Source organism: Scyliorhinus torazame, chromosome 21 (assembly GCF_047496885.1).
Source record: "Scyliorhinus torazame isolate Kashiwa2021f chromosome 21, sScyTor2.1, whole genome shotgun sequence".
Taxonomy (NCBI): Eukaryota; Metazoa; Chordata; class Chondrichthyes; order Carcharhiniformes; family Scyliorhinidae; genus Scyliorhinus; species Scyliorhinus torazame.
This window is the reverse complement of record NC_092727.1, coordinates 110000819-110136015: the sequence shown is the minus strand read 5'-3', so window position 1 is coordinate 110136015 and position 135197 is coordinate 110000819. Positions and strand designations below refer to the sequence as shown.

Below are 135197 nucleotides of genomic sequence, written 5' to 3'. Positions count from 1 at the left end.
CACCAAGGCTTCTTTGACAGCGCCTTCCAAACCCACAACATCTACCACCTAAAATGACCAGGGCAACAGATGCATGGAAACATCACTACCTCCAAAGTTCCTCTCCAAACCACACACCACCCTGACATGAAACTATATCGTCATTCCTTCCTGCTGCTATGAATCAAAATCTTGGAACTTCTGAACTAACACTGTGGGTATACCTACACCACACGGACTGCTGCGGTCCAAGCAGACAACTCACTGCCACCTTCTCAAGGGCAATTAGGGATGGGCAATAAATGCTGGCCTGCCCAGCGATGCCCACATCCTGTGAAAGAATTTTTTTAATGTAGCCCATTTCTTAGCCACTGCACACATCAGAATACACTGCATGATGGGTCGAAGGGTCTTCAATGAAACTTGCCTTATTTTCTGTGTGTTACAATTGACGCAAATTTGGATAGACTGCATAACAGCTGCACCATACACCAGGCCAGATATACCCATGTCGCTCCTGGCATAGAACACTCTGTGACAGAACACAAAGGCCAAAAATTACTCCCTTGTTTCGTTAATCAATGATACTTTATTTAAAAAATCAGTGTTGTAAATGACTGGAAACTGTAACTGAAAACCATTTTGTTTCAGCAATCAGTTCAAATCCATGCAACTTTCACAGATTATTAACATTTATATATCGATTTCCCAGCTGCATTTTCTGATATTTATACTTTCATAATAGCAGTGTGAGTAATGTCATGGCAGATCCACTAGTTTAAAAATACCTCTGACTGAAATATCACATCTGCTACCTTACAATGTTACTTTCCTTGTGAGTGGCCAAGTAGACTGCAGTTAACAAACACCAGCCGGCATGCCATGGCAGGACAGTGATTGGTGACAGAAATTCATTGTTCTATCTGTCATTCTAACAAGTCCATAGAAAAATTGGAGGGAGATGTGATCAGATGGATTAGGGATTAATTCCTGATTGGCCAAGTTGATTGAAGCAGTTTTTATACATATATTTTTATTGCGTTTTAATCTTTTGTAAACAGCAAATTAACTTTACCTGGATAGCATGTGCCCTATGGAGGAAAAAGTTTTGGGAATATGGGGGGAAAGTTTGTACTGGACTAAAATCACTCCGCTCCTTCGCAATTGTTTTTCTTCCGTAACGCTGTTCAACGGTGTATATATTGCTTGTCAGGTTTAGTCTTTGGATAGCTGGTTTGTGATGCAGAGCAAGGACAACAGCATGGGTTCAATTCCCATACAGGCTGAGGATGTTCATGAAGGGCCCGCCTTCTCCACCTTGCCCCTTGCCTGGGGTATGGTGATCCTCAGGTTAAATCACCACCAGTCAGCTCTCCCCTTCAAAGGGGGAAGTAGTCTATGGTCATCCAGTACTATGGTGACTTTACTTACTTTAATACAGATGTTCTGGGTGAGGCCCACAATGTATGATATGCAAAATCAACTACGCAACATTCCACATATCACAATAACCATTAAACAACAAGGAAAAGTCGCCGTTCCATATTGGTACCAATACAAAGGTATTTCAACTCAGTTTAGAAAGAAACCCAACAGCCGGTATCATCCCTTGTAGGTTCCTCTACAGAAATGAAGGATAAGCCTGAGAATGTGTTAACATGTCCAGAACTTTGTCGTAGAAATGATCTGTTCATCAATGTGTTACTTGTTCCACGTATCAGTGCCATTCTCCATCCATGAGCCGCAGCTGTGCAGGCCCCTCCCACACGGTCCAATCTCACCGGTACCAAATCCTGGCAGCCACATATTCCACTGGTTCGCATCCTTGAATTCCAGCATGTTTAACCCGTGGTGACATGCCAGTTACATCTAGCACTCACCACATGAACAAAAAAAGCTTCAGCAATCTGCAAAAGTATTTCTTCAATGGTGACATCAGGTGGCCCATTTGGATCAATGTCACGACCATGCAGGTCATGCAGTGTCTACTTGCTTCAAACCAGATTATCTTCTGGACTTATACGTCCCCCTGAGCCTGGTGTTCCAGGATCCAGGTATCTTAGAAAAAATTGTCCTTCTTTCCGGCTACAGAGAAGGAATGAAACAGCAATAGCAGCCTCCAGACATCTGCAGCCACCAGCAGGAACAAGCAGCAAACACAACCTGCAGCTGGGAAGTGCTCTCACAACTACCATGGCCAATTGTCATTTGCAATAGCCTTCAGTTGTGAAGCTAGAGGCTGCTCACAGTCGAAGGGAGTTAAAGTGACCTTCAGCATCTCAGAACTGGGCTCTGTCCTGGAAGTGTTTTCTAGGATAGACAAGCGGCAGCTGTAGTGAGGGTCTCCGCAATATTTAAACATGGCTTGAAGGACTCACAGATACAAAGCCCCTCAACCCCCCCGCCCCAGGGATGACCCCCGACCTGGAACACTTCAACCCCTTGACCAAGCCCAACCCCCCCCAACCCCTCCCGAGATGTAATGGGGTGGACAGGGCCTCAGATTGGAAGGCTGACCTTGCTCCAATTAAGGTCCTTAAAGGCCTTTCCCACCCAGCCTCAATTTTTAGGCTGGCAGGCACCAGATAGCTCAGGGTGCGAAATCCTCCATCTTAGGCAGGAAGATGGGGGGACACCTCTATTGGAAGCCCCTTTCTGACTGGATCTCTGAAGAATCTCCCTCCCACGCAGCCTATCTCCCAAAAGCCCAATCACCCCCTCCCCAAAAGGAGTCTCATAGTCTCCCCTCCCCAGCACCTCTACCATTTACCTGGCTTCCATGTCCTGACATATAAACCCAGACACGGAGCTGTAGTACCTCTTCTGGCTACCGTAGCGCTGTGCCTGGATGGGCTGGAGAGCTGTCGACCAATCTGTTTGGCTGGCAGCTCTCCAAGACGGGACTTCCTTAGAAGTGAGGGTGGAAGTCCCATCTGCTCCCAATCGCCCCTGCCATCTGAAAAGTTCAGGCCATGGATTGAACCATATTCTTTGCCCTTCATTTTGTAGAAAGGTATCTTGGTTTTTCCGACTGGTTCCTTATAATGATGAAATTGGATTTTTTTTAAATGGAAAATTATATGCAAAAGATATCCTAATGTCGATTGGTCCAGAATGTTGACAATGTTTTAATTCCCTTACTCTACATGGCTGGATTTTCTAAGCAGTGATCCATACTTGGACTGGGCAAACAGGAGATGGGGCAGGGAGTACAATTCACGGCGCAGATCTTTTTGGCTGGTCTTTCCTGTGTAAAATATTCATTTAAATATTAAGTTTCTCAATAATAACATTAAAATGAGGCTGGCAAAATGCCCCGGTGTTCTTGTGGGGAATGCACCAGCTGCTCAGCTCCCCAAGTGAAAGAACTTTGAAGGGAAAGCTGGATGCTTGTTGTCAGGAAGTGGCTACTTATAGCAGTGCTGTTACATATTTCATTTCAGCAATCTAAACACTGAACATCTGTCATGGATCAAGTGCTGCCCACTATTTGTGCTTTTTGGAGGTGGAATGGGATGCAAGACGGACTTTTTTGCACTCGGGTTAGACAGCTTTCATCTACCTTTACACATGCTGCCGTGACTGTCTGCATAACAGGCATTCCTATCTCCATTAGTGGATCAAAAATAGAGCAGAGATAAGCCATTTGGCCCTTTGAGCTTCCTCCATCATTCTCTAAGATCATGACTAATCTTCTACTTCAATTCCACCTTCCCACACTAATCCTGTATCCCTTAACTCCCTGCAAATCAATTGATCGCCGTCTTGAATATACTGAACTTGCACATACTTGGTTCCCTGGCTTAGAGAATTCCAAAGATTCACATCTCTTTGAGTGTTGCATTTTCTCCTCATCTCAGTCCTAAATGGTCAACACTGAGACATTCACCCCTGGTTCTAAGGAATCACAAAGGGAATTTTTTTCCATAGGTACCATTAAGGAGGCAGTGATGGGTAGATGTTACCTGTTTGAATCTAACCAGCAGATGACTGCCATTAAAAGAAAAGTGACTGTAAGTGTTGTCAAGGTCACCATGTCCTCCTGAAACTTTATCCCTCAGACTATAATCAAAGCTTTCTTAGGGTGTATTAAGAGCTGCAATCTTTCTGTAGTGCAAGGCTGTATGTTGCCTGGATAAATACCATCACCAACAAAGACAATAACATGTCTTTATATCATTTCTATTAATGTGTTGTTGTTTCTTGCAGACTTTGATCTGTTTCTGTAGCTAGTTTTTCCTGGGACAGGTCGCTGGCTTGTCACCAGTGGTTTAAAGCTGGAGGGGCCCACCTCCGCATCACACAGGAGACTGTTCCGCTGTCATCACCTGCCATTGGCATGTGTTGGAAGGATTTTACATGTTGATACTCAACCCGATGGACATGTTATTAAAGAAGCCTTCCTTGGCCATCAAGTCCTGGGGTGAGACTCAAATAATGATGCTTCGAGATTCTGTTTTCATCTGGGGAACTGGCACCTCTGTTTCTTCAAGACTTTTAAAGGAACGATACACTTCTTACTTTTCTCTTCAAATACTAATTACATTGCAATAAATTGTTATTCTTGAGTCAACGGATGAGCAAGTACAGCATAGAGACAATTACAATAAAGAGGCTCAAGTACAGATGTGAATGCGAATACAGCTCCTTAACATATAAAAATGTTGCTATGGATGGCAATATGTCATCTACAAGCAATGGTTTCCTCTCCAGCCTTGAATATATGGTTGGCCATGTGGAAAAAGAAGCACAAAGAAAAGGCAAGAATATATAATTACTCTGAAGTCCTATACATACGTATGTATTTATATGAGGGTTAAAACTGCAAGATTAGCAGCAGAAATGGCAGATGATTATGAATTTGTGCATAAATCAAAGCTTGGTTTCCGACATCGGTTTCAGCCTGAGAGGGATAGAAACTGGGGACATGAGAAATACTCAAGGGGGTAAAAGTAAAGGTGATCTGATGGAAGATAACAAGGAGAGTGTACCTCAGATTAAAAAAGAAATCCAGGAGGGTGAAAAAGAAATGAAAAGTTTCAAATGTTTTCACTGTAATAAACTAGGCCATGTAAAGTCACAGTGTCGGTGGTTGAAGAAAAGCACTGGGAAGGCTGATGTGGTAAAACAGGATAAGACAGTAGGGTTTGTTAAAGTGGTAAAGGAAAGCCCAAGTGAAGTGAAGGAGGTGCAAAATATTGTACAGCCTGGTCAAGAGGTGAGTGATAAGAAGGTGCCAGATCTCTTTAAAGAATTTACTTGTGTGGGTAAAGTTTACGCATGCGTATCAGGAGGAGCAGGTAAAGAAATCACAATTTTAAAAGATACGGGAGCTAGTCAATCTTTAATGGTAAGAGATGAGGAGTTATGTAGTTTGGGAAGAATATTGCCAGAAAAGGTGGTAATATATGGAATTCAGGGTGAGAGGAGTAGTGTTCCATTATATAAGGTAAGGTTGGAAAGTCCAGTGAAGAGTGGTGAAGTGGTAGTAGGAGTAATAGAGAAACTATCTTGTCCAGGAATACAGTTTATCTTGGGTAATGATATAGCTGGATCGCAGGTGGGAGTGGTGCCTTCTGTGGTTGATAAGCCAGTGAAAAATCAGACGACTGAAGTGTTGAATATCCTGGGATTTTTCCGGATTGTGTAGTGACAAGGTCGCAAATTCACAGGTTAAACAAGAGGAGAAATCAAAGAGTGAAGATGAAGTTGAAGTGCAATTATCAGAAACAATTTTTGATCAGATGGTTGAAAAAGAACAAGAACAGGTGGAGGATGAGGCGGATATTTTTAGTTCAGCAAAATTGGCGGAGTTACAACAGAAAGATGTAGAAATAAAACGGATGTATCAGAAAGCATACACGGGAAAGAGATCTGCGTGTATACCAGAGTGTTATTACCGTAAAAGTGATGTCTTGATGAGAAAATGGAGACCTTTACATATGCAGGCGGATGAAAAGTGGGCGGACGTTCATCAAGTAGTATTGCCGGTAGGGTATAGAAAGGAGATGTTGCGAGTTGCACATGAGGTACCAGTGGGAGGTCATTTGGGAATAAGGAAAACTCAAGCTAAAATCCAGAAACATTTTTATTGGCCTAGACTACATAAAGATGTCGTTAAATTTTGTCAATCATGTCACACATGTCAAGCGATAGGGAAACCTCAAGCAGTGATAAAACCAGCGCCCTTAATACTCATTCCAGCATATACCAATTCAAAGTTATGCCATTTGGCATGAAAAACGCCCCAGCCACATTTCAATGGTTAATTAACAAAGTTGTTTCAGGATTACCCAATTGTGAGGTATACATCGACGATATGGTAATTTTCAGCCAGACATGGAAAGAACATTTAAAACATCTGATGGAGTTATTTGATCGACTTCAGGAGGCTGGTTTGGTGATAAACCTAGCCAAAAGTGAATTTGGAAACACCCAAGTCACTTTTCTTGAGGAGTTTTCAATACCCTTGAGACAAAGGGAAATAATGTGATTTCTTGGCATGAGTGGATTTGATCGAACATTTGTGCAAATATTTTGTAGCGTGATGGCTCCACTGATGGACTTGCTGAAGAAACGCCGAAAATTTCAATGGGCAGAAGACTTGCAACAGGCATTTGACTGCCTGAAAGCTGTGATAACCAATGGTCCTGTGTTGGAGAATTACAAGGGATTCTGTGATCAGATTGAACTAAAGTATCTGGCTTTAAAGAGAAATGCCGAGGTGTAGAGAAATGGACGGATCGTGCAGAGACCTTCTTGTTCAAAGAGACTAACAATCGAGAAGGGTTTCAGTTGGAGGAAAGAAAACAACAAAAAAAATGGACTATATTATTATATTTGTTTGCATGTGTTGTTTTTTTAAACAAAAAAGTATATTTACAGTGTGCATTTCCTAAAGGATAGTGAAAAGGTGAAAAATGAAACCATCTTGAAGTTGATGGTTTATTTTTTTTTCGTGGGAGAGTACCTTTAAGAAATGGGTGTTTATAAATGGGTGTGTATATAAATATCTGTAGTGAGAGTACCTTTAAGAAATGGGTGTTTATAAATGGGTGTGTATATAAATATCTGTAGTGAGAGTACCTTTAAGAAATGGGTGTTTACAACTGCAGTGATATCAGAGAGTAGGTGGAGCTGGGCTGTCAGTCAGCTTTTTACTTTTATTTAGGCTGTTTGCTGCAGGATGTGATTTAGTTTCATTTTCAGTGTTGGAGCTGAAGCCAGTCCAAGCAGGTGTACTGCTGTTCTCTCTGCATTAAAAGACTATCTCTTGATCATTTGGTGAATTCAGAATTATAAATGTTTTCAGTAGTGACTTTAACCTGATGTGCTTCTGATAAAGGTTTTGTATTAGTCGTATGGGTGTTAAAAAGGAAAGTTTAAAGGTTTACTTAGTGTTGTCGTCTTTGGGGGTTGTATTTGAATTAATGGTTGCTAAGATGTTCACTGTATGTTTTAAAAAGGTTAACTTGAGTTCATAGAATAAACATTGTTTTGCTTTCAAAAATATTTTTCAATTTCTGCTCGATCACACCTGTAGAGTGGGCCGTGTGCTCCCCATACCACAATCTATTAAAAGTTTTGGGTCAGGTGAACTCCATGATGCACTTTGGGGTTCTCTAAACCCTGACCCATAACAATAACGCTGTGACAAGGTTCCTAGCATTGTCATGGGTTAAGGCCTTATTCTTGTGGTGCAGTGGGTAGTCTGAGAGCCAGAAGCTTCAGGTTTGAGTCCCACCCCAGAACTTGATGGCCAAGGAAGGTGTGTTCATAATGAGCCAAAACAGATTGAGTGTCAACCTGCAAATCCTTCCAACATGCCAATGGCTAGCGGTAAGAATGGGAGAGACTCCTGATCAGCCATGTTTGATGCGGAGTGGTGCCCCTCAAGTTATTATTCTCTGGCGACTAACGACCTATTCCAGGAATTACGAGCTATGGACACAGACAATGGTCTGCCTTAGTGCGGGAAATGAATTGGAATGGAATGGAAGACCTTATTGCCCCTTTGATTGCTAGCTGAATCAAAGCCGATAGGTAATGTAATTCCTCTCAGTTGCGCCCCTACATCAAAGAAAAGGAATCACTAAAATCCAGGGACTCTCTCACTACTTACTGCGAACACTGCAGAATTACGAAAACTGAATGCAGCCATCTCAGATTGGTCAACATCAGAAATTTTATCACAAAGAATTTGTTGGTGCTTCAAGAATTCCAAACATTGGCCAATAGCTTCCTCAGGTACTGAGGCACAATCCTTGCAAAATGAGTCAAATGCAGCATCAACTGACCATATGGAAGGCCCAGCTAGTTGTTTCTTCTCCAGCAGTTTTGACAGGTGTGGGTTGGATGTAACTTGTTCTCTATCTAAAACCTAGTTTATTATTTAATAACAGTCTCTGCAGAATGAATGGCTTTCCCATGCCTGGATACTCTTAACTCCAACATCTGTTCTACCCTTCCACCTGGTTACTGGAAAAATTCCAAATACAAGAAAGACATGGTTAGAACGATATCACAGAATTTCATAGAATTTATCATAGAATTTACAGTGCAGAAGGAGGCCATTTGGCCCATCGAGTCTGCACCAGCTCTTGGAAAGAGCACCCTACCCAAGGCCAACACCTCCACCCTATCCCCATAACCCAGTAATCCCACCCAACACTAAGGGCAATTTTGGACACTAAGGGCAATTTATCATGGCCAATCCACCTAACCTGCACATCTTTGGACTGTGGGAGGAAACCGGAGCACCCGGAGGAAACCCACGCACACACAGGGTGGATGTGCAGACTCCGCACAGACAGTGACCCAAGCCGGAATCGAACCTGGGACTCTGGAGCTGTGAAGCAATTGTGCTATCCACAATGCTACCGTGCTGCCCAAGGCTATGAGGCTTGGATATGAGGCTCATGGCCTGTAAGACCCTGAAAGTCTGCCAGGAAAAATGGTTGATTGATCCTCATATAAAGGAATCTGATTTGTTGAGATGCTTGCACTGTTTGGGTGCTGCCTCAGAAAGCACAGAGCTCCAATGACGACGCAGACCTCTTGACGTGATTTCAGGTTTGGTTGCAGTTAGGAATCAGATGCTTGCAGCTCACCAGTTATCTACGTAGCCATCTACAAGTCTTTCAACTAAGGGGGCATGCAGTTGTCAAGCACATGGTAAACTATCTTGGGAAATTCACGACATGTAAGCATGGAAACATGACAAAAGATAATTAGAAACCTGTTAGTAGATGAGTTGTTTTAATTAACAAAATTAATTCACTGCTACTTTGGCCTAGATTTCCGCTCTTGGGTCGGGTGCACAGAATTGGGATAGTTCTCAGCCGAGCGAATTGGACCCAGAAAATAGAGGCCTGGAATCTGGAGGGGGTGGGGGGGTGGAGAGGGGGTTGGGGGGGGGGGGGGGTGGAGGGTGGGGGGGGGGGGGGGGGCTGAATAAGCATTAGGAGGCCCACTGCACCAAGAACAAGTGCAAAGGTTGCCAGGTCGATTGGCCTGCCTCTGTGCACAAGCACAGTCGAATGGTTGGGGGAAAAAACATTGAAACAAAAATATCCCTATTGTTCTCACTATTCACTCCCCACGCACATTCCCCATGCTCCATCTAAGCCAACCCATGCCATCTCACGCTCTTATACCCACCCCATGCCTCCATACGATCCTTGCCGAACTATGCCCCTGTACCAATAGCAGGCAACATTTTTGAACACTCCAGACTTTTTTCCCTAAAATGTAAAAGGTCTTAAAAATGCTTTGATAGCTTTCTTCAACAGTTGCTTTTGCAGGGTCTTCTTGACACTTCTAATAGGTCCTCTTTAAAGTTATGCTAAGACCTCTTGACAGTTCTGACAGGTGATCTTGAGAGTTCTAGCAGTTGATTTTAACAGGTCAGTTGACAGTCCCAATGAGCTTGACAGTAATGTGTTTAAGTACTTTTTACGCACATGTATGCCTACTTTCAACAATTCCAAAGGGCACCCGATCTCCATCAAACGTGTCCCAGAACAAGATCCAAAGGGGTACCTTACCTACCAAAAGGGTTATCTTGGCTACCCAAACAAAGTTCAGACCTGCTCTTACCTGGTCTAAAACCCCACTTCAGTGAAAGCGACTGATTTAAATGACCAGCGTCCTTCCACACCGTGCATGTGCGAACCTTGGCCCGACTCCCTTCCTGTTCCATGAAAATAGGAAGTGCCATTTCCGAGGGTGGGATTGCTGATTTCCGGGCATGTCTGGGATGTTCACCACAGAGAGGCTTTCCGTTGTGGTGAAAGTCCAGCCCTGTCTTCCAGTCTGTTATCCTTTCATTATGTCGAAAGTTACCACAGTTGCTCTATTTATTTATCTCGGTGAACCACAAGCCTTTCCCTTAAATTACCACACAACCAGCTAGTCAGTTCAAAAGATGGTTTATTTACATACACAAGAGTTATCTCAACATGCAAACACAATATCTACTACGGGTTAAACTACACCTATCAGCTACAATAACCTATACTTAACTTCAGGGCGACCGGCACTGTGCAAATGGATAAAGGCCTTTATCTGGATTTCACTTGGCTGGTTCGAAGAAAGTGGCTCTGTCTCTGCTGGGCTCATCCGTCAGGTAGCGATCGTTGGTCTTGAACTTAGCTGGCTGTTCCTGCTGCAATTGGGTGGCACAGGCCGGATCCAAGAGAGACAGAACACATGGCTGTGCTCTCTTTTATCCCTCTGGGATTTCGCATCCTTTGGTGCGGTCCTTAACCTTGGACCCAATAGTTCGACAGGGCTCTGATTACTCTCTTTGATTTCGACCAATAAAGGGGCGGGTGCCTTGGTAGCTGGGCGGGTCCTTAGCGGTTTTTGACCTTGGCAGTTGTGCTTTCTGAGTAAGGGGAGTGGCGCCGTTCAGTCTGTGGCTAAACCGGTTACTTAATTGGAGTTCTATTGTCCTAGGAAAATGGGCTATTAAAATGTAAACAAGCGGGTTGAAAGTCCAACCCTGTCCTCCAGTCTGTTATCCTTTCATTATATAGAAACTATTTAGTTGTCCAGTGACCAAACAATAATATATGAAACACACAGTTAACAGGAATGGAAAACAACAGTCAGACTTATTGGGCAGATTCAACTAATTGGGGACAAAGGTCCCACAGCGACTGCGTTCAGCCTTGTTGTATAAGGGGCCTCAGCGTGGAATGCGCGGCCAAGGCCGCACATAGCCCCGTTTTGTACACTGAGGAGCTCTGCTCATCGGAACCCCCCAGTGTAGCAAGGCCCGCAATTTGAACCCGGCCACCCCCCCCCCCCCCCAGCCCAGATGCACTATGGGAGGACACCCCAGCCCAATTGCGCATAATAAATGTCAGCTTGGCACCCTGACTGTGCCCATGCTAGCTGGCAGTGCCACCTAGGCACTTTGGCAGTGCCAGGCTGGCACCCAGGTGGCACTCCCAGGGTGCCACAGTGACACTGCTCGGGTGCCCAGGTGGCACCAACAGTGCCAGGGCACCAGGCTGCCCAAAGTGCATGCAGCTGGGGGCCTCCGATCCCCTGGGAGACTCCCATGAGTGCCATTCCATCTGGTCCCCGTTTGTGGAGACCAGTGCTGAACGGCACTCACCCGAGGTCTCCGAGGCGAAGGAGATGAATCCCAAAGCCTCAGGTACCTCGGGAATCTGCACATTGGATTGGATTGGATTGGATTTGTTTATTGTCACGTGTACCGAGGTACAGTGAAAAGTATTTTTCTGCGAGCAGCTCAACAGATCATTAAGTACATGAGAAGAAAAGGGAATAAAAGAAAATACATAATCGGGCAACACAACATATACAATGTAACTACAAAAGCACTGGCATCGGATGAAGCATACAGGGTGTAGTGTTAATGAAATCAGTCCATAAGAGGGTCATTTAGGAGTCTGGTAACAGCGGGGAAGAAGCTGTTTTTGAGTCTGTTCGTGCGTGTTCTCAGACTTCTGTATCTCCTGCCCGATGGAAGAAGTTGGAAGAGTGAGTAAGCCGGGTGGGAGGGATCTTTGATTATACTGCCCGCTTTCCCCAGGCAGCAGGAGGTGTAGATAGAGTCAATGGATGGGAGGCAGGTTCGTGTGATGGACTGGGCGGTGTTCACGACTTGCGGTCCTGGGCCGAGCAGTTGCCATACCAGGCTGTGATGCAGCCTGATAGGATGCTTTCTATGGTGCATCTGTAAAAGTTGGTAAGAGTCAATGTGGACATGCCGAATTTCCTTAGTTTCCTGAGGAAGTATAGGCGCTGTGCTTTCTTGGTGGTAGCGTCAACGTGGGTGGACCAGGACAGATTTTTGGAGATGTGCACCCCTAGGAATTTGAAACTGCTAACCATCTCCACCTCGGCCCCGTTGATGCTGACAGGGGTCTGTACAGTACTTTGCTTCCTGAAGTCAATTACCAGCTCTTTAGTTTTGCTGGCATTGAGGGAGAGATTGTTGTCGCTACACCACTCCACTAGGTTCCCTATCTCCCTCCTGTATTCAGACTCATCGTTATTCGAGATCCGGCCCACTATGGTCGTATCGTCAGCAAACTTGTAGATGGAGTTGGAACCAAGTTTTGCCACGCAGTCGTGTGTGTACAGGGAGTAGAGTAGGGGGCTAAATACGCAGCCTTGCAGGGCGCCGGTGTTGAGGACTATTGTGGAGGAGGTGTTGTTGTTCATTCTTACTGATTGTGGTCTGTTGGTCAGAAAATCGAGGATCCAGTTGCAGAGTGGGGAGCCAAGTCCTAGGTTTTGGAGCTTTGACATGAGCTTGGCTGGGATTATGGTGTTGAAGGCGGAGCTGTAGTCAATAAATAGGAGTCTAATGTAGGAGTCCTTGTTTTCGAGATGCTCTAGGGATGAGTGTAGGGCCAGGGAAATGGTGTCTGATGTGGACCGGTTGCAGCGGTATGCGAATTGCAGTGGATCAAGGTGTTCTGGGAGTATGGAGGTGATGCGCTTCATGATCAACCTCTCGAAGCACTTCATTACGACTGAAGTCAGTGCCACTGGTCGGTAGTCATTGAGGCACGTTGCCTCGTTCTTCTTTGGTACCGGTATGATGATGGTCTTCTTGAAGCAGGTGGGGATCTCGGAGTGGAGTAGGGACAGGTTAAAGATGTCCATGAATACCTCTGCCAGCTGGTCCACGCAGGCTCTGAGTGCACGACCAGGGATCCTGTCTGGGCCCGTCTCCTTCCGAGGGTTCACTTTCAGGAAGTCCAATCTGACTTCGGAAGCTGTGATGGTGGGTATGGGTGAATTATGGGCTGCTGGGGCACTCGCCAGCGGATTGTTGGTTACCTGCTCGAATTAGAGTGAGATTAACTGTCACGCTCTGACATGCAGATTTACCAAAATATGATCCCGCCCACAATAGGCAGGATTTTTATTGCAACGTCTTGCAAGATCGCGTTAGATCTCGCAAGGTGTTGCAAGCTGGGTAGATCCCAGGTGGGGTGTGTCCCGGCTTTTAGTGGCCACGCTGCGCCATGGTGAGCTGACTTTCAGATACAGCGTGGCCATTGGATTATTTGTCCTGGAAAAAAAGGGGGGAGCTTTGAATTCTCCGTCTGGCATGAACCAGGCAAACAGCGAGTTAAAACCCAAGCATTCGGTCACCGTTTGTCACCTGTAGAGTTCACTGCGAGAACTGAGCAAAAAAAAATCCTCCTATCTCTGATTCTCTGCCTCCAATAGATGATTTACACCTAGTTAAGGACGTGTAGTGTGAGATGGGTAGTAAGAGAGGTGGTAGCTGGCTTCTATTGGTTGGTGCTGCAATGTTTCTGCTGTGTAAAAGTTGATGGAAATCAAGATCTTTAGTTGTCATATGTGGCAGATAGTTGACCGTCTTTGCAGGCCTTCCTGAATCACATGGTCTCAACATTGATATTGACATTAGTGAGTCTGAGCTTCCTCCAGAACTGTCCTTTACTACGTTACAATTGACCCTACAGCAGTTGACCTATTGCCTGGGATGGCAGCTATGATTGTGAGCTTATTAGCCCATATTCATATCCTTCATCTCCACATGGTCAGAAAATGATCGGTACCAGAATCCCAACTCACCTAATAGTTATTCCAGGTTTGAACTGCTGTAACTTTTAAATGTTTGATGCGCCTCCTGCAGAATGCAGCATTAATTTAAGACAATCTTAAATCCATAATTAAATTATCACGAGCATTTCCAACCCCCCTTTCTCGGTGGGATGCTTAGAGCATGGAGGTTTAATCTCTTGCTGTTTTGATCTGTCCACCATGGTTTACATATGTCTTTAATCCATAAGGTTTCACAAACAGGAGAATATTAGGTCCTAGATCTGGGATTATGTGATAATGGACACTTGTGTGCAATTCCTTTCTCTGATATTTTATTGGAGATATTAACCCAATAAAAATCTCCGCAAAAATCGTAAGAGGAATTTCAGACAAACACAAAGCCTGCAATATACTTTGAGAGCTCCCGTTTCTTTCAGGTTCATAGATAACTTTTAACTGTAGGGGGCAGCATTATGTTTTGTTGAAATAATATTCTCATGTTCATTTCAACCCATTATGAATTGATATTTGTTTTCTAAAAGATCTGGATTTTATGACACTGATTTTTCATGTTCCCTTTATTCAACCAACATATTTCAATTAAATGTATTCAAGTTACATCTTGAAATTATGTTTTTTTATTTGTAATGTTAGACTCTGAATATTAAAAACTCTAGTTAATGAACAAATCCATAATGCGATTTGAAATGATAAGCGTAATAATACGATTTGATGGTATTCTGGATGTTTGAATTTTGCATTAATAAAATGATCTGCAATCTTCACTTACATTAATTGTTTCTTGCTTGTCTTTTTTGTAATGCTGCTTCATGGCTGTTTCCAAATCTCGTTTTCATTTTACTTTATCTTTTTTATGCTTCCTTCTCTGTTTTATTTTCCTCCCTGTTGTTCACTCATTCTGTTTATCTCTTCCCTCAGGGACCATTGCAAGGCAGCAGCCTGCTCCAATTGGTCAGTCAGCTGCCGAATCCAGCTCCTATCTCCAGAATCACCGTGATGCTGGATACAGTTCCCAGGGAGTCTCCAAGACCACAGCAGCATTCTTGTAACAATGCTACACATGCTTCTGAGCCTTCTACCTTCGCAGAACACCACGAGAGCAGCTGAAGCGAGGACAGCCCCCAGCTTCCTACAATATTCAGAAGCATTAAGCTACCTAGCAACCGGGAAACATCTTTCGAAGTGAAAATCAGAGGCTACCTAGCAACTAAACAATGCCATTTAGTGTTTCTCCAACTTCCAGATTCGAAAGGGGACCCGTCTCATAGCTCAAAGACTAGGGGTTGCCTCAAGAATAAAACAACACTGGACAAGTATTGATGGTCACAGTGTGCTGCTGAAAGAATGTCTGCACTCCGTCGAAAATTCGGTGAAGACTATCAAGTTGTGAACACTTCCCGGGTTTCTACTTACAACGCTCCCGTGAAAAAGAAAAGGCAAAGGTTTGTAGACAAGAATGGTCGTTGCAATGTGCAGCATGGGAACTTAGGCGGAGAGACAAGTAGGTACATTTCTGATTTGTTCACTACTTTAGTCGATCTGAAGTGGAGATGGAACCTCCTAATCTTCATTCTGACTTACACAATCGCCTGGCTGGTGATGGCTTCAATGTGGTGGATCATAGCCTACATCCGAGGAGATATAAGCCAGACCCATGGCGAGAACTATACCCCGTGTGTGGCCAATGTCTACAATTTTCCATCTGCTTTTCTTTTCTTTATAGAAACAGAGGCCACTATTGGTTATGGCTTCAGATACATAACGGAGAAGTGCCCCGAGGGCATTATCCTCTTTTTGTTCCAATCCTTGCTTGGTTCCATCGTGGATGCCTTTTTGATCGGGTGTATGTTCATCAAAATGTCCCAGCCAAAGAAAAGGGCAGAGACTTTGATGTTCAGCCACAGTGCAGTCATCTCCCAGCGTGATGGCAAAATGTGCCTGATGTTTCGAGTAGGGAACCTTAGAAACAGCCATATGGTTTCTGCTCAGATGAGATGCAAAGTGATAAAGGTAAGCACAAACAAACTAATTTGTCAATAAAAGCCACTGCAATGTGTTCAACTAAAGCCAGACATTCTTAACTAGATTTTCCTCTCTGGATAATTTGTTCGACTAAACAGATATGAATCTTAAACACATGTTTTGATGCAATGTTGTGTTGCAATCAGTAATGGCAAATTGTCCCAAATTTAATTTTAAAGCATTTAGCGTGTACTGACTGAAACATTTAAATAGAAGAAATATTGCTTTCAGGAGAATCCAGCAATGGAAGAGTTAACAAAGAAAGTCAGTAAGGAGGCTATCAGTGTATTCAATACTCGTGTTTCCTTCAAACTTAGCTTCATAAACAGGATTTATCAGAATGAGCTCAAAAAATACGAATATTCCCTGCTCTTCAGATGTCTCGGTAGATATTGAAATGATAGGGGACAGTCGGCTAGAAATGCAGCCGCCGATATTAACAGCTAATGTTTAATATGGCAATAAGACATTTGTAGTTCCTCTATCGTGCTGGAGGTGCTATTCAGTCTGTTGAAATCTGGAATTTCAGTAAGTTGCTTGTGTCTATATGGTTGATTCCTAATTTAATTATTCGCCAAATAAAAACAATGGACCAAAAATTCAACAGATGTAAATCCTGGCAGCTGGAATTTACAGGGCGAGTAGGCATCACAGTTCCATGGAGAAACACAGTGCCTTTTGGGATACATCCCTGTTGATCCTAGGCATGTTTCGCGCCAGCGCGCAGTTCGCTGGCGGCAAGATACTTTACTCCCGTCACAGGTGGGGGTGCGCTGTCGGCGGGAACAGAGAATCCCAACGGCCAGAGATTTCCAGCCCATGTCTTTTGGAAAGGTTGGCATCTGACCTTTGTTGGAGCAGGTGTCGGGGGGTGAGAGGGTGTCAGTTATCCAGGCCGCATCTGACTGTAAATTCCTTGGCAAGGGGTCAGTCTTCAGCTATTTAAAGAAAATATAGGTATGGAGATCTTTGGCAAATCGAGCCATTTGTCTGGCCTGGAGCGTTTGGTGGGGTAAGAAGTTGCATTCACATTACAGTCTTCTAGATGCCCCAGTGCTGCACAGCATTTTACAAGAGCAGTCACTTTTGTGGGGAAATATGAGAGCCAATTTGTGCACATCATTTTTGGTGGTGTTGGTTGAGATGTACATGTTGGCCAGGACAAGTTCCCTGTTTTCCAATAGGATCTTAAACATCTACCTGAAAGGGTGGACAGAGTCGTGGTTTATTGTCTCATTCAAACTTGGCAGCTTCAAAGGGGGATCTCTCCTTCTGTACTGCTCCAAAGTGGTGATTGAGACAATGTGCTAAAGGGGGGATTTTACGATGCCCACAGGAACAGGGGACAGTGCAAAGCGGCTGAATAAGGTGGAATGCAAATTAAATTTTGACTTCCTGATGGTGGGTTAAGAGGAATAGATTAATCAGCTCTGTGTTTGTAGTGTGTTGCACATCATTCCACCCTGTGGTGGGTTCGTACTGGTAATACATTTGAATGCCATGAATACTCATCAACGTAAAACGTTTTCCCATCAAGTTCACCTTCAAGATAAAGTCAGCAGCGTTTGAGAATCTCATTGTGCCCAGTTCATGTTTAATTGTGGCATGCACCAGTTGGCTTTGTGCCGTTGTGTCTGAGGTCAATGGGTTTCCTTGTTGAACTCTGTGACACAGGGGAGAGGTTCAGGAGACTGGCAGCTTGCACAAGGTTCTTGATTGATGGGGTGAGTAAGTTATGAAGGTTGGGGATGGAGTGTGGAGTTGTTTTGGAGTCATGGAATAAAGGAAGAGGGATCCAAGGGAGGACAGAGAGTGGGATGGGAGGCCTGGAGGAGTCAAGTGGGAAGGACCTGGCACCCTGGAGTGTGGTGGAGGTTGGTGAGAACAGTCAGTCAAGGCAAGAAAACGAAGGACCTAGCTAGAGGACAATGTCAGTACAATCAAAATGTGGATCCTTCTCAGGGCAGCAGGATCTTCACAGGACTTTGAGTTCACCGATAACATTTCTGCTATTCCTGCTGTGAGTGATCTTGAACGATATGACTCTTTCCCAAAAATTAGTGAAGGTTGGGTCATTGAATTTGTTTGATATAAGTTAGATAGATTTTTGATAGAGGGTCATGGGGGAGGATAGGAAGAAGTGAGTTGAGACCATAACCATAACGAACAGAACAACAGTTTTGAAGAGCTGAATGGTCTACTCCTGTTCATAAGTCCTATGTGCCTAATATCTTTTACAATGCATAGGCTAGCTGAGCCTGTTCATTCAGCCATATCCCATCGAGGGGTTAGTAGAACACTGGACACCAACATGAACATTCAATTTGGGAATTAGATGATATTAGAATTGAAACAATGAGCAAGGGTACGGGGGAAAGGCAGGAGAATGGCACTAAGTCCAGGACAATGGCACTAAGTCATAATGCTCACTTGGAGAGCTAGTGCAGACACGATGGGCTGAATGGCCTCCTTCTGTGCCAGAACAATTCTGTGATTCTGATTCAATACAGCATGAACACAAAAAGACACAACATTCCGGAATTCTCCCCCGTTGGAATTCTCTTGGTGGGATTCTCCAAAAATGGGGCTATGTCCCCACGCCTGCAAAGAAAACGCGCGCGAATCACTCTGGACTTACCAGGGGGTTTCTCCAATTTGCAGGGGGCTAGCAGGGCCACGGAGTGGTCCTCGCAGCTCCGGCTGCCGATTCGAGGCCCTGCACCTCCAGTCGGGGATCCGCGCATGCGCACGGTGGCGGCCTGCGTCGACCGCCCCGCGAGACATGGCTGACCCACACCACGGACTGAAACCAAGAAGATAGGCCTCCCCCTCCCCAGAATGCATGCATCCATGGATTGGTGGCCCCCGATCGGTAGCCTGGTCATCCTGGCAGTCCCTCCTGTGAATGATCCCCCCAACCCCCACACCCCCACCAGGGCGGCCGCGGACTGATCCGGGTGGAACCATGAGAGAACCACGCTGGCAGGAACTCGGCCAGCTGCACTCTTTCAACGGCCCCCGACCAGCGCCGTGTTGATCGCGCGCGCCCGATTGGCAGCGATTATCCGGGGACTGGAGAATCGCGGGAGCGGCGTCGGACCCGGGGCGTCATTCTCCGACCCACCACCGGGTCGGAGAATGGCCGTTGGCCGCCGTGAATCCCGCCCCCGCCGAAGTCTCCGCTCCCGGAGATTGGGCGGGGGCGGGAATCCGGCCGCGCCGGTTGGCGGGACCCCCCGCTGGATTCTCCGGCGCGGATGGGCCGAAGTCCCGCCCAGGAATTGCCTGTCCCGCCGGCGTAAATCAAACCTGGTATTTACCGGCGGGACCAGGCGGCATGGGCGGGCTCCGGGGTCCTGGGGGGGGCGCGGGGCGATCTGACCCCGGGGGGTGCCCCCACGGTGGCCTGGCCCGCGATCGGGGCCCACCGATCCGCGGGTGGGCCTGTGCCGTGGGGGCACTCTTTCCCTTCCGCCTCCGCCACGGCCTCCACCATGGCGGAGGCGGAAGAGACTCTCCCCACTGCGCATGCGCGGGTAACTGACAGCGGCCGCTGACGCTCCCGCGCATGCGCTGGGAAACTGACAGCGGCCGCTGACGCTCCCGCGCATGCGCCGCATTTCCGCGCCAGCTGGCGGGGCTACAAACGTCATTTCCGCCAGCTGGCGGGGCGGAAATCCCTCCGGCGTCGGCCTAGCCCCAACATTGGGGCTAGGCCGCCAAAGATGCGGAGACTTCCGCACCTTTGGGCCGGCGCGATGCCCGTCTGATTGGCGCCGGCTTTGGCGCCAGTCGGCGGGCATCCCGCCGTTGGGGGAGAATTTCGCCCCCAATCTCGGGTCTGACGCTCATTCTCCGGCCCCGCGCCGATCGCAATTTCGGAGCGGAGGCTCGGAGAATCCTGCCCTATGTTCCTGCCTGCAGCGCACCCCGTCCGCAGGTTTCCTGGTGGCAGAGGGTTGCTACAATGGGAAATCATATTGACACGTGGCGGGAACAGAGAATCTACCACCAGCGAATGGCGTGCGGCTGAGAAACGTGTGTCTGGGTAATTGGAGAATCCAGCCCATTGTTTCTTCCACAAGAAAGGAATTGTTCCTAGCTCTACTGTAACTATCACTGCAGCCAACCATGAGGCTCGTCAGTACATTTCGATCTTTGACTAAGCTAGTTTGAACATATAACGATGATGCACACATGAGTAAAATGAAATCAGTGTAATGTGAATTATTTTCAGATGAAATTTAAGACCCGCGTGATCATGCGTGTCTTGAACCCATGCAGAACATTTTAACTGAAGAGACTAGCTTGTTATCACCGAGATAAAGTTGACAGGTGGCACCAGGGTGCCTGAAATCATTTGGCATGCCATCCACCACTAAAGCACTGAATCTACAAATGGGATCAGGAGCAGGAACACGTGACCTAGAGAGCTTGCTGCCCCGCCTAATCCTCATTTGCCTTGGAAGGGGCAGCTGGAAATTCCGAGCATAATTTCATGCCCCCCCCTCTCCAAGGTGGGTTCTGGTGCGGCCGGGGTGTGGGTGGGTGAAGCGCAGAATTGAATGGACGGGACTTCCCCCCAGGAGTCCGCCTGCCCAAATCCAGATCCAATTTCATGCTTGAGCAGGCAGGGCCTCAGGTGGAAAACCCCACCCATTCACCTATAATGTCCATCTCAATTTCCAAAGGTCCTGGGACTTAGTCACAGGAAGAGCACTACAGTATCACTTCTGGCCACTGCAGCACTGTGTATGGCTGGATTGAAGAGCTGTTGGTCAATCTGATTGGCCGACAACACTCATGGGTGGGACTTCCTTTCAGACCGAAGTCCACTGCCAACCAACGCTCAAGTGACCGGAAAGTGGCAGTGGGGGTACAAGACTCGACTGTGGCGCGTTAGGTGCTGATTCTCACACTCACCATCCTTAAAATCTTTACGAGACAGTGTCAAAACTCACAGAAACAGCTGAGAGCCAGCAAATCCGGCTGCCATTCTCCTGGGAAGCTCTGCCGAAACACCAGTGGGAAACTGGCAGAATCATTCGGGAATTTTTGGGTCACTGAATTCTGAAGTATCCTTTGGGCTGATTAGTCTACCACCGGATCATGCAAACGTCTGCGCAATTTCCATTTTGTATGAGCCTACTGGTCCAGGCAGTGACAATCAGACATGAGCTTTTGGAGGGTGGGGGTGTGGCAGGTGGGCAAGGACAGTGGTAGAGGGTCAATCGAAGGCATTAGAAATACTGTGTCCGCCCACTCATCGGCTCCACTTGACCCTCACGTGACATAATTTAGGTTTGTCTTCTTGATGGCAGTCGCCAGCGGAAATCCTTAGCGGAACAGACCCACCACTAGGCAGCCCAATGTCTCTGAGGGAAATCAAAATAAGCATTAGACCACTGTTTCACACAAACAACGGGCCTAATGTTTGTTTTAAATGGCTCTCCTGGATGCCTGAAAAGCGTCAGAGGTCAACAGGGCAGTCCACTTTTTTTTCACGTTTCCCCGGGGCACTGGGCTCATCCCCAGAAACGTAGTCATTTTTACCCCTTTTGCATTTCCCATCCAGAAAATGAGACAACAGTGACCAATTTCTACCCCCAATGATTATTCCTGCCTTACTCAGCCACTATATTGTTGCTAAAGCGACGATTCCAAAATGATTTTACTCCAGTCTAATCGGGTAAAGCAGAAATGTGGGAACAATGGTCATTTAAATGCTTAGGTTGTAAGCATAACGCAAAACTGACCTGTGTGTCTCATCGCTGGGCTAATGTGCCATTCTTCAGTTTTTATTCACATTCTGAAGCTATTGGTGAGCTACGTGTGTAGACAGACAGACCAGATTAGTCATGACACAGCAAAACACAAGTATTTACAGAATAATTTTCATCTGTCCGCTATGTCTTTTGTTGTAGTGTTGATGAAAAGTTCAGTGCATATGTAGAGTTGGGAACTGGCTATTACCTGGTGTTTAGGTCACAGTCTCCTTTCTGGCACCTGTGTTACCACAATAAAGACTGCTGTAATGTGCCTTTAAGGTATTGCAGCATGACATCACTGTAAGGAAGTGTGTCCTGCAATCCAGTTTTAGTTACACTTTTGCTTTTAAAGAGAGTACACCAAAGCACGCCTGCTCCAGTGTCTTCAAGCATTGTGCCTCTGTATAAATGTTCCCATGTGCTTACTCTCCGAGAGCGTGCTTATAATCTCTGACATGCGATTGGAGCCTTTGTTTCATCATTAAGAACATGACAAAGAGTACAAATAAACAATGACGAGCAACCAAAAACAGATAAATAGGAATGGCTGGAAAGCAATCTTCCCAGGATTCAGATAAACCACTGCTTTGTAACTAAATAATAATCTTGGATCGTTAAGAAATAGCATAGCCTTTCCATCATTCCAAGAACAGTTAGATATATTTTGAATACACGCTATAGACTTCATTTTGTGTTTGGTCCCTATTTCTGCTGGTAGGACAGCAGACCTCGAAGCCTAGACTTAAGGGTCCTTGTTACCTTGCTGATTTTTGGGTGCACCTGGGCAATTGGTTAAAAGGATTTCTTAACTATTGCACGTATAGTTGTTTTAGCCCCTTGTTTTTTTTTGGTATTGAACACATGTTGAGGAGATACTGGCAAAAACATTAAAACAATTTTTTGCGTCTTTTGGCATTTTTATTCCTAATTAATTTTTAAACGCAGTTATTAACAGCAGTGTACAATTTTTGATGGTTTACGCTATTATCTGTCAAACACCCTTTTGAAATTATTCGAAGAATCAGGTCCAAAACCTTTTTAAGAAGAGCATTCCAGACCTCCAAGTGAAATAACTTATTTTTGCCTCCCTTCTGGATCCTTTGCTATTGATTTTGAATCATGACCCGTACTTATTAACCTACTCATGAGAGGAAATGTTTTTCTCCATCTAGTCTATCAAAACTTCACACCACCTTAAAAACCTCTAATAGGTCACTTCTTAACCTTTTTTGTTTCAAGGAGACGTGTTCTAGAGCGGGCTTTTCTGTCCCTACCTGCTGGCGGGATTTTCCAGGCCCACCTAATGCAAGCCCCTGCAGCGGCTTCCCCAGTGGTGGGATGGGTACACCATGCAAAAATCCGTACACTTCAGCGAGACTGGAATACCCTGCCAGCGTTCAATGGTGAGCAACCTCCACTACGGGCAAACACAACGCAGGGGGTTGGGGGGAAGGGGCTAATTTTCCCAACATCACCTCATAACCGAAACCTCCCATCCTGGTTAACCTCTGTATCATGTCTAATGCCTTTACATCCTTCCTGAAATGTGGTATCCAGAATTGTCCACAATGCTACAGCTGAGGTTTAACCAGTTAATAATAAAGATCGAGCAACATTTCTCGCCTTTTGTAGTGTATTCTTCCATCTATTTCCTAGATGTTCAATATAATCACACCATTTTACACAGATACAGGACCTGGCATCAAGTCTGTTTCTCAGATTTCACCATGTGTTGCTGAATGATACATTGTCAGTTGGGTACAGACTGTAGTGGAGTAGTGCATCATAGAATCATAGAATTTACAATGCAGAAGGAGGCCATTCAGCCCATCGAGTCTGCACCGGCTCTTGGAAAGAGCACCCTACCCAAGCACACACCTCTATCTTATCCCCATAACCCAGTAACCCCACCCAACACTAAGGGCAATTTTGGACACTAAGGGCAATTTAGCATGGCCAATCCACCTAACCTGCACATCTTTGGACTGTGGGAGGAAACCGGGGCACCCGGAGGAAAACCAAGCAGACACAGGGAGAACGTGCAGACTCCGCACAGACAGTGACCCAAGCCGGGAATCGAACCTGGGACCCTGGAGCTGTGAAGCAATTGTGCTAACCACTATGCTACTTTGCTGCCCTTTTTGCCAGAATGATGTGGCATCCTGGATACTTATAGTATGCATTGCATAACAATATACTTTCTAATTCCTTTTGAATAATATAACAATATAACAGTGAGACAAATGATTTTTAAATACCTTATCAACTTGCCATGCTAACTTTAAGGTTCTTTGTATATCCATATCAAAGTTGCTCAGCTCCCCTATACTTGTCATAATCATGCAATTTATAGAGCAATTTCATCTATTGTTTTGACTGGTATCCGGCGAGGTCCCCCAAATTTGTTATGATTCTGGATGAGGAGGGATGAACTGGCTCCCCTTCTTTATTCAACCCCCTTGTTTGGTCACAACTGGGTTAATTTAAAAAGGATCCCTTCTCTCAGTCCAAATGTATTTATGTTTGAAAAGGAGCCAATTTAACCAGGCTTTCTTGAGTTAAAGAAGGAGTGAGTTTATCAGTTATTAAAATACGAAACAAAGTAATAAAAATGCAACACACATACACACAGATTAGAAATGAGAAGTGAGCCCAAAAGTAAAAGCTAAAAAAGATATACCAATCAATCTTTGGTTTGCTTGTGAGGAGTAGATGGTGAAATGTTGCGGACGTTAAGTTGGGTGATTCCCATAGTGTTGACTTTGGCAATTAAGCAGTTGGTTGGGCGATTCTTGGCTCCATAGGTTAGCTGGAAGGAGTTGCCTGGTTTCCTTTTTGACTGTAGCTTTTCTGACTTGTGACTTGTTTCCAGCACTCAGAGAGAGAGATCTTTTTTATGTGCAAGTACAGGGATGGCAGTGGCTATTCTTCCACTGTGACCTTCACAGCGCACACTAACACATTAGAACTAGAACACCTGACTAGCGCACCGAGAAACCAGTGTTGTAGTTTACTTTAACCCCCTTTCCTGTGTAATCCGGAAAGGGAAAAATACAAACATGTCTTTTGTCCAGAAACTGCTTTTTTGTTGACTCACACCATATCCACAGTCTGGGATATAAATCATAGGAAATGGTTTCTTCTGAGCTGGTAATCAGCCTCCATTATCTCTGCAACCACAAGAGATTACAGTTCAGTTTTTACATTGCATCTCTGTCTCTGTCTGAAAAAAGTGCAACATTCCATTCTCCCTGGACTAGTTTATCAAGTGTAATCCACATTGGAATTTTCCAGCAAGTGATTACTTTACAGTCTCAGCCAGTTTTTGCTTGATGTATGTTTTTAAAAACACATGTCTTACATAAAGATTCAATCTGTCCGTAAAAACAATTCAGGCTATGATCTGCTATCATGATAATATCTGCACAGAACTAAATCTGCTATGTCTCTGCCCTTTCCACTATACTGTCTGAGTTATCCTAAAGCCTATAACTACCCTCATCACAATTTGCTACTTACTTTGTCTAGGTTTGTGTAATCTGATCATTTTCTAAAGCTGCTCCTTGCACCCAAGCCTAAGTCATTTATGAAAATTGTAATGGCCAAAGGAGAATATTGCTTCAAACCATCTCCCCGTCTGCAGCATATCCATTCCCTTTGCTACCTGTCACTGAGGAAATATTTTATGTCCCTGAGTTTCCATCTCCGTAAACCTTCTGTGTGGTAGTTGGCAGAATACCTCCCATAGGTCCATATGTGCATCATCTGCTGCACTACCTTGAACAATCTTATTTTTGCATCAAAGAATTCAATCACGCTAATCGGGCATGATTTTCTATTAACCAACCTATGCTGGCCTTCTTTGATTAGCTCATGCCTTTTTGAATTAAAGTTTATTTTGTCCCAGATATTGCTTTCCAATAACATCTTCACTACTGATGTTTAGCTGACTGGTGTGTAGTTTCCTGGTTTAGCCCTCTTCCCATTCTGCAGTGATGATATAACGTTAACAACTTTCCAGTCATCCACCACTACTCCTGTATTCAGTGAAGATTGAAAGATAGTGACCAGCAGTGTTTCTGCAATTTCTACCATTGCTCCTTCCAGGAATCTAGGATGCCTAAAATCTGGACTACGTTACCGACCAACTGGTAGTAATGCTAACATTTCAGTGCATTTTTGCTATCTTTACGTTTCCCTCCTCTTTAAGTTTAACCTACCTGTCAATCGCTTTAATACGTACGCCGCAACCCTCAGCCTCGAGGTGAAGATTTCTTACTTGGATGATGAGCATGTCCAACTTTATCCCTCCTCAAATGCTCACATTTTATACATTTCTAAAATATTTCATGATTTAATGTCGCTTGGTAATCTTTTCATGTTATCTCTCTTTGCCTCCTATATTGTCCTTTTAAATCTCCAGTATCCTTCCTGGTTATTAAGTGAAGCTTGTGCTTGACATTTTCAATAATCTCTTCTTTGCATTTTAATTTAACTTTTATTTCCTTTGTCATTTGGAACTCATTTTGGATGCCTGCCTTTTTTATTCCAAAGAATAAGTCTATCTTGTACCTGAGACATCTCTCCCTGAATGTCCTCCATTTTCTCCCTTATTGCTTTAAGCTGCAATTGCTTCTTCCAATTGATACCCCACCGAACCCTTCTGCAGGGCTGTATAATTCTATCATGAATGACCTTTAGAAATCTCTTCAATATAACCTGCCTTGTATCTTTTTAAAGCCATTAATTAGCACGATTCAGGGGCGAAATTCTCCGTTATCGGCGGAAAGTCCGCCGATCGGTGCAAAAAACGGCGCAAATCCCACTTGCGTCACGTCATAAAAATGGGCCGATAGTCTCCGGCCCGAAATGGGCTAGCAGCGACGTGACGGGATCCGCGCTTGCGCAATGGTTCACGCCGTGCAGCGTCATACGCGCTGCACGGCGTGACGGCTCATAAGGCCGCGCAGCTCCCCCCCACCCGACCGGAACACCCGACCGCAACACCCGACTGGATGGCTAGCTGTCGCTCAGCCCCGAGGTTCGAGTCACGCGATGTGGAGGCGCTCCTGGACGCGGTGGAGCAGAGGAGGGACGCCCTGTATCCCGGGCACGGCCGCAGAGTTGCCCCACGCCACAGCCGGCGTCTGTGGAGGGAAGTGGCAGAGGCCGTCACCGCTGTGGCCCTAACACCACGGACAGGCACCCAGTGCCACAAGAAGGTGAACGACCTCGTCAGAGCAGGCAGGGTGAGCCTCCCCATATCCCCCATATCCCCCCCTCCCCATATCCCCCCTCCCCCATATCCCCCATATCCCCCCTCCCCATATCCCCCCTCCCCCATATCCCCCATATCTCCCCCTCCCCCATATCCCCCCCTCCCCATATCCCCCCTCCCCGTATCCCCCATATCCCCCCTCCCCCATATCCCCCCTCCCCCATATCCCCCATATCCCCCCTCCCCATATCCCCCCTCCCCCATATCCCCCATATCCCCCCTCCCCCATATCCCCCCCTCCCCCATATCCCCCATATCCCCCCTCCCCATATCCCCCCTCCCCCATATCCCCCTCCCCATATCCCCCCTCCCCATATCCCCCATATCCCCCCTCCCCCATATCCCCCCCTCCCCATATCCCCCATATCCCCCCTCCCCATATCCCCCTCCCCCATATCCCCCCTCCCCCATATCCCCCATATCCCCCCTCCCCCATATCCCCCCTCCCCCATATCCCCCCTCCCCCATATCCCCCATATCCCCCCTCCCCCATATCCCCCCCTCCCCCATATCCCCCCTCCCCCATATCCCCCCTCCCCCATATCCCCCATATCCCCCCTCCCCCATATCCCCCTCCCCATATCCCCCCCTCCCCCATATCCCCCTCCCCCATATCCCCCATATCCCCCCTCCCCCATATCCCCCCTTCCCCATATCCCCCATACCCCCTCCCCCATATCCCCCTCCCCCATATCCCCCTCCCCCATATCCCCCCTCCCCCATATCCCCCCTCCCCCATATCCCCCCTCCCCCATATCCCCCCTCCCCCATATCCCCCATATCCCCCCTCCCCATATCCCCCCTCCCCCATATCCCCCCTCCCCCATATCCCCTCTCCCCCATATCCCCCCTCCCCATATCCCCCCTCCCCCATATCCCCCATACCCCCCTTCCCATATCCCCCTCCCCCATATCCCCCATATCCCCCCTCCCCCATATCCCCCCTCCCCATATCCCCCCTCCCCCATATCCCCCATATCCCCAAGTGAATCCAGCCCTAACCTTAACCTCTGCAATGCACGCGCAACCGATGGCGTGCATTCATATACCTGCCTAACACTGTTGCCTTTTACCCCTGCCACCACCCCCCCCTCCACAGGAGAAGCGCGCACACAACAATGGGGAGCATGTGAGGACTGGAGGAGGGCCCACTGATGAGAGGCCACTGACCGTACACGAGGAAAGGGCCCTGGAACTGGCTGGCGGACCTGAGGACCGGGAGGTTGCTGATGCAGAGGTCGGGGCCCCACGAGCAAGTGAGCCACCAACAGCCCGTCCCCATATCCCCCCTCCCCTATATCCCCCTCCCCTGTATCACCTGATCACTGCCTGATGTCTAACCATGCATGCTTCATTGTGTATCGCAGGACCAAACGTCCAGGCACCCATCCCCGCAGATGCACACCGCCCGCAGGATGCCCCTCGGAGACCACAGGAGACGGAGAGACCCGCACCTTCCAGCATGCGACGCCCGCAGGATGCCCCTCGGAGACCACGGGAGACGGAGAGACCCGGACCCTCCAGCATGCGACGCCCGCAGGATGCCCCTCGCACACCACGGGAGACGGAGAGACCTGGAGCAACAGGGAGACGACACCCCCATCACGTGCAGGAGCGACCACCCAGCGATGAGGGGGGCAGCCACAGGCCCCCGTCACATCCGAGCCAGGACACCACTACCCAGGACACCACTATCCAGGACACCCCTACCCGGGACACCACTACCCAGGACACCCCTACCCGGGACACCACTACCCAGGACACCCCTACCCGGGACAGCACTACCCGGGACAGCACTACCCGGGACAGCACTACCCGGGACAGCACTACCCAGGACACCCCTACCCGGGAAGACGAAATACCGGACAGTGACTCAGAGTGGATGGGTGGAGACGAACCCCCACCCCAAAGTGCCATGGACTCAGAGTGGGACGAAGAGCACGACACAACGCCACTGCTGTCACCAACACCCTCCACCATCGCAGAAACACTCACCACGGTTGGGCACTTTAGTGATGAGGCGTCTGGTACACTCACTGGTGCGCACAACACAGCCGTCCCGGTACAGCAGGTGGAGGTAGGAGCAGCAGAGGGACCGGGCGGTCGGAGGGCAGCCCAGGCCAAGCGAACATCTGCCGCCCAGATGGATCCCGGGTTCCTGCAGTTACCACACCCACACATAGATCCGATGCAACCACCGACACGGAGACGAGCGAATAGGGTGACGGGTGGCTTGCGGCGGCTGCGGTCGCAGGTGGAGGAGTCCACCCGCGTCCAGGAGCTGGGAGTGGTCCCGGTCATGCGTGCCACCCAGGCTGACACCGCACGGGTGGCGTCCGCGGTGGAGGCAATGGGTGCGACGGTGTCAGACGTGGGGAACGGTTTGCGAGGCCTGGGGCCTTCCGTGCAGGCGGCGTCTGTGGCCCAGGAAATGGCTGCCCTCTCACAGGAGGCCATGAGCCAGTGCCAGCGCCAGATGGCAGAGGCGCTCAACGCCATAGCCCAGTCTCAGCAGGCCATGGCCCAGTCTCAGCAGGCCATAGCCCAGTCTCTGCAGGCCATGGCCCAGTCTCTGCAGGCCATGGCCCAGTCTCAGCAGGCCATCGCTGAGGGCATCGGCGCCAGTGGCCATGTGCGAGCCGGCGTCGCACTGTCACAGACAGGGTTCGACAACCCCCTGGGCTCCATGGCTGCAAACCTGCAGACCCCTGTCGATACCAGCACGGGCCTCCAGGACTGGCAGCGCCAGATGTCGGGGGCGCGTCGGATGGCCAGTCCGTTCGCATCCCCCATCCATGTAGAGGCCTGGGGGCCATCGGGCACCCCGAGGGAGGAGGAGGTGGTGTGGTCCGTCCCGGCTCCCTCTGTAGGGGAGGTCCCGGTACACCGCGACACCTCGGACTCCCCCCCTTCCGTCCCAGGTGCATCGGGTGGGCAACGGGCAGGACAGGCTGGCAGCTCGCCATCCCAGTCGCCCGGGCCGCAGCCTGGCCCATCTAGGCCAGGACGCCCCAGGAAACGGCCGCCAAAGGGATCCAGTGTCAGAGGGCAGGAATCACAGGAGTCCACCTCCAGTTCTGCTGTACCGTCTGGGGAACCACGTAGACGTAGTCAAAGGGCCCGTAAGGCCAAACAATTAGACACTGAGTAAGTTGGCACGGGTGCAGGGCACAGATGAGTTTTAGGGGCTAGGGCACGTGCATGAACTCCTTTGATTATTAAAGTCAATGTTACACCTACCGAAGCTGCCTTTGTGCTCTGTCCAAAATGTGCGGGCGTGTCATGTACGTTGAGCGCAAGTGTGTGTGTGACGGGTGGTCTTACCTCAGCCCCAGGTGAGTTTGCCCCCTTCCCCCCTGGGCCGCCATCAACATCCCCCGGGCAGAGGACGGGACTGTGCGCTGCAGTGTCACAGCCGCATGCAGGGATGGTCCGGGTGGATGGTGGTACTGTGGCCATGGGTCAGACATAGTCCAACGATGTAGAGCCAGGAGCTCATCGGAGGCGGGTTGTCATCATCCTCCATGGCCTGCGATAGACACGCGTCCACCCGCAACTGGGTGAGCCCGGCCCGTTGTGCCGCCGGTGGATCGGCAATTGGGGGGGTGGGGTGGTGTGCATGCGGGTGGGGTGTGTGGGGTTGGGGAGGGGGGTGAGGGTGCTGGGTGGGTGGATGGGTGGGGGGTGTGGGTGGTCGGCTGTTGTCATGGTGTGCGGTCTGTGGCCATACTACCCGATTCCCACGCCCATCTAGTCAGTGAAGCGGGCGTCTATCAGTCTGTCCCGTGCCCGCTGGGCCAGCCGGTAACGGTGGACAGCCACCCGCCTGTGTCTACCCCGTCTGCCCTAACCATTGCCCCCATCCCCCTCATCTGGGGAGGACTGGGCCTCTTCCTGCTGCTCCTCCACTCCGCCCTCCTCTGCCTGCGGCACATCGCCCCTCTGCTGGGCTATGTTGTGCAGGACGCAGCACACCACAATGATGCGGCCGACCCTATCTGACCGATACTGGAGGGCGCCCCCAGAGAGGTCCAGGCACCTGAAACGCATCTTCAGCATGCCAAAGCACCTCTCGATCACTCCCCTTGTCGCTACATGGGCATCATTGTAGCGGTTCTCCGCCTCATTGCGTGGCCTCCGTATAGGCATCATCAGCCACGATCGCAATGGGTAGCCCCTGTCGCCCAGCAACCAGCCCCTCAGCCGGGGATGGCGTCCCTCGTACATGCCGGGGATGGATGACCGCGACAACACAAATGAGTCGTGTACACTGCCTGGGTGACGGGCGCAGACGTGCAGGATCATCATGCGGTGGTCGCAGACCACCTGTACGTTCATTGAATAGGTCCCCTTCCTATTAGTGAACACGGCCCTGTTCTCTGCAGGTGGCCGCACGGCGACGTGCATCCCATCGATCGCGCCCTGGACCATGGGGAACCCGGCAACGGCAGAGAAGCCCACGGCCCGGGCATCTTGGCTGGCCCGGTCCACGGGGAAGCGGATGTAGCGGTGCGCCATGGCATAAAGGGCATCTGCCACTGCCCGGATGCACCGATGCACCGATGTCTGCGATATGCCGGACAGGTCCCCACTCGGTGCCTGGAATGACCCCGTTGCATAAAGGTTCAGGGCCACCGTAACCTTGACGGACACGGGGAGAGGGTGTCCCCCGCCAGTGTCACGCGGTGACAGGTGTGCCAGCAGGTGGCAGATGTGTGCCACGGTTTCCCGGCTCATCCGGAGTCTCCTCCTGCATTCCCGGTCCGTGAGGTCCTGGTATGACTGCCGGCGCCGGTTCACACGGGGCGCCCTCGGGTGCCTCCGTTGCCGTGGGGCCGCGACGTCCTCCTCCCCCTCCTCGTCCTGTCGGTCAGGTGTCCCTCCAGCCTGGGCGGCTGCCGCCTGCCCCTCTGCAGCAGCCTGCGCCGCCTCTCTGGCACGCTCCTCCTCCTCCTCCTCCTACTCCTCCTCATCCAGGGCAACATAGACATGAGCGGCTGCCACCACGGCGGCCAACATCGCTGGATGGTCTGAAAACATGACGGCCTGGTGGGCCGGAGGGGAACGACGACATGTCATCATTGCCCATATCCCCTCCTCCCCCCAGCCAGGTGGCATGGACCACATGGGTCCAACTGTTGGAGGCTGGCACCTGGCCAGGTGGACCAACTCATTTGCCCTCCCATCACCCACCCCGGCACGGACCCCCTCCCCAACCCCCAACCTCCACCCCAGCACGGACCCCCCCCCCCAACCTCCACCCCAGCACGGATCCCCCCCCAACCTCCACCCCGGCATGGACCCCCTCCCCAACCTCCACCCCGGCACGGACCCCCCCCCCAACCTCCACCCCGGCACGGACCCCCCCCAACCCCCAACCTCCACCCCAGCACGGACCCCCCCCCCCAACCTCCACCCCGGCACGGACCCCCTCCCCAACCTCCACCCCAGCACGGACCCCCCCCAACCCCCAACCTCCACCCCAGCACGGACCCCCCCCCCCAACCTCCACCCCGGCATGGACCCCCTCCCCAACCTCCACCCCAGCACGGACCCCCCCCCCCCAACCCCCAACCTCCACCCCAGCACGGACCCCCCCCCAACCTCCACCCCGGCACGGACCCCCTCCCCAACCTCCACCCCAGCACGGACCCCCGCCAACCCCCAACCTCCACCCCAGCACGGACCCCCCCCCCAACCTCCACCCCGGCACGGACCCCCCCCAACCCCCAACCTCCACCCCGGCACGGACCCCCTCCCGGCACTCCCCCGGAGCCCAGCCTACTCTAACCACCCCCCCCCTCGCCGCACACACACACAAGCCGAGACACACCTCTCCTCACGTAATCAGTCTGCGGCCACGCCATTTCCTGCCCAGAGCCAACCCCCCAGGCCGTCACTCACCTCCTCGCTGGTCGGCGTGAGCCTGGAGCACCGGGTCACGCCGATGAAAAGGAGGTTTGATTCACGTCGACGTGAACGGTCATCACGTCGACGGGACTTCGGCACATCCGGAAGGGAGAATATCGGCAGGCCGAAAATCGGCTGCCTTGCGCAGACCCGTGACATTCTCCGCGGCAGCGGCGCCATTAACGCCCCGCCGACTTTTCTCCCTTCGGAGACTTTGGCGGGGGCGGGGGCGGGATTCACGGCGGCCAATGGCCATTCTCCGACCTGGCGGGGGGTCGGAGAATGACGCCCCAGGTTCCTGATGTCAATGGGTAAAAGCTTTGCTATTTCTTTCCATTAGTCTAACTAACCTGTTACTTCCTGTGTATCAATTATTTTTTAAATCTGAAATTAACATTCAGAGGAAAATAAATCCTTAGCTGTGAGCAGTTAATTTGATAGAGCATAGAACGGTGTTCAATCATGGCACTAATTTGATTTTTTTAAATTTAAAGTTGTGATGGAGTGCGTCCAGAATTAAATGGGTTAAATGATTAGCATCAAGGGATAAAATACTGACTTAAGTAGTTTACCATTGCCAACTTTTAATTTTATTGTGGTGAGATTGTGTTGCCCTGGTTCCCATTAATGCAATCATATCCTGCGGTATTAACACATTTAAGGTCCCGGAGAAGAATAAAATATAGGGGGAGATGAGCGACAGAGAGAGATAGAAAAAAACAAAGAAAAATAAAAGGGCAAAATAAAATCTGCTGAAATGAAAAATAAACTTACAAAATGGATAGAAATTAAAAATCACAAAATGTATTTAGATTTTTTTTTAAATGGACGATGAGAAGGACAAATGAAGGAATCAGAAAGCGAGGATGAAATGGAGGATGAAGGGTTAGTGGAATGGCACAGGGGTTACACAGGACCATGGGGATGATTGGAGGAACATAGGATGGCAGAGGGAAATGATGGCATAGGGTGGGTGGAGGTCATGAAGTGTCATGGACGGGCATGAGGGCTGTATGGGGCTGAGCAGGGTATGAGGGGTGAGGACCAGAAAGCTTTTTCTGCTGTTTGTATTATAACTGCTGTGAAGTCCAAAGCACTAAGACAGGCATTTTAACCAGCCGGCTTTGGAATCCTTGGAGTCCCTGCCTCTGAACTCAGTGGTGGTGGTCGATCTGTCTCCAGTACATACCCGCCTCCCCAGAATAAAAATTCTGCCTTTGAAAGAACTTTCTTCTGAGATGGGCCCTCCAACCCAGGAAGCTTCCCAACTCCTGACACCTGACTCGAAGATGCAAATTCACCCTATATAGCTCCTAATGCTGGCATAACGATTAACTCATATATTTTGAGCATTGCTGAAATAAGAAACATGCTAAGTTTTTCATCCTGCTCTCATCGGGACAGATCCCGAGTTACTAACAGTAAAAGGAACAACAATTTATACTGCATGGGAAGAGAATGCTTATTATTTGTTAATTGGGCTTTGATTGGTGGAGGCATCGCCCTGGAGCCTGGAGCACCAAAGCAGTGGGTGGAGGAGGCATCAATCAGATGGATCTTCCAGCTTCAATGTCTTTGAGGAGGTCCATCTTCTTTCTTCAGCAGGTCCATTTTCTTTCTTCAATTGTCGGTCAGTGATGCCGTTTCAATCTGCTACCCAGATATGACGGCAGGGCACTTGCCGCCAAGCCCTACCTGGCATGGAAGACAACACAAAACCCCCAGGTGCACAATTAACCAAATCGTCGATGGAACATAGAACATAGAACGATACAGCGCAGTACAGGCCCTTCGGCCCACGATGTTGCACCGAAACAAAAGCCATCTAACCTACACTATGCCATTATCATCCATATGCTTATCCAATAAACTTTTAAATGCCCTCAATGTTGGCGAGTTCACTACTGTTACAGGTAGGGCATTCCACGGCCTCACCACTCTTTGCATAAATAACCTACCTCTGACCTCTGTCCTATATCTATTACCCCTCAGTTTAAAGCTATGTCCCCTCGTGCCAGCCATTTCCATCCGTGGGAGAAGGCTCTCACTGTCCACCCTATCTATCCCCTGATCATTTTGTATGCCTCTATTAAGTCTCCTCTTAACCTTCTTCTCTCCAACGAAAACAACCTCAAGTCCATCAGCCTTTCCTCATAAGATTTTCCCTCCATACCAGGCAACATCCTGGTAAATCTCCTCTGCACCCGCTCCAAAGCCTCCACGTCCTTCCTATAATGCGGTGACAGAACTGTACGCAATACTCCAAATGCGGCCGTACCAGAGTTTTGTACAGCTGCAACATGACCTCCTGACTCCGGAACTCAATCCCTCTACCAATAAAGGCCAACACTCCATCGGCCTTCTTCACAACCCTATCAACCTGGGTGGCAACTTTCAGGGATCTATGTACATGGACACCTAGATCCCTCTGCTCATCCACACTTCCAAGAACTTTACCATTAGCCAAATATTCTGCATTCCTGTTATTCCTTCCAAAGTGAATCACCTCACACTTCTCTACATTAAACTCCATTTGCCACCTCTCAGCCCAGCTCTGCAGCTTATCTATGTCCCTCTGTAACCTGCTACATCCTTCCACACTGTCGACAACACCACCGACTTTAGTGTCGTCTGCAAATTTACTCACCCACCCTTCTGCGCCTTCCTCTAGGTCATTGATAAAAATGACAAACAGCAACGGCTCCAGAACAGATCCTTGTGGTACGCCACTTGTAACTGAACTCCATTCTGAACATTTCCCATCAACCACCACCCTCTGTCTTCTTTCAGCTAGCCAATTTCTGATCCACAACTCTAAATCACCCTCAATCCCCAGCCTCCGTATTTTCTGCAATAGCCTACCGTGGGGAACCTTATCAAACGCTTTGCTGAAATCCATATACACCACATCAACTGCTCTACCCTCGTCTACCTGCTCAGTCATCTTCTCAAAGAACTCGATAAGGTTTGTGAGGCATGACCTACCCTTCACAAAGCCATGCTGACTATCCCTGATCATATTATTCCTATCTAGATGATTATAAATCTTGTCTCTTATAATCCCCTCCAAGACGTTACCCACTACAGACGTGAGGCTCACCGGTCTATAGTTGCCGGGGTTGTCTCTGCTCCCCTTTTTGAACAAAGGGACCACATTTGCTATCCTCCAGTCCTCTGGCACTATTCCTGTAGCCAATGATGACATAAAAATCAAAGCCAAAGGTCCAGCAATCTCTTCCCTGGCCTCCCAGAGAATCCTAGGATAAATCCCATCAGGCCCCGGGGACTTATCTATTTTCAGCCTGTCCAGAATTGCCAACACCTCTTCCCTACGTACCTCAATGCCATCTATTCTAATAGCCTGGGTCTCAGCATTCTCCTCCACAACATTATCTTTTTCCTGAGTGAATACTGACGAAAAATATTCATTTAGTATCCCGCCTATCTCTTCAGACTCCACACACAACTTCCCATCCCTGTCCTTGACTGGTCCTACTCTTACCCTAGTCATTCGCTTATTCCTGACATACCTATAGAAAGCTTTTGGGTTTTCCTTGATCCTACCTGCCAAATACTTCTCATGTCCCCTCCTTGCTCGTCTTAGCTCTCTCTTTAGATCCTTCCTCGCTACCTTGTAACTATCCATCGCCCCAACTGAAACTTCACACCTCATCTTCACATAGGCCTCCTTCTTCCTCTTATCAAGAGATTCCACTTCTTTGGTAAACCACGGTTCCCTCGCTCTACGCCTTCCTCCCTGCCTGACCGGTACATACTTATCAAGAACACGCAGTAGCTGATCCTTGAACAAGCTCCACTTATCCAGTATGCCCAACACTTGCAGCCTACTTCTCCAACCTATCCCCCCCAAGTCACGTCTAATGGCATCATAATTGCCCTTCCCCCAGCTATAACTCTTGCCCTGCGGTGTATACTTATCCCTTTCCATCATTAACGTAAACGTCACCGAATTGTGGTCACTGTCCCCAAAGTGCTCTCCTACCTCCAAATCCAACACCTGGCCTGGTTCATTACCCAAAACCAAATCCAACGTGGCCTCGCCTCTAGTTGGCCTGTCAACATATTGTGTCAGGAAACCCTCCTGCACACACTGTACAAAAAACAACCCATCTAATGTACTCGAACTATATCTTTTCCAGTCAATATTTGGAAAGTTAAAGTCTCCCATAATAACTACCCTGTTACTTTCGCTCTTATCCAGGATCATCCTCGCCATCCTTTCCTCTACATCCCTAGAACTATTTGGAGGCCTATAGAAAACTCCCATTAGCCTCCGCAGCAGGAAACACTCCCCGTCCTTGCCCCGGTACTTAGTCCATGGTAGCACAGTGGTTAGTACTGTTGCTTCATAACGCAAAGGTCCCAGGTTCGATCCCGGCTTGGGTCACTGTCTGTGCGAAGTCTGCACGTTCTCCCTGTGTCTGCGTGGGTTTCCTCCGGATGCTCCGGTTTCCTTCCACAAGTCCTGAAAGACGTGCTGTTAGGTAATTTGGACATTCTGAATTCTCCCTCCGTGTCCCCAAACAGGCGGCGGAATGTGGCGACTAGGGGCTTTTCACAGTAACATCATTGCAGTGTTAAAGTAAGCCTACTTGTGACAATAAAGATTATTATTATTATTAGTCCCAGAATAGAAATGTTCCGAGATTTGTAAACATCGACTGGTTTAGGACAGTCAGCACTTTGCTTGCTGTGAACAGCTGAAGGTAAATGCTGTTTGATATGATTCATCTAGTTCTGGTGTTCATTCTCCATGGCAATTCCCTGACCAGCCAGAGTCTACCTGTCTGGTTTGAACTTGAACAAAAGCTTGGCGATTAACTGTTCCTTGCTGAATTCTCTATGGCAGCATCTCTACTAATTAGAGTCCACTTACCAACCAATTGGAACACTCTTCTCATGAAGTATAAATTATTTACTCACCTTGTGATCTGTCCTGATGAATGGAAGACAAAAGAACCTAAACACATGGGGCGCGATTCTCTGCTCCCGCGCCGTTTCAGAGAATCGCCTGGGTCGCCATATTTTCCCGCGACACCGGTTCGACGTCCTCCCGCGATTCACGGAAGCGGCCAGATTGGCACAATCGCGTTTTGCGCGGCACGGTCCAGTGAATTGCCCGAGACAGCCAAAATGGCGATTCACTGGTACCCCCGCGATTCTCAGTGCCGGATGGGCCGAGCGGCCTGCCCAAAATGGCGGGTTCCCCCCGGTGCCGTCCACACCTGGTCGCTGCCGGCGGGAACAGGGGGGGGATCCTGCACCAGGGGGGGCCTCAAATGGGGTCTGGCCCGCTATCGGTGCCCACCGATTGTCGGGCCGGCCTCTCTGAAGGAGGACCTCCTTTCTTCCGCAGCCCCACATGATCCGTCGGACATCTTCTTGCGGGGCAGACTCGGGAAGGACGGCAACCACGCATGCGCGGGTTGGCGCTGACCAATCCGCGCATGTGCGGGTGACGCTAGTTATGCGGCGCCGGCCACGTCATGCATGCGGCGCCGCCTTTACATGGCGCCAAGGCCTGGCGCACGTAAATGACACGGCGCCACTCCTAGTCCATTATCGGGCCCTGAATCGGTCGGGATAGGGGCCGTTTCGTGCCGTCGTGAACCTCGACGGCGTTCACGACGGCGCGAACACTCTGCCTCCATTTCAGAGAATCGCGCCCTTGTTTCTTTGTTCAGCAATTCATATTCTTCTTTCCCTCTCGTTTCACTAATCAATAACTTTCACAAAACCTGTTATAGAATCCCTACAGTGAAGAAGGATGTCATTCAGCCCATCGAGCCTGCACTGTCCCTCCGAAAGAGCACCCCACCCAGGCCTACTCTCCTGCCCCATTCCTATAACCCCACCTAACCATTGAACGTTATAGGGGTAATTTATCATGGCCAATCCACCAAACCTGCACATCTTTGGACTGTGGGAGGAAAGCAGAGCACAAGGAGAAAGCCCACGCAGACACGGGGAAAATGTGCGGACTCCGCACAGAAAGCGACCAAAGCTGGGAGGTCAGAGTCGAACCTGGGTCCCTGCAACTGTGAGGCAGCAGTGCTAACCATTGTGCCACCGGGCCGCCATGATCTGTCCACCATGGCGTAAGAATAGAGCATAAAAGAACACGAGCAAATTCAAATTCTAAAACTGTTAAGTATTACTTTACTTTTGGACGGTTTTAATAGTCCATGGTGTAGCCACCTAAAATGGCTGATTCCCTATTAATTTGGCCAAAACCCGATTTAAAATGGCTAACCGAAAAGGCTGATGGGAAAAGCAGCCAACAGGACACAAACGGACAGCTGCAGACAGAATAGCGTATTCGGCTCTGGGGAAGTTGGCCCAGATCGATACTCAAGACTATTAGCAGCACATCAACCCAGACATCTGCAGTTTAATCGGCTATCACCGGGAACAATTGCAACATATTAGCAATTGAATGCCGGGCCAGATCTCTCGGCGCCTGCAGTGATCGAAACAAAGACAGGTGAACGACCACCCCCCGATCGAGGAATCGCCCCATTATTGGACCATATCGAACCAAGTGATTGGGAACAAGTCCAATCACTTGGGACTCAGGGTCAAGGGCCGCCCCAAGAGGCGGGAAGCCCCTGGGCCCTATAAAGGGAGGGGCCAAGTTCAGATCTCTCTCTCTCTCCCTTCTTCACCTGCTCGCAACCTTCGCAAGAACATCGACCAGAAACAGTGGGCGAAATTCTCCCCCAACGGCGGGATGTCCGCCGACTGGCGCCAAAGACGGCGCCAATCAGACGGGCATCGCGCCGGCCCAAAGGTGCGGAATGCTCCGCATCTTTGGTGGCCTAGCTCCAATATTGAGGGGCTAGGCCGACGGCGGAGGGATTTGCGCCCCGCCAGCTGGCGGAAATGGCGTTTGTTGCCCCGCCAGCTGGCGCGGAAATGTGGCGCATGCGCGGGAGCGTCAGCGGCCGCTGTCAGTTTCCCGGCGCATGCGCGGGAGCGTCAGCGGCCGCTGTCCGTTTCCCGCGCATGCGCAGTGGGGAGAGTCTCTTCCGCCTCCGCCATGGTGGAGGCCGTGGCGGAGGCGGAAGGGAAAGAGTGCCCCCACGGCACAGGCCCGCCCGCGGATCGGTGTGCCCCGATCGCGGGCCAGGCCACCGTGGGGGCACCCCCCCGGGGTCAGATCGCCCCACGCCCCCCCCCCCAGGACCCCGGAGCCCGCCCACGCCGCCTGGTCCCGCCGGTAAATACCAGGTTTGATTTACGCCGACGGGACAGGCAATTTCTGGGCGGGACTTCGGCCCATCCGGGCCGGAGAATTGAACGGGGGGTCCCGCCAACCGGCGCGGCCCGATTCCCGTCCCCGCCCAATCTCCGGTACCAGAGACTTCGGCGGGGGCGGGATTCACGGCGGCCAACGGCCATTCCCCGACCCAGCGGGGGGTCGGAGAATGACGCCCAGTAAGTCTGACTCCAGCGATCGCGACCCGATAGAGATTCCCAGCCATCGACCCGTATCAGCCTTTTGAATCCCGCAGGCCAGATCCAATTCGATAAACCATTCATTTCCCTGACCTGGTGGGCCATCTCCTAAAGTTAAGTATTGGCCAGTAGTGGTAGGTTTTGATATAGATAGTAGGATTATTGTGTAAGTATTGATTGCTGTACATAATAAATGACTGTTGATTTCAATCTTACTAAGCGGTGTGCTGACTTATTAATCATAACTCGAGCTTGAACGACGTGGCGGTATCAGAAAGATACCTGGCGACTCGTGAGCAAAGGTGACATAATCAGAGCTAATAAACTAAGGCTAAAAAGAGCAACAATGGATCTGAATATATGTTAGAAATACATCAGCTTGATGTCGTGTGTGAAACCCTATGAAGATGCTGAATGAACAAGCTGGAACAATATCAGGTCTGGCTTCAAATCTAATTTTGTCTATTCTCTCTTGCCTTCAGTCCAGGCAGACACCTGAAGGAGAGTTCCTGCCCCTGGATCAGTGTGAGTTGGATGTTGGATTTGGGACGGGTGCAGACCAACTGTTTCTTGTTTCACCTCTGACTATTTGCCATGAAATAAATCCTAAAAGTCCCTTCTTTGACCTATCGCAACGATCCCTAAGAAGTGACCAGTTTGAAATTGTGGTGATCCTGGAGGGAATTGTGGAGACAACAGGTAAGCCTGTGCTCATTTCTGTGTGGCATCAAGGTATTCTATTTCTTCTTTACCTTTTTAATGATCCACAATGTTATTTCTAACAGGCTGCTCTAATCTTTTTTACGAGACAAAGGCCAGAATGTTGCTATGGTGGCGAGCCTCCTTCATTCCCACCATTGAGTGGATGGATACGGGGGGATTGGGGGTGGGGGGTGGGGGGGGGGGGGTGCATTTCGCACACGCGCTCTTTACAGAGGCAGCTGGCCATTTAAATCACCAGCTGCCTCCGCTAAATTGGCATTTTGACAGGCCAGCAGTGTGGAGCCTGAAGTGTGCAGATTAGATCACGACATCTTTGGGGATGGAAAGGCGCCTTTTGGTGGCCAGGTGCCCTTTGAGGTAGGTCAGGTGCACCTTACAATTGTTCAAAGTGGGGAAAAAAGTGCATAAATTAATTACTGTCAAGCTCATTGGAACTGTCAACACACCTGTCAAAATCGACTTCCAGAACTGTCAGAAGCACCTGTCAAAAGGAACTGTCAAAGGTGCCTTGTGTATTGTGCAGTAAATAAGCTCAATGTAATGAATTGTAATAACGGGCGGGATTCTCCCGTACCCGGCGGGGCGGGGGGTCCCGGCGGGACGGAGTGGCGTGAACCACTCCGGCGTTGGGCTGCCCCAAAAGTTGCGGAATCTCTGCACCTTCAGGGGCTAGGCCCGCCCCGGAGTGGTTGGCGCCCCGCCGGCTGGCGTGGAAGGCCTTTGGCGCCGCGCCAGCCGGGGCCGAAGGGACTCCGCCAGCCGGCGCGGGTCCACGCATGCGCGGGAGCATCAGTGTCTGCTGACGTCATCCCCGTGCATGAGCAGCGGGAGTCATCTTCGCGCCGGCCATTGCGGAGGCTTACACGGCTGGCGCGTAGGAATAGAGTGCCCCCTTGGCCCGCCCGCGGATCGCCGGGCCCCGACCGCGGGCCAGGCCACCGTGGGGGCACCTCCCGGGGCCAGATCCCCCCGCGACCCCACAAGAACCCCAGAGCCCGCCCACACAGCCAGGATAAACTCTAATCTATGCCGGTGGGACTGGCATAGAACGGGCGGGACTTCGGCCCATCGTGGGCCGTTGAATCGCCAGGGGGCCGCGCGATTCCCACCCCGCCAATTCTCCGGTGCCGGAGATTTCGGCAGTCGGCGGGGGCGGGTTTCACGCCAGCCCCCGCCGATTCTCCGACCCGGCGGGGGGTCGGAGAATCTCGCCCAACATTACAACCCACTGCTTGCATCCCACGCCCGGTCTGGCCTTCCTGAAAATGGCTCCAGAGCCGGAGTGTGGCAGCAAAACGGCATGTCGGCCAATGGCACAATGTTACATATCTGCTGACCTCAGTTCTTGCCCCCATTGACCTTCATAAATCCCACCATCGCAAATCTCACCAATGATATTGACCTAATTTCTATTGTGTTGTGAAGGGAATTTTCCATGTTCGCTCTGAAATGAATTCTATTCACAATTTTAATAGATTCAGAGTGTCATGAAGTAGGTGAAAGTATTTGAAACTTCAGAATGAAAGTAATCGCCCTCAGGTGGAAAAACTGAATATTCTGCTCTGCTCATTTATCTGTTGGCAGAATCTGTAAATTCTCTTTCTCTTTTCCCGGGTAGAAGGATTAAAATCCATTTATTATATTTTATTTAGCTAGTGGTTTTATGAGCCATTTCCTGCTTCATTATGTTGACTTCCTGTTTCCTGGTTCTTGTGATTGGGTCTCAAAGTAAACACTTTTTCTGATCTGTCATGTATTCTCTTTGTGTGGTTTGATGGTGCTGGGAAGTGGCATTTTTTTTTCTGTTTCCAACCAGTCCTAGTGTCGAGCATCCACTCCCTCAGCGTGCTTCAACTGTCACCTCAGAAACGACCCCACCCATGCTCTCTCCTAGCTCAATTCAAGTGGCACTTCCATTCATCTCACGCTGCCGGGCTCCCCGACAAAGGCAAGATCAGGGTTTTCACTAAATCAGGGTCGGATGTAAGGAATTCTCAACAACAAGGATGAAAGTTCCTTCCCTGCACATTGCTTGTTCTACTGGACTATTAAAGAGTCACTGAGAGCAAGATTTGGCACTGGTCCGTCTGTAGTTTTGGCATTATAGGTACCATTTTGATCCCCAAATAGCTTCTGGGCTGCACATGCGCCCTTCTGACATGGCCCTTCCCGGATGCTATCTTGGCGAGATCCCACCTCCCAGAAGCCCCTACTTACCTGCCTTGTACACCCCACCATTCGAACTCCCCTCCACCCTCTTTACTGAATTTTACAAAGAATCAATTCAGTGGCTGAATCCACTTCTGAAGTAAATTCACAGTCTAGTGCCAGGAGAGCTCAAGGGACCGAATGGCTTACCCCTGCTCCTAATTCGTATGGTAGAAAATATTCGTGATTTCTGGAGTGCAAATTCTTCATGTGATGGTGAGACAGCTGGAAGTTTCCACGCCCTGTGGTGTGTTTTGCGGAGGCGGCCCGCAATTGGTTGGCGACGAGATCTTCCGGCCCCAACACAGTCAGCGGGTCTTCCCATTGTGCGCATTCTGTGCCGTGGCGGAACCTGCGGTGGGAGAAGGTGGGGCCGGGGAAGGTGGTCACCGTTGGTGGTACCAGAAGATCCATCCTACCCGATGGGAACATCCGTAAAATCCCACTCACCTGAAACGTTGACGGTCGGTTCTGCTTTGTTTCACTCCACTGCTATGAGCGATGGCATTGGAGGTGGTGCGCACTGAGTGTATAAAAATCTGGTTCTTTCAGTTTTAGCTGATGCTTCAATTTAAACAGAAACAGTAGTTTCCGATTTCATCTAAAGCTTTTCTGTTGCTGCAAAAGTAAACTCAATTATGGACGTCCGTTCAATATGGTTAGCAGAACAAGCCTCGTGGGTCTCTGATTTCTCACTTAAAATGTTAAAAATCACACATTTATCTCCTGCTGGTGTTGCCTGCTCGCACGATGTTGGACTAGCGTGAGAATGACATCATTACAATGCAGTCTTTAATCATCAAATGGTGTTCGATGTACCCAGAGAATCTTGGCTCTCCCCACATTGGAGTAGACTGAAAGGCCTGTTCGGAAGGAAGTTTCTGACTTTTCTAACCAGCTACACTTTTTACAAAATTTGGGCCAGTGCTTTCAAAGCACTCCTTTTGATAAAATGATTGATTTTAATGATTGATTGATTTTTTGTTAATCGCAGGTCGACAGGTTATTGATCAAGGTTTACAATTAAATTGCCTCACCTCTTGAAAACACATTAAACTCAAAGTTCAGATCAATCATCTGAATGGGCATTGATGAGATATCCATATCTAATTGGTAATTTGTTCTGGTCAAAAAATAGAGCATTTAATTTGCTCAAACGACCCCAGCCATTTTTGCTTGTTACGAGAATAATCATTCGGATAATGTGGGGAGAGGTGAAGAAATGCCACTCCTGCTCACCTGGTTGACCGCTGATCACAAAGGTTTTGCTTTTTAGTGGAAAATCTCATTGCTGTTTTCAATTCCACCAGTAAGTATTTTTGGGGGCCCCATTATATTCAATGCCATTATCGCTGAAGGGATGATGGTCCCAAATGTGAGCAGGCTTCCACATACACGAGTATTAAGCCTGCCCGTTATCCTTTGCCACTGACTTTAATGGAGTATGTGTGTATAAGAAAGAGGAACTGACTGACAGGCTTCCAACCACCACAGACTGCTGAACACGCCTTGATCTCTGTCATTAAAAATACAGCCACATGTCTTTCTTTGTTGGATGTTTCATTCACTCTTAGTTAGAAGGTTGTGGTTCAAACCCACCTCCTAGAATTACACGCAATGGGTGGAATTTAATGCCTACCTCTGTGGCGAATTTGGTGGCGGGGGCATTTAATCAGATGGGAGGATGGGAAATCTGTCGTCATTCCACAATGGGGGTGGGGGGGTGCAATGTGGGTGAAGGGAAGGAGTGTCTGATTGATGGACCCAGCATCAGGAAAACAGGGGCAGGGGAGGGCACACTGAAAGTTACCTCCCTGCACTTGCTGTGTACCCCTTCCCTGTAATTCCCACCCTGTGATCCCCCTCTGGTCAACATTTTCCCATGGCCCAGGTCCATCCATGATCCTCGGCCTTTATGGGGATGTCATACCAGTAGCAGCCACCATCTCCCTGGTGGCGCTGACATTCGATAGAGCTGGAAACTTCGTATTGGGTAACCGCTTTTGAGTGGGCAAGACTTCTGCCCACGGAATCACTGATCCCGGGAAAGGCCCACTGCTGTCCAGTTGCTTGAGTGGCACTTAATCATGCAGGTTTTCATTAAAAGAGGTGACAGGGACTGGCTCACCAGCTGGTGGGCAAGTCCCCATCACCTCCATTACATCCAGCCCAATATTTAGAGTCAAACTCCAATTCCAATGCTGGCCATTGTATAATCAGAGGTATCATTCTTCAGATAAATTTTTTAATGGAGGAGAAATCTGACTGTCCTGTGGCTTAAATGGACATCAAAAACCATATGGCACTGTTCAAAAAAAAGCAAGGTGTTTGTCAAAGTGCCTCTATCAATAAGTTTGCTCGAAGCTGAGAAAGGCATTGTAATTTAATACTTGAGTCACATCACTACGAGAAGGCAGGGACAAACGGAGTTTCTTCTGAACATGTTGAAAGTTAGGGGACAATAGACGTTTTGTTGTTTAGTTTACTTTGTTCTGTGAGTGCTGTGTCTTTGTTCCGGTATAGCGTGAGTTCTGTGATCAAACTGTGGATAGGACAATCGTTCTTTCTTATCATACTCCCCAAATAATATAGTAATCTTATAGCCTATACATTCGCCTAGAGGCACCCATATTTTTGCCAGTTTTGAAAATGTGGCATAGAATGGTTAGGAACCATCAATACGTGGTTAATAATGGATTATGGCTGGATAAAATTTATATTACAAGACCTTCAAATGTTGCATATGATGAATGGTATTATCATAAACAGGACTTGAACCTGTAAATTATCAGAAAGTGATATGCTTACCCGCCAGACAAAGTTTGCAAATCTGTGTATGTTTCATTTATTTGTGGTTTAGATCATAGAATTTACAGTGCAGATTAGAACATAATAACATGAGAGGTCAAAGATTGAAACTGTGGTCTGGATTTTAAACACCCTCAACCTGGTAAGCAGGCCAATGTCAATCAAAGGATTGAAATACTAACTGCTGTGAGCTCATCCTCTCTAATATAAATGGTGCCGATTCAGGCCTGGGTAAGAATCCCACTAAAACCAGACAGGACAGATTAAAAGGTCATGGCCCAATCTTGTCGCCAGCACTACAATTTTAAGGCCTATGAAGAGGAACCTTGCATGTTTGTTGCTCAGTGCAGAACCAGAGCAAGAGGAATTTTTCTCTTGGAGGTGAATTGGACATTCTGAATTTTCCCTCTGTGTATCCGAACAGGCGCCGGAGTGTGGCGGCTAGGGGATTTTCACAGCAACTTCATTGCAGTGCTAATGTAACCCTACTTGTGAAGCTAATAAAGATTATTATTATTAGGAGCCATCTGGTTCAAAAAGGCTCAAGAAAGTTTCTGTCTTTGAGCTCCTTGTGGACCCAGAGATGCAAGAGTGTCGTCTCAGATCTCTCAAGGCTCCGACAAATAAAGTCACCCCAAAAAATTTAAGCTGCAGAAATAATTCTGACCAACAGCAAGGTACCATGAGATGCCTGTTATGTTTTTGTGGGGTAAAAGTTATGTTTACCAGTGGAACATTTCTATGTTTAAATGATAGTCAACACAGGAAATTTTTGCTGTTGGAAGTGCCATTAACAATCTGTTTTTCCAACACATTCAGCATTATTGTATTGCTGGTTATAGCATTTCTACAGTACGTTTTGATTAGTGGAATACATTTTAATCAGCTTATTGTCTGCTGATGGTTTCATTAAGTGATGCAGGAAGAAGTCTAACAGTGCCCACCACAAAATGCTCTGCTCCAGCTGCTTCTGACCCATTCTGTTTGCATTAATTTAGTGTTAAATGCACGTGCTAACCTGGGAATTTAATAAAACCTTGTCAATCACTATTTGAACAATGGAACAGAGAGGAAATTAAATCCTCTTATGTTATAGAGAATAACAGACAGCTGTCAGCGAATAAAATAAGAGATCCAGTGATGTTGGTGAACGTCCTGAGATTTGCTCTGACCATATCAGAAGAACATGATTAAATTATCACCTTGGAACTTACAACATCTACATTCTATTTAAGCAAAGATTTTGAAAGAGCTTCCCTCAGAGTCAATCTCCAGCCATCAAATGTTCTTAAAATAGCAACATCATAACTCAGCAATGTCTAAGTGTGTGAACAAAAATAAAGGAAGAAAATGCAGTCACTTTTTAATGCTTGCTTTGGAGATAATGTGGGGAGGTCATTAAGTAAACCAAAAAAGAAATCAAACAGTTGCTGATCCAGAGACAATTTCAAGAAGTTTCAGGCAACACAAAGGCACAGTGGTTAGCACTACTGCCTCACAGTGCCAGGGACCTGGGTTCAATTCCGGCCTTGGATCACTGTCTGTGCGGAGTTTGCACGTTCTCCCCCTGTCTGCGTGGGTTTCCTCCAGGTGCTCCACTTTCCTCCCACAGCCCAACAATGTATGGGTTAGGTGGATTGACCATGACAAATTGCCCCTTAGTGTCCAGCGATGTGCGTGTTAGGTTGGGAACATAGGGCTGGGTGGCTAGGCGAGTGGACATGGGTAGGGTGCTCTTTCAAAGAGTCGGTGTCGACTCGATGGGCTGCGTGGCCTCCTTCTGCACTGTAGGAATTCTATGATTCTATGAACAACAATAATTAACCTCTGATTGAGTCCAGAACATTGTTAAAGCATTTGTTCACAGGTAACGCCTGAGCACTGGTCTTAAAAGAACAGGCCAGGTTAGCCGTCGACCATTGCAAAAATGCTTTAGATCCCCTCGAGTAACTACACAGAAGATCAGTTGGTATATATAATCCTCACATACCACTTCTCTCCCATTTGGAAGCATCATACTTGAGAGTATCAAGCTTTCAAAGTCTATGTTCGCTTTTGGAAAACTGAAGGAAACGACAAGCAAACCTACCAGTAAGAAAGCAGGATCTTTAAATTATTCCAAAAAGGGAAAGGGAATTAATCAGTCACAAAGGAGCAGTAATACCAGCTCGCTTGATTGGTACCCCTTTCAGAAACAGTCAATCCTTCCATCACCGACGAACAGTGGCAGCCGTGTGTATCATCCACAAGATGGACTTGTTTCCATCCAAGCCACTCACTATGCTGACTTGGAAATGTATTGTCATTCACTCACTGTCGCTTGGTTAAAATCCTGGAATTCCCTCCCTAACAGCAATGTGGGTGTACCTACATCGCAGGGACTGCAACGGTTCAAGAAGAGATAACGAATAGGTTAGACCAAGGAGAGCCAATGGATGTTATCTATCGTGACTTCCAAAGGCCTTTGATAAGGTGCCTCACGGGAGACTGCTGAGTAAAATAAGGGCCCATGGTATTCGAGGCAAGGTACTAACATGGATTGACGATTGGCTGTCAGACAGAAGGCAGAGAGTTGGGATAAAAGGTTCTTTTTCGGAATGGCAACCGATGACGAGTGGTGTCCCGCAGGGTTCAGTGTTGGGGCCACAGCTGTTCTCTTTATATATTAACGATCTAGATGACGGGACTGAGGGTATTCTGGCTAAGTTTGCCGATGATACAAAGATAGGTGAGGGGCAGGTAGTATGGAGGAGGTGGGGAGGCTGCAGAAAGATTTAGACAGTTTAGGAGAGTGGTCCAAGAAATGGCTGATGAAATTCAACGTGGGCAAGTGCGAGGTCTTGCACTTTGGAAAAAAGAATAGAGGCATGGACTATTTTCTAAACGGTGACAAAATTCATAATGCTGAAGTCCTAAGGGACTTGGGAGTCCTAGTCCAGGATTCTCTCAAGGTAAACTTGCAGGTTGAGTCCGTAATTAAGAAAGCAAATGCAATGTTGTCATTCATCTCAAGAGTCTTGGAATATAAAAGCAGGGATGTACTTCTGAAGCTTTATAAAGCATTAGTTAGGCCCCATTTAGAATACTGTGAGCAATTTTGGGCCCTACACCTCAGGAAGGACATACTGGCACTGGAGCGGGTCCAGCGGCGATTCACACGGATGATCCCAGGAATGGTAGGCCTAACATATGATGAACGTCTGAGGATCCTGGGATTACATTCATTGGAGTTTAGGAGGTTGAGGGGAGATCTAATAGAAACTTACAAGATAATGAATGGCTTAGATAGGGTGGATGTAGGGAAGTTGTTTCCATTAGCAGGGGAGACTAGGACCCGGGGGCACAGCCTTAGAATAAAAGGGAGTCACTTTAGAACAGAGATAAGGAGAAATTTCTTCAGCCAGAGAGTGGTGCGTCTGTGGAATTCATTGCCACAGAGGGTGGTGGAGGCCGGGACGTTGAGTGTCTTTAAGACAGAAGTTGATAAATTCTTGATTTCTCGAGGAATTAAGGGCGATGGAGAGAGAGCGGGTAAATAGAGTTGAAATCAGCCATGATTGAATGGTGGAGTGGACTCGATGGGCCGAATGGCCTTACTTCCGCTCCTATGTCTTATGGTCTTATGGTCTTAAGACAGCTCGCCACCACCTTCTAAACGGCAACTAGGGATGGGCAATTAATGTTGCTCTACCCAGCGACGCCCACATCCATTAATTAATTAAAAAAATTAATACATTTTTCTCAGCAACAACAATTAGACAATGATATATGCCTATATGCAGTAACTAAATGTTATAAAGGGACACGCCGGGTTAAACACAGGCACCAGCATATTTCAAAATTACACATTGTGCATTTCATGCTTTAATGCTCGGGGCATTATCAAACAGTGCATAGAATATACAACATATAAATAGGCCATGTGGCCCAACAGTCTGTATCATTAGTTACATGGCAAGCGAGCAAACAGTTCTAATCACATTTACCCGACCTAATACTTTATCCATTCAGACTTTCCGTTATCCATCTTGTGAAACAGCTTTTATATTGTTTGTTCAAGGAGTGTGGGCATCACTGTCATGTCCTGCATTTATTGCCTATCGCTAATTGCCCTCGAGGAGGCGGTGGTGAGCCGCTTTCTTGACCTGCTATAGTCTTTTTGATGAAGGGACACCCACAGTGCTTTTAAGGAGTCCCAGGATTTTGGCCCATCGATAGTACAGTAACAGCAATATATTTGCAAGTCAGGATGGTATGCAACTTGGAGGGAATATATAGAGGTGGTGGCGTTCCCATGTGCTTATGGCTCTTGACCTTCAAAGTGTTAGAGATCACAGGTTTGGGAGGCGTTGTTGAAGAAGTTTTAGCAAATTACCAGGCTCGCCAGGCTGGATGAATCACAAAATAGTTCACGCCTTGTGCAAACTCGATTTTGTCCTCTTCCGCTATTCACCCGGCACGCCCTGATCCACACTGGGCACAAAGCAGTCATCGCATCATGCCCTATATTTCCTGTATAACTTCAGTATCTCACTTCAATATGTGTGTGTGTGTGTGTTCATACCAGAGAACAAGCTTCTTTATAGGTGGGCTTGGAATTGGAATCAGGCAGGGAGACGTTTTAGATGTAAGTCTTCAGGTTTAAAATGATGTGGGTCCACTGCCTTACTGTTGCTGATGTTCTACAGCTGATGGTGTATGCTACCTGAGTTTTTTCCCTGGGTATTGAGATAAGTACGATTCCTTATCTGAAGATGGTTTCAGTCACATGAAGCATGTAAAAGTCCAAACCTATGGCTACACAATGGGGTAATGGATGAGTTCTTCGCACTCAGGATGAATTAGTTTCTGCCCAGCTCTCATTGTTAATGTTCAAACCCGGAAATATGGGTCTGGACTTGTGTTTCTGGTACATCCATGAACAATAGTGAGTGTAAATTCCACAGATCATATTCATCTTGGCATGTCCATTCAACGTAGAGCACTCCTCCGATAGGCATTCATGTAGGAATATTCGGGAAACCTGAGGTAATCTTTAGAGATTGCAGAAGTTACATGGCCCTCAGCAGCCATATTAGCATTCCTGTTAGCGTCCATTTCTTAAATAAAGACAGTTCCAGAAAAGTATATATTCTAACAACGCACTTTTACAGTTATGAATAAGACATGCTTTCACTGGGCATGACAAAATGTTTGTCGCCTCTGACTTCTTATAAGTCTCATCACAGGAGAGCCTTTATCTACCCTATATTCATGTATTGCAGTCAGTGTTTATAGAGGTTTACGATAGCAGAGTGGACCCATTGTGCTGAGCTGGATATTTTTTATGCTGGAGTGCGAGCCTTTTACTTTGGAATGTTGACTTTTTTCCTGATATGAGTATTATTCAATGTCTTTTGTGAACAAAACAATTCTTTATTTATTGTAGAATTGATGTTACTAGAGAGGTATTTGCAGTAAAGGATGTCTGCAGGGTTCAATGTATTGTCAGAGATGGTTCTGAGATTGAAAAATAGCTTCCACCTCAGCAATGGAATGAACTGAAGAAAGACTTTGTCAAACACTTAATATCGCTTGTAAGGTCTGAGATATATTGCTTTAAAAATGGTAGCTGTAGGTTCAAAGATAACATGCACACATGTCCAAAAATGATTAGTATGTCTCACTCAGCAAGGAACCGAGATGGAGTAAGAGTCCATGTTCACTACATGTCTGACAATTAAATACTCAACCGACACCTGCAACCCTGAATATATTTTCTCCAGGTTGCTCATAGTGATTGATTCACAATCAATTGACGCACAAACTACAATGGTTTGGATGACTGCATAAGGCTGTCCTTTGATTTGTGACACAAAATCATGTTTAACCAATTTATTGGAATTCTTTGAGGTGTCGCATGTGCTGTGAATAAAGGAAAACCGTTGGATGCATGTACTTAGGTTTCCAGTAGGCATTTTATACGGTGCTGTATCAAAGGTTATTGCGTAAAATAAAAGCTCATTGTGTAGGGGGAACATATTGGTATGGATAGAAGATTGGCTAGCTAACAGTAAATAGAGAGTTGGCATAAAAGGTTGGCAGGATCTGGCGAGTGGTGTGCCATGGGGGGTCAGTTCTGGAGCCTCAACCTTTTTTTACAATTTATATAAATGACTTGGATAAAGGAACTGAAGGTATTGTTTCTAAATTTGCTGATGACACAAAGATAGGTGGGACAGTAAATTGTGAAGAGGGTGTAAGGAGGCTATTATAATAATCTTTATTTTCACAAGTAGGCATACATTAACACTGCAATGAAGTCAGTGTGAAAATCCCCTAGTCGCCACATTCCGGCGCCCGTTCGGGTACAGGGAGGGAGAATTTAGAATGTCCAAATTACCTAACAGCACGTCTTTCAAGACTTGTGGGAGGGAACTGGAGCACTTGGAGGAAACCCATGCAGACATGGGGAGAACGTGCAGACTCCGCACAGACAATGACCCAAGCAGGAATCGAACCTGGGAACCTGGGAACCTGGTGCAGTGAAGCATTGGTACTAACCACTGTGCTACCGTGCCACCCATAAGGACATAGACGGTGTTGTCTGTAAATGATCAGACACTTTGACCAGTTTATTATTCAAACATTTTACCCAGGTGCCTTTATTTGTGAGATGAACAAAGGACAGGCACAGTTCAATCCAAGTTTATTTTCAAACACAATAAAAATTCCATTTGGAGAGATTCCGAGGGGTTGGACAGCCAGTCTGCAGCTTTGGGTGGTGCTGCTGACCGCCAGCCGAACAGGATTCTATGGCGGGCGATCAGGGAGGCAAAGGCAAGGGCGCCCGCTCCCCTCCCCAGGAATAGATCTGGCTGGTCTGAAACCCCGAAGACCACCACTTTCGGGCATGGCTCCATTCTCAACCCCGCCACTTTGGACATTGCCCCGAAGAAGGCTGTCCAGTACCCCGCAGGTCTGGGGCAAGACCAGAACAAGTGGGCGTGGTTGGCCGGGACCACAATTCAAACTTAAGTACTAGGGAATATTAACTCTTGCCGAACAAGCGCTGACTTGACTGAAATCCTAAGATCGTGAGGGATATTGACAGGATGGATGTGGAAAAGATGTTTCCACTTGTGAGATAATCTAGGACTAGGGGTCACTGTTTAAACTCATTTAAGACACAAAAGAGTAGAATATTTTCTCTATCAGGGGGTTATGAATCTCTGGAACTCTCTTCCTCAAAAGGCAGTGCTAATAGAGTCTTTGACTATTTTTAAGGCAGAGCTGAATAGATTCTTGTTTAACAAGGGGGTGACAGATTATCGGGGATAGGTAGAAATGTGGGATTGAGGTTACAATCAGACCAGCCATAATCTTATTGAATAGCAGAGCGGAACTATTGAACATAAACAGGAATCAGCAAAATGAATTAAAGCTCCAGAGAAGACCTCTAGAAAACATGGAGTGACTGGCGCCTGTTGACCTCTGTACAGTTATCCTTATTGATAAATACCTTTTGTGTTTCTAATGATGTCTGTTAACATGCATCATTACATTTGGGGGGACATTTCCTAGCACTCTTGGTGTAACCCTTGTGGCTTCAGAACGAGAAGCAGGTTGCTTGTTCCCCAGCTCTGTCTGCTGGGATGTCTGTGGTTGATGTCCTGTGGGTTTTGGCGTCCATGAGGCCCAAGCCGAAGATTGCCCCCCCCCATCCTCCTCTGCAGTTGCCATAGTCAGGATGATTGAAGAGCCACCCCTGGTTCTCTGCCTTGTTCTGGTATTCAATGCTCTCTTGTCCTGCAAGAAGAGTGTTATGAGTATGACAAATAGAATGTGTTAAGAGAATGAAAGGATGCATTCAAGGAGAATCACTGTGAGGGGTGGGTGCGGTGGCTGCTCAGATGAGGACAGGAGGAGGTATTTTCAGAGGGATGGGTGCATCTGCAAGTTGTTTGGGGTGAATGCTGTTTCCCAGAATGTGTGTAGTGTAGGCTTCCCATTTCAGATTCCTGCACTATTAAATAATCACTCTGTTGCTTGAGGTGAGATTTTGTTCCTTGTCCTTTTCCACCAGATAGATGTAAATCTCCTTTATCACGCTGCATGAACACTCCAGAGGTTAATGGTGGAACTTCTTATTCTGAAATATGGGCCAGGATTCTCCGAGGCTCCGCGCCGGCCGGAGAATGGGGCGTCAGACCCGCGATCGTGTCTGACGCCGGCCCGCTGTGTGGCTCTACCGGGGGCCGGCGCGGAAGGGGCCGCCGAGCGCATGCGCGGACCCGTGGCCGGCAGTGCAGGGCCGCGTACGCCACCTGGAGCAGCGCGGAGAACTCCGGCGCCGGGCTGGCCCCCCCGTGGGCCACGGAATTGCTGGGCCAAGAGGCCCGTTGATGCCGGCGTGAAACATTCCAATGTTTACGCCGGCGTCAACACTTAGCCTCCGTTTGGAAGAATCCCGGCCATGGTTGGGTTAAATATTACTGCATGCACTCCATCACTTAATAAACTAGCGCTGTAAATTTGTAACGGAGCTGAACATGATGCTCTCAAGTCAAATGGTGTTTCAGTTGAAGTCCTGACACCTAATTGACAAATTATTTTTACACATCAGATGCAATTTGTATTCTCAATGATTTCTAGAGCACTGTGTTAAAATCTTACATTTAGTCAGAAGCCAGCATTATAATTATGACTGTTTAAATAGCAGAAATTATGAGTTCAAAGGAATACATTAAGCTGTCATTCACTAATGTCACACAGCATGAATTCTAGTGTATCTCGTGCTATCATGTCATAGCCCAGGTAACAAAACTCAAGGTTATATATAGATATAGATCTTTGAGCTTTACAGTTGAGAAAGAAGATATTTAACTATACAAAACATGAAGTGGTGTATATATGTATATAGTAGACCCAATGCTTCAAATGTAACGGACTGAGATGAGAGAGAACTGAAACTCCAATTCCCTTTCCTTGCCTTTAATCAGTTTGTTTTGGAAAATGAAGATGTGTGTGCTTCTTAACCCCTGAGTGTATGGTCAATTTAAATATCACGAGCAAGCTTTTGTGAGTTTAAATACAGAGGATTATTTATTCATGCATTCACCCTGAAAGTGCAATACTACATCTCTCACTCGGCACATACAGAGGCACACACATACATACACATACACACACATACATGTACAGACCCAACACCAGAGCAAAATATAGTGAAAGAAAATGATACACTTTCACAAGTCATAAACAAAAGAGGTCATAGTTCACGTGTTTGGCTTGTCGTAGGAAAATCGTTTGTGTAGGCCTGTGAAGAAGGTCAGTTCACACCTGAAGGGTAGTCTGGGTATAGTCAATAGCCAGAGTTTGTATATAAGGATTATTGTAAGATTGGTTTGAAAAGAGGAGGAGTTTCAGCTGGTTATGAAGTTAGTTGATAGTCATCTCATTTCTACGTTGGGTTCCATTGTAGGTGGACTTGAAAAAGAACAGGCTGGGAGATCGTATCTTGTTGCAGTCTCCAGTTTTAAGGCATAGATGTTACTGCCTTTGCTGCTGTTTCTTGCTGTTTTCTTTGCAGTCTGGTTTCTCCCTGCTGTTGGAGTAAGTAGGATTAGTTATCTGAAAACAGTTTCAATCAGTTGACCACTTAATCAATACATCTATCGTCCACCCAGAATGCATTGAAATGCAGAGCCATTGCTACAAAATGAGAGGTGGATGGTTGTCGATCCCCAAATTTCTTTCTCTGTCAGTCTGGCCTCAATAAAAGTTGAGATGGATTTGCACGTAAAAAGAAGTTATTTATTTAGCTTGCAAGCTTGATTCATTTCATAGAAATATAAGAGACATCCAGTTTCCTATATCCCAGAAAGCGAATGAACAAAGAAACAAAGGGATCTCTGCAAATCAATTCAAATGGTATCAAGTTTCACATACTCGACGGACATAGGTCAGCCTATGTCCCTCCTGACCTGTTCGATCTATTCTGATTGGCTCACTTCCAATCCCTTTCTCTGGCCCCTATCAATGCAGCATCACTCTCATAGACACACCTCTTCCTGCTTTTTCCATGCGGTCTCAAACCCCTTTGTCCCTAACTGCCAGAATCAAAGCGGCTTATTTCTACATTACATTAACTAGTATCTCTAAAGTAACTATTTTATATCACATTCGTCATTCCCTCCTTTTATCATTCCATGATAACCGAACTATCCAATCCATAGCTACGGTTCCTCATCTAAAAAGATCTGTCGCTGCATTTCCAATTCCTGACTTAGCCCCCCTTCATCTGCCTCACCCTCATGGATTTTAACAGTTAAATTTTTTTTCCGGTGATTGGGGCGGTGATCTGATCTAGTGCACCCCGCATTCTACCCATCACACATTTAAGGATGGCCAGGCCCACAAAGATGCAGCCGATAGCTACCACTAGATACATGGCCATATTTATCAACCAGTCCTTCCATCCTCCAAATCCCCAGTTACCCCAAGAGTCAGGATCCTGCATCCCGTCCAAGTGATCCCGTATGCGATCCATAAATTTAGTAATGTTAGCGGTCAAGTCCTGAACACCCATGATACACTTGCCCTGTACTATGGCGCATACCCCACCCTCACGGGCCAGAAGATAGTCAAGAGCATACCGGTTCTGCATTGCAAACAACCGTAGCTGAGACAACTCCTTGGTTATTGCCCCGAGGGCTCCCAAGGCTTACTACCCGGGTTTTCCTCAGTTTGGCCTTTAACTAACTTAAGTGTATCTCCCGGTAACCTACGTTCTAGCTGTACTTCCCTTCTCATACGCCCCGTCCTCTCTCTAGTCCCTTTCTCTTTCTCATGGTCTCTTCCTACACTCTTCTGACAGCCTGATTTTACCTTTATTGTACCACTCTTAACACATCCAAAATCAAATTTACATGTATTCCAAAAACAAGGCAATGTCCATATAATGTTCCCTTCCCATCGCCGGGACCGGTGCAGCTGCTTCATGACTCCTGCATTCTCCTTAACTTTGATGACCTTCCATGAGTCGATACCATGTCCTCGTATATGGGGGCAGCGAAGAACATCACCTTTGCATAGGTGATGTATCCTTGTAGATTGGTTGGGGCTACACAGATACATAATATTCCCCTTTTCCATGTCCATCGCCAATAACACGCCAAGCGAAGTGAGGCCAAATATCAGACAGACGATGCGTAGCCACTCCATCATGCTCCACACCTGTAAAATAGCACTGGAGAAGGGAGGCAGGTTAGTATCCGACCTTTTACAGTAGTGGAGATGGACTCAATTTACAGTGATGTAGGTGGAACCAAGCACTTCGCCCCTCCACTTTAACTGCTGTGGGGGTGGTAAGGAGAACTTGGAAGGGCCCGTCCCATCGCGGCTCCGACCCCTTCCTAGTCCAATTTTTGACCATGACATAACTACCGGGCTGGACTGAAAGTGAGCTAGGTACTGGGGCAATGGCTGGTGAGCCGCGCGGACTTGGCCATGGGGTTCCTTGAGCACTTGCGTAAGGGCTAGAACATAGGCGGTCATTTCTTCAGTCATCTGATGAAACTGAACCCGTCTGGGAACCTGCAGGCTCCAGGGAGTTCTAAGAGGCCTGCCATAAAGAATCTCGGCGGGAGAGAGCCGGGCTGGTCCCGCAGGTGTAACCCGCAGCTGGAAGAGGGCAACGGGGAGCAACTTAAGCCATGTCAGTCCCGTGTCTGCTCTTAATTTAGCCAATTTAGTTTTGAGGGTCTGATTGTGTCTCTCAACCAACCCGGCCACCTGCGGTCTGTAAGCACAGTGTAACTGCTGGCGTATGCCCAACTGGGAGCAAAACTCCTTGTTAATTTGTCCAATAAAATGAGGCCCATTATCAGAACTTAACTGAGCTGGTATACCGTACCGGGGAATGATTTCCCTCATCAAGACTTTAACCACAGGAGCAGCTTTACTATAGATAGTCGGATACGCCTCGACCCATCTGCTGAACACATCCACAATGACCAAAACATATTTGTAACATTGACACCTTTCCAACTCAATGTAATCCATTTGGAGCGTCTCAAAGGGACCACTGGGCAACGGGGTTTGCCCCTTCCCACAAGGGATACCTTTTCCGGTGTTATATTGCTGACAAATCAAACACCGATTACTGATACTTTGGGCCAACCCCTGCATTTTAGGGTGCCACCAAGTGTCCAGCAACAAATCACTAGTCCCTCGAGCCCCACAATGAGTTGCAAAGTGTACACATTCAATGACCCATAAAGCCAGCACATCAGACATACAAGTCTGATGTGCAGGCGTGGTCCATAAAGAGGAAACAGAATCATATGTACAACCTAACCGTTTCCACATTTGTTTATCACTCTCAGGAGCGTCCTCCTGTAACCTTATGACGTCTTGGATGGTTGGCATTGGCTTGTCAGAAGCAGACATATTCATAGTAGATCGTTTAGTCTGACTTAACATTTTAGGCACCATCACTTGCTGAATTTGTGCGGCTGTGCGCGCTGCACGATCTGCTCGTTCATTACCAACGTCAACTCGGGTTGTACCATTCGTGTGGGCAGCGCATTTAATAACGGAAATCTGCGCGGGCATAAGGAGGGCCTGCAGTAGGTCATTAACTAAACCCCGGTGGGATATTTGACCACACATAATCATGTCAGGTTGTTCTGACGAAATGTCACTCAAATCGCCCCTTATTGTGGTAGTTTCCTGAATCAAGGCTAAACAGTCGTGGCCAGGTGCGTCTTCATGGACAGGGGGACCACTAAGAAAACAGGCTGGATTGATAGTGGTACAGTATTTAAATGTCAGACGTGGATTGTTCAAAAGGTATATCTCATACCTATTCTGACGAGCTGCGGTAAGATGCTGACCATTCGCCCCATATCCCTGGCATGGTACTGGTCATGGACCTGACGTGTAATATGAGGGCTTACCGAAGCTGACTGTGGCCATAAATGTGGTGATATTGTAACAAAATCGGCTGTACCTTCTTTTCCCGTGACTGTGGCTGTAACCTTGACTGGCCATTCGGTCTCAAGTAATGGCCGGTATTTGTCCTCCAACTCCCTGTTTCGTCCAGTTCTGTCATAGGCCAGGGTAACGTGATGCAGTGACTGTTCAACATCTAACGTCCACCACTGGGGGGTGATAGAAATATAGCACTGTTGTCTCATCCTCCTCTTCGCTGATCCACCCACCCAAAGTCACTATATTGGAGCTCCTGCTGGTAAACTACCATTTCTGCCGCTTGTTGGGGTCGTAGATCATCCTTTTTCATTACATACTCAGTCTTAACCTTTGTAACTGAGCCTCCTTCTTGGCCTACACCCTCCTTCCAGTAAAATCTGACTGCCCTTGCCATCTGGGAAGGGTTGTTCTCTGTCCAATTCATGTTATTACATTTCACAGCAGTAACCACAGAAGGTGGTAGGCAATGCATTAACATAGCACAGTATTGAGGGGAATTCTGACCATTTTGATACAGCAAATCGCCTGACTGCCCCCGGTGGATTTCATTAAAATGCTCCAGAAATTCCTCTGGCTCTTCAATCTTCCTAGGTTTTAGGTCTAAGATAACAGAAAGATTTATGGGCCTTTGAAATGTGCTATTCAACGCATTCAAGATCTGTGTCCTTCTTTTCTCTATTTGCTCTCTTTTTTTTAAAACTTAAAAATGTTTGAAAATTCAAATTGAATTACTGAAACTTGCAAGCTTAGCTCTGATCTCAACTCAGAACTAAATTTACAATTTGCTTAACACAAACTTGTATAACATTTACAACTTAATTATTTCTTTATCTTAACAATTTTTCTTTTAACAAGTTTTTTTTTCTTTTACATACACATAAGTATTAGCAAAATCAACTCTCATCTCCAGATTGACACTTTTTAAAATGGTGTCCATGATCTTCTTTAAGTTTCTATTAATCTCCAGATAAAATGAGATAGACCTTATTTCAAGTAAGTAAAACTTAAGATTCTGGCAATTTCAATCAATTGCTTTCGAAAATAATAACTTTTATCAAAGAGGTGGAGAAACCCACTGGTTTCCTTTAATTAATTCAAAACGTAACTTTGCTGGTGTTCACTGACTGAAAGGAAAGGTATCCGATTACACTACGGCTGCTGCTGTTATCTCAAAGCCTGAGTGAGAAGCACTGTCTGTTTTCAACTCCGCCTGCTGCTGTTAACCCTTTGAGAGACTTCTGCTTCAACCAATATGCAGCATTCCTCACAATCTCAACTAGACCTCGGAACTTTACAGTCCAAGGAGACAATTTTAGCTTAATCAACTATATATTTAAAACACTCACACATAGAGTTGAACCATCTTCAGATTTAAAAACAGTTATACTGGACTGAACCTCCATCTATTGAAGTCCCATCAGCCCCTGAACCCATATAATAGACTGAACCTTCATTAATGAAGTCACATCAGCCTCTGAACCCATATAATAGACTGAACCTTCATTAATGAAGTCACATCAGCCTCTGAACCCTTATAATAGACTGAACCTTCATTAATGAAGTCACATCAGCCTCTGAACCCTAACCCAAGCCGAAACAACAATATGAAATCCCATCAATTAAAGTGCTAATCCCCAGACTGACCTGTGATTTCGTCGAGGCGGTCTTTCTGTGCCAACCGCGAGTGACCAGACTAATCAGACGATAAGAAGAGGGGAACAATCAATGCGCGGTCGTTTTCCAGTTCTACGTTGAGGGCCCTTTGTTCCACATCCTCCTGTTCATAATCAGTCTAATTCTGATTTCGCAGTTGGATCAGGATCGCCCTGAGAAATCCCGGGTTTCGGCACCAAATGTCGATCCCCGAATTTCTTTCTCTGTCAGTCTGGCCTCAATAAAAGTTGAGATGGATTTGCACGTAAAAAGAAGTTATTTATTTAGCTTGCAAGCTTGATTCATTTCATAGAAATATAAGAGACATCCAGTTTCCTATATCCCAGAAAGCGAATGAACAAAGAAACAAAGGGATCTCTGCAAATCAATTCAAATGGTATCAAGTTTCACATACTCGACGGACATAGGTCAGCCTATGTCCCTCCTGACCTGTTCGATCTATTCTGATTGGCTCACTTCCAATCCCTTTCTCTGGCCCCTATCAATGCAGCATCACTCTCATAGACACACCTCTTCCTGCTTTTTCCATGCGGTCTCAAACCCCTTTGTCCCTAACTGCCAGAATCAAAGTGGCTTATTTCTACATTACATTAACTAGTATCTCTAAAGTAACTATTTTATATCACATTCGTCATGGTGACAATTCACAACTACGTGTGATTAACTGATTTCGCCAACTCTCCTTTGTTTAGTATAGAGCTCAGAGACAGTCGGTCAAGGACCCCACATATTTTGAGTCTTGTTTAAGTCCACAAACAATGGGAGCTGTAAATTCTACAAATGGCTTTGTCTTGGTTTGTACACACAAGGGAGGCACTCCACCCATGGTCAGGTAATTTGGAACTTTCCAGAAACGTAAGATGCTTTGAAGTTAATGCAGACATTGCAAATGTCTCCGGAACCGCGATAGCCTTTTAATGTTCATTTATAAAAGGAAAAGCAATTCCTGAAAATTATATACTGAATACAGTCCAAGCTTAAAGTTATGTCTCTGGCATGCCTTTACTGGGCATGACACAAATTATACCAAGAAATCAGGATCAGAGAATTTTAATGGAAATTAATGAAATGTATAGTTAGAACAGATATCCATAAACACTTCTCTGCTCCATGAATAATCTACCAAGTAATTTAATAAAGGCAAAATAATTTTGTAATTCAGAATACAATTAGATCCTGTGACTGGAGATGTAGGGCACGATTCAGTGGACAAGTCCAGTTAGAACATAGAACATAGAACAGTACAGCACAGTACAGGCCCTTCAGCCCACGATGTTGTGCCGACCATTTATCCTAATCTAAGATCAACCTAACCTACACCTCTTCAATTTACTGCTGTCCATGTGCCTGTCTAAGAGTTGCTTAAATGTCCCTAATGACTCTGACTCCACCACCTCTGCCGGCAGTGCATTCCACACACCCACCACTCTCTGTGTAAGGAAAATACCTCTGACATCTCCCCTATACCTTCCTCCAATCACCTTAAAATTATGCCCCCTCGTGTCAGCCATTTCCACCCAGGGGAAAAGTCTCTGGCTATCCACTCTATCCATGCCTCTCATCACCTTGTATACCTCTATCAAGTTACCTCTCTGCCTTTTTCGCTCCAGTGAGAAAAGCCCTAGCTCCCTCAACCTTTCTTCATAAGACATGCCCTCCAGTCCAGGAAGGAACCTGGTAAATCTCCTCTGTACCCTCTCCAAAGCATCCACATCCTTCCTATAATGAGGCGAACAGAACTGGACACAATATTCCAAGTGTGGTCTAACTAGAGTTTTATAAAGCTGCAGCAAAACCTTGCAGCTCTTAAACTCAATCCCCCTGTTAATGAAAGCCAACACACCATACGCCTTCTTAACAATCCTATCAACCTGGGTGGCAACTTTGAGGGATCTATGTACGTGGACCCCAAGATCCCTCTGTTCCTCTACACTTCCAAGAATCCTGCTTTTAACCCTGTATTTAGCATTCAAATTCAACCTTCCAAAATGAATCACTTCACATTTATCAAGGTTGAACTCCATCTGCCACTTCTCAGCCCAGCTCTGCATCTTGTCAATGTCCTGTTGTAACCTGCAACAACCTTCAACACTATCTACAACTCCACCAACTTTTGTGTCATCGGCAAACTTACTAACCCACCCTTCCATTTCCTCATCCAAGTCATTTATAAAAACCATAAAGAGCAGAGGTCCCAGAACAGATCCTTGCGGGACACCACCGGTCACCGACCTCCAGGCGGAATACTTTCCATCCACTACCACTTGCTGTCTTCTTTAGGCCAACCAATTCTGTATCCAGACAGCCAAATTTCCCTGTATCCCATGCCTCCTAACTTTCTGAATGAGCCTACCATGGGGAACCTTATCAAATGCCTTACTGAAATCCATATACACCACATCCACTGCCCGACCTTCATCAATGTGTCTCGTCACATCCTCAAATAATTCAATGAGGCATGTGAGGCATGACCTGCCCCTCACAAAGCCATGCTGACTATCTTTAATCAAACTATGTTTTTCTAAATAGTCTTAAATCCTATCTCTCAGAATCCTTTCCAATATTTTGCTCACAACAGACGTAAGACTGACTGGTCTGTAATTCCCAGGGATTTCCTCTTCCCTTTCTTGAATAGGGGAACAACATTCGCCTCCCTCCAATCATCCGATACTACTCCAGTGGAGAGTGAAGACGCAAAGATCATCGCCAACGGCGCAGCAATCTCCTCCCTCGCTTCCCGTAGTAACCTTGGGTACATCCCGTCAGGCCCAGGGGACTTATCTATCCTGATGCTTTTCAAAATTTCCAGCACATCCTCCTTCTTAATATCAACCTGTTTGAGTCTATTAACCTGGTTCACGCTGTTCTCATGAGCAACAAGGCCCCTCTCTCAATTGAATACTGAAGCAAAGTATTCATTTAGGGCCTCCCCCATCTCTTCAGACTCTAGACACAAGTTCCCTCCACTATCCTTGATCAGCCCTACTCTCACTCTGATCATCCTCTTATTTCTCACGTAAGTGTAGAACACCTTGGGGTTTTCTCTAACCCACCAGGGCTTTTTCATGCCCCCTCTAGCTCTCTTCAGTCCATTTTTGAGTTCCTTCCTGGCTACCTTGTGACCCTCTAGAGCCGAGTCAGATCCTTGCTTCCTCAACCTTACATGAGCTTCCTTCTTCCTCTTGACTAGAAGCTCCAGTTCTCTTGTCATCCAAGGCTCCTTCACCTTACCATTCCTTCCTCGTCTCAGTGGGACAAAACAATTCAGCACTCGCAGCAAGTGCTCCTGAAACAATGCCCACACTACTGTTGTGCATTTCCCCAAGAACAATTGTTCCCACTTTATTCTCCTCAGCTCCTGTCTAATAGCAGTATAATTTCCGCTCCCCCAATTAAATACCTTCCCATACTGTGTGTTCCTATCCCTCTCCATGACTATGGTTAAAGTCAAGGAGTTGTGGTCAGTGTCACCAAAATGCTCCCCCACCGAGACATCTGACACCTGGCCTGGTTTGTTGCTGAGCACCAAGTCCAATATGGCCTCCCCCCTAGTCGGCCTCTCTACATATTGAGTCAGGAATCCTTCCTGTACACAGCTGACAAAATCTGCTCCATCAAAACCATTTGCGCTAAAGAGGTTCCAGTCAGTATTAGGGAAGTTTCGGGGGCATTTGGTGTTGTGTCTCTTGGCGGCTGCAGCACCGAGATTCACCCCCTATTCACCGGCACTTTGCCAGTTATTTGGGCCTTGGGAAGTTTCTCTCCACCGGTGCCACACTTTAGTTGATGCCCGCCAGCAGGACTGGCTTCTCCCACATCGCGGCACCATTTTGATCAGTCACCCTGATCTCTGCACCCCTTTCAGGCCACCTCCCGCTTTCTCTACCCCCCCTTCTCGCCCCCTCCCCCAACCTCCTGGGGCCCCTAGAATCCCCCCCATCTCCCCTCCAGTGGGCAAGGCCCCGCTAGGCCTGACCCCTGACAGTGCCAACTTGGCACTTGGGTACCTTGGCACTGTCACCTTAGCACCCTGGCAGGCTCCTGGCACCCTGGCAGTGCCACCTGGGCAACCCGGCAGTGTCAGGTTGACACTGCCAGGGTGCCTGGGTGGCATTGCCAGGGTGCCAGGCTGGCAGTGCAAAGGTGCCTGGGTGCCAGGGGGAGTGCCATGGTACTGCTCTGCCCTGTCGCTGGCCACCTAGGGATCTGTAATGGCCTGTGTCACGCCCCAAGGTGCCATCACGCCTGGTTCACGTTTGTGCTAAATGGTGCCCTGTGCAGGTGTTGCAAGCCCAGCCACTGTCTCTCAGGCACCGGGCGAAAGCGGCGTCGAGGTATTTAAATGAGTCAAATGGCTTATTTAAATATGCAGATCTTGACCACGGAGAAAACTGGATGACTCGTGATCGGCCCGGCATTGAGCCCGATTTGGGGCTCTTACAGGATTCACCTGAAGTGCCTCGCTCCGGAGTCCACATGGTGGCTGAATCATCCCCACAATATCTTCGAGGCTTTTGTGGCCTAAATGGCCTCTCATCCCTGAACTATGTTTTTATATGCAGCCTGATCAGTAACATTGGTTGAATTAAATATATGACAAAGGTGGAGTGCGGCAAAATAATTTATTCTGAATGGGCTGTGCTCACGGAGATCTGGGGCGGGATTCTCCCTTCCCGGCGGGGAGGGCCATACCGGCGCCAAGGAGTGGCGTGAATCCTCCGCACCTTCGGGGGATAGGCCGGCGCTGGCGGGGTTGCGCTGCGCCAGCTGGCATGGAAGGGCTTGGTGCCGCGCCAACCGGCACCGAAGGCCTCCGCCGGCTGGTGCGAGTTGGCGCATGCGCAGGAGTGCCAGCGTGTGCTGGCCTCATCCCAGCGCATGTGCAGGGGGGTTCTTCTCTGCACCGGCCATGGCGGAGGTTGACAGCATCCGGCGCGGAGGGAAAGAGTGCCCCCACGGCACAGGCCGTGGGCCTGTGGGCCCAGATCGCGGGCTAAACCACCGTGGGGGTACTCCCCAGGCCAGATCCCCCCGCACCCCCCCCCCCCCCGAGGATTCTGCAGGCCGCCCGTAGGGCCAGGTCCCGCTGGTATGGACCTGGTTTGATTTAGGTTCATGCTGGGACATGCTGCTTGATACGATTCACAAATTGCTGGGACATCGGCCCTGTATGCCTGACACTAAGATTCATATGCCACATTGCTCATTTGTGTGATCGGCAGAACATCTTTTTGGCTTGATGGCAACATCGTGTTAGTGTTGCTATTGCATAGTGATAGCATGCAATATCCATTCCAGGGTAATCTGAGCTCACTGAGCACTTTCCAGGGCCATAAGTGGCAACCTTCAGCCCATTTATGAGAGTTTGTACAGCATACAGCAAGTGCTGATCTATTCAGGGTAGCCATTATCCCGCTGGATGGCTTCAATGTTCCGTACTTCAGCATCAAGCTTGCATGGTGAGCAAATGGCTCAGGCCCTATTTACAAGGTTGCCGAAGGCAACGTGAAGGAAAGGGAGCCAGTTTGACAATTAGGGGCTTGTACACAACTCCCACAAATTACTTTTTAGTCTTTCTAATTTCTCATCTCAACCCAAACGGTTTCTCCATCCTGGCTTCCTGAACTTAGGTCATCCCTCTCTAATGCTCTAATACTATCATTAATTAACAGAGCCACGCCTGAACCTTTTCCTAACTTCCTGTCCTTTCTAAATTCAGGTGCTCTGTAATATTCAAGTCTCAATCTCTTTCATCCTGTCACCATGTCGCTACAAAGGCTATCAGATCATACTTATTCATTTCTATTTGTGCTATCCACTTCACCTATTTTGTTTTGAATACTACATGTGTTAGATACAAAGCCTTTAGTTTTGTCTTTTTATTACTTTTGTAGCTTCTAACCTGATCTGTTGATTTATTCTTAAATTTGTACTCTTTGTGCCTTCTTATAATGGTCTGTTTATCATTTCCCATATTAGTATCTTTCCCTCTTGCCTTGTCTCTACTCTTTGGTTTATCACATCGCAGCGATTCTCCGCGGACGACCGGCCGAGTTCCCGCCGACATGGTTCCACCCGGCAGGAGCTCAGAGTCGAGGCTGCGGTGGCCAACCTGGTGGAGGGCGGGGTGATCCGTCACTGGGAGGGGGCCTCCATGACGGCCAGGCCCGCGATCGAGGGCCACAGATCGGCGGTCGCGCGCGATGTGGGGGGGAGGGGGGGCTATTTCTTCGCGCCGGCCCACTGTGTGGGTCCGCGGCCGGAAGTGCAGGGCCCCGTATCGGCAGCCAGAGCTGCGAGGAGCACTCAGGATACCCTGCTCGCCCTCTTAAAAACAGAGAATCACTCCGGACTTTCTTAGAAAAAAGTCTGGAGTGTTTCGTGTCCGTTTTCTTGCGGCCCATTATTCCCCATTATTGGAGAATCCCACCCCTTATTCCTGTCAGAAATTCTGGCTGTATGTCTTCAAAAGCTGGTCCAACTGGCTTCATTCAGCGCCTCCTTATCCTCAGACAAGTCTGCACTGCTTTAAAGACTGTTAATCTATTTTAACTAAACTGCAGAGAGCAAAATGTGACTTGTGGTACCAGCTTCATCCAGAACATAACTGAACTGAAAATGCTTTCTAAAGTGCCTGATGCCTTAGTTCCACCCAGCAATGACATCATCCCATCAAGCTGAAAACAAATGAACACCCAGGGAATACCCTTAATAAAACAAAATTGCACTAGCCCACGCTTTTCACGATGTTTAAGGCAAAATATTGGATTGAATTTTTTGCCTGCGCCCGCCGCAAGATCGCCATGAATGGGACATGGGCCATGTAAATGCCCATTGACCTCGGGTGGGAATTTGCGGTCGCTGGGCGGGCGCAGCCGAAAATCCCGCCCCTTGATTTAGCTTCTCTGCCATTTCTGTGTTCCCTATTATTAAGTCCCCATCCTTGTCCTCTAAGGAACAAACATTGACTTTAACTACTCTCTTCCTTTTTATATACATATAGAATCTTTTGCCATCCTTTTTAATATTTTGCACTGGATTTATTTCATTACCTTTTCTCTTTTTATTTAATAGCTCAGAAATCTGTCATTTCCATGAGCTGTGCGTTGGTCAATCAGAGTCAACCTGCCCAGTTTGAATTTGAACAAAGCTAGGCAATTGACTGGCCCATGCTGCATTCTCCATGGCAACACTTCTGCCAGAGCCAACGTCCCAGCCAATCAGCACTCGCTTCTCATGCAGTATAAATTGTTGTTCCCCGTTGCAGCAAGGCAATTTTGTGTGAGCTAACCTGATGAGTACAAGGCAAAATGTTTTGATAGCATGTCTCTTTTTTTCAGCAGTACACAAGTATCAATTCTGTTTTGTATCTGAAGTCGCTCTATGAGATGTCCTAGCATTCGCCTTCTTTCAAGGCTGAAGAGCAAAATATTTTAAAATCTTTCCTCAGTTGCTAAGTACACTGAATCAGGCCCATAAGCTTATCTGGTGTCCATGTTGTGACCAGTGAACAGCAAATGTGGCGAGAACGCGAGGGGATGATTGTTGCAGACAGTTTTTTCATTTGCAAATCCCCATTTTTGCTGGACCGGTTTCATCATTTTTTTTTGCCATTTTACTGGTCACAGTGGAGTGCTTCATCTCACAGCAGGTGTTAGAGCTCTCACAGCCCGCCAGTGAAACAGCCGCTGACAGTAAATTGGCACTGATGCAGCCTATGGAGGAAGCTGCAATGAAAGAGCATCCCTGGGTTCAGCAATATGAAGGGAGAAGTAGCAGGTGGCATTAAAGAAGATGTAAATGTATATACACTCATACCTACATAGCGAGGTCTCGGCCAGGAGGAGAATTAAGTGTAGGTTTGGATTGAAAGGAACGGGGGCGATTCTTGTGGGGTGAGGAGATCAGATCTGGAAATACAGTATTTTGGTAAAAAGCTTCTACGTTCAAGCCAGGACAAGTTGAAGCTGCTCTAATTACAAGGATTTTAATTTGGTTTTGGATGTTCCTGCTGTCTTTAATTTTGATTGCAGTATTAACACAGCACCAATGTTTTTTCCAACCCTTCTGCAAAATCTGGCTGGTTGCAAATGCTGGTATAATTTTGTTTCAGTTCAAAGCTATCCTTTGGATCGTTAACAATAGATTTTTACATGAATAGGGGAGACATTAAAATTTTAACTACGATGTTTTTTTCCTCTACGGTTTATTTTAACCCTTTCGGCAGCATATGTTCGATACAACTTTCAAATGCCTCACTTTACTCAGCTTCCATTGCGTCATATGTGCTTGTCCTTTCTCTCATCCGTCACCCGAATGGATATTGTCAAGATATTTGGATCTGGACAACTCTAAGAGAAGGCAAGGAAGTTGTATTAAACTTGTATCAATCACAGATTAGGCCTGAGTTGGAATAATGTGTCCAGTTCTGGACACTACACTTTCGTCAGCTACCAAGGACATGGGAAGGTGAGGAGAAGGTTTGTTAGAATGACAGGGTTGCGGGATTTCAGTTATGCAGAGAGATTATAAAAGCTGGGATTGTTCTCCTTGTAGCAGAGAAGATTAACAGGAGATTTCCCATAGAACCGTACAGTGCAGAGGTAGGCCATTTGATAAGGTTCCCCACGGTAGGCTACTGCAGAAAATACGGAAGCATGGGATTCAGAGAAATTTAGCAGTTTGGATCAGAAATTGGCTAGCTGGAAGAAGACAAAGGGTGGTGGTTGATGGGGAGTGTTCAGACTGGAGTCCAGTTACTCGTGGTGTACCACAAGGATCTGTTTTGGGGCCACTGCTGTTTGTCATTTTTATAAATGACCTGGAGGAGGGCGTAGAAGGATGGGTGAGTAAATTTGCAGATGACATTAAAGTCGGTGGAGTTGTGGACAGTGCGGAAGAATGTTACAAGTTACAGAGGGACATAGATAAGCTGCAGCGCTGGGCTGAGAGGTGGCAAATGGAGTTTAATGCAGAAAAGTGTGAGATGATTCATTTTGGAAGGAATAACAGGAAGACAGAGTACTGGGCTAATGGTAAGATTCTTGGTAGTGTGGATGAGCAGAGAGATCTCGGCGTCCATGTACATAGATCCCTGAAAGTTGCCACTCAGGTTGAGAGGGTTGTTAAGAAGGCGTACGGTGTGTTAGCTTTTATTGGTAGAGGGATTGAGTTTCGGAGCCATGAGGTCATGTTGCAGCTGTACAAAACTCTGGTGCGGACGCATTTGGAGTATTGCGTGCAATTCTGGTCGCCGCATTATGGGAAGGATGTGGAAGCATTGGAAAGGGTGCAGAGGAGATTTACCAGAATGTTGCCTGGTATGGAGGGAAGATCTTATGAGGAAAGGCTGAGGGACGTGAGGCTGTTTTCGTTAGCGAGAAGAAGGTTAAGAGGTGACTTAATTGAGGCATACAAGATGAGCAGAGGATTGGATAGGGTGGACAGTGAGAGCACTTTTCCTCGGATGGTGATGTCTAGGACGAAGGGACATAGCTCTAAATTGAGGGGAGATAGATATAGGACAGATGTCAGAGCTAGGTTCTTTACTCCGAGAGTAGTAAGGGTGTGGAATGCCCTGCCTGCATCAGTAGTGGACTCGCCAACACTAAGTGCATTCAAATGGTCATTGGATAGACATATGGACGATAAGGGAATAGTGTAGATGGGCTTTAGAGTGGTTTCACAGGTCGGTGCTGGGTGCTTTGGGTCCGTGGAACACATACAGGCCACCAACACTTAAAATAATGCAACACTATTTTATTAAGTCAGAAACTGTTGAATATACTTTCACTGTGGGTTAACCCGATATTAGATTGAACTAAAGACCTGTGCCTTGTCCTAACCAGTCGATGCATTCAGCACATGGTGAAGATCTGTGCTGAAGGATGTGAGCTCTGTCCTACTAGGAGGCTGCAGCTCGAATGAGCGGGAACTCCTATGCCCCCTGCCTTTATCGTGAGTGTGCCCTAACTGGTGATTGGCTGCGGTGTTGTGTGTGTTGATTGGTCTTGCTGTGTGTCCACCAGTGTGTGTGTATCTGCACCATGATATACTGGTGTATATTATGACACACGTCAGCATGAAAACGATAGTGTTTTACGGCAGGAAAACTGGCGCAAAATGGCCACCAATTCCGTGCTCGGGGGGATGGGGGGGGGCTAGCAGCCAGGCAGCGTAGAGATCCCAGCTCTACCTGCCGATAATGCCAGGTGCATTACGGGTCTGTGGCCGCGCATGCGCACGGCGACTGCCTGCAGCCGCTGCACCCGTGTTTCATGGCGGACGCAGCCTGTGGACCTGGCCCGCAAAAATAGTCCCCCCATTCGGCCTGCTCACACACCCTGGACCGCCCCCCCCCCCCTACAGTGCCCCCATCCCCGAATAATGCCCCCTGCCCGTGGATACGCCCTCCCCCTACTGTGACGCCGCTGGACTGAGTCCGCAGCCGCCACGCTGAGTCCCCAACGCGTGGGACCATGAAAGTCACATGCCGTCGGGAACTCGGCCGGTCGGGGACGGAGCATCCTGGGGCAGGCCTCAGGCCATTGCCTCAGACCGTAGATACGGCGTGCGGCGTACTCCTAGGGTACGCCGCTTTTCAGGGGGTGGAGCATCGCTTAAGCAGCGCCGCCCTCGAGTTTGTCATCATCGGGGATTCTCCGCCCCGTCGTCGAACGCGATTTTGGCGTCAAGGATCGGAGAATCCAGCCCACTGTGTCCATTGGGTGGGTGGAAGAGACAGATTTAAGATAACTGGCAAAAGTACCAGAGGGGAGAAGGGGAGCATTTTCTTCACTCAAGTGAGTTGCCATGATCAGGAATGCACCAATTGAAAAAGTGTGAAAGCAGATTGCACCTTTCAAAAAAATGCTGGCTATATTCTTTGAGAAAATAAGAGGGATTGAGAGCAAGTGCAGTGGAGTGGGACTAATTGAGTAGTTTTTTAAAAAAGAGCTAACACAGGTGGGGTTGGTGAAAACAACTTCTGTGCTTTATGAATCCGTGGGCTTGATTTTTAGTCCCTGACAAGACCAGGATTCAAGGTGAAAAGGAGCAGAAAATAGCCCCAACGTCGACTGGTGTGTCAGTTCCACTGCTCCATCTTACCCTTGACCATTTTGAGGTGGGTGGCAGGGTTTGGGGGGGTGGGGGGGGGGGGGGGGGGGGAGGGGTTGTACAGCAGAACTACCCACACATTTCTCAGCTTATTGTAGCCTTCAGGTTCTCACTGGTGGTGGTTTATGTTCCTTTCGGTGGCCTTTCAGTGACAGAAAGGGGGTTTAGTGCTCCAGGCAGGCCTGGAGACACTTCTCGCATGGGTGTTGCAGAAGCCTCAGGCTGCCCTGCAGAGACCCCCCAACTCTACCCGTGCCACCACCGCTCACCTCCCTCCCCGCTGCCACACGCACAAACACACATGAGTGCATACATGCACACATGCACACACTCACGCACACACACAGTGAATGACCTGGCTGCAAAACCCATACATTAAATTAAACTTGAACAATGTTGAAGAGAAGACACCTCCATTTGGAAACACTCCAGCTTTTACCTATTTTCCACCTTCCCCTTTAAAGTTGAAACGCCTTAGATTAGCCTGAAGATTCAAGGACCCCCGCACCTTTCTTTAATTGGATGATAAGCTTGCCCCTGGCCTTAAGTGGCTGTTCCAAGGAAAATCATGAGTGACCATTTCCCATATAGTGTGGGCTTCTGACCCATATTTCAATATTTCAAATCCTGCTGTGGATTTAGAAGCCCAAAGGCAGATTCTGACCTGTGATTTTATTTACAAATATGGCTTCTCTCAAGCAATTTCTTGGTCAGTAATAGATTGAATATTTTGAAAGTAGAACAGTGTTAGTGGAATAAGGCAAGGGTGCAAATCTATTTAAATGTCTGATGAATCCTCATGGATTAGTCTTGGGTTTAACAGTAACTGTGATTTTCCCACTTGATCATGTTTCTTTAAAGTTCTTCAAATATGCTTCTTATTTTTGAACAAGTACAGGCCAGGCTTGTTAAAGTGTCAGTGAATTGCGTCTGAAATAAAGGCAGATCTCCGTTGCATTAGGTTAGAGATCCCCTTCAAGGAATCATTAGTTTGCTGATTTTTCTTTTTCAAATAAAGCAGATCTGCTGTTGATTCCTAGTATTTTCTGTCTTTATTGAATCCTTCTTTTTGATTTTGCTTATTCTTCTGCTGTTTGTTATGACTACTGCATGCACAAATGTACAAATGTACTTTATGTACAAATGGAAAACTTATAAATAGTTACTGATCTATATGTCAAACACTTTATGGAAAGAGCCTGCAAATCTCTGCTTCACTGCACTTTTAAAGAGGTTTGGCTCATACTGTAATCACACTGGAATGATAGTCTTCTCAATACAAACAGAAGACAAATACACAGCAGGCCTCAGCATCTGAATGACATGTGTGGTAGTATGTATTGGGGGTCATGTGGGACTGGAAGCCCTAATGTCATTGGCTGACAGATCCCGGGTCCTGGTTGGCCGTTGACCTCTAGCTCCGCCCTGAAGGCGGAGTATAAGAAGCCGGAGTCTTCCCCCGCAGGCCAGTTTACTATCGAGCTGCGGGGGATCAGACACGCTTAATAAAGCCTCATCGACTTCACTCTATTCGTCTCACGGAGTCTTTGTGCGCTACAATTTATTAAGCGTGCCTAAAAAGGACGATGGAGCTCAGGATCATTCCGGAATGCCTGAGGATCAGCCCCCACGCAGTGAACGCGGCAGCAGCCTTCAAGCACTGGCAGACTTGCTTCGAGGCCTACCTCAGAACGACCACCGGCCGGGTCACAGAAGACCAAAAACTGCAGGTCCTGCACTCAAGGGTGAGCACGGAGATTTTCTCCCTCATCGAAGACGCGGAGGATTTCCAGACGGCGTTCGCAGCACTGAAAAGTCTCTATGTCCGCCCAGTTAACCAAATCTACGCTCGCTACCAGCTCGCGACGAGACGGCAAGCTCCCGGAGAATCGATGGACGAATTCTACGCCGCGCTGCTGATTTTGGGACGAGCCTGCAGCTGCCCGTCGGTGAACGCAAACGAACACACGGACATGTTAATGCGCGATGCTTTTGTGGCAGGTATGCAATCCTCCCAAATCCGCCAAAGACTTCTAGAAAAAGAGTCGCTAGGACTCTCAGAGGCACGGGCCCTAGCAGCCTCCCTAGACGTGGCCGTGCGTAATACCCGCGCCTACGGCCCTGACCGCGCGGCAGCCCATTGGGCTCCGTACGTACCCGTCGCGACAAACCCACCCCCCCCCGGACACCCCACAGGCTTGCGCGGTCCAAACGCCGAGTCGCACCGGGGGCGCCCGTTGTTATTTCTGCGGCCAGGCGAAACACCCCCGACAGCGCTGCCCGGCCCGCGCAGCTATCTGCAAAAGCTGCGGGAAAAAGGGCCATTATGCGGTTGTGTGCCGGTCCCGCGAGTTCGCCGCTGTCCCGGGAGAACAGGGAGCCCTGCAAGCCGTTTACGCACCCCAACCCCCCCAGCACGCCATGTACGACCCGCAGGCGCAGCCGCTCTGGGTCCCGACCACCGCGGTCCCGGGAGAACAGGGAGCCCTGCACGCCGCTTACGCTCCCCAACCCCCCTCCCCGCAGCCCATGTATGACCCGCCGCCGGCGCTACCGCTTTGGGTCCCGGCCAACACTCTCCACGGAGAGGAGGGAGTTTTGCGCGTCCCTAACGCCCCCCTAACCCCCACCCCGCGCTCCACGCCTGACCTGCCGGCGCCACCTACTTGGGCTCCGACCACCGCTGTCCCCGGTGAGGGAGCTCCGCGCGGTCCTAGCGCTCGCGGTCCTAGCGCTCGCGGTCCTAGTGCTTGCGGTCCTAGCGCTCCCCAGCCCCCCCAGCGCACCATGTGCGACCCACAGACGCCGCCATTTTGGGTCCCGGCCACCACGAGGGGAGGAGGGGCGCCGCCATCTTGGACCGCCCCAGACCTGTACGACGCGTGGGGGCAGCCATTTTGTCCACCCCCGCCGCCATCTTGTGACCCCCCCAGCCACGTGCGATGTATGGGGGCGGCCATTTTGTCCATCCCCGACGCCATCTTGGACGGCAACAACGGACCCCACTCCACTACTACAACCACGTCTCGCTTCAATTACGCTCGATCAAGCTCGGCCCCGGACACTCCAGACGACGACGACAACGGTGCTAATAAACGGCCACGAGACGCCATGCCTAGTCGACTCCGGGAGCACGGAGAGCTTTATACACCCCGACACGGTAAGACGCTGTTCCTTGACCACCTATCCCAGCGCACAAAAGATTTCCCTAGCTGCAGGATCCCACTCCGTACAGATCCAGGGATTCTGCATAGTTACCCTAACGGTGCAGGGGAGGGAGTTCAAAAACTACAAACTAAACGTCCTTCCCCAACTCTGTGCCCCCACCTTGCTGGGATTAGATTTCCAATGCAATCTACAGAGCCTTACGTTCAAATTCGGCGGCCCAATACCCCCACTCACTATCTGCGGCCTCGCAACCCTCAAGGTGCAACCCTCGTCCTTGTTTGCGAACCTCACCCCGGATTGCAAACCCGTCGCCACTAGGAGCAGACGGTACAGCGCCCAGGACCGGACCTTCATTCGGTCCGAAGTCCAGCGGCTACTAAAGGAGGGCATAATCCAGGCCAGCAATAGTCCCTGGAGAGCGCAGGTGGTAGTAGTGAAGACAGGGGAGAAACAAAGGATGGTCATTGACTATAGCCAGACCATCAACAGGTACACACAACTAGACGCGTACCCTCTCCCCCGCATATCCGACATGGTCAACCGGATTGCCCAATATAAAGTCTCCTCCACCGTGGACCTCAAGTCCGCCTACCATCAGCTCCCCATCCGCCCAAGTGACCGCAAGTACACAGCCTTCGAGGCAGACGGGCGATTATACCATTTCCTACGGGTCCCTTTTGGCATCACAAACGGGGTCTCGGTCTTCCAACGGGAGATGGACCGAATGGTTGATCAACATGGGTTGCGGGCCACGTTCCCGTATCTCGACAATGTAACCATCTGCGGCCACGATCAGCAGGACCACGACGCCAACCTCCAAAAATTCCTCCAGACCGCCAAAGCTTTGAACCTCACGTACAACGAGGACAAGTGCGTTTTTAGCACCGATCGGCTAGCCATTCTGGGCTACGTAGTGCGCAATGGGATAATAGGCCCCGACCCCGAACGTATGCGCGCACTCATGGAATTTCCCCTCCCGCACTGCCCAAAAGCCCTGGAACGCTGCCTGGGGTTCTTTTCATACTACGCCCAGTGGGTCCCCCAGTACGCAGACAAGGCCCGCCCCCTAATACAGACCACGACCTTCCCTCTGTCGACAGAGGCTTGCCAGGCCTTCAGCCACATCAAAGCGGATATCGCAAAGGCCACGATGCGTGCCATCGACGAGTCCCTCCCCTTCCAGGTCGAGAGCGACGCGTCCGACGTAGCTCTAGCGGCCACTCTTAACCAAGTGGGCAGACCCGTGGCCTTTTTCTCCCGGACCCTCCACGCCTCAGAAATCCGCCACTCTTCAGTAGAAAAGGAAGCCCAAGCCATAGTGGAAGCTGTGCGACATTGGAGGCATTACCTGGCCGGCAAGAGATTCACTCTCCTCACTGACCAACGCTCGGTAGCCTTCATGTTCGATAATGCACAGCGGGGCAAAATCAAAAACGACAAGATCTTAAGGTGGAGGATCGAGCTCTCCACCTTCAACTATGAGATTTTGTATCGTCCCGGAAAGCTGAACGAGCCGTCCGATGCCCTATCCCGCGGCACATGTGCCAACGCAAAAATTAACCGCCTCCAAACCCTCCACAAGGACCTCTGCCACCCGGGGGTCACTCGGTTTTACCACTTCATCAAGTCCCGCAATCTCCCATACTCTTTAGAGGAGGTCCGTACAGTCACAAGGGACTGCCACATCTGCGCGGAATGCAAGCCGCATTTTTTCAGGCCGGATGGAGCGCACCTGATTAAGGCTTCCCGCCCCTTTGAACGCCTCAGTCTCGATTTCAAAGGGCCCCTCCCCTCCACCGACCGCAACGCATATTTTCTTAATGTGGTGGACGAATACTCCCGCTTCCCTTTTGCCATTCCCTGTTCTGACATGACCGCGGCCACAGTCATTAAAGCCCTGAACAGCATCTTCACACTGTTCGGTTACCCCGCATACGTCCACAGCGACAGGGGGTCCTCTTTCATGAGTGACGAGCTGCGCCAGTTCCTGCTCAGCAAGGGCATAGCCTCAAGCAGGACGACCAGCTACAACCCCCGGGGGAACGGGCAAGTAGAGAGGGAGAATGGCACGGTCTGGAAGGCCGTCCTACTGGCCCTACGGTCCAGGGACCTCCCAGTTTCACGGTGGCAGGAGGTCCTCCCGGACGCTCTCCACTCCATCCAGTCGTTATTATGTACGAGCATTAATCAAACGCCTCATGAGCGTCTCCTTGTTTTCCCTAGGAGGTCCTCCTCTGGAACGTCGCTGCCGACCTGGCTGGCGGCCCCAGGACCCATCCTGCTCCGAAAGCATGTGCGGGCACATAAGGCGGACCCGTTGGTCAAAAGGGTTCACCTCCTCCACGCGATCCCCCAGTACGCCTACGTGGAGTACCCCGACGGCCGACAGGACACGGTCTCCCTGCGGGATCTGGCGCCCGCCGGCAACACGCACACCCCCTGATACCATCAACCCAAACCCCCCCTTCCTGCCACCGCCGCACCCCGCGACCGCCCCCTTCCCAGGAGGATCGGTTCCCCTCCCCTCAGCACCGACAAAGAATAAATCCCAAGCTGAAACCGTAAGGCTCCTGGAGGCGACAACACCGGTACAAGCACCACCACCACCGGGGCCGAGGCGATCGACACGGACGACCAGACCACCTGACCGACTCGTGGCGTCGATCTAAAACTAAATATGGACTTTTCACAAGAACATTTTGCTTTTCTTCCTATACCCTCTGTAAATAGTTGCAACAGGACAAAATTGTACAATACTGTATTGCCATGTGAATGTTTTTTTTCCTCCCAGGACCAGCCCTGTAAACCCTTACCACCATACGAAGCATCACCCCGCCGGGTTCATTTTTGACAAGGGGTGAATGTGGTAGTATGTATTGGGGGTCATGTGGGACTGGAAGCCCTAATGTCATTGGCTGACAGATCCCGGGTCCTGGTTGGCCGTTGACCTCTAGCTCCGCCCTGAAGGCGGAGTATAAGAAGCCGGAGTCTTCCCCCGCAGGCCAGTTTACTATCGAGCTGCGGGGGAACAGACACGCTTAATAAAGCCTCATCGACTTCACTCTATTCGTCTCACGGAGTCTTTGTGCACTACAACATGTTAACCCATTGACAGTACTGAATATAATAAGCTTATTACATATCTGAAACAATGTCTGAGACTTATCAATATTCTGTGTACTCGGTGTCATGATATTCAGGTAAACATCATAGCACAAATATACTGATGGACAGATCAACGGACCAATCAAAACACACATAACACCACAGCCAATCACAGGCAAGAGCATACACAGTACAAAACAGGGAACACGACACGTCCTGAGCATTCCAGCAGGAGACAGCTCAGGGCACAGAGCTCATAGCAAGCCACTCAGACATCCACCATGTGCTGAGTGCCACTACAAGATAGTATTAGGAATAGGTCCACAGATTCTAGGGTTATGATCGAACCTCAGTAACCAGTTTACCACTGTAAATAAATGTTAGTAATAAAACTGAGTTGTACCATTCACAACCGTGTTGGTTCGTCTGTGTAGCAGAGTACCCAATACATCACTCGGGAAGAACTCTCAGTCCACTTTTCACAACTGCAGTTCCTTTCGTCCCTTCTCAGTTTATTTCTTTCCTCTTCAGAACACCAATGAGAAAAATAAACGTATTGATACAATGCCCTTCATGACCTCAGGACTTTTCAAGCGAGGGCGAGGTGAAGAAGGCGGGGGCCTTCATGAATAACCTCAGCCGGTACAGGAATTTAACCCACGCTGTCGGCCTCGCTCTGCATCACGAACCAGCTGAAGTAAAATCACTTTCTGAAATGCAGCAGCCAGTTGGAGGACAGGCAAGAATCCACAAACAGCAGTGTGATGATGGCCAAATAATCTAGTTTTTGTTATGGTGTTGGCTGAGAGAGCAATATTGGCCAAGACACTGGGGAAAAGCTGTCTGCCTCTCTCTTGCAGTAACCTCGTGGGATCTTTTGCACCCACCTGAGAGGACAATTGTGACCCTTGTCAATGCTTTGTTTGATAGTGCTACTGTGAAATGCCTTGGGATATTTTACTAAATTAGAGTTGCAGTATGTGTACAAATTGCTGTTTTCCCACCAAAGTACCAGAAGTGGACTTACAATTTTGGGGCCCCCGCGCTCTCCCTTTTTGCGAGGCTCCCTTGTCACACCCTGATCTCTGGTGACATGGTGGCCCTCCCCCAATGGCATTGAGCCCTGCCCCTAATGGCATTGAGCCGAGCCCACAATGACACCCGGTCAGGTTGCTGACCAGTCGAGCCCTCTCACTCTCAGCCCTGCTGCCTGGCTGGCCTCTGGCTCTGATCAAGCGGCTGCATTTCAGCTGGCCGCTGCTCCCTCATTCCCCGAGGCATGACGCAGGCGCTTGCTTGGCCTTCTTTGCACCTCCCAACTGCTGACCTGCTCACCTCTCGGCTCGCGCGCGGGTGGTCTGGCCTCGAGCCTCAACTCTCGATGGTCATATATGCTCCTGGCTGGCTGCCTGGCCACTGCTGCTGGCCTATCCTGTCTGGTCTCTCGTCTTGCCAAGTTCGGTTGCTGCGCAGCCCAGCCCTCTCAGCTCTGCCTGGTTGGCCTCTGCCTCTGGTCGAGTCGATCCGCTCCTGCTGGCCCACTATTTCCTGAGACAAGACTCCAGTGCTTGCCTGGCCTTTTTTGCACCCCTCAACCATCGATGACTGTGTGTGCTCCTGGCTGGCTACTTAGCCTGTTGACCTCTGTTCTTTTTGGTTGGTTGCCTGCCTGCCTTCCTCAGTCCTGGAGGTCGAGATACATTTAACTGCTCCCCTTGACGGACGTTGGCCAATGCCCCCTCCTCACTTCGCTGAAGGCTCTGCAGGTTCGCACCCCCATTTTAAGTCAGCGACCTCACTTTTGCCTCAGGCTGCCCAACCGATCGATTGCCAGAAACCCGGCTGCTGCTTTTCACCTTTACTCAATAAAAGTTCAGAAACCTCACTCCAATCCAGGAGATCCATGTCTGAACTGCGTCCACAATCTCTCAATGTCTGGCAAACTGTTTTCCCGCTCTAAAGGGGAGTCCATCAATCAGAGCCCAGAGTCTTACCTCCTGATTGGCTCAAGAAATCTGAATGAGCCTATCATCAAATTTAGAACTACCAAGGCTCTGATTGGTGTTCCCACCACAGCAGTCACCTCTCTGTATGGGCCCCCTCTTTGGATGGAGCTTCGCGTTGCAGCACTGTATGCTTCATTGTAAGTCAGCCTCTGGTAAACACTGTCACCTGACCGTACTGCCTCAGTACTATAGTAGAATGGCAGTCTAGAGTTATGTGCTTACGAATGTCTTGAATTCGCATTGGCCAACGTCCGTCAAGGGGAGCAGTTAAATGAATCTCGACCTCCAGGACTGACTCATACAAGAGTGCAACTATTGAGTGATGACTGATACCTGATAAGCAAACGATTTACTGATTTTTTGAAAATTAATTTACAGGATGTGCCCATCTCTGGCTAGGCCAACATTATGGCCATCCCTAGTTGCCCTTGAGAAGGTGTTGGTGAGCTGACTTCTTGAACCCCTGCAGTCCCTGAAGTGTAGTGTTAGGGAAGGAATTCCTGGATTTTTGACTCTGTGACAGTGAAGGAATGGCAATAAATTTCCAAGTCAGGATGGCGAGGATTAAACCCCTGCACATCTTCCACGTTGAAAATCGCTTCATAAGTAGGCGAGTTTTCACTTTGGCAGGTGTATCCCTCTTCAACAATTGTATAATTAACCAAGGAATGGTTGGGTTCATCTGCATGGTAGCATTGTGGATAGCACAATTGCTTCACAGCTCCAGGGTCCCAGGTTCGATTCCGGCTTGGGTCACTGTCTGTGCAGAGTCTGCTCATCCTCCCTGTGTGTGTGTGGGTTTCCTCCGGGTGCTCCGGTTTCCTCCCACAGTCCAAAGATGTGCAGGTTAGGTGGATTGGCCATGATAAATTGCCGTTAGTGTCCAAAATTGCCCTTAGTGTTGGGTGGAGTTACTGGGTTATGGGGATTGGGTGGAGGTGTTGACCTTGGGTAGGGTGCTCTTTCCAAGAGCCGGTGCAGACTCGATGGGCCGAATGGCCTCCTTCTGCACTGTAAATTCTATGGTAATCTATGGTAATCCTTCCCCTAAGAGCTATTTCCTTTCAAAGACCTCACCCAAATTGGTAACTTGCATGGTGGAAGAGTGACCCAATCGCATATCTGTGTCACAAACAAATAAATGGCACTGACCAGCACATCTTCCTCGGCATTAATTATGAACAAAAAAGTAAATGTTTGTTCAGTGTTTTTTTGCGCTTTCCCTGAACCTGTTTTCTCCATCAGGCACTTATCCAATTTCTTCTTAAATATTGTGATTGAATTGGCTTCGTGTATTGTGGGCATGCATTCCATACTCGATTCAGTGTTGTAAAAGTTGCTTTCAATCTCTCTTTTTTGCTTTTAGTTCTAATTCTGAGCATATGCCTCATTATTACTGATTGATCTGCAGGCAGAATTCATCTGTTTACTGTTTACTCTCTCAAATCCTGCCATAATCTTCACCATTCCTCCTGGATTTGTTCTCCAGTAAATATAGTCCACGCTCTTCCATGTCTCTCATCAGTTGCTGTATGCATAATTTGTAAAACATTAAATTCAAGCAGAATTGTGGGTTAAGGCATGGTATTTTCTTACAAATTAAGACAGTATTTATAAATTGAGAGCTGTATCTGACCATCTACCAAGTATGAAGAATTAACTGTTCTCAATCATATAACAAATCTTCTCTGTCTATCAGAAATGTGTTCTCATATTAGGAGCAATAAATAACGAGGCACTTTCAATCATTTATGCTCAGCTATAATAATTATCTTGACACTTATGATTGGCAAATGCATTTTATATTAGCATTTTTTTCTAATTATTATAATTGAGAAAATGGGCTAAATTTGTCAACCGTATACCTATTTAGAAAGCTTTAATTCTGTTATTTTTCTTTGCAGGAATGACATGTCAAGCGAGGACTTCGTATACAGAAGATGAAGTTCTTTGGGGCCATAGATTCCTTCCAGTCATGTCACTGGAAGAAGGTTTTTTTCGTGTTGATTACTCCCAATTTCACTCCACATTTGAGGTCCCCACTTCTCCCTACAGTGTAAAGGAACAGGATGAGAAGCTGTCGCTTTCATCATTCTGTGCCACGCCCTGCATCGGCAACAGCAAGTACAGGAGGGAGAGGATCTTCTCCTTAGACTGTATCAACACCCTGGAGGAAAAGGGCAGCAGGTTACCAGCCAAACTTCAGAAAATGAGCACCGACAAAGAGGAACTGCAGAGGAAAGTCCTGAGGATGACTGCCGATATAGGAGAAAAAACTTGCAGCACCGGGGACCTCCCTCTAAAACTGCAGAGGTTAAGTTCTAACCCTAGCAACCTCGGTGTTGAGGAAAGACTCCCCCTGAAAAGTTTCAAAATCAATTCGGAATCCATCACTCAGTCAACAGGAGATCTTCCACAGAGGGAATACGGCTTGCAACCCACAGGGACACGAATAGAGGACAATTTGCCTGCCAAATTGAGGAAAATGAATTCGGGTCGCTTCGCTTAGAAGCAGACACTATCAAAAACAGCATGTTTCTTTTTAAATATGTGTAAAAATCTGAGGCTTAAGACCTTAACCGCAATGGGTTGTTTTAGGGTATAAATTCTCAGCTGATATTGGCTTTGGTTTGTATAACGAGGTGACTAGGTTGGATTATGAGGAGAGGTTGAATAGACTGGGACTGTACTCATTGGAATTTAAAAGGATGAGGAGGGATCTTATAGAAACATATAAAATTATGAAGGGAATAGATAAGATAGATGTGGGCAGGTTGCTTCCACTGGCGGGTGAAAGCAGAACTAGGCGGCATAGCCTCAAAATAAGGGGAAGTAGATTTAGGACTGAGTTTAGGAGGAACTTCTTCACCCAAAGGGTTGTGAATCTATGGAATTCCTTGCCCAGTGAAGCAGTTGAGGCTCCTTCATTAAATGTTCTTAAGATAAAGATAGATAGCTTTTGAAGAATAAAGGGATTAAGGGTTATGGTGTTCGGGCTGGAAAGTGGAGCTGAGTCCACAAAAGATCAGCCATGATCTCATTGAATGGCGGAGCAGGCTCGAGGGGCCAGATGGCCTACTCCTGCTCCTAGTTCTTATGTTCTTATGACCCTAATGCTTCAGTTACTTAGTTGAGAGTAAATTTGAAAATATGTGTTGAAATGTTGGATTATTAAGGTCGGCCCAAGGTAAAAACAGAATAAGCATTTCTCCTGTTTCTAGAAAGACCCAGTTAAACTCAATTGAAGCAATTTAACTTCAAATTAACTCTTAAAAGTTCTGAATAAAGCCCTTGCTGGAGCGATTTGCATGCTCCAGAAATTAATTCACTGTCTATTATCAGTCAGTTATACTGACTAGTAAAGGGCCAGCGTCAATGTGTTTCCTGGAATGAGTTAGTCCATTGGCCGGGTAGCAATCAGAGCTTAATCTTGGGCTAAGGAGGAGAGAAAAAACAACCAGTCTCCACCCGGTAACTCCTCGGGGTAAAGTTTAACATCCAAAAGTGGATGGGTTGAAGCCATGTCAATTATTAAAAATGTGTAACCTAACCCAATCCTGCCTCAAACCTATCTGATTCCGGGTTTAACAGAATCCAAACATGCTGGGGTGGGTGTGGGGCGGAGGGGGTGGTTGTAGCTAAATGCTCTCAGGAGGCAGGTTGGCATGGCTGACCTCGGGAACTGGGTTTCCGTGGGTTTCCTCCGGGTGCTCTGGTTTCCTCCCACAGTCCAACGGTGTGCAGGTTCGGTGGATTGGCCAAGCTAAATTGCCCATTAGTGTCCAAAGGTTAGGTGGCGTTACAGGGATAGAGTGCTCTTTCGGAGGGTTGGTGCAGACTCGATGGGCCGAATGGCCTCCCTCAGAACTGTTGGGATTCTATGAACTGCACAGCTAAAAGGAGGCGAGGGCAGCTCCAGGGAGAAGGTAATTGTCACGACAGCACTGCTTATCAGCCAGGAGAAGCAGAAATGATTTTGACCCCCATCTCCCAGCTTATCTCGTGCCCACCCCCCCCCCCCCATTCCATCAGATGCCCCCAAAAGAAAGATTTACTGGGCCAAAGATCCTGATCCCCATCATTGTGAATGGGGTCCGCCACCTCAGCTCATAGATGAGTAATACCCCTCCCTCCCTGCCCCAACAACAACCATGAATCTGACCCTATCCATTCCTGTGACCTGCTTCGGGGTCCTCCCCACTCAACTTAGAAGCAAGGCTGCCTTTTGGGTGAGGAAACTGTCAAGCACAAAATATGCAGGTCGTGGCATTAAAACGGCTGGATTTTTAGCACAAATCTCCACTCTTTTAATATCCAGGCCATATTGTTTATGGTGATTCAACTAGTTTCAAGATTCTTTGTGGAATGAAAATAAGTGTCAATGTTAAGGTTTAAATGTCACTGCAGAGTTCATCTTCTCATGACAAACTCCATCTTGTGGTCCTACTTTGGTTTAAACTAGTCAGCTAATTGAAATATTACCTGAAAAGAATTGATAAGGAAACATCAATATTTCACAATGAAATCTAATAAAACATTGATGCTTGCTGCAATGAACAAACATCCATGAAGATTATTCTTTTAAATGTAAAAAAAAATTTTTTTTTTTAGAGTACCCAATTATTTGTTTTCCAATTAAGGGGCAATTTAGCATGGACAATCCACCTAACCTACACATCTTTGGGTTGTGGGGGTGAAACCCACACAGACATGGGCACAATGTGCAAACTCCACACGGACAGTGACCGCGGGCTGGGATTCGAACCGGGGTCCTCAGCGCCGCAGTCCCACTGCTATCCACTGCGCCACATGCTGCCCATATGAAGATTATTCTGAACGTTTGGAAAGCCCTGGTTCAGCCTCAGCTGGAATATTGTGGTCATTTCTGGGCTCCACACTTAGGAAGGATGTCAAGTTCTGAGAAAGGAGAGTTATTCGACTGGTACCAGGGATGAACAATTTGAGTCATGGTGTAGAAAACTAAAGTGGAGGAGTTTAATGAGAGCAGAAAACGCTGGACAACTCAGCAGGTCTGGCAGCGTCTGTGGAGAGAGAGCACAGCTAATGTTTCGAATCTGGATGACCCTTTGCCAAAGCTATGTCAACTTTCAGAAAGAGTCATCCAGACTCGAAACATTAGCTCCATTCTCTCTCCAAAGATGCTCTCAGACCTGTTGAAATTGTCCACTATTTTCTGTTTTTGTTTCAGATTCCAACATCCGCAGTAATATGCTTTTATCTTAAGATTAAGGAGAGATATGATCGTGGTCTGCAAAATCAGGAAGGGCTTTGAATAACTGAGGAATATTTTCCAGAGGCAAAATGATCAGTATCAAGAGTACTTCGATTAAAAGTAAGACCCAGAGGCGACACGAGGAAAACATTCTTTAAGGAGTGAGTTATTATGATCGGGTAGATAGCGTCAGTAAGACTGCTAGAAGCAGATTTAATAATAACAGTCTGAATGGAATTGTATGATCACTTGAAGGGGGAGAACCGTGCTGTTATTTGCAAGTAGCAGGCAAGAGGGGTTATTTGGATAGCTTGTTCAAAGGTCTATTATTGATAGAGTGAACACAATAGCTTTCTTCTGTTCTTTTTTAAAATTCGCTGATCGCTGGTTAGGCCAGCATTTATTGCCCATCCCTAATTGCCCTTGAGATGGTGGTGGTGAGATGCCTTCTTGAACCGCTGCAGTCCTAGAGGGGCAGGTACACCCAATGTGCCTTTCGGGAGAGAGTTCCAGGATGTTGTCCTAGTGACAGTGAAGGAACGGTGTTATATTTCCAAGTCAGGGTAGCGAGTGATTATACCATTTAACAATTCAATGACATTTGTGGATGGGTGTCAGATCAGGCTCAGCTGTGATGCACTCAGTAAACAAATAGCTGTCCAGCATTCACTATCCACTGGCATGATCCCCCCCCCCCCCCCCCCCCCCCGGGGCAGTGGTGGGGTCTCTTGGTCCCACCGATGTCAATGCCATTTTGTGTGGCTCCCAGGGAACCCGCTGCGGGGGAGGGGGGTTGGTTGCCACCATCGGTGCGACCGGAAGATCCCGCCAGATGGAAAGGCTGGAAAATTCGGCCCTACGTTTCTCCACACAGAAAGGCCACCCACCTGTAAGCTGCAAATGAGAGTCTTCAACTCCAGTGAATTGTAAAGCTGCACTGCAGGAGAGAAACAGGCAAAGTGAGAGGAAAACAGTTTTTCTAATTCTTTCTGACATGAAAAATTGTCCTTAGTGAAACAAGGCAACCTGAATCAGGAATCCAGCTGTGTATTTTAGCTACAAAATAATGAATCCATTACTTTGCAATTGAATGTATATTGCTTCCGTTTTGATAACTTTCAGTGAGTTTGATTGTAGTGATGCCGTTTTGATCTCTGAAAAGAACCAAAATGAAGCCTATTCACCTGACCTCCAAGCAACGCCAGCCATTTAACTTTCATATTGAAGCCATTTGAAACATTGACACACTTACTGATGTGAACAAGCATCCATTAATGCTGAACTCCTGAAGTTTATTCTGAACTTTTGTAAAGTATTGGTTAAGCACCAGCTGGTGTGTTCTGGCCATTTCTGGGTCAACTTCGATCTCAGGAGACATTTACTGGGGGGACAGCACAATCATTTAGTGCAGTGGCCTCGATCCTTTCACACAACTAATAAGATGTGACCCACATCTGATGAAATTGCATATTAAAACAAAAGGGTGTCATGGTGGCACAGTGGTTAGCACTGCTGCCTCCCAGCTCCCAGGACCCCGGGTTCAATTCTGATCTTGGGTGACTCTGAGTGGAATTTGCACGTTTCTCCCTGTTTCTGCGTGGGTTCCTCCGGGTGCTCTGGTTTCCTCCCAGAGTCCAAAGATGTGCAGGTTGGGTGGATTAGCCATGCTAAATTGCTCCTTAGTGTCCAAAGTTTAGGTGAGGTTGCGGGGATAGGGCGGGGGAGTGAGTCTACGTAGGGACTTTTGGCCTCTTTCTGTACCGTAGGAACAGAAATTCCATCCCTTAATCCGAAATGTTGCACAATGTCATTTATGGCTCCTTCCCTACTGTCTGTCTCTCAATTCTGTCTTTCTCTACATTTTCTGATGAATCCCCTGTCCTTCATGCTGCCTCTCCTCATGTGCCAATAGCCTCGTTCTGTCTCCCTACTTTTGTCACTTTCCATATTTAATTCCTCTGGGGAAAGATAGATAAGGCACTTGGGAGGCGGAAGGATTGCAAGGTGTGATTAACCTGCACCTATTTATGGCGATGCAGGTAGCACCAAACCTTTTGCCGCCTTTCCATTTTAATGACAGAAGTGTATAGTCCAGTGCTATTTCATAGCCAGGCTGTGGTGAATGTATTACTGCTACCATTCACCATTGTATTGCATTACATTGTATTGCATTACGTTGGTGCCCTTGAGGGCTCCGCCTATGGCTCCGCCCCCTCGGGGGAGGTATATAGATCTGCAGCCTGTAGGCGGCACTCAGTACAGAGCAGTCGCAGGCAGGCACAGATCTAGCTGGTTAAAACCACTGTTCACTTCAACTCTTCGTCTTGTGTGAATTGATGGTCACGTCAATTTAATCAGCTAAGATATCGCTACGGAAGCCGCCCTCAAACCTGATCGACTGGAACTCGACCCACAGGTAGCTGAAGCCAAAGGAATCTTTTCGCACTGGCTCCGCTGTTTTGAGGCCTACCTCGCCACCTCCTCCTCGCCCGCCATCACCGAGGCACAGAAACTGAGTCTCCTCCATGCCCAGGTGAGCCACCGAATCTTCGTATTTATCGAGGAAGCGACCACATACGCGGTCGCGATCCTGAAAAGACACTACATGAGGCCAGTGAACGAAGTGTTCGCGCGGCATCTCCTCACCACTCGTTGACAACGCCCCAGGGAATCGTTGGAGGAATACCTACGCGACCTGAGGGTATTCGCTCGAAAGTGCAATTACAAAGACGTCAGGGCCTCGCAGCATATGAAACTCGCCATCCGGGACACCTATGTGGCAGGCGTCCGGTCCAACTATGTCAGACAGCGCCTGCCCGAAAAGGGCGCCCTCGACCTAGAAGAGACGTAAAAGTATCCACCTCCCTAGAAGTAGCTTTCCAGAGCCTCAATGCTTTCCCCTCCGACCACGCGATTCCCTCGTGGACACCCGACCAGAGGGTGCCCCAGGCCTGTGCCGCGCGGCTGCCCGCCCAACCCGGGGCGCTGCCCTGCTAGTTCTGCGGCCAGAACCAGCACCTCAGGCAGCGCTGCCCGGCTCGGAACGCGACCTGTAGCGACTGCGGCAAGAAAGGACACTTTGCCAAAGTCTGGCTGGCCAGATCCAAAGCTCCTAAATCGCAGGCCCAGCTCACAGACTCACAGGCCCGCAGACCTCGCAGCATAGCCGGTACCGCCCCCTTGAGATGCGTCATCAGCCCCGTGCTATCCATGGGGGCCACCACCTTTAACCCTACCCGACACGTGCGACTCATGGGGGCCGCCATCTTGGGACCACTCTGCTACCTCTGACCATGCCGGCTACCCGCAGCTTGGCGCTGTCACCCTCGACCAGTCATGGCCCAAGCACCTCAGGAACTCGAAGGTGACCGTCCGGGTCAATGGGCACGAAACGCCCTGTCTGTTTGATTCTGGGAGCACGTAGAACTTCATCACCCAGACATGGTAAGGCGCTGTTCTCCCCAGATTCCCCCGCATCCCAAACAATCTCCCTTGCTTCCGGATCACATTCAGTGCAGATCCGGGGGTACTGTGTCGCGAACCTTGCAATATAGGGCGCCGAGTACGCCAATTTTAAACTAAATGTCCTCCCCCATCTCAGTGCTCCTCTCCTGTTAGGACTGGACTTCCAGTGCAACCTCAGGAGCCTGAACCTGAAGTTCGGCGGGCCCCTAACCCCTTCTCACCGCATGTAGCCTCGCGACCCATAAGGTCACCCCTCCCTCGCTCTTCGCGAACCTCACCGCCGACTGTAAACCCCTCGCCACCAGAAGCAGGCGGTACAGTGTCCAGGACAGGACTTTTATCAAGTCAGAGGTCCAGCGGCTCCTGAGGCAGGGGATCATCGAGGCCAGTAATAGCCCCTGGAGAGCCCAAGTGGTGGTCGTCAGGACCGGGGGAAAGAATCGGATGGTTGGAGACTACAGCCAAACCATAAATCGGTACACGCAACTCGTACCCCCTTCCCCGGATAGCGGACATGGTGAATCAGATTGCACACCACCGGGTTTTCTCCACGGTAGATCTGAAGTCCGCATACCACCAGCCCCCAATCCGCCCGGAAAACTGCCACTACACTGCCTTTGAGGCAGACGGCCACCTCTTCCACTTCCTCAGGGTTCCCTTCGGCGTCACCAACGGGGTCTCGGTCTTCCAAATAACAATGGACCGAATGGGGGACCAGTACGGGCTGCGGGCCACGTTTCCGTACTTGGATAACGTCACCATCTGCGGCCATGATCAGCAGGACCACGACGCCAACCTTCAGAAGTTCCTCCAAACCGCCCAAGCCCTCAATCTCACCTACAACAAGGAGAAATGCGTGTTCCGCACAACCTGACCAGCCATCCTTGGCTATGGACGTAGGGAAGTTGTTTCCATTAGCAGGGGAGACTCGGACCCGGGGGCACAGCCTTAGAATAAAAGGGAGTTACTTTAGAACTGAGATGAGGAGAAATTTCTTCAGCCAGAGAGTGGTGGGTCTGTGGAATTCATTGATTTCTCGAGGAATTAAGGGCTATGGAGAGAGAGCGGGTAAATGGAGTTGAAATCAGCCATGATTGAATGGTGGAGTGGACTCGATGGGCCGAATGGCCTTACTTCCGCTCCTATGTCTTACGGTCTTATGGTATTATGTTGTGGAAAACGGAGTCCTAGAGCCCGACCCCGACCGCATGCGCCCCCTCCTGCAACTCCTCCTCCCCCACTGCCCCAAGGCCCTGAAAAGATGCCTCGGGTTCTTTTCATACTATGTCCAGTGGGTCCCCAACTATGCGGACAAAGCCCGCCCACTTATCAAAGCCACCACCTTCCCCCTGACAACTGAGGCCCGCCTGGCCTTCAGCCGCATCAAGGCAGACATTACCAAGGCCGCGATGCATGCGGTGGACGAGTCCACCTCCTTCCAGGTGGAGAGCGACACGTCAGATGTCGCCCTGGCCGCTACCCTTAACCAGGCAGGCAGGCCCGTAGCCTTTTTTTCCCGTACCCTCAACGCCTCCGAGATCTGACACTCCTCGGTCGAAAAAGAAGCTCAAGCCATTGTGGAAGCTGTGTGGCATTGGAGGCACTACCTGGCTGATAGGAGGTTCACCCTCGTCACCAACCAACGATCGGTAGCCTTTATGTTCAACAACACACAACGGGGCAAGATCAAGAATGATAAAATCTTGAGGTGGAGAATTGAATTCTCCACCTATAATTACGATATTGTGTATCGTCCGGGGAAGCTCAACAAGCCCCCAGATGCCCTGTCCCGTGGCACATGCGCCAGCGCGCAAGATAACCGACTCCGGGCCATCCACAATGACCTCTGTCATCTGGGGGTCACCCGGCTTCTCCACTTCATCAAAGCCCGCAGCCTGCCCTACTCCACCGAGGAGGTTAGGGCCATGACCAGGGACTGCCAAGTCTGCGTGGAGTGAAAGCCATACTTCTATCGGCCAGACAAGGCCCACCTGATGAAGGCATCCCTCCCCTTTGAACGCCTCAGCGTCAATTTCAAAGGGCCCCTCCCCTTCACTGACTGCAACGTGTATTTTCTTAACGTCGTTGACGAGTACTCCCTCTTACCCTTTGCCATCCCATGCCCCGGCATGACCGCGGCCACTGTCATTAAGGCCCTTCATAGCATCTTCACCCTGTTTGGTTTCCCCACTTATGTCCACAGTGACCGGGGTTCCTTGTTTATGAGCAACAAACTGCATCAGTACCTGCTCGGTAAGGGCAGTTACAACCGCCGGGGAAACGGACAGGTGGAGAGGGAGAACGCGGCGGTATGGAAGGCTGTCCTTCTGGCTCTACGGTCTAGAAGTCTCCCAGTTTCCCGCTGGCAGGAGGATTGATGCAACCATCAATGCACATGAGACGAAGAGTTGAAGTGAACAGTTGTTTTAATCAGCTAGATCTTTGCCTGCCTGTGACTGCTCTGTCCTGAGTGCTGCCTACAGGTTGCAGATCTATATACCTCCCCCAAGGGGGTGGAGCCATAGGCAGAGCCCACAAGGGCATCAACATAATACAATACAATGTAATGAAATACAATGGTGAATGGTAGCAGTAATACATTCACCACATTCACCCCCTTTTAAAAATTGAAGTCCAGCGGGGATGAAGTGGGCTCACAGATCGAGTCTGTCCGGAGCCTTGATCGTTCACTGCGATCGTCTGAGCTCTGGCTTCGCTGCGGGCACGGGTGTTGAACTCATCGCTGCGGGCACGGGTGTTGAACTCATCGCTGCGGGCACGGGTGTTGTGCTCGTTGACTCCGGGAGCGTGTCGTCTGGAGCTTCATCACTGTAGGTCGGCGATGGGCGGAGGGGGGTGTAGGCCATGTAGGGACGGTGTTCGGTGTAGGAGGGGGGGAGGTGGTGGTCGCAGGGGAACTGGCGAGTGCCAGATCCCGGAGGGAGATTGTATCTTGTCGGCCGTCGTGGTGCGCCACGTAGGCATACTGAGGGTTGGCGTGAAGGAGCTGGACCCTCTCGACCAGGGGGTCGGACTTATGGCTCCCCACATGCTTTCGGAGGAGGACAGGCCCCGGCGTTGTCAGCCAGGACGGAAGCGAGAACCCAGAGGTGGATTTCCTGGGGAAGACAAATAGGCGGTCATGGGGGGTTTCATTCGTGGCTGTGCAGAGGAGCGACCTAATTTAGTGGAGCGCGTCGGGGAGGACCTCCTGCCAGCGGGAAACTGGGAGACTTCTAGACCATAGGGCCAGAAGGACGGCCTTCCACACCCACTGTGCTACCGTGCCGCCCTGTCTCGACGTAAAGGTGGCGCGGTGGCACAGAGGTTAACCCTGCTGTCTCACGGCAACAAGGAGTCATCAACAATACTATCAAGCAGCACTTACTCAGCAATAACCTGCTCATGGACTCTCAATTTGGGTTCTGCCAGGGTCAAAGAGCTCCTGACCTCATTACAGCCTTCATTCAAACATGGACAAACGAGCTGAATGCCAGAGATGAGGGGAGAGTGACTGCCCTTGACATCAAGGCAGCATTTGACCAAATAGGGCATTAAGGAGCCCTAGTTAAACTGGAGTCAATGGGAATCAGGGGGAAAACTCTCCACTGGTTGGAGCCATACCTGGCACAAAGGAAGATGGTTCGAGGTCAATCATCCCAGCTCTAGGACATCACTGCAGGGGTACCTCAGGGTAGTGTCTTAGGCCCAATCACCTTCCGATGCTTCATCAATGACCTCACTCCATCATAAGGTCCGAAATGTTCGCAGATGTTCAGCACCATTCACAACTCCTCAGATAACGAAGCAGTCCATGTACAAATGCAGCAAGATCTGGACAATATCCAGGCTTGGACTGACAAGTGGAAAATTACATTTGCGCCACACAAGTGCCAGGCAATAACCAACTCCTAAGAGAAAATCTAACCATCGCCCCTTAACATTCAATAGCATTACCATTGCTGAATCCCCCACAAACAACATCCTGGAGGTTACCATTTATTAGAAACTGAACTGGTCAAGCCATACTGTGGCTACCAGGGCAGGTCAAAGACTAGTAATCCTATGGCGAGTAACTCAACTCCTGACCCCCCCAAAGCCTGTCCACCATCTACAAGGCACAAGTCAGACGTGTAATGGAACACTCTCCACTTGCCTGGATTAATGCAGCTCCAACAAATTTGGACAATCTGAATTCTCCCTCAGTGTACTCGAACAGGTGCCGGACTGTGGCGACTAGGGGCATTTCACAGTAACTTCATTGCAGTGTTAATGTAAGCCTACTTGTGACAATAAAGATTATTATTATTATAAAGAAGCTTAACACCATCCAGGACAAAGCAGCCTGCTTGATTGCTCCCCTTTACTCAAATATTCGAACCCTCCACCACCGATGAAAGAGTGACAGCCATGTATATCATCTACAAGATGCACTGCAGCAACTCGCCAAGGTTCCGTCGACAGCACCTTCCAAATCCACGACCACTACCATCTAGAAGGACAAGAGCAGCAGATACCTGGGAAGCCCTCCACCTGGAGGTTCGCCTCAAGTCGCTCACCATCCTGACTTGGAAATAGACTGCCATTGCTTCACTCTGCTGGGTCAAAAACCTGGAATTCCCTCCTTAACAGCATGGTGGGTGTACCTACACCTCAGGGACTGCAGCAGTTCAAGAAGGCAGCTCACCACCACCTTCTGAGGGGCAACTGGAGATGGGCAATAAATGCTGGCCTAACCAGTGATGCCCACATCCTGTAAATGAATAAAAATATAAATAAATAAATACTTCACATTTGACCAAAACAGGATCATTTTGAGCCTAGAGAGGATGTCCTTAACTGATTCTGTAAGAGTCCCTCTATTTATGCTTTGAGATTGTAATTAATTAACCAGACAGGTTTTCTTCGGTTAAAGAAAGAATAAGTTAAGTTCATTGAAACTATTTCCCTAGCTAAGAAAAAAATTAGGTAAATTGCAATCACCATTCACACAGTGGCACAAATTCACCTGGCCCCACACACAAAGTACAGATGGCAGAGTAAGAAAATATGCTTAGAGGATTTTTTGCAACTGAAAAGTGATTAAAAATAGGGCAGGATGCAATGGCTACGCTGCGCCGGAAAAGCAGCTCGCTGCAGCACAGCGTGGCCTATAAAAGCTGGGAGACCCCAGGTGACCCGAGGTGACTTTGGTATCGTTCCCGCGGTACCCGAGGCATCATTCAGTACTATTCTCCACAAATGAGAACCAGACGAATGGCACTTGTGGGGTTCTCCCAGGTGATGTGACGCCCCCAGGTGCATGCCTGGCATGCTGACAATGTCGGCCTGGCACTGCCAAGGTGCCCAGGTGATGCTGGCAGGGGCACTGCCAGGGTGCCAAGCTGACATATTTTGCAGTGTGATGATCCGGCCGGGGCCTCCCTGTGTGGGTATTGGGGGGAGTGCGCAGGGAGGTTCCGGGGATGCTCCCATAATGCGTTGGGCTTGGGGGGGTTGGGGGTCGTTCGAGGGCTCCACAGATCGGGTGTCCGATTTAAAAATGGAATCCTGATCTCTCGGTACACTGAGGAGTTCCGGCGAGCGGATCTCCTCAGTGCAGAAAACGGGGCTATGTGCAGCCTTGGCCGTGCGTTCCCTGCTAAGGCCCCCGATTGAACCCGTGCCTTTAAAGAGCGTTGTTTCTCGGCGCAGTGAGCGTCGGGAAACATGCGGCTGAATGCGCTCGCTATGGGTCTTTGATTCCATTCAGTTAAATCCCGCCCGCAATGATCTGTTTTTATCGCAAATAGATGTGAAAATAATTGAAATTATTCCAAACTCATCATCTGTCCAACTGGTCGAGTCAGACTTGGCAGTTTAGAATGAACGTGATCCATAAATCACAGCTCCAGGGACCCGGGTTCGACCTGGCTTGGGTCACTGTCTGTGCGGTGTCTGCACCTTCTCCCCGTGTCTGCGTGGGTTTCCTCCAGGTGCTCTGGTTTCCTCCCACAAATCCTGAAAGACGTGCTTGTTAGGTGAATTGGACATTCTGAATTCTCTCGCAGTGTGCCCGAACAGGCGACGGAATGTGGCGACTAGGGGATTTTCAGAGTAACTTCATTGACGTGTTAATGTAAGCCTACTTGTGACACTAATAAAGATTATGAAGATTATTATTATCATTATGAAACAAAGTAAAAGTGCGTAAATGCTGTAAGATGCTTTCAAAATCCAGTGACACCAATGAAGGGTTCAGATCTCAACATTCAATGTGGTCTTCAAAGTAGACATTGGTTTATACTGCTGCTTCAAGCTCAGCTGCAGAACAACTTCCTTCTTTCTTGCAAGGAGGAAGAGACAATTTTAATGAAAATGTTTCTCAACTAAGCACGGGCTGCTTGTAAACACCCAAAACGTTAATCCCTTTATCATAACTTGAATTATTCCACTGGTTCCCCCTTCCTCAATCGAAGGATGTTTTAGGACATTCTCAGCTCAGCTAGTCTCTTTGACATGGTGATTCTTCCATGGCAAAGTCTGTTGATTCTTTGGAGAGACTTTGAATGCCAGCAATCCAAGTTTGGTGCACTTGGAAAGTCAAGGCGTCATTGACCTATCCACAAATGGACGCCCCTTTCCATTTTGAAGATATTGAACCACAGATTGGCCCATCACCCATGATGGAAGGTTGTGTGTATTTAGATGTAAAAGCACTTTAATAATAAGTAATTTGAAACCCAGAAGGAAGTCTTTTGAACCAATGCTGTTGATCTGTGCTCTTTGCAATACAGAACTGATCAAAATGTGGGCAGCATGGTAGCATAGTGATTAACACAGTTGCTTCATAGCTTCAGGGTCCCAGGTTCGATTCCGGGCTTGGGTCACTTTCTGTGAGGAGTCTGCACATTCTCTCCGTGTCTGTGTGGGTTTCCTCCGGGTGCTCCGGTTTCCTCCTAAAGATGTGCTGGTTAGGTGGATTGGGCATGCTAAATTGCCCTTAGAGTCCAAAAACGTTAGGTTGGGTTACTGGGTTACGGGAATAGGGTGGAGGCATGGGCTTAAGTAGGGCGCTCTTTCCACGAGCTAAATTGCCCTTAGTGTCCAAAATTGCCCTTCGTGTTGGGTCGGGTTGCTGGGTTATGGGGATAGGGTGGAGGTGTGGGCTTGGGTAGGGTGTTCTTTCAAAGAGCCGGTGCAGACTCGATGGGCCGAATGGCCTCCTTCTGCACTGTAAATACTATGATTCTAAGAGCTGGTGCAGACTTGATGGGCCGAATGGCCTCCTTCTGCACTTCAAATTCTATGATTCATTTACTTTATGCTTGAAGTATTTTTAAGAAGGAATAATATTTTTACATCAGTAAAGGGGGAAGAGAATTTGAAAGAGATTCTGGATCTTTATTCTTATGGGAATAGGAGGGCTGCAAGACATATGTTAATCGCTAACCAGATTCCTATGATGTTATGATTTGAAGAATGAGAAGACTATACAAGGTATGGTTATAATTTAATATTCCTGTCTCTGGTTACAACTGAAAGAGCCATTTGGCAGTATATCAAACATCAAGATCTGTCCCTGTTACAGATTTTCGGAAGGACTATAGAAGAAAACAGATGGCCCTTTCAGCTAAATGGATGGATATTTGAATAATTCACCAGAACATGTGTTTAAACAAGGTTAACTGGAAGAGAGCTGGAAACTGATGCTATATATCAAGAGATGTCTCATCTTGCCATTGAGTTCATATATGTTTTTAAAATAAATTTAGAGTACCCAATTCATTTTTTCCAATTAAGGGGCAATTTAGTGTGGCCAATCCACCTAACCTGCACATCTTTGGGTTGTGCGGGCGAAACTCACGCAAACACGGGGAGAATGTGCAAATTCCACACGGACAGTGACCCAGAGCCGGGATTGAACCTGGGACCTCGGCGCTGTGAGGCAGCAGTGCTAACCACTGCGCTACCGTGCTGCCCTTGAGTTCATATATGTTTAAGTGGTCATTAATTTCACTGGAAATAAAAAGGACGAGGTGCAAGGTATTTTTTTTAAGTAAGGTAAATCAATATATTCCGCCGAATATACTTCTGACTTTATTTATCACGGTTTTATTTCATTCATGGGTATGCTTATTACAGTGTCCAAATATTTACTCAATGAGGTACCCTGTAGCCCCAGACTTTATGTATTTGTGTTAAATGGGCATACTGGTATCTCAATCTTGAGAGTCACAAGATTAATTCCCATCCTTCACTGATATTTAGAGAGTTTGATGTGGGAGCCTTGTTTCTTGTTCCTTGACAAGGTTGTTACATGGGGAAAAAAAGCTGGCTTTATACTTCAGAATTTATTGGGAATATTGTGGCAGTTTTAAATAATATTTTAAAGTATATTTTTAAAGCTTTAGAAAATGGTAAATAGATGGAATATTGGGGGACAAGTTTATAAAGACTTCTTTCGACACCATCACACAGATATTCAACAAAAATGGCTGCCTTGATTTAACATGTTGTGAAAACAATGGGCCCGATTCTCTGAAATGGAGACTAAGTGTTCGCTCCGTCGTGAACGCCGTTGCGTTTCACGACGGCGTGAAACGGGCGCGGGGACTACCGATTCTGGCCCCCGAACAGGAGCCGGAATGTGACGACTAGGGGCTTTTCACATTAACTCCATTTAAAGCCTATTTGTGACAATAAGCGATTTTCATTTCATTTCATTTCACTTTCAGGGGCCAGCACGGCGCTGGAGCAGTTGGGCCGCTCCAATCCGCGCATGCGCGGGGGACTTCTTCAGCGCTCCGGCCCCGACGCAACATGGCGCAGGGGTTCTCGGGCCGGAAACTGAACAAAGTAGGCCCGGGGAGGGAGAGGCCGGCCAGTTGATCGGTGAGCCCCGATGATGGACCAGACCCCATCGGAGGCCCCCCCCCCCCCCCCGGAGAAGGAGCACTTTTCCCCACCTCACAGGCCGCTCCCCGACCCTTCGCACAGAGTTCCCGCCGGCTGCGACCAGGGTTGAATGGTGCCGGCGGGTATTGCCGTTTCCGCGCAGCCGCTCGGCCCATCTGGGCCGGATAATCGGAGGCCCGGCTGCGGACAGCGGCCCTCGACTGGTGCCACGGCAATCGCGGCGGTGCAAATGGCGGCGTCGGGGCGGCGTGGCACGGTTGTGCTGATTCTCCGGCCCAGCGCGGAGGTGGGAGAATCGCGCCCGATGTTATTCATATATAGCTTTGAAATACTTCTCGGAAGAACATTAGAGAAGAAGGCCAAGGGGTGCCATGTCCATGTTGTCCTATTACATGTGTGTTTTATGTCACCTATATGTGATTAGTTAGCCTTCATCGCACGTTATAAAAAAAACACCTGGAATTATTTCTATCTCAATGGAAAGAAAGTGTTGTCAGAATCAGCCTCGCTCCCCGGGAAAACACGATCTTCAGTGATATTTTTGCTGGCAGTGGTAACTTCTCTTGTGTTGTAATAAGGCAAATAGATTGGCAAAATGAAAAATGATCTGTAATCTTTCGAGAACTGATGATAGAACTTTGTGGAAATTGGATTATATTACCACCAAAAATGGCAATATCGCAACTCTGCAATAATCCGCATCCCCCAGGAAATAAGAACTGCTGTATCCATGCACTTGAATTTCTCTCACATGTCCATTTCACCAGAACCAAGCACTGGAAGATTTAAAGGAAACGTTTCTTATCCATGGAATGTTGTACAGCAATTTATCTTGGGACCCATGCTTTTCAAAATTTGGATCAACGTAGCAGCACTTAAATCGAACTCACACTAATCTATAGTTTAGTGGAAGTGTTGCTCTCTAACTTACTAATGCATGGTAGCACTTTGTGACAATGTGAAGAAAAATGAACCAATAATAAAAGAGGACTTAGTTACTGGAACATCAAGTTTTGTGATGTTTTGATTTATGCACAACAGCCTCCATGCGTCAACTGACACCAAACAAGGAGCCAGGTAAGATCTTCCTTTGTAATCTTGCTTGACGTCTAATGGAAAAAGCAGATGTGAACTGAGTCTGATCCGGTATGAAGACTGGAATGGGGCGGCATGGTTAGCACTGGTTAACGCTGTGGCGTCACAGCGCCAAGAACTCGGGCTCAATCCCGGCCCTGGGTCACTGTCCATGTGGAGTTTGCACATTCTCCCCGTGTCTGCATGGGTCTCACCCCCCACAACCCAAAAGAGTAGGTGGATAGGCCACGATAAATCACCCTTAATTGGAAAAGAAAATGAAGACCAGAGTTCTCCTGCCTTCCAGATTCTCTTTTCCTGCTGGGTTTCCATGGGTTTCCCACTGGCGTGGGGTGGCTTTAATGGGAAATCTCATTGCCAAGCAGTGGGAATGGCACGCTGCCGAGAATCACATGGCTGGGGGACCGGAGAACCCGTCCAATATGTCACCTGGCCATCCATGGGATTTGGGGGGGATCCTTTCTGGAATAACTGTGCCCTTTTCTGACATTTTTACGTTGTTTTAGTCAAAACACTCAATTTTCTATCTGAAAACCAAAGGACTCAGGCAGAAAGCAATATGATTAGGCACCGCTCAGAAATGAAGTGAACAACCATAATTTGTTAAGTTCAATAATATCGAATTTCTTCCAAGGTTTTGATAAACATAGATTTATGCATAGTGACTGCATTCAATAAATAAACTATTACAACTCCTTTTTAACAGTTTTTTGTCTTTCTAATGGTAGGCCCAGTTTACTCTGCAGATTTCATCAATGAATGTGCCTACAAGTAACTCTGCACAGGTTGCAATAGAAAAATACAGTACAGAATGAAGCCATTCAACCCATCGAGACACTGCTGGCCTTTTTTAAGCGCAATTTACTAAGTTACATTCCAATATCTTTCCGCTTACCCCTGCATTTTTTTTCTCCTTCAAGAATTTATCCAATTCCCTTTTGAAGGTTATGATTGGATTTGTACACACCACCTGATCAGGCAGCGCCTTCAAAATGCGAACTACCTTTTGAGTTAAAAACATTGCTGAAGGTAAATTGATCAATAAACTTCATTTCAGTTTGACATGAACCGTGCAGAAAAGCACAGGTACCAATTAATATAGTTTGATATCCATAGAATCCCTACAGGTCAGAAGGAGGCTGTTCGACTCATCGAGTCTGCATCAACCCTGATATTCACATAGAATGAAGAACATTAACAAGAAGGGCTGGGTGAATAAATGTGAAATCAAAATAATGCACCGTGCAAAACCAATTATGGAGCAGCCCCTAACACAGTACATTTTTAAAATCATTAACAGGGTTTTTCTTACTAAAATTAACATATAATAATTTGTATGTGTTCATTCCTCTTAAATCCCTTCACACCACACAAGTGCCAGGCAGTGACCATCGAGGACAAGAGAGAAACCAACCATCTTCCCGAGATGTCCATTGGAATTTGTCATCACTGAATCCCCAACTATCAATATACTGGCCGGAATCTGAACTGGACCACCATATAAATACTCTGGCTACAAGAGCAGTCAGAGGCTGGGAATTCTGCAGAAAGTAACTCATCTCCCCAAAACCTGTCCGCCATCTACGAGACACAGGTCAGGAGTGTAATGTAATACTCTCCATTTGCCTGGATGTGTGCAGCTCCAAAAACACTCAAGAAGCCCGACAGCATCCAGGACAAAGCAGCCCGCTTGATTGGCACCATATTCCCCACTTTCAACATTTACTCCCTCCGCTCCTGAGGCACAGTGGCAGCGGTGTGCATTATCCACAGTGTGCACTGCAGCAACTCACCCAGGCCTCTCAATGCCAGCTTCCAAACCTGTTATACCGTACATTCACTGTGAGAACGAGTGAATACTAGGCTTTATTATCCAGGAACTCGCCTGCCAGTATCTGTTGTACAAATGAGTGCCACCCATAGGTGGCCGGTCTGTATATCCCCCGGTGAGGGCGGAGCCAGAGGCGGAGCCCACCGGGGTTCCAGTACAGTACCTGGAAGTAGACCATATTATCATTTCCAGGTCATAGGTCACAACGCTATACAGACAGTTCATACTTAGGTGAATGCATTCACCACAAAACCCATGACCTCTACCACCAGGAAGGACAAGAGCAGCAGATGGAATGCCACCACCTGCAAGTACCCCTCCAAGTCACACACCACCCTGACTTGGCACCTCCTTCACTGTCACTGGGTCAAAATCCTAGAACTCGCTCACTAATAGAACTATGCCGCGGTTCATTGTGGTATCTCACCATCATCTTCTCAAGAAGTTAGGGATGGGAAATAAGTGCCGGACTAGCCACATCTCGTGAAAGTATATAAACTCATGTTAACGTAAAGAATGTTCCAAGGGTTTCTCAGTTGGAATCATGGAAAAGGTCCTTGAGCCAAAGAGAGATTAGGATAAGGTGATCAAAAACTTGGGTCAAGGAGTTCAGTTTTGAGGAGGCTATTAAAAGAAGGAGCGAGGTCAAGGTGTTTAAGAATAGATTTTAAGAGAATGGGCCAAAAACTGTTAAAAGCTGTGCTACCACCAGCAGAGTGAAACAATAAGGAGCACACAAGATGCCAAAATCAGAGGAGCAAAGTATTTAAAGGGGACACAGAACTGGCAGAGGTTGCAGAGCTAAGGTAGTCTGATACTATGGGGAATTTAAAGATGATGATTTTAAACTTGTGGCTTTGGCAGACATGGAAAAGGTTTAGACAGGTCCTGCCCGGGAAGCACACAGGGTAGGTGTGGGATTAGTCAAGAGACAGGAAAGGCTATTAAATTCAGGGGAAGAAAGAGGCAGAGGAGTTTTAGTAGGCTGGGATATGGATTGGAGGAGGCAAAATGGCAAAAGAAAATGGAGGCAAGACCTGAAGGATAGGGAGGACAAGGAGACAGGAGGGAAGAAACACAAGAACGGCCAGATAAAGAAAGGAAGAAAAGACAGGCATAATGGACTGAGGTCTGGAGCAACAAGTAAGTTGTAACCTGCTAACCTGCTCAGAGACAATATTTTAAAATTTTAATGTGATAATCAATTACGTGGCATAGGCAGTATAATGTGGATAAGTGTGAAGTTATCCACTTCCATAGGAAAAACAGAATGGCAGAGTATTATTTAAATGATGATAGATTTGGAAACGTTAATATACAAGGGGACCTAGGTGATGTGTACACACCAGTCACTGAAAGCAAGCATGCAGGTACAGCACACAGTGAGGAAGACAAATGGTATGTTCGTCCTCACTGCAAGAGGATTTGGGTATCGGAGTAAAGGTGTCTCACTGCAGCTGTGCACGACCTTGGTGAGACCACAGCTGGAGTATTTGTGTGCAGTTTTGGTCTCTTTACCTGAGAAAAGATACACTGGCCTGAATGGGAGTGCAGTGAAAGTTTACCAGACTGACTCCTCGGATGGCAGGATTGTCATATGAGGAGAGATTAGGTGGAATAGGTGTGTAGTCACTGGAGTTTAGAAGAATGAGAGAGGATATCATTAAAATATATAAAATTCCCACAGGGCTTGACAGACTGGATGCAGGGACGCCAGGCACGATTTACCAGTCTCGTCGCGCCTAACTTGGTGACCTGTTGCGCGATTTGCGACTCTCGAAACAACTCGAGGGATTCAACTAAATCTCGCGAGCGTCGTGATCTGGATCTTGCCCATACCGGGCGTGATCCAGATTTAGCATATATAAATGAGTCATTCGGCTCACTTAAATATGTCTGTGCCAGATTCTCCCATCGCCAAGGACCTAATGGCCACGCCTGAGAGACATAGCCAGGGCACTGTTTAGCACTGGTCCACACAAACGTGAGAGGCTCAATATCTGGAGAGCACTGGTCTGTGCAACTGGAGCATTATGCACCAGGGGTTGGATTCTGCGAGCTTCCATGCCGGACCCCGGAGAATCGCTTGCGCATCGTGCGCGGGAGGTCTACTCGGCGCAGGTAGGGGGCCATTGACAGAGCCCCCCCCCCCGCGATACAACAAGGGTAACTGGCCGAGTTCCCGACGGCGTGGTTCTAGCCATGGCCGCCCTGGTGGGGGTGTGGGGGGATCCTTCACTAGGGAGGGCTTCATCGACGGCCAGGTAAGCGATTGGGCAGCACCGATCTGCGGGCGCGCGCGATCTCGGGAGGGGCCTAAACTCTGCCTGACGGTCCGCGGTGCGTGTCTGGCATGTCGTACGGGGCAGCCGCCGTAGCAGCCAGAGCTGCAAGAAGCACTGCGGGGCCCTGCCAGTCCCTTGCAGTTAGGAGGATCGCTCAGGACTTTCTTAAGGAAAGTCCAGAGTGAAATGCCAGCACTTTGACGCTGGCGTGGGGACATAGCCCCATTATTGCAGAATCCAGCCCCAGGTTTCAGTCTGAGCCTGACACTTTTCCAAATTCCAGTAAGATTCCGCCCTATGTTTCGAATTGCTCTGCCTATGGGGAAAGACATTCTGCTGCTTTTCGTTTAAGGAGATTGAGATTCCTTCTAGATAAGAAACACATTTTGCTGCCATTTTCAGAAGGTAACCCTGTTGTGCTTTATATATTTTTTAAAAATCAAATGTGTTGTGCATTTTCTCTTTACTGTGCTCTTTACTCTGGCTCTGTCCCAATTAGGGCAATCAGTGAATTTGCCTTCTTTCTATATTGTCTATGTCCGAATGCTTAGAGTCGCCAGGTATCGAATGATACCACCACAAGTTTCAACCGGCTATTGATCAAAGAGCCAAACATCAGTTAGTTAGTTCAAGGTCAAGGGTACTTTATTTACAGACAATCAAACATGCAACATAAACACTACTAGTTAACTACACCTAATACTAAGACAACCTGTACTTAACTTCGGGCACCCGGCTTAGGTCAGGAAACAGTGGCCGCTGTTCAGGATCTCTTGGGTTCGAAGTGGTAACTGCTGCTCGGCTGGGCTCGTCCTTCTGGTAGTGGGCGTTGAACTTGAACTTGCTTCTGGTGTTGCTGCAGTTGGCAATAGCCGTGACCGGGGTACCAAGGCCAAAAGAGAGCGAGCATATGGCAAACTCTTCCTTCATACTTGGGGGCTTTCATGCTCTTTTGGGCAGTCCTTTGATTTGGGCCTTACTAATTGGGTGATCCCTGATCACTACGTTCGATTCCTCAGCCAATATGTGGACGGGGATCTGATGACTGGGTGTGTCTCAAGCGGTCATTGACCCCGTTGTTTGTGTTTCCCTTGGACAAGGAGTGGCGCTGAAATGTCTGGGACTGTCCCGGTAGCTGGAGTACCAGTCCTTTGTGTTGGGGGAGATGGGCCATCACCTGCTAATCAGCCAGATTAACATGCTAATGGGACAGAGTTTCGATACCGTCTGGACTTTGCTGACAAATATGCATTTCAGGCTCAAACCTGCCTGTCCCTTGGCGTGTCCATTTTACCCATCAGTCTTTGCGAGTTGCTTTGTGCTTAGTTGGAAGTGGCCATGTCAGATGGCTGCAAATGGTTTCCATGAAAAAGATCCCCTTAAAATAACTCAGGGTCCAATTAGTTAGCAATGAAAAGAGGAATTTTTCTGACAAGTGTAATTCCTGAAGGAACAACTTGCTTTTTCTTGGCTGTTTACAGCAATCATTCCATCAGCAAATCAGGAAAAGGTCATTTTGATTAATTGTCATCAGTAACTTCATGAGCTTATGCAATGAAATGCACGGCATAACATTTAAAAGACTAAAGAGTTGGCACTGAAAGAATGAAAGCTCATTGAGGGAATTGGCAAAATATAAGGATTTTCTTACAATTGAACCATGTGGCTGCCTGTGTGTTTCACAATTTGATTTTAAACCTGAGGGAATCTGAATGAAATAAACAGGGTTCTCTGATGGGTTCTTTCTGCCAAAGAGTGACGGATGTTAACAACACCGACGCTTCTGTGATTACAGTTTGGGAGTAAACTCATTACCTTGCATAGCCTGGAGGCTACTCTCCCAGGATCTCAGCAAAGCTGATGAAATAAGGTCTGTCAGGTTTTATTTACCATCATTTCAATTTTGATACACTACTTTATGCATAAAATTACATTTAAAATGGCAGCTCCATAAATAACCGATGGGCTGTATTAAATAGATTTACTTCCAGCTACCTTAATTACACTTACACTATATGATTTGCTATTTTCTGATGCCAAGATTCAGGTAACTAAAGAGCTTCAGAGTAACCAATGTATATTTGTATTTTACATGTATTGTGAATAAACTAAATGGGCATCTTGACTTTGCGTGACAAACGGCGAAATGGATGATAGAAAGTCAGCAGCTTGTTTTTGCATCATCCCGCAATTTCTATTTCCATTGGCGCCAACAGAAATAGCTACCAGCCGAGGTGTACCCCAGTGTTTTCACTGATATGTCAGCAAGGGGCTCTTTCTGTTGCACAGCCTCTTTTAGTATGGAGCTCAGATTTGGCCTGCTTCTGTGCCGTTGGTATTTCATATTCAATCATTGGGGGAAAAACACTGGATTAGATTTTGTCAGCCCTCTGGGAGGAGCTGGGAGGCAGTGGGGGGGGGGGGTGGCATGCCGTTTTACCAATCGGCAAGGAAGGTGGAGGGTGACCATCCTGTCCATGAGGCTAATTGAACTCTGCCAAACACCCTGAGACAGCTCGTGTAGGGGTGTCCCCCTGTTCCGTGGCCTAAAGATGGGCGCTCCAGCAGCAAGAGCTGCTCCCATGGTTATAAGCCACCACCAACATAACTTCGCCCTCATCGGGACCTGCCTAACTGGCCCCAGACGCCTCGGAAATCACTTTCCTGGTTGGGAAGGCGACATTAATCCCATGGCTTCCTCTCTTCCAGGTGCAGTCCCAGCACTGGCCAGAGCTCTCAGTGGCTGCAGAGACTGCCGAACCACCAGCCCTCTGACTGGTCAGAAGCTTCTGGGGGTTGGCACTTGCCCTTTAAATGACTGGGAGCCCCGACTGCAACTAATTGTTTGCTGGATTGTGTAGAAGAAGCAATCCGCGGTTCCCACAAACGGCTGAGGCGGTGTTTCCCGCACCCTGGCTTTCAGGCCCGTTTTTAGGGGCCTTGCTGTGCCATTAAAATTCTGGCTACTCTGATTACATGCCCACCTCCACTAGCCTCAAATTGAATCAGATTATCAAACACAACCATCGGTGTGTTTCACTGAAGTTCCTACGAAAGCTATAGAACAAAGTTTAGCTCAATTCAGTTCTTATTATCGGCATTGATCCATAAGGAAGAGTAAGTTTCCTCAAACTCACCCCCCCCCCGCCCCCTCCAGAGGAAATGCCCTGATTTAAGGCATTGAAAAGCAATTGAGGTGCTTTTCCTGGGCGCAGGGCAATCAGCATTACTGCCACTTATCCCGACATTTACTGTCCCCAGGCTCATTTATGTCAGAAGATTTCTTACTCTCCTTCTCTTTGGATGTACTATTGCTCATTATCCTTTGCACCATGCAGTTCCTTTGGGAGAATCGTGTACTGCTCTATTTTTCAAATGATTGCGTTCCCATTTTATCCCCATTAAAATGTCGCTTGTGATGAAAAGAGCTGGTTTGAAGATATACCTTGTTAAGAGACTCCATACAGTAGGTTAGGAAATTATCCTTATTCCTCTGTGTGATGTGATTGAAAACCCAACCCAGAATGACTAAATTGTCATGTTGTCCATCTTGTAAAAAAATATCTCTTGGGATGTGGGCATTGCAGGCAAAGCCAGTATTTGTTGTCTATATCTAATATCCCTTGAATTGAATGGCTTATAGAACATAGAACATAGAATGTAGAACATAGAACAGTACTGCACAGTATAAGCCCTTTGGCCCACGATGTTGTGCTGATCATTTGTCCTAATCTAAGATCAACCTAATCTACACCCCTTCAATTTACTGCTGTCCATGTGCCTGTCCAAGAGTCGCTTAAATGTCCCTGATGATTCAGACTCCACCACCTCCGCTGGCAGTGCATTTCACGCACCCACCACTCTCTGTGTAAAGAACCTGGGCGGGATTCTCCCATTCGGCGGCAGAGTGTCCACGCCGTCGGAAACGCTGTTGCGTTTCACGATGCCGTGAGCAGGCAGCTGGGAGTACCAATTCTGGCCCCTGCAGGGGGCCAACATGGCGCTGGAGCGGTTGACGCCGCTCCAGCCTCCAATCCAGGCGCGAACTGTGCACCACGGGATCCGCGCATGTGCAATGGCACCGACGCCAACCCGCGCATGCGCGGTGGCCGCCCTCAACGCACTGGCCCCGATGCAACATGGCGAGGGAGTTCAGGGGCCGGCGCGGAAGAAAATAGACCCGGGGAGCGAGAGGCCGGCCTGCCGATCGGTGGGCCCCGATTGTGGGCCAGGCCCCATTGGAGGCCCCCCTGGGGTCGGAGCCCCCCTCCCCCCCCCCACAGGCCGCCCCCTGACCCTGAGCGCAGAGTTCCCGCCGGCTGCGACCAGGTGTGGACGGCAACGGTGGGACTCTGCCTTTTTAGAGCAGCCGCTCGGCCCATTCGGGCCGGAGACTCGGCGGTCCGTGGCCGGCGCCGCGCCAATAGCGACGATTCTCCGCTCCGCTGGGAATCGCGTGGCGCCGTCGGGGCGGCGTGGCCCAGTTACGGGGATTCTCCGGCCCGGCCCGGGCTGAGAGAATCCCACCCCCTACCTCTGACATCTCCCCTATACCTTCCTCCAATCACCTTAAAATTATGTCCCCTCGTGACAGCCATTTTCGCCCTGGGGAAATGTCTCTGGCTATCCACTCTATTCATGTCTCTCATCACCTTGTACACCTCTATCAAGTCACCTCTCTTCCTTCTTTGCTCCAATGAGAAAAGCCCTAGCTCCCTCAACCTTTCTTCATAAGACATGCCCTACAGTCCAGGCAGCATCCTGGTAAATCTCCTCTGTACCCTCTCCAAAGCATCCACATCCTTCCTATAATGAGGCGACCAGCACTGGACTCAATATTCCAAGTGTCATTTAACCAGGGTTTTATTAAGCTGCAGCAAAACCTCAGCGTTCTTAAACTTAACCCCCCTGTTAATGAAAGCAACACACCATACATCTTCTTAACAACCCTATCAACCTGGTGGCAACTTTGAGGGATCTATGTACATGGACCTCAAGTTCTCTCTTTTCCTCCACCCTTCCAAGAATCCTGCCTTTAACCCTGTATTCAGCATTCAAATTCGACCTTCCAGAATGAATCACTTCACATTTATCTAGGGTGAACTCCATCTGCCATTTCTCAGACCAGCTCTGCATCCTGTCAATGTCCTGTTGTAAGCTGCAACAGCCCTCGACGCTATCTACAACTCCACCAACCTTCGTGTCATCGGCAAACTTACTAACCCACCTTTCCACTTCTTCATCCAAGTCATTCATGGAAATGACATCTCCGGGCGGAGCATGCGCGGGAGCGTCAGCGGCCGCTGACAGCTTCCCACGCATGCGCAGTGGAGGGAGTCTCTTCTGCCTCCGCCATGGTGGAGACCGTGGCGGAGGCAGTAGGGAAAGAGTGCCCTCATGGCACAGGCCCGCCCGCGGATCGGTGGGCCCCCGATCGCGGGCCAGGCCACCGTGGGAGCACCCCCCGGGGCCAGATCACCCCGCGCCCCCCCAGGACCCCAGAGCCTGCCCGCGCCGCCTTGTCCCGCCGGTAAGGTAGGTGGTTTAATTTACGCTGGCGGGACAGGCATTTTAGCGGCGGGACTTCGGCCCATCCGGGCCGGAGAATCGAGTGGGGGGGGGCCCGCCAACCGGCGCGGCGCGATTCCCGCCCCCGCCGAATCTCTGGTGCCGGAGACTTCGGCAACCGGCGGGGACGGGATTCACGCCAGCCCCCAGCGATTCTCCGACCCGGCCGGGGGTCGGAGAATCTCGCCCCATAGCAGGATATTTCAGTATTTTCCAACAGCCTTCAATCTCCAGGGCACAAAATCTCCGTTTCACAGCAAGTAGCATTGTCCAGCTGTTGTTTACATGTGTAGTGAAAGGCAATGTCAATATTTGTGCCAATTGACAGATGGGTCCAAACGGTGGGCCAGCATCAAAGAGAATACAGGATAGATTAGGAAAGTACGGATGATTTTCTGCAAAGTCACGATTATTCCTTCAATCATTTTTGGTGATGTTGCAGTCATTTTATTGGCACCATGTTAGCTTTAAATATGTGAGCGAATGTTACAAAACATAAGCCAGAAATCTGTATAATATTCACACTGTTTTGCAATCTGATTAAAAAGAGGTATAGGTTTAATTTTAGTTAAAGGTGACAAAAAATACCAGTTATGTAGAATACTTGGACTGAACATAAACAAAGGTAAAATTCCATAGTTATTTCATTGTATCTGGAAACTGGGGCAAAATTCTCCGGAAACGGCGCGATGTTCGCCGACTGGCGCCCAAAACGCGCAAATCAGACGGGCATCGCGCCGCCCCAAAGGTGCGGAATGCTCCGCATCTTTGGGGGCCGAGCCCCAACATTGAGGGGCTAGGTCGGCGCCGGGCGAATTTCCGCCCCGCCAGCTGGCGGGAAAGGCCCTTGGTGCCCCGCCAGCTGCCGCGGAAATGACATCTCCAGGCGACGCATGCGCGGGAGCGTCAGCGGCCGCTGACAGCTTCCCACGCATGCGCAGTGGAGGGTGTCCCTTCTGCCTCCGCCATGGTGGAGACTGTGGCGGAGGCGGAAGGGAAAGAGTGCCCCCACGGCACAGGCCCGCCCGCGGATTGGTGGGCCCCGATCGCGGGCCAGGCCACCGTGGGGGCACACCCCCGGGGCCATATTGCCCCGTGACCCCCCCAGGACCCCGGAGCCCGCCCGCGCCGCCTTGTCCCGCCGGTAAGGTAGGTGGTTTAATTTACGCCGGCGGGACAGGCATTTTAGCGGCGGGACTTCGGCCCCTCTGGACCGGAGAATCGAGCGGGGGGGCCCGCCAGCCGGCGCGGCGCGATTCCCGCCCCCGACGAATCTCTGGTGCCGGAGACTTCGGCAACCGGCGGCGGCGGGATTCACGCCAGCCCCTGGCGATTCTCCGACCCGGCGGGGGGTCGGAGAATCTCGCCCAAGGCCTTTGGTGCCCCGCCAGCTGGCACGGAAATAACGGACGAAATTCTCCCCCAACGGCGCGATGTCCGCCAACTGGCGCCCAAATCGGCGCCAATCAGAAGGGCATCGCGCCGCCCCAAAGGTGCGGAATGCTCTGCATCTTTGGGGGCCGAGCCCCAACATTGAGGGGCTAGGCCGACGCCGGAGGGATTTCCGCCCCGCCAGCTGGTGGAAATTGCGTTTATTGCCCAGGCGCGGCCCGATTCCCGCCCCCGCCCAATCTCCGGTACCGGAGACTTCGGCGAGGGCGGGGGCGGGATTCACGGCGGCCAACGGCCATTCTCCAACCCGGCGGGGGGTCGGAGAATGACGCCCAACATCTCCGGGCGGCGCATGCGCGGGAGCGTTAGCGGTCGCTGACGGCATTCCCGCGCATGCGCAGTGGGGAGAGTCTCTTCCGCCTCCGCCATGGTGGAGACCGTGGTGGAGGTGGAAGGGAAAGAGTGCCCCCACGGCACAGGCCCGCCCGCGGATTGGTGGGCCCCGATCGTGGGCCAGGCCACCGTGGGGGCACCCCCCGGGGCCAGATCGCCCTGCGCCCCCAACAGGACCCCGGAGCCCGCCCGCGCCGCCTTGTCCCGCCGGTAAGGTGGGTGGTTTAATCTACGCCGGCAGGACAGGCATTTTAGCGGCGTGACTTCGGCCCATCCGGGCCGGAGAATCGCGCGGGGGGGCCCGCCAACCGGCGCGATTCCCGCCCCCGCCGAATATCCGGTGCCAGAGACCTCGGCAACCGGCAGGGGCGGGATTCACGCCAGCCCCCGGCGATTCTGCGACCCGGCGGGGGGTCGGAGAATCTCGCCCCTGTTCTTTGTTTTGACCAAATTGTCAGATCATTTTAAATAGGAGTTGCATCATTTCTTCTGTTAAGTACGGGAAAGATGTCGAAGTGGAGCCTTTTCTATCGACCGGCAAGAAGAGATTGCATTTATGTAGCATCTTGTTGTCACAATAAAATGCTCCAAAGTGCCTCACAGAAAGGGGCCGGGATTCTCCCCTGCCCGGCGGGGTGGTGGTCCCGGTGGGATGGAGTGGCGTGAACCACTCTGGCGTCGGGCCGCCCCAAAGATGCGGATTTCTCCGCACCTTTAGGGGCCAAGCCCTCACCTTGAGGGGCTAGGCCCGGGCCGGAGTGGTTGGCGCGTCGCTGGCCAGCGGGAAAGGCCTTTGGCGCCATGCCAGCCGGGGCCGAAGGGACTCCGCCAGTCGGCGGATGTTCGCGCATGCGCGGGGAGCGTCAGCGGCTGCTGACGTCATCCCCGTGCATGCGCAGGGGGGGTCACTTCCACACTGGCCATCGCGGAGGCTATGGCCGAGGCAGAAGGAAAAGAGTTCCCCCACGGCACAGGCCTGCCCGCGGATCGGTAGGCCCTGATCAAGGGCCAGGCCACCATGGGGGCACCACCCCGGGGCCAGATCGCCCCGCGCCCCCCCCCCAGGACCCCGGAGCCCGCTCGCGCCGCCAGTCCCGCCGGTAAGAGAGGTGATTTGATTCACGGCGGTCGGCCCATCGCGGGCCGGAGAATCGCTGGGAGGGGGGGCGGGGGGGGCCCGCCGACCGGCGCGGCGCAATTCCCGCCCCCGTCGGCCGCCGAATTCTCCGCCGCCGAAAATTTGACAGAGCCAACAAAATTTGACAGTGAGCCACATAGGCAGATATTAGGACAGCTATGACCAAAGACTTATGCCGGGATTTTCCGGTCACCGTGGCGTGTTTTCTGGTGGCTGAAGCAGCCCGTCATTGGCCACCAGTGGGATCTTCCAGTCCTGCCAAGGTCTGAGGTGTTTTGTATGACCCGTCCGCTCTGCCGCCAGGGAACCCACCATGGGGAGATTGCCATCGGCGGGACTGGAAGATCCCACTGGTGGGAAAGGCTGGAAAATCCAGCCCCTAGTCAAAGAGGTAGGTTATAAGGAGCGACTCAGGAAAGAGAGGCAGAGAGGTGCAGGGGTTTAAGTGAAATTCAGAGCATAGGACATCGGCTGTCAATCATGGATCAAATGATACGCAAAAGGCCATAGTTGGTGGTGTGCAATTACCTTGGTGTGCTGTAGCACTGGGGGAAATGACAGAAATAGAGAGGGCCAAAGCCATGGGGGAATTGAAAACAAAAAGGAGTGTTAAAACTGAAGCTTAACTGCAACCCAATGTAGATTACCCAGCAGAGGAGTGATGCGTAAACACAATTTAGTCTCACATTCATGCAACCTCACAATATACAACTTGCTTCAGCAGAAGTGCAATGAGCCAATAAGTTAAGCTAAACTTTTAACAGTTTTAGCTGTAACGTGGTGGTTTCAGAGAAACCTCACATCAACAGAGCTGAGTCATTAGTAAGTGTGGTCATGACATGCTGTTTCTCTGAAGCTCCTGTTGTGGTGTTATCATAAATGTAAGAACTGCAAGGGTTAATGAAATGTATAACTCAACCACTAGAGGGAGCTAGATCTACAAGTATATAAGACATTGATGCTAAGCCTTATGGGTGAGAGGTTGAGGAGAAAGCTAGAGAACAGACTGAAGGAAAGGTAGTGTGAGTGAGAGCAGATCATAGTTAATGTTATAGTGTGGAGACTAGTAGTAGATGAGTGTAGATTATATGTTTATTATCAACTGTATATTATTTAGGAGTATGTGTCGAATCCAAATTAGTGTTAATAAATTTATAGCTTTGTTCAAGTTAAAGCTATTTTGTGGTCTTTGTGAACACTATGCCAACCATCCTGAATTTAGCAGCACAAAGGACACCACGGCTGTGTTGTTGCAAATGCCTATACAAGGACCTCATATCAAAAGTAATTAATTGACTGAAGTAATTGGGATGTCCAGAGGACATAATATGATAATACATAGTTGCATGTTCCACTTTCTTTGGTCGAATGTTGTTGATTGTGATAATTGAATTGTGGTAATTGTGAGAATTGAATGATGGAGGATCTCATACGAACCTAGAAAATTCTAACAGGACTGGACAGGGTAGACACAAGGAGGGTGTCCCCGATGATGAGAGTATCCAGAACCAGGGGTCACAGTCTGAGGATACGGGGTAGACCATTTAGGACAGAAATGAGGAGAAATTTCTTTACCCAATGAGTGGTCGGCCAGTGGAATTCACGCGCACAGAAAGCGGCTGAGGCCAAAATATTGGGGTGAATTCTCCACCGACAGGATTCTCCGTTCCGCCGGCAGTGCAGCCCCGCCAACCGGTTTCCTGGTGGCGTGGGGTGGCTACAATGGGAAATCCCATTGTCCAGCAGCGGAATGGAGAATCCTGCTGCCAGCGATGGCGTGCAATCGAGAAATACGCATCTGGAGTGGCAAAGAATTCACCCCATTGTATTTTTCAACAAGCAGCTAGATATAGCGAAGGGGATCTAAAGACATGAGAGGTAGGTGGCATCAGACTATTGAGTTGGATGATCGGCCATGATCAGAACTAATGGCGGAGCAGGCTCGAAGCGCCGAATGGCCTCCTCCTACTCCTATTTTCTATGTTTCTACTGTTTCTTCATGACTACGTTTGTGGAGCGGAGATGGTAGCGGAGATTTGACAGATCACTTTGCTTCACAATCTAACCTGTGGCTATGTATTTCTCTGAGGAAACTAAATACAATTCTAATCTGACAAAATAAAATGGAAGGTGGAGAAACACAATTCATAAATCATTCTTCTATTGAGCAGAGAATGACATTCCATTCGATGAGCAAGTCTCAGTTTGTCACCATCATACATTAGCACGAGGCAGTGCTGATGTCTCCTTTTACTGTCCGCTACATGTAATATTGTGACAAGGGAACTCATTGAAATCTCTTCAGTATACAGACCAAAATATGTACTTCTTCGATACACCTCGGATCAGGCTGATCCAGACTAATTTGGAATACTGTGTAAAGTATTGGTCTCCTTGTTTAAGGAAAGATGTGAATGGTTTGGAAGCAGTTCAGAGAAGCTTTACTAGACTGACACCAGGAATGGGTAGGTTGCGTTACAAGGAAAGGTCGGAGAGATTAGGTTTGTATCTTCCGGAGTATAAGAGGTGACTTGATCAAATCCTTTAAGACCCTAAGGGGTCTTTAGGGGTGGATGTGGAGAAGATGTTTCCTCTTGGCGGAGAATCCAGAACGAGGTATGGCTTTTGAAAAAAATAAGGGGTCGCTCATTAAAGATAGAGATGAGGAGAATTTGTTTTCCTTTTAGAGGGTGATGAGTCACTGGAACTCTCTTCCTCAAAAGGCAGTGGAAGCAAAGTCTTCGAATGCTTTTTAAAGCAGAGCTAGATAGATTCTTGATTTAAAAGGGAATGAAAGGTTATCGGGGGTTGAAGTTACAAGCAGATCAGCGGTGATCTTATTGAATGGTGGCGCGGGCTCGAGATGCCTGCTCCTAATTCTATGTTTGTACGTTCGTAAGTAATCAGGTTCCCCCTGGATTCAAGCCTCTGGTCTGTAATCACCTGCTCAAACATTAAATTTTACCTAGCAATTTTAGTAACATTACTAATTTTAAAACCAGATTAAGTGGCAAGGGAACAGAAGCTAAATGGAAGATAATCTGAGAAAATAAGAAATCAGGACAACCCCATTTGCGTCATCGGTTCCTAGTTGTCCTTTAACACACTGCTTACCTTTGTTCTACCATTCACACATTCTAATATCTTTATGTGCCACTATCAGCACCTTTCTTAGCCTTAATCACCACCATTTACATTCCTTTTGTTTTTCTTCCCACAGCATCTTTGTCAATCTCCACCTATGGGGGTGGCACAGTGGCACAGTGGTTAGCACTGCTGCCTCACTGCTCCAGGGTCCCGGGTTCAGTTCCAGCCACGTGTCACTGTCTGTGTGGTGTTTGCATATTCTCGCTGTGTGTGCGTGGGTTTCCTCCGGGTGCTCTGATTTCCTCCCAAAGTCCAAAGATGTGCAGGTTAGTTGGATTGGCCATGATAAATTGCCCCTCATTGTCCAGAAAGTTAGGTAGGTTATGGGGATAGGGTGGAGGTGTGGGTTTAAATTTGGTGCTCTTTTCAAGAGCCGACGCAGACACGATGGGCTAAATGGCCTCCTTCTGCACTGTAGGGATTCTTTGAAAAGTAAACAGAGCTTAAAGAATTATTCAGGCTGTAAAATCCTCCCAAAGAAATGAATAAATAAGTATTTTGTTGCTTTAGGATTCTGCCTCATTAGGTTGTGTGTACAATTTAATGAAAGAAAATGTCTACCATTGTAATGAGCTGTCAGGCTAAGTACAGAAGCGCAGAATTTTTCTTGTTTGACTACATAATTGTTGTCTGACTTCATACCAATCTCGATTTCAGCTAGAAATGGCACTATTGTCTTCAGCAAGCAGCAGTCACTGGGTTTGTAGAATAACCTCTACTGGTACGCAAAACGTTCGTGTATTTTGAAACAGTGTGAAATGGATTAATTTATAAAGTTCAGTGCTTGATTCATGATGACACGTATAACTCAATCTAATCAACATGTTGTCTCAAGAAACAGATTGACGGGAAAGCAAAACACAACACGGGAATGAAGGTATTTTCTTTATCTTTGTAATCTTGTAATTGTTACACCAGTGAGGATACATGCCAGGACTCAGCCTTTCTATCCCACGCCTTGATTGATTGTAAGAAGGTATTTTGTAATTTATAAGGATGAAGGATAAATTCAGTGTTTGTACTGAATCACTTCAAATGCTGATTGTAAAGAACTCAATCTGACAGGTTTTCTTGAGTTGAAACACAAAGGGGTTAGTTGGTCTTTATTTTGCTGTGAAACCTACCCCTCTGAGAATATAAATATTTTTTAAAAGGCAAATCCACTTCCTGATCTTCGCAATACACAAATGCGCGCGTGCATGCGTGCACACACACACACCATTACAAGTTGAAGCGTAGAAGGAAACCATTTGGCTAAATTAAAATTCAATGACAAAAGGCAAAAATAAAAGTTCTCGGTTTTTGAGGCCATTGCTGGTGTTCGTAGCTGAGGCAGATATTTTCCATGGTGGTCTTGAAATTCAATTGGAGTTGAGGTCGAAGTGAATTGGAATTCCTGGAGACACAATCCATCTTTTCTAAAAGTCAATGATTTTGCACCTGATGGTCCTTTAATTTGAAATTCTCCATCCCTGTGATGGATTCCAGACTGTAACATAGATGGTCTTGATTTTGTTACGGGTTACTCTAGTCACGTGAGCTTGGAAGAACCTCTTCTACATAGCCACTGTCCCTCTAGACTTTCTGGGCGGGTCAGAGAATTGGCAGGGGGCAGCGTGAATCCCGCCCCCGCCGGCTGCCGAATTCTCCGGCGCTGGGGATTTGGCGGTGGCGGGAATCGCACCGCGTCGGTCGGTGGCCGCTGACCCCCCCCCCGGCGATTCTCCGGCCCGCGATGGGCCGAGTGGCCACCCGTTTACGGCAGGTCCCGCCGGCGTAAATTACAACAGGTACTTACCGGCGGGATCTGGTTCCGCGAGCGGCCTCCGGGGTCCTCGGAGGGGCGCGGGGGGATCTGGCCCTGGGAGGTGCCCCCACGGTGGCCTGGCCCGTGATTGGAGCCCACCCGCGGATTGGTCCGTTGATCTGTCCATCAGTATGTATGTATGTTTGTGCTATGATGTTTACCTGAATATCAAGACAATTGGGACTCATCTACACAATGCCTGGGGCTGCCTCAGGAGTTCAGCATGGAGGCCGCCAAAAACCCCAGACCCCAGAACACCACAGCTGTGGGTGGGAAGTGTGGTAATATAATCAGGGCCTAGTTTTAAGGCTGATTATATTAGATATCTTTAATTAAAGAATTGTGCCCCCTGTGACTTCACAGACTCTATTGAAACTGCATGATCAGATGCTGTTTTTTATTCCTCACATTTTTAAAAAGAAGATTAAAAGTGCTGGGGATTTAAAAGAACTTCAGATCATAACAGTTATTCAGACCTTGTCCACCTTTAAGAACATTTATGGCTACACCTTCAGTTCCTGACACCCACACTGCAGGTTAAGGCCTTTCCACGGCCAAAATTGGGGCCTGCTTGAACTCTGAGGCCATTTGAACATCATAAGACCATAAGACAGAGGAGCAGAATTAGGCCACTTGGCCCATCAAGTCTGCTCCGCCATTCGATCATGGCTGATATTTTTGTCATCCCCGTTCTCTTGCCTTTTCCCCATAACCCCTGATCCCCTTATTAATCAAGAACCTATCTATCTCTGCCTTAAAGACACACAGTGAATTGGCCTCCACAGCCTTCTGCGGCAAAGAGTTCCACAGATTCACCACCCTCTGGCTGAAAAAATTCCTCCTCATCTCTGTTTTAAAGGATCGTCCCTTTAATCTGAGGTGGTGTCCTCTGGTTCTAGTTTTTCCTACAAGTGGAAACATCCTCTCCACGTCGACTCTATCCAGGCCTCGCAGTATCTTGTACATTTCAATAAGATCCCCTCTCATCCTTCTAAACTCCAACGAGTACAGACCCAGAGTCCTCAAGCATTCCTCATACGACAAGTTCTTTATTCAAGGGATCATGCTGTGTTCTGTTTTCCCTCCTGTGTGAATCATGCCCTGCTTTCCCCTACAGTCAAAAATTGGATCTGCTGTAGTTGGGGTGGGATTTGCACATGTGGAAGTCTGGGCCGGAATTTTCTGGCTGTTCGCTGGCGGCGGCATTCTCTGTTCCAACTGGCAGTGCACACCTGGTGGCATGGGGTGGCTTCCATGGGAATTCCCATTGACAGCGACGGGAGCAGAGAATCCCACTACCAGCGAACGGCTCGTCGTCTCCCTCCGCCAGAAACAAATGGCTGGGAGACCGGAGAATCCCACCCCTGATCTCTGTACCCAGTAATAGGAGTCAGTTGCAGTTCCTCTTGGGGTGCAGCACAACATGGGATTAAAATGAAGAAATAGTACATAGAAAAATACAGCACAGAACAGGCCCTTCGGCCCACGATGTTGTGCCGAACCTTTGTCCTAGATTAATCATAGAATTTACAGTGCAGAAGGAGGCCATTCGGCCCATTGAATCTGCACTGGCTCTTGGAAAGAGCACCCTACCCAAAGTCAACACCTCCACCCAACACTAAGGGCAATTTGGGACACTAAGGGCAATTTATCATGGCCAATCCACCTAACCGGCACATCTTTGGACTGTGGGAGGAAACCGGAGCACCCGGAGGAAACCCACGCAGACACGGGGAGGATGTGCAGACTCCGCACAGACAGTGACCCAAGACGGAATCGAACCCGAGACCCTGGAGCTGTGAAGCAATTGCGCTATCCACAATGCTACCGTGCTGCCCTTAAGAACAAATAAATCTACACTATATCATTGTACCGTAATCCATGTACCTATGTCGGATGTCTGGCTGACCCATGTTAAACAATTGCACACTGCAGGCGGCATGGTCGAGGTGAGAGTGTGACCCTTCAGTGAGAGGAAGTTCCCCCCTCTCGAGAGCTGTCAGATCTAACAGTCCCAGATGTTGCAGAACTCAGTAGTGGTCACAGCTGGGAGTACAAGCAGGCCCATAAATGAAGACAGCTACGGTCACTGAACCCTGAAACATCCTGGGTTTTGGATGGGGAAGGACCGAAAACAGTGGCGTGCAGTTATTCTGCCCCTTTGTTGTTGTTGAGCTGATTGATGGACATTTAACAATTGTAGCAATAGTTGTGGCAGCACATCAGTGTTTGCTAATATTCTGTATGACTGCAAAGCAAAGCTCACAATTACTTAAAATGTTATAAAACTATGTAAAACATGATTTTCTACAGATGCAAAGGAGCAGTACAAATCTTTGTTTGGATATGCCCAGCATCAATGCTGCGAATGACAAGGGCAGCACGGTGGCGCAGTGGGTTAGCCCTGCTGCCTCACGGCGCCAAGGTGCCAGGTTCGATCCCGCCTCTGGGTCACTGCCCGTGCGGAGTTTGCACATTCTCCCTGTGTTTGCGTGGGTTTCGCCCCCACAACCCAAAGACGTGCACGGTAGGTGGATTGGCCACGTTAACATTGCCCCTTAATTGGAAAAAATGATTTGGGTACTTTTTGTGAGGACCACGAAGAATCCAACACGAGTTGAAGGATAGAAAGAAATAACATTTATTTACAATAACATATATATACAACAGCAGCAGCACTTCCTTGCTGCTCACTCGCCTCTAGCTGATTCCAAACTGGCCAGCTTTATTTATGCAGGGAATCTGCTAATGATTTCTCCGCCCACTCATTGGGGAAGCTCATACTCCCAAAGGATTGTGGGATTGCCATTAGTCCCCAGCCAGTGGTAAGCAGGTAGGTTATAACATCCCTCCCCCCCAAAGTCCAAGGAATCCACCGAAGACCCTGGCGAAGGAGGGCGTTGGACTCGTTTTGCCGCAGGCCGGACACCATTTGCACAAGGCGCTGGATCGGGTGGCGTGTAACGAGACGGAGAACGGCACTTCCGTGAAGAACGGCGTAACGGTTGTACATCCACAGCCCCTGGGCCCGAGGATTCCCCGTCTTAAACGTCCTCTGTCTCCATCTCGGAGTCGGAGTCCGCTGCCTCCGTCATCTCGGCGTCTCTATCTCCACGCAGTTCTGCAACGACCTGCGCAGACTTTGAGTGCGGCACCAGAGGAACATTGTGAGGAATAATTTCCACTGTGTCTGGTCTCTGTGGCTGTAGAAATGAGCTCCGGGGGTGGGGAATCTTTTGAGGGGATGGTCTTCTGGACTGAACGTGGTCTACATGCTTGCGCTGGAGACGACCCTGGGCTTGCACCTGGTAAGAGATAGGGCCCGTTTGGCGAAAGGTTGCGCCAGGGACCCACTGGGCACCACCAGCAAAATTCTGAACAAACACTGGGTCACCAGGCGCAAACTGCCGAATCGGCTGATGCCAAGAAAAACCATGTCCCTGCCGTTCTTGTGTGCGGCGTACTTTTGCGCCAATGTCCGGGAAAACCATGCTAAGGCGGGTGCGAAGTCTTTGGCCCATTAGGAGTTCCGCAGGAGCTACCCCAGTCACCGCTTGTGGGGTGGTCCTATATGAAAACAAAAAACAGCCAGTCTCGTGTCCATCGACCCGGAAGACTGCTTCTTTAGGCCTGGTTTGAATGTCTGCACTGCGCGCTCCGCCAACACATTGGAAGCCGGGTGGTATGGGGCGGTGCGGATATGGCGTATGCCGTTCATCTTCATGAACCTCGCAAACTCCTCACTTGTAAACGGAGTGCCGTTGTCCGTGACCAGCACCTCGGGGAGGCCATGCGTACTGAAAGACAAATGCATCTTCTCGATTGTTGCGCAGGACGTTGTGCCTACCATCTTATGCACCTCTAACCATTTAGACTGGGCATCGATTAATAGAAGGAACATAGATCCTTGAAAAGGGCCAGCGAAATCCGCAGGCAAGCGTGCCCAAGGCTGTCCTGGCCATTCCCAGTGATGTAGGGGCGCGGCCGGCGGAAGCTTATGATGCACCTGGCAAATTAAGCAGTTTTGGGCCACCTTCTCAATGTCGGTGTCGAGGCCTGGCCACCAGACATAACTCCGGGCCAACATTTTTATTTTGGTCACACCCGGATGCCCATTGTGCAAGTCTCTTAGTATCAGCTCCTGTCCTTTTTCTGGGACAATCACACGCGTCCCCCACAAGAGGATACCGTCTTCCACGCTAAATTCTGACAACTTGGAGGAAAATGCCCGCAACTCGCCTGGGAGCTGTCTATGCTGCCCAACATTCAGGACTATGTGCCGAACCTTTGACAGGACTGGCTCCGTCTGGGTCCACTCACGGATCTGTGATGCCGTGACAGGCAAGGTGCCCATAAAATTTACGGTTGCAATCACTTCACTAGTCGTGGGGGTCGACACGGGGCCGGTTGATAAAGGCAATCTGCTCAGTACGTCGGCATTCGCTATCTGGGTTCCTGGTTTGTGCTCCAGAGAATACTCGTAGGCAGAGAGCAACAAAGCCCAGCGCTGGATCCGTGTGGAAGCAATGGCCGGTATTGGCTTATCCTCTCGGAAAAGTCCCAGCAGCGGCTTATGATCAGTCAAGGAAGTAGTGAAGTGGCGGCCATACGCGTACTGGTGGAAGCGTTTCATCGCAAAGACCACTGCCAGGCCCTCCTTCTCGATCTGCGCGTATTTCTTTTCCGCTGCAGTCAATGTGCGGGAGGCGAAAGCTATCGGCCGCTCGGCTCCGTTCTCCATCTTGTGGGACAGGACGGCCCCAATACCATGCGGGGATGCATTACATGTGACGAGCAAAGGCTTTCCCGCATCATAGTGGGTTAGTAACCCAGACGACGACAATTGTTGTTTTACCCGCCGTAAAGCGGTTTCTTGTGGCTGACCCCAAACCCAGGTGTGATTATTCTTTAGTAGAATGTGCAATGGGTCCAGCGTAGTTTCCAGATTGGGTATGAACTTCCCGTAATAGTTTACGAGGCCGAGAAAAGAACAAAGATGCGAAGTGTCAGTCGGGGCGGGGGCCTGTTGAATCGCACGCACCTTCTCTGCAATGGGGTGCAAACCTTCGCGGTCCACCCGATAACCCAGGTAGACTACTTCCTTCGCCTGAAAGACGCACTTTGTGCGACGTAAACGGATTCCGGCCTCCGCAAAGCATCTAAGGACAGCCTCCAAATTCTCCAAGTGTTCCTGCTCCGACATCCCTGTAATCAAAACGTCGTCTAAGTAGACAGTGACACATGGTAAACCTCTCAAAACGCCCTCCATGATGCGTTGAAAAATAGCGCAGGCAGAGGATACCCCAAAGGGCAACCGTGTATATTCATACAGGCCCCAGTGTGTATAAATCGTTACATATGGCCGGGAGGCAGGGTCCAGCTCCAACTGTAGGTAGACTTGACTCATATCTAATTTTGTAAACGAGAGGCCGCCTGCAAGCTTCGCGTAGAGATCCTCATTGGATATCGGTCGAGTCAGGAAGCCGTATTCACTGTAGGTTTATAGTCGCCGCACAAGCGAACTGTGACATCTGGCTTCATTTCAGGTACAATTTGTCCTGCCCAGTCAGCGAAACGGACAGGCCTGATAATACCCAAAGTCTCCAAACGAGTGAGCTCCCCTTCTACTTTCTCGAGCAAGGCGTAACGCACCTAGTGTGCCCGGAAAAAACGCGCCGTGGCTCCTGGTTCGATTTGGATACAGGCTACGGCCCCTTTTATTTTCTCCAAACCGGGCTGGAATGCATCTGGGTACCATCCTAGCACCTCAGTCAACCCTCCAGAAACTGTTTGGAGGATGTGCTGCCACTGCAGCCGCAAATGGCGCAACCAGTCCCGACCCAACAGGCTGGGCCCGTGGCCGCGCACCACGATAAGTGGGAAACGCCCCTCCTGGCGTCCATAAACAACAGGGGTCATTGTAGTTGCTGCAATGTCCAACGGTTCCCCGTAAAGGGGGCCAATCCGGCTGTGTGTCGGTTAATGTAAGGGTCTGTATATCCTGCTTGATGCAGTCGAATGTCATCTGGGCGATCACGGAGACTGCTGCGCCAGTGTCCAACACCATCTCAAGCGGGTGACCATTGATCCGTACTGTCACCTTAATGGGGGCCACACGGGGAGCTGCCACACAATGCAGCTGCAGGCAGTCATCCTCCGTCTCCACGTCCTCGGGAGTAGTCGCCGCAGGTTCATCCACATGGAAGGCACGGCTCCTGGGCTGGCCCCAGTTTCTGTCGGAACGACGGCGCCTCTGGTTTCCCCAGGACCGGCGTCCGCGACGGGGTCAGTGCCCACAAGTCTGACACGGATATGGCTCCTCATCCATTGGTTCTGGAGAAGGCTCCCTTCGAGGAGGAATGTCCGACGGCCACTGCCGTCGATCCGGACATCGCCTCGCCCAAGGTACCGCAGGCGTGCAGGGGGATGCGTTCGGACGGTAGGGGTTGCGCCCAAAGGCATGCATCTCCATTCCCTGTAGCTCCTGCACTCCCCGTTCCGTGCTCTCTCGGGACAATACTATTTGAATGGCCTGCTGAAAAGTCAATGTTGGTTCAGCTCACAACTATCTCTGGGTGGCCGCATTGTTAATACCGCAAACCAAATGGTCGCGTAACATTTCTGACAAGGTCTCACCATAGTCACAGTACTCCGCAATCCTGCGTAGCCTGGAGAGAAAATCAGCCAGGGATTCTCCTGGAGTCCTCTCAGCGGTATTAAACCGGTTATGCTGGACTATCGTGGATGGGGTTGGGTTAAAATGTTGCCCCACTAAGTTCACAAGTTCATCAAACGTTTTGGTGTCCGGCGCAGCTGGGTACGTAAGGCTTCTAATCACCCCAAACGTATGCGGGCCGCAGGCGGTGAGCAATATAACCACCTGGCGCTCATTTTTAGTGATATTGTTTGCCCGGAAATAGTAACGCATCCGTTGTGCGTACTGGTTCCAGCTTTCCAGCGCAGCATCAAAAACATCCAAACGTCCATTCAGAGGCATGGTGTAATAGAAAACAACTTCCAACCTGCATGCAACAAAAATCCAGGGAGGTGGCTTCAGCAGTGTAGACAGTTATTCAGTTTAACCCTCATCGCCAGTTTTGTGAGGGCCACGAAGAATCCAGCATGACTTGAAGGATAGAAAGAAATAACATTTATTTACAATAACATATATATACAACAGCAGCAGCAACTTCCTTGCTGCTCACTCTCCTCTAGCCGGTTCCAAACTGGCCAGCTTTATTTATGCAGGGAATCTGCTAATGATTTCTCCGCCCCCCTCATTGGGGAAGCTCATACTCCCAAAGGATTGTGGGATTGCCATTAGTCCCCAGCCAGTGGTAAGCAGTCAGGTTATAACAGTACTCTAAAAAAAATTTTAAATACTGCTAATTACAAACCAGTTCCACTGGTCACATGCCCACTATCTTCAGTACTTCCATTAAAAAGATGCACTCAAAATGCAAATAAATAATCCACCAGTTATCCTTATTCGTTGGCAGAATAAAGACATGATGGACGATGTGATATATAAATTGGAGTAAAGCCACGGGAAAGAATGCAAAGGACATTAAGAAATTTCTTGCGCATTCAAATAGTCATTTTTTGCAGTTATTTCGTTGGAAAGGTGAAAAAACTCATTCCTCACTCAAAGAAAATTTGAGCGAGAACTAGCGACTGCAGTATAATGACACAATTGCAGGTTCAGATGTTGCTGATAGTGATCCATCCGAGGGTGTTCAGTACTGCAAGCAAAATAAATGGGAACCATTCACTCATATCAGCAGAGAAAGATCCAAAGACTCCTTCAGTGGGCTCTGTCTGCATCACAACGCTTAAAGAAACCCTGCTCAGGATTTTACAAAACCTGCATCTCCATCAGTATGGGCTGGATTATAAATACTCTTTTTTAGGAGCAATGACAGCCCCATTGCTTTCAATGAAGAAGATGAATTGAAGTCGGAAGGCATCCAAATCCAGAACTGTTGATGTAGCACTGTAAACATTTGAGTACAGTTCCAGATGATTGGGAGCAAATTCTGTCTCACTGACATCCCATTTTTCAAAGTAAGCAGGATATTAATGAGATGAAACTGTGAAAACGAAAGCTGACTGGTCTCTTTCTACATGACGCAATTTTCAAATTAGCTTCGATTTAGGCAGCCGTTGTTCTCACCTCAAACTGGCAAAAAATCTCATTAAAATATTTAAATAGGAGATTATAAGAGACATGCTCTGCCCACCAGATCCGTGTGTTCCATGATCTAACCAGGGGTCCTTGAAGCTCACTTTGGAAACTGCTCTGGAAACACTGATGGCAAGCTATTTAAGTGGTGCTATTTAAGTGGTTTTGCGCTGTAGTCCCTCTACGCCATCCATCGCGCGATTGCCTTCCCTCCATTTAGACAGTAGAAGAGACTTGTCCACGTAACGTGGTAGGGTGAGAAATGAAGACTAAGAGAGGTACAAAGTTCTGAATCCTGGAAAAAAGCAAATTAGAATAGAGGGAGATGTCTTAGAACACTATCTGGAGCAGTGAAAGAGTGAAAGCAGTAAGTTCAGAGGAACCCTCACTCTCATAGGATTGATAAAGTGAAGAGAGGGAAGAAAATTGGGTGAAAGTGCAATTGAAGGTCAAAGGTAAGAGAGGAATTGCACACTAAATAGCAAGCATTAATTTTTTTAAATCTCATTTAGGACCATAAGCCACTTGTGTGAACCCTTCCACAGTTGCAAGTGCAGTGGCAGACTTTAGAGAAAGCTGTTGTACGGGTAGGGAGCTGCTTTTAATATTTAGCAGCAAAGATTATAACAAAAATGTCATGCTTTTGCTTTTCTATGTTTGCCTTGGCGACTGTTACTTTAAATCCAAAGAGTTTAAAATCAACAAGCTTTGAAAAAAGAGAAATCCATGTTGCAGTCAAATTTGAAAGTACCATTTTGAACACAATTCAAGTAGTTTTTGAACTATAGGCTTGAGATTAGAAACCAATCTACTGCTGCACAAAGACTGTAATTTTTCAGTTAAGTATATGACAGCCAATTATTTTTAAACTTGCGCGTCAGTTATGAAAATCTAAAGAAACCATGGCAACCAGCATTGTGCTACATAAATTCTGGATTTGATGGTGATTCAGCTGAGTTCGTAGAAAATTGTCAAAGCTTTTGGAATCTTCACAGGAAATAGTAAGATTAGCTAGTTCTCATATTTAGAACAGATTACAAGAAATGAAAAAAAGACTACAACGCATAAAAGAATAGGTTAGCGCTTGATTAGAACAACAGGAAAGTTACGGCGCAGAAAAGGCTATTCACCCTGTCATCTCTGCGCCAGCCAAAAAGGAGAAAAAAGAAGCTAGCCACTCACATTAATCCCACTTTACAGTTCTTGGACCATGGCCTTGCAGATTGCAGCACTTTGCATGTAGATCCGGGTCCCTTTTAAACGAGTTGAGTGTTTCAGTCTCAACCACCAACTTAGGCAGTGAATCCAAACATCCACCACCCTCTGGGTGAAAGTTAGATTATGACTGCTTAATCATTTTTTTCCATTCACTATGTCAGATAATAGATTTTCTAATGTAAACATTACTATTACATTAGGCTTGATCTAACCAAATGGGAACAGAGTCCCATAGCGAGCACATTTAGCCACGTGTTGCGCTGAGAAAGACCCCGCTATCTAATGCCCATTCAGTTAGATACAGACCTTAGCGGAGAACGGGCGCTGGAGGTTGCAATCAGCCCCTTTTTCTGCACTGACGAGGTCCGCTCGCCGCAACTCCTCAGTGCAGTGCGAGATTGGACACCATTTTTAAATGGCGCCCCAATCTCTTGAGCTCCTGACCCGACCTCTGAACCCCCCCAAGCCCCAAGTCATTATGAGGGGCTCCCACACCCTTCCATACCCGCGCGGTGCACTCCCCGGCCCGATCACCGCAGCACTGAAAATGCCAGCTTGCCACTTTGGCACCGCCAGCCTTTTACTCTTCAGTGTCCTGCCAGCTGGAAGTGCCACCTTGGTAGTTTCAGGCTGGCACCCAGATGGCACTGCAAGGGTGTCAGGCTGGCAATGCCAGGGTGCCACCCTGTCCAGAGGGCAAGTACCTGGGGGCATTCGATCTCCTGGGAGACCCCTATGAGTGCCATTCTGTCTGGTCCCCGCTCGTGGAGACCAGCACTAAATGGCGCTCGCCCGTGATAGATCTCAACACCTTGGTTATCTCAGGGAATTGCCTATTCGAGTGAGACTAGCAGTCTCACTCTAATATGCAGCTTTGCCAAAATGTGATCCCGTCCACAATGGGCAGGACGTCTCGCATAGTCTGATTATCAAAAGAAAGACTTAAAAGAGTAGCTGGATAACACTTTCAGGGTTGCAGGACAATGCGTAACATTATTCACTCCAGCTGCCTTAAGTTGCCTTCGAACCTCATCGAAGCCTCGATCCTTCAGCTGCATCGCCATCGAAAAGTCCTAGAAAAAGAAAATCCTTGCTCCCTCATCAAGCCTGGCCCCGCCATGCCTCGCCATCTCTGAGACCTTCTGACGAGCATTAAACTTGTGGAAGTGAATGATTATAGGCCTCCGACGTTGATTGTCCCTTGGCCTCAAAGACAGTGCGCCTGTGGGGAAATATTCAAACCAAGTTTTGAAAATATTGTAACTGTGGGAAAGTCAACTATAGAATTAGTTGGGTTGGAGATGAAATACAAGCTTGTATTGTTCTGAGTCAAGGTCAGATTATACATTTGCAGTTTGCTGGGTGATAAAAATGAAACCAGCCTTTCAGGATCCAGACTGCAAATGTGCACAGCCAGTAAGTTAAATACCAGTGTGAGTGCTGGTATGGAGCACCATTCAGAAGTCACAATTCAAAACTTGTAATCCAATTAGGGGCAGAGAGGGGAGCAGTACCAGAACATCGAATATGGAACATACAGTGCAGAAGGAGGCCATTTGGCCCATCGAGTCTGCACCGACCCACTTAAGTCCTCACTTCACCATATCCCCGTAACCCAATAACCTCTCCTAACCTTTTTGGTCACTAAGGGCAATCCACCTAACCTGCACGTATTTGGACTGTGGGAGGAAACCGGAGCACCTGGAGGAATCCCACGCAGACACGGGGAGAACGTGCAGACTCCGCACAGACAGTGACCCAGCAGGGAATCGAACCTGGGACCCTGGCGCTGTGAAGCCACAGTGCTGTCGACTTGTGCTACTGTGCTGCCCATAAACATGCAGGTAAAAAGCTCTTGATGCATGTGATTCTCTCTCTCTCTTCTTTGTTCTCTTTCCATTGTTCTCTTTATTTTGCCCTGCTGTGCTTTTGATTCTTTTGTTTGTATTTTGAAAGTGTACTGACCAAGTTATGCAATAAACTCCATCTCAAACTACTACCGGACCTCGACTCTTATGACAAAGTAAGAGATCCTACAGCGCCCTTTCCAAATTGCAACACCCAGCCTTCACCTCCAGCTTAAGGATACATACATGGCAGCCAGTTCTCAAAAAACCTGATAAGAGCCTTACCCTCCACACAATCAGGCAGACCGCCAACTCGGATATTCGTTCTCTGATCTCGGTTCTTCAAATCTTCCAGGATATCCGACCTGTCACATCGCTGGTTTTCCAAGGATTCAATACGAGCTTCAGTTGAAGAAGCAAAGCTTTCGATGTGAATGAAAATGAAAATCGCTTATTGTCACAAGTAGGCTTCAAATGAAGTTACTGTGAAAAGCCACTAGTCACCACAGTCCGGCGCCTGTTCGGGGAGGCTGTTACGGGAATTGAACCGTGCTGCTGGCCTGCCTTGGTCTGCTTTCAAAGCCAGCGATTTAGCCCTGTGCTAAACAGCCCCTTGTTCAGGATTCTTTCTACCGTTTCAGTAAGCCTTTTAATAATAATAATAATCTTTATCAGTGTCACACGTAGGCTTACATTAACACCGCAATGAAGTTACTGTGAAAATTCAGAATGTCCGATTCACCTCCCAAGAACGTCTCTCGGGACTTGTGGGAGGAAATGGGAGCACCCGGAGGAAACCCACGCAGAGGCCGGGAGGATGTGCAGACTCCGTGCAGACAGTGACTCAAGCCAGGAATCGAACCCGCGTCCCTGGCTCTGTGAAGCAACAGTGCTAACCACAGTGCTACCGTGTCGCCCTTTATTGGTATTCTGCAGCTTGGTCGAATGACCACTTAGGTTTTGTGTCAGCAAGCTGAGTCTCTGGTCAAAAACTCAGATAATGTTGGCGGTCATCATTTTCAGCACCTCCGAGAGTATCCCAGAGAGCAACGACGGGTCAAGAGACGGCTCGAAGATCAAGTTGCCATATTAAAAAGACAACTCCACCCCCACTGAATCCGACTGCATCCTTTCATCACCGGATTTCTTTACGTTTCTCAGCATACTCTCACCAACACTAATCCAGAAGTCCTCCCGGGACATAACAAATGTTGATTTTCAGATTAAGCAAACCTGTGCCTGGCAATCAGGGATAAATGACCGATCATAATGTGAGTGGCGCCAGAGCCCAAGGCAAAGCTGCTATTCCTGCACCCACATCACGTTGTTTCCCAGAACCATTTATTTTAATAGGTTGTGTCAGATGTAGCTCAGTTGGTCCCATTTTTGCCTGAGTCGGAAGATTGTTGGATTCCACAGCACAAAAAAGTCTTGAGCACAAGACTCTAGTTAGCACATTCCAGTGTAGAAATGAAGGAATGCTGCACTGTCAGACCTGTACCCCATGGCTTACCCCTGGTCTCTTGGTTGAGATTTTAAATTGAAACCCTGTCTGCTTTCTCAGATAAATGTAAAGGATCCCAAGACATTATTTTGAAGAATAAAGATGGTATGTTCTGGTCAATATTTATCCCTCAATCACTATTTTCTGGCAATTATTCATTTGTTTGTGAGATCTCGCTGTGGGAAAAAATTGGCTGCCACCTTTTCTACATTTTAACAGTGACTACACTACACTTAGGGCAGCATTGTGGATAGCACAATTGCTTCACAGCTCCAGGGTCCCATGTTCGATTCCGGCTTGGGTCACTGTCTGTGCGGAGTCTGCACACCCTCCCCGTGTGTGCGTGGGTTTCCTCCGGGTGCTCCGGTTTCCTCCCACAGTCCAAAGATGACAAGGTTAGGTGGATTGGCCATGATAAATTGCTCTTAGTGTCCAAAATTGCCCTTTGTGTTGGGTGGGGTTACTGGGTTATGGAGATAGGGTGGAGGTGTGGACCTTGGGTAGGATGCTCTTTCCAAGAGCTGGTGCAGACTCGATGGGCCGAATGGCCTCCTTCTGCACTGTAAATTCTATGAAAAACTGTTTCATTTACTGCAAAATACTTGTTTGTCCTGAGGTTGTGAAAAGTGCTCAGCGAAATTCTCAATCGGCGGGATCCTCCGATCGGCCGACAGTGCACGCACACCCACAGGTTTCCTAATGGTGTGAGGTGGCCACAATGGGAAGTCCCATTGGCTGTGGGAACGGAGAATCCCGCTGCCGGCGGGGGGACACCGTGCTGGAAAATGCGGCTGGCGCACTGGAGAATCTCGCCCGTTGTCTTTCTTGTTTCTGTAAATACTGAATTCAGGCCTCACAGAAAACAAAGGATGGAGTAATTGTAGCTGGCAATCCAAAGGAGTGATGGCCTCCTAAAAACCTCTCCTTCAAAAAGTAGCCTTTGTCTTTGTTGTATTATGCCGCCAGTGAGCTTGTCCTTACATAATTGAATAAAAACCAATGAAAAACGGTTCAGGCCTTTAAGCTTGTCCTATCAGCCATTTCTTATAATCCTCTCCTGAATCCAGACCAAAGCCCCATTTTAATTTTTCATTTGTCGCTACCGGAACAACAATGACCCGCAAAATAACTTGGTACATCTTTCTGGCCAACGAACTAATGTCTTTGGTGTCTCTGCCTGAAGCCTGGCAGGGAACAGTATCACAGAAGGTGAGGAGAATGTGTGCTTCACTGGAACTGGTACCACATAATTAACAGATAGGATACTCCCAGTTCCTCCTCTAACTATTCACATGGGTGAAGTAGCATCTGTTAAAATTCAAGCCCAAAAGCATTGCTTGTCAGATTAGTCAATGAAACAAATCTGTTTATTGAACGTCTTGAAAGGATGTTGACGTTTTCAAGCAGTACAACCATTTGCTTGTCTATAACTTACATTCCAACAGAGAAAAAAATGGTCTCTATTCTGCCCATTGCATGATGGTGAAGCAAAATATTCCTCTTCAATACAATTCATAAAATATCAATATATATTCACAATATCAATATATGTTCAGGTGGGGGAGGGGGAGGGGGAGGGGGAGAGGGGAGGGGAGGGGAGGGGGAGGGGGGGGGGAGAGGGGGAGGCGGAGAATCCTGCCCATTATATCTCAACAGACCTGTGTGAAAATATAACTGTTGGGGAGACTGCCTTGGATATGTTTGAGGGGGTTCTATTTGCCTGGGGGTGTGTGTGTGTGTGTGTGGGGGGGGGGGGTGCTTGATGTAACTCAAAAATCTGTAAAACGGTAAAATCAAAACCAATATTCCAATGAGTCATGCAAAGCCAGTCTGGCAGTAAGAAATTCACTTTATTTCACTCAAAAACTTAAGGCCTGAGCAAAACAAAAAGGTATTGTTAGTAAAATTATTTTAGATGGACTACAACTTTTCATAACCATGGAGAGCTATTTGTAACACTGGATTAGCACAGGGATAAATCGCTGGCTTTGAAAGCAGACCAAGGCAGGCCAGCAGCACGGTTCAATTCCCGTACCAGCCTCCCCGAACAGGCACCGGAATAGGGCGACTAGGGGCTTTTCACAGTCACTTCATTTGAAGCCTACTTGTGACAATAAGCGATTTTCATTTCACAGTCTTGACTTCCCACCTGCAAACCTTGAAGAGGTTCAAGCCTTGGCATGGCAACAGGAGGAATTTGTTCTTGCAGCCAATTTAGATGATGGAACCATCAAATCTTTTGTCTCCATGAAAGCCAAAGTTCAGCTCTACCAGAATGAAACATCTGAGTAGTGACAAATTAAATACTTCTGAATTGATCAGGCAGGGTAAGAGTCAGATGGCCACTTGCAGCCCTAGAAAAACTGCAACTTATTTCCAACCAACAGGCACATAGCAAAACTAATTTGGACGGAATTATAGAACCGTACCGACAGTCAAAATCAAGAAGCAACATTGGATTGGCTTCATTCCAAATGACGATTGTGATTTCAGTTTATGAAACAGTGCATGCAAGCTCAAACAGTAATAGCTTAAAGGATGAATATTGTGAATTAGTAACCCCTGCCTGCCTGGTAGAATGCTGTAGAATTGTATTGAGTTACATCATGAGGTCAGCACAGAAACAGATTATTTGTCACAACTGGTCTATGGCGATGTTCATGCTAAACGCTGGCACCTTACTTCACCACCTTCCACGCATCATTCTAGACCATTCCCCTTCTCATGCTTATCCAACTTCTCCTGAAACACATGCCTCCTTGCACTATGCATTCCACATGTTTTCCTATGCTTTGGGTGAAGAAGTTTCTCCTGAATTCCCTGTTGGATTTATAAGTGGCTATCTTTTTATGTAACTCCTAATTTTGGTTTCCCTCCAAGTCGAAACAATTATGGCTACCCTATCGAACTCCCATTGATTGTTGTATGTGTCGTGTTGGGTGTTCCGATGCACAAATGATCCAACACGGCTGTAGATGGTACAACTCTGTTTCATTGTCTGAACAACGACAACTACTAACTGCTGGCTTGGGTACGTGCTTCACCAGCTAACCTGTGGACCCAGCCCTATCACTATCTTAGTGAGGCACTCAGCACATGGTCTATGTCTGAGTGGCACGCTGTGAGCTCTGTGCTCTGAGCTATCTCCTGGTAGAATGAGCGGGAACTGTGGTGTTCCCTGTTTTATAGTGCGTGTGCTCTCACTGGTGATTGGCTGCGATGTTATGTGTGTGCTGGTTGGTCCAACTACCTGTCCATCAGTGTGTGTGTGATTGCACCATCATATGCTGATGTGGATATCATGACATCCCCCCCTTTCACGAAGGATATGTGCCTACATGCTAATAAATAGAAATGTGTACTGAGTGCATCTGAGTATGTGTGAGCAATATTTACAACATGTACATGAGGCTAAACTATATACAGAGCAAGGTATCAGGTGCAACAGAACAACGAGGTTGTGCCAATAACAGAACAAATGCAATCAGCAAACGACGAGAGAAAACTTCTGGAACAATGAACGACAAGAAAACAAACTCGTTAACAGTACTATCAAACAATTCCGTGAGTCCAATGTGCTAACAGGCTCATAAGTCAAGTCTCTCAGGTGGGGGACGAATTCGGGTTGACCGCCTCAAGGGTGGGTCAGGATCCACCGGCTGAGGAATGGGCCTGGCCACGGGCGAGAGAGGAAGAGGCAGAGTGGCAGGAAGCTCAACAAAGTCGACATCAGGGACAACAGGAGGGCGTGGCACCGGTGCATGATCTCGTAGCGAGCGCAGAACCAGACGAAGGGCCCGCCGATTACGCCGGCTAATGGAGCCATCAGGCATGCGAACCAGGAATGAGCGGGGAGCCACGTGGCGGAGATCCTCGGCGGTTGCCGACCAGCCACCCTCCGGTAGGTGTATGCGGACGTTGTCTCCAGGCGCCAGAGCAGGAAGATCAGTCGCCCGAGTGTCATGTGCCACCTTCTGCTGAGCACGCTGTTGTTGCATCCTTCGCAATACTGGAGCATGGTTGGGGTCAGGAACATGAATGGCCGGCATAGTGGTCCTGAGGGTGCGACCCATCAACAGCTGGGCTGGCGAGAGGCCCGTGGACAGTGGGGCCGAGCGATAGGCCAGAAGGGCTAAACAGAAGTCAGATCCGGCATCAGCAGAGGAGCCGCTTCACAATGTGGACGCCCTTTTCCGCCTTGCCATTCGGCCGAGGATGCAAGGGACTGGACGTCACGTGTGTGAAGTTGTATGAAGTGGCAAAGGAAGACCATTCTTGGCTTGCAAAGCAAGGCCCGTTGTCAGACATGACGGTGAGCGGAATTCCATGGTGAGCAAAGGTTTCTTTGTATGCCTGGATGACAGCTGATGACATTGTGTCGTGCAGGCGTATGACCTCCGGATAACTTGAGAAGTAGTCAATCAGAATAATGTAGTCCCTGCCGAGCGTATGGAAGAGGTCCACGTCCACCTTCGCCCAGGGGGACGTGACCTACTCATGGGGCTGAAGTGTCTCAGGGGGTTGCGCCGGCTGAAACCTTTGGCAGGTGGGGCAGTTGAGCACCATGTTGGCGATGTCGTCGCTGATGCCCGGCCAGTACACAGCCTCTCGGGCCCTCCGCCTGCACTTTTCAACTCCGAGATGGCCTTCATGCAGTTGTTAGAGGACAAGCCGGTGCATGCTGTGTGGAATCACGATCCGGTCCAACTTCAAGAGGACACCATCAATGACGGCCAAGTCGTCCCGGACATTGTAAAATTGTGGGCACTGCCCCTTGAGCGACCCTTCAGTCATGTGGCACATTACACGCTGTAGAAGGGGGTCAGCCACAGTCTCATGGCGAATGTGGGATAGACGTGCGTCAGTGGCCGGCAGATTGGCCGATGTGCAGGCTACCTGTGCGTTGACCTGACAAACGAACCCCTCCGAGTCGGGCGGTGTGTTGACCGCCCTGGACAGAGCATCTGCGATGATGAGATCCTTCCCCGGGGGTGTAGACAAGTTGGAAGTTGTACCTCCGGAGCTTGAGCAGAATGCGCTGGAGGCGAGGGGTCACATCGTTGAGGTCCTTCTGAATGATGCCGACCAGGGGGCGATGGTCGGTCTCCACAGTGAACTGCGGAAGACCATGTACATAATCGTGAAACTTGTTGATGCCAGTCAACAGGCCTAGGCACTCCTTCTCAATCTGCGCATAGCGCTGTTCTGTGGGGGTCATGGCCCGCGACGCATAGGCGACCGGGGCCCATGATGCGGTGCCGTCCCGTTGCAGGAGTACCGCCCCAATGCCGGACTGGCTGGCGTCAGTTGAGATCTTTGTTTCCCGTGTGGTATCGAAAAACGCCAGTACCGGGGTGGTGGTGAGCTTGACCTTGAGCTCCTCCCATTCACTCTGGTGTGCGGGCAGCCACTGGAATTCCATTGTCTTTTTGACCAGGTGGCGAAGAGCAGTCGTGTGCGAAGTAAGGTTAGGAATGAACTTTCCCAGGAAGTTGACCATCCCGAGAAAGCGCAGCACTGCCTTCTTGTCTGACGGCTGCTGCATGGCTGCGATGGCTGCCACTTTGGCGGCATCTGGCCGCACACCCGACCGGGAGATGTGGTCCCCCAAAAACTTTAGCTCAGTATGGCCAAAAGAGCACTTGGCTCGGTTGAGGCGCAGGCCCTGATCTCGTATCCGTGCAAAGGCACGCTGGAGACGACTGATGTGCTCCTGTGGTGTGGTGAACCAGATGATAACGTCGTCTACGTAGACGCGTACCCCTTCGATGCCCTCCATCATCTGTTCCATGATGCGATGGAACACCTCGGAGGCCGAGATGATGCCGAATGGAATCCTATTGTAGCAGTATCTGCCAAATGGAGTGTTGAAAGTGCACAGCTTCCTG

At 48.6% G+C, this 135197-nt stretch overlaps 1 protein-coding gene across 1 annotated transcript; it reads left to right on the top strand.

Annotated features, from left to right (window-relative positions):
• The first annotated feature begins 15083 nt into the window (after positions 1-15083).
• On the top strand, positions 15084-86193 carry LOC140398490 (G protein-activated inward rectifier potassium channel 1-like). Its single transcript, XM_072487234.1, has 3 exons — positions 15084-16074; positions 41004-41220; positions 82211-86193. The coding sequence occupies exons 1-3, from the start codon at positions 15409-15411 to the stop codon at positions 82813-82815; spliced, it is 1488 nt and encodes a 495-aa protein (XP_072343335.1). The 5' UTR covers positions 15084-15408; the 3' UTR covers positions 82816-86193.
• Positions 86194-135197: the final 49004 nt, after the last annotated feature.

Coding starts and splice junctions, on each gene's coding strand:
- LOC140398490 (XM_072487234.1), top strand. CDS start 15,409: ATGTCTGCACTCCGTCGAAAATTCGGTGAAGACTATCAAGTTGTGAAC. Junction 16,075..41,003: donor TGAGATGCAAAGTGATAAAG/GTAAGCACAAAC, acceptor TCTTGCCTTCAG/TCCAGGCAGACACCTGAAGG. Junction 41,221..82,210: donor GGGAATTGTGGAGACAACAG/GTAAGCCTGTGC, acceptor TTTTCTTTGCAG/GAATGACATGTCAAGCGAGG.